Genomic DNA, 141336 nt, shown 5'->3' with positions numbered 1-141336 from the left:
AAAACCCCTAAAATAAAGTTCATAAATTTTGGCTCAGGTGTCTCTCAGCCGCTCTCCACGGACGACAGCCCTGCCACAAATGTGAGTGTGGGGACAGAGAACGGGGAGTGAAAGCCACCAACCTGCTCCTGGGACTTCAGAATCTGCAACACCTTGAAGGTGTACTCGTCCTTGCTGGCCTCGTTGTACTCCTTCATGGCGAACCACAGTGCCTGCTCCACGTATACGTAGGATTCGGAGACGTCTTGGAATTTCCTCACCACCTTCGATGAACCCCAGGCCTGGACACCTCTGGACGCGAGGGCCACCGTGGCCATCAGGAGCAGCAGGCCGGGGCGGAGCCTGGCCATGGTACCTCAGCCCAGGGGCGCGGCCGAGCCCCTCCTGTCCTCGCAAGGCTGGCCGGGCCCTGCTGCCTCTGCACCCGGCCCCTCCTAGCTCTGCTGCAGGCGGAGAGGGGAGAACAGCGGTTAACATCGCCTGCCTAAAAAAGAGGCTGCCTGCGAAATGTGCAATTCAGTCCATTTTCCCATCTTGGATGCTTCCTTTCTGGAAGGACACACACCTCTGTGCACTCACGTGTGGGAGGGATGCACACACACGTGTACACACACACACACCTGTCCCTGCTGGCTGGGTTGGGCCCTGTGGTAGGCACTGCACGTGCTGGGTGGCCTTTCATCATCAGAGCCCCGTGGGGCTGCGAAACCCTTTACACAGGAGGAAACGGCCACGGGGCTGCGTGTCTGCTTCAGACCAGGGCTGCCCTGCCTCAGTCTCACCCCCGCGTAGGAGGGATCACGGCTTGTAAAGTGCAGTTGCTTTAGAGGAACCCCTTCTGCCACAGAAGGTCACCAGGATTTGGCTCACAGGGCAGAGGCAGTGGTTAATGTGTCAGGTGCAGACAAGGAGCGGCCCCTCGAGACAAAGCAGGGTCGGTGGGTTGTGTTCGCCGCAGAGAAGTGGGGACAGAGTGTCCAAGCTGAACAGAGGACGTGATGGCCAAACCAAGAGATGCCTGGTGTCCGTCAGGCTCTAGATACAGACACCCAGCACTGAACACTCCTGGGGTCTTCGCTCGGTTGCCCACCCAGGACACCGCTCTGACCCACATGCCCTCTGCCAGGAATCGCCAACCAAACCCAAGCCGCGAGAGGAGACCTTCCCGTGTGCCTCCCAGAGACGGGCCTGTGGGGAGGCTGATGCGTGAGGACACCGGGTCCCCTCCGCCCGCCGGCCTGGCCCGTGGTAACCTACCCGCTCCTGCCCGGCCTCCGTGCGATGGCAGCATTGATGTGACACGCATGGGATTGGAGCGGTTCAGACCCGCTCCGTGGCCTCTGGAGCAGTTGCCCAGACACACGGGACGGTTGCCCTGGGCCGTCTCCCATCCAGCACGGCTAAACCTGGGACCCACCTGAGCACCAAGCTCCTTTCCACGATGCTGCGGCCGAGCCCTGAGCTGGCCGCCGGCCGCAGGCGGTCTCTCTCCTTCCTCAGGACCCGAGCTCGGTGGCTCCTGCCTGCGGCCCGCTTGTCTCTGGCACGCTCAGTTCACAGCCATGTGCCTGCTCAGGGTGTCTGCTGGCGTTAGGGTATGTCTGCCCTCAGCTGTCCTCCCTGCCAGTGGTCACCTCTGGCCCCTTTGTGACGTAAGCCCTGCCCAACTGATGCTGCCCAGGTGACCAGCCCCTCTGTCAGGGGACCCTCTGCCCTCAGAAGCCCACAGGCTCACCAGGAGCCCCCAGCATCTGCCCCAAGTGCTGAGTCCCAGCTCCTGTCCCTTGGCTCCTGACTTTCTAAATTTCTGTGCTTTGGATGGGCAGCTGGAAGTGAAGTCACCTCCAGGGCTCTTTCCATCAGTGTCTTGTCATGTGGCCCCTCTTTGGCATCTTAGAGACACCAGAGAGCCAGGCTCAGGGGACCTGGGGCCAGAGGCCCTCAGGTCGGGAGGCCAGGGGTGGTGCCGAGGACACGAAGCCGAAGGCTGGCAGCAGACTCAGGCGTGATGAGCCTCTGTGGGATGAACAGAGGGCAGATCCCCCTTGGCCCGCCAGCCATTCCTCCCCATCTCCAGCCTTGTCCCGGGCAGGCTGCCCGGACGGTCGGGACTCCATCCCACTCTGCTTTTGGGGCCTGGCTCAGCCACAGAGAGGGGAGTCCCAAGAACTCAGAAGTTGGGAAATCACTACTTTTCTTTCCAGGATATTAAAAATACACATCAGCCCAAGGAGGCTCCTACCTGAGATCCGTAAGTAAACTCCAGACGGGGCCTGTGAGACCTGAGAGTCACCGGCTGGAGGGTCAAATGTGAGACAGAGTCCTGGGCTGGAAGTCAGGAGCCATTTCTGAGCTTGTAGAAAACACAGAAGCCAGATGGAGAAGAAGCATCGATCTGGCCACACACTTTGTACAGCACACACTCACACATGCTCTCGTCCCCCAAAGTCGACAGGTAAATGGGAACACGATATGTTATTTGGAAGATATTTGGCAAAGGGTTAAGTTCCCTTTTATGGGAAAAGCTCTTTTTTTTTAATTTTAATTTTTTTAACATCTTTATTGGAGTATAATTGCTTTACAATGGTGTGTTAGTTTCTGCTTTATAACAAAGTGAATCAGTTATACATATACATGTGTCCCCATATCTCTTCCCTCTTGTGTCTCCCTCCCTCCCACCCTCCCTATCCCACCCCTCTATGTGGTCACAAAGCACCGAGCTGATCTCCCTGTGCTATGCGGCTGCTTTTAAGATCCGAAAGAAAAAGACAATTTCCTCACTTGTCTCGGCTCAAAGGGAGCCAAAGATATGAGCATATAATATGTCCAGAAGCGAGTCCATTTCCCCTCTTGGCCCCATGAATCGTTTGAAAACTGTGGCCTGGGCTGAGGCCTCTCTCAACAGAAGTAGAGACAGCCCACATCTCTCCCTGGGAGTAGGCTGGGGTCCACCCAGCTGGTCCGGGAAAACTTCAAGGGCGGAGCAGGCTGCTGACGCTGCGATGGCTGTGGACCCACGGGGCTGAGTCCTGGGCTGGTCCTCAGGCCTCCACTGACTGACGGAGTACGGAGGGGAGACAGCCTCTGGGCCCTCTGGGCACGGCCCCGCTCCCCTCCATCCCCCGCAGCCGGCTCACCCCAGCTGCTTTGGGGTCATCGGCAATGGCAGATACTGACTGTTCCAGAAGCTATCACCCCGAATGAAGCATCTCATTCTGCCCCTGATGGTGGGAACTGGGGTTCTAGGAGGGGCTGGCTGGTGCTTCTTACCCCGGCTGCCTTAAGGGGTGCGGCCAGAGGGCAGGTGGGACACATGGGGCGCACTGCAGGGGCAGGGTGGTTTTGACACAACTTTACTGAAATATAATTCTCATACCATACAATTCAACCATTTAAATGTGCGGTTCAATGGCTTTTAGTATCTTCACAGTTTTATATCCAAAACCACAATCAGTTTTCCCAGCAAGGCTGAACCAATACCCTCCCAATCTCCCTGCCTCCTTCCAATCCTAGGCAACCTCGAATCTGCTTTCTCTATAGATGTACCTATTCTGGACATTTCCTATAAATGGAATCATACTGTATATGTCTTGTGGTGTATGGCTTTCTCTTAGTATGTTTTCAAGGTTCACCCACGTTACAGCATGAATTGCTACTTCATTTCTTTTTATCGCTGAATAACTTTCCTTCATGCATGTGTGTCCTGTGTTTCATCTATCCATTCACCAATTAGTGGACATGGGGGTTTTGACTACTTTTTGGCTATTATGACTAACGCTGCTACAAACTTTCATATTTGGGCTTTTGTGTGGACATATGCTTTTATTTCTCTTGGTACACAGGTCAGAGTGGAATTACTGGGTTACCTGAACTCTGTATTTAACTTTCTGAGGAACTGCTAGATGGTTTCCCAAAGGGGCTGTACCGTTTTACCTTCCCATCAGCGGTGTATGAGGGTTCCATTCCACTACATCCTTGCCCGCACTGGTTACTATCTCTCTATTTATTTATTTACATTTTGGCTGCGTTGGGCTTAGTTGCAGCATGTGGGATCTTTTGCTGCGACGGATGGGTGGGATCTTCATTGCAGCACATGGACTTCTCTCTAGTTGTGGCGTGCAGGTTTTCTCTCCAGTTGCAGCCCGCTGGCTCCAGAGCACGTGGACTCTGTAGTTTGCGGCAGGTGGGCTCTCTAGTTGAGGCGCTCGGGCTCAGTAGTTGTGGTGCGTGGACTTAGCTGCCCTGTGGCATGTGGGATCTTAGTTCCCTGACCAGGGATTGAACCCACGTCCCCTGCCTTGGAAGGCAGATTCTTTACCACTGGACCACCAGGGAAGTCCCACACTCTCTGTTTGCGATGATTGCCAGCCTAGTGGGTATGAAGGGAGACAAGTGGTTAGACTTTGACAAATGTGAGGCAGAACATTTTAATTTCCATAATATCAAAGAGCTCTTGCAAGTAATTTTTAAAAAGACAAAAATCCAGTAGGAAACTTGGAGAAAAGTAATCAACACAGAAGTCACAGAAAAAGAAATATAAATGTCTTTAATACATGTGTGAAAATATGCTTAGCTTCCTTAACAACAGAAATTCAAATGAACCCAACCATGAAGTGTCACCATTCTCCTACACTTTGGAAAAAAGTTAAAAAACAATGACAGTGTCTGGTTGATAAGGCGCCTTCGTCAGCATTGGTGGAGTAAGAATCCAATGTCTTTGCTCAGGGTGATTTAGCAATCTCTGCTAAACATTTCAAAGTTACATGGTCCTCAACACATCCACACGCAGGAGTTTGTCCCACAGAAGTATTTGCCTACATGCACAAAAGGGCATGGGGACACAGTTTTTTCTTGGCTGGAGTAGAGTAGTTATTACCTAAATTTTTCTGTCTTTGTACACTGCCCCTATCCTGGACCTTCAGCTGGAGAGAGCAGGCTTGGGTTGGACAGAGGAAAAACACAACTGTTTACAAAATGACATCTTCACCAACTTTGTCAGCACAGATCAGTTTCGACATCCTGGGCAGGGTTTGGGGGGGGGGGACTCCCCGTGGGTACTTGGCGTGGAGGGAGCTTCGCAACCTGTATCAGAGGCTGTGCTTGGGGAGGGAGGGGGTTCACACTGACACGGGTCCCAGTCAGAAGCTTGGGGGTGCTGAGGGGTCAGCCGAGGGCCTTGGCCCCTGTCGCTCCACAGTTCTGGCCAGCAGCACCTTCTCCACTTCTTCACGTGGACCATTGCGTCTTTGTCGTTCTTGTATAAACCGTGGGAAGCAGATCAAGACAAGCCTTGGACTCCTACCCGGATCGATACAGGTGAACCCTCCTCGGCAGCAATTCTGGAGCCATTCGGGCTGCAGGGCCAGATAGCGTTACTGAAATAAGTTGTTTGGTGATTTATTTCCCCTTTCTGCAGGCCTCCGTCCCTCCACTCTGAACCACCCCCCCAGAGCTCTCCACTGTCCACCTAAAGTCATTCCGCACCTGCAGGATTGAGGGTCTGCCGGAGGCGGGGAGGCCGAGAGCTCTCCCTGGGAGAGGCCCCCATGAAAGGCTGTGCAGCTGAGGCCCCAACTCCGCCATGAGGGAGCCCTGTTACGTTCAGGCCAACACCCTCGAAAGCAAAGAGCCTGGAAGGGAAAAGGCCCCATCACCTTTCTCCACATCCACATTAGCTGGCTGCTTGCCAAGGCAGGTGCTGAGCGATGGCAGCAGAAGCTAGGACGGCGCCCAGCCCACCTGGACTCACAAGAGGCACCCCCGAGGGCCAGACACCTGGCTCCAGTCCTATGCCCGTCCTCACCCGCACTCAGCCCGGCTGTGTAACATAATTCCTGCCTGGTTCATCTCATTCGGCAGTTCTTCTTCTAGCAATGCCCTTAAGTCTTGCTCCAGGGGTGGCTGAATGGGGAAAGATCCTGCAGAAATCACCCTCATTGCATCACAAATCCCCTTTCGTCAAGAGGAAGGCCACGGTCCAGTCCCCAGCCCTTTGGAGCAATCCCCTGACCTGCGGCCTGGCTCTGGGCCTCTCTCATGCGTGAAGTTTGCTGTGACGCTGAGCAAGGTGAAGCTAGGTCCACCACACAGCCGGTTCCATCTTGGCAATGGTCACAGTCCCACATTCTTGCTTTTTCCACGGGCAAGGTGAGGGTAAGAGTGATGGCAGAAGGGGCTTCTCTGCGTGTGCGCAGGGGGCTGGCCTTGAGGCCTTGAGGTTCCCGGCCAGGAGGCGCAGTCAGGGTTCTGGAAGCAGAGCAAGCTGGGCACTGGGCATGTGCACACCTCGGGTCGAGCCCATCAAGTCTGACAGCTCGGGGGCCTGTCCCTGCAGTGTCCGTGGTGGGAGCCCATGTAGAGCCGGAGACCAGCTCATTGCCGTTGGCAACTCTTTTCCTGAGAAAGGCCCCCAGGTTCACGTTCCTGTCCTCACGGGGGGATGGGTAAACGCTGCCGGCACGCCTAATGTCCAGATAAGAGCTGGGGACTCGCAGACCCAAGACCTCCCCATCCTCTATTCCAAGGACCCTCTGTTCTTTGGGCAAGAGCCTTGCAGTCTCTGTTTTGGCCCTGGCCTACTTTGATGTTGCAACAATTAAACTCTGTGTCAGCCGAAGAACAAAAGTGACTGTAGAACTAATGCCTTTTAACTCTTTGGTGGGACAAGGCTGACAGTGAAAAGGTGGGAGGAGGCAACAGAGGCCAGGGCTCAGGTCTCTGCTGCCAACTGTCCCTAAGGCCGCTAGCCGGCCTGACCTCAGCAGAAACCTGCAAATGTGTCGGCACGTGGATAGCAGAACCGTCAGCCTCCCCCGCTGTAACGGACGTACATGCAGCTGACCCAGCACATCGCCTGGTCCTACCGAGCCAGCAGGCATTCTGTCCTCCAAGATGAAGGCTAGCAAACTGAGGGCCCAGTTACACCGTGAGGGCTTTGAACTGGAAGGTGGCAGCGTTGGGACAAGAACTCCATCTTCTGTGCTGGCCTGTGGCTGTACCCCTGCCCTCGAGGTGGAGCAGCCTACGGCTCAGACATGCTGGTGTCCGGGAGGTTGTCCCACAGCCGACCCTGCTCCTGGCCTCACTCCCCTGGCCGGGGGGGCTCCATGACTCAGCCAGGACTAGAGACTCGTTTCCTCGTGCTCAGACACGCTCATGCCCAAGAAAGGAGGCTGTTAGCTGGGACCGGTACCCAGGTAGCCAGGATCTGCCCGCAGAGACCGTAAAACGCTGTGGGGAGAGGGCCTGCCCCCTGCCAAGCCTGGCCAAAGGAGGCTTCCAGAAGGAACCTGTGAGTACCCACTGCGTTCAGCCCTCTGTGGGGCAGGGCGCGGGGGGAATTACCAGATCAAAAGGAGATTCCTTCCCAGGGGTGTGGTGGGAAATGGAATCAGACCGCACTCTACCCTCTGTGCTCAGTGACAAATGTTCCTTATTCCTGGGGGTGGGCCATCATGCCTGCTAAAGGCAAGTGGCCTCCCGTGAGGCCAGGAAGGAGGACTTGGTCCTGCCCATCTTTCGTTACCACCTAACCTGAATCTAGAAAGCAGAACAGCAATCAGGGGGACATGTATGAGGAAAGCGTGCTGGTAACGGCTCACAGGCCATTGCTGTTTCACACACAAAGGAAGGGATGGTGGTAGGAGCTCCAGAGCCCCTAGGCATCCACACACTTCTTCATCACGGTGAAATCGCTGTGCCACGGGAGTGCGCCCACCAGAAATGTGCACATTTGGCTCTGAAAAAGACAAATTCAGAAATTTGTCTCTGAAAAAGACCACCACCACAGCAAAGTCAGCAGTGTACCAAGAGGAAGAGAAAAAAAATGGCTCTGTTGCCAGGTGTCAGCTTAGGATACTACGTGTCAGCTTAGGAATATGTGGGAAGACGGGTCGTCACTCATCAAGGAATGCCCCCAAGAATCTGCTGGCTGGAGGCTGCAGACCTTTGTAGCCACCAGCAGGTACCTGGAGGGGTATCTGTCCCCGTCCCTCCCATGGATAGACAGCAAATATTAATCATCATCATATTCTGGTGGGAGATCAGATGTAACCTTGATTTTATTTCGAATTCTCTTTAATGTTTTCTACAGTGTAGATTGTATGCAATTCTATGCCAGGTATAAACTAATGTAGATAATCTTAATAATCAAACAATGCCTTTTGTTCTAACAACAATGTCAGGATAAGAGCAATTTAGAGGGTTCTAGGACCTAACATATCTTTTATTCCAAAGACCCCTTCTCTCCCTTTCAAAATGTCATTGAGGGCTTCCCTGGTGGCCCAGTAGTTAAGAATCCACCTGCCAATGCAGGGGACACGGGTTCGAGCCCTGGTCCGGGAAGATCCCACATGCCACGGAGCAACTAAACCCGTGCACCACAACTACTGTACCTGCGTGCCACGCTATTGAAGCCCGTGCGCCTAGAGCCCGAGCTCCACAACAAGAGAAGCCATGCAATGAGAAGCCTGCGCACCGCAACGGAACAGTAACCCCTGCTCGCTGCAACTAGAGGGAGCCCGTGCACAGCAATGAAGATCCAACGCAGCCAAAAATAAATAAATAAATTTTTAGAAAACCATTGAAATGACAAATGAAATATTCTATGTGTGGGTGATAGACGGATGAGTGAGGGGAGAGATGGAGAGACACATGAACAGGGCGGTAGCAATCCTGGAAAAACAGCAAAGGGCATCTTCAATAATTGGCTGGAAACACTGGGGCATTTCAGGAGCTAAGAGGCAAACGGTGTCAGAGAGAATGGCGTTAGGTCTCCACTGAGTTCTGGACACATGCAAAGGAGTATTATGGGGGCCTCATTGCCCACAAACCAACAAAATACCAAGTCAGAATGTTTTTATAGGCAAATTACATCAAGCCTTGAGAACCCAAAGCTCTTTTGGTCTTTAAACTGATCTAGATCACAGGAAAAAATGGACAGCCCCCATTCTCATTACACCAGACCACAGAAATCCTGAAACCAAAATATAGCTGAGAAATAAATTATAACCCAAACTTACCTACTAAATAGCCTTAAAAAAATACCAGCAAATTAAAAGCAGCTGCATAGTAAACAGTTACCGTCCCTAATGCAGTGCTTTTCAGCATTCCTGTGACATGAAGTGTGTGGATGTCAGTACCCGGACATTCTGATTCAGTAGGTTTGGGGTCAGGCCATGGAACGTGTGTGTGCCCGTGTGTGCGTGTGTGCACCACACGCTCCAAGCCATTCTCTAGGGAAGTTTGACTGTTTAATATATAAAAGCAAAATTCCTAAATGAAAAGTGGCGCATCGATCCCTCTGTATTCTAAGAGACAAGTGCGGACACCGCCCATGCCACTGCTCCCTTCCAGCCTGGGCCCCACGGAGTGTCTCCACGAAGGGAGGAGGCAAGAAGAAGGGGCTGTCCTGCCATCAACGAGGTGGTGACTGGAGAACACCCCCCCCCCCACATGCACAAGCACGTCCACAATTGGCCTTCAGGAATCACACTCCGCACTCAGAGAGACCCAGAAATATGCCATAAAAGAGACGGGGATGCCAGGTATGCATGTCCACAGCAGGTTCAACAAAGCTAATCGTGTCAGAGGAATAAGGATAGTCCCCTGCCGTGTCCTTGTGCAGAAATCGTCCAGAAACCTTGCTGAAGATGCAGATTCACCCAACAAGCCTGCACACTGGTGACCTGTGTATCTGTCACCACCTTCAGTCAGTGTGGATGAGAACTAACCACGCCATTCTAAGAAAGTTATATTTATAGAAAACCAAAAAGACACGTGCTCCATATTCCAGACACGTAAGGATGACTCAATATTATTTGAATTTATTATAGTAATGGGTCAAAAAGAAAAAATTATTCAATACACTTGGTAGATACTGAAAGAATAATTGATAGAAGAAAACATTCTTAATTTAAAAACTAACTCTTGGGGCTTCCCTGGTGGCGCAGTGGTTGAGAGTCCGCCTGCTGATGCAGGGGACGCGGGTTCGTGCCCCGGTCTGGGAAGATCCCACATGCCGCGGAGCAGCTGGGCCCGTGAGCCATGGCCGCTGAGCCTGCGCGTCCGGAGCCTGTGCTCCGCAATGGGAGAGGCCACAAGAGTGAGAGGCCCGCATACCGCAAAAAAAAAAAAAAAAAAAGCAAAACATACACACACACAAAAAAAACTAACTCTTGGTAAAGAGAGAGTTGGAGGAGCTTCAGAAATCAATACTTGATACAATATTTAGTAATAAGGTATAAATACCGAAGCGAACCCCATTAATCCCCCAGGAATAAGAGGGAGCGCCCAGCATTACTCCTCTGCAGCATTAGTCCAAACACTTGGAAAGAAAGGAACAAAGTTTTCATTATCGATAAATGTGGGCTTTAAAACGTGTGCTTTAAAACAGAGATGGGCCATGGAAACCTTACAGAGAATAAAAGAGCTTCCTGAATTAACGAAGACAAGTTTCCTTAATTCTCTTTAATATTTTCTGCAAACAGGTAAAAAGCAACAACTTTCCCTTATCCACAATGCTCCCAGTAGAGAATATAAACTTCAACCAGCCATACTTGTACTACCAGGAAAAGATAAATAAAACTAACATAAAAGATAAGATGGCATCAGACACGCTCCCTGCTTGACTGTTTGTCCTTGAAGGGCCTCTACTGTGCTGGAAATGATGGAAATTGTTCACGGTGAGCTCACAGAGGCTGTTTTAGGCTCCTGTCAATGGGCCCTTGCAGTGGCTGCCTGAAGCAGCGGTTCTGAGCATGGTCCCAAGGCCAGAGCAGCAGCCCCGGACCCCAGCCTGGGGAGCTCGTGAGGATTGCCAGTTCTTGGATTCCTCTCCAGACCTACTGAATCAGATTCTTCAGGGGGAAACCGCGCCATCCAGGTGTGTCAAGGCCGCCAGGTGATTCTGACGTGGCTCACGTGAAGGACCACGGGGGTGAAGGAAGGAGCCCACCTTCAGGGAGCCCGGGGCCTTCACCAACCTCAGAGGAAGCCCTTGGATGAGCCCCGGGCACTCCCACGCTGAGTCAGAAATACAGACTTGAGGCCAAAAGCCCCCAGGCTACGTCAGCCCTCTGCTGAGAGCCTGGGGCTCTTCCCTGACATTTGTGGAAACCGTGGCTGAGCCTGGGAGGGTGGGGACACCACTTGGTCTGGTCACTGCTTGATCTCCAGCACCCAGAATAGCGCCAAGTGCCAAGTAACCTTTGATGAGCGGCTGAGTGAACGGACTCCCTTTCATGCCTTCACGAGGATGAACGACTGTGGGGCTGGCAACAGCCGGGTGGTGCATCAGGGTCCAAGAGGGCAGACTCTCAGTGAATGTGTGTTAGCGAGTTTCCCTGCACCAGGAGCCTGGAGGGATGGAGTCCTTGCAATAAGAGTGACCTTGACAGCATCCTGTCCCTAGGACAAGGGGTCCTCCACATCCTGCTGCCCTGCACCCTCTGCTCTGAAGGCCACAGGGCTGACCACTCCTGGGGCGAAACACTGGGACTGATGCCGACCTCAAGGAGAGGGTCTGTGTACCCCAAGTTCTGCCTGGGGCTCAGAGCAGCCAAGACCATCGCAGATGGTTGGTTTGTCACCTACCTTTTCCAGTTTGAAGTTTTCCTTAACCGTGCAGTTTTCATGACCGTCTGGAAGCTCTCTGCAGCTGGGCTATTTCAGCATCAATAAAGTATTCCAGACGATCTGTGACCTACGGATTAGCAATCATGCAACTTTGTTCGAAAAAGCTTTTTCTACTTTTTAAGTTTCAGCTAACCCTTAACAAATTGCTCTCACTCTCATTCTCTCTCCCTAGCTCCTCCTCCCCTCTCCCCCTCTCCAAACATATCTTTAGGGGATGGCCTATAACGCCCACCACACGCTGATACCACCACCTGGAGCTGGATGCCCTAGGGAAGGCGCCATCCAGCCTGGGGCCTTCTTGAAGGCAACACCTTCTACTTCCAGAACCTGGGCTCTCCTGGGCCCGGGATATTACCAGTTCATGTGTGCCCCATGGGAACAGGCCCCTCGACCACATAGGACCCCCTCCCTGAGTCCCTTCCCACACATAACCCCCTCAGATTCTGTCATCTGAAATCCCCTGCCCTTTGGGACTTCCCCACCCAAGGCCCCTCCCACCACCCCAGGGGCCCATGTGGCCGGGGGTTTGTCTTCCTGTTCTCTAAGTGTTTAGGAAGCAGAACAGCTGTGATGGACAGGATTTGCTAACAGTTGAGTGAGGTAAAGGCTGCTCATATGTCCGTGTAAATCTGCTCCCATCTGGTTTTAAAAGATCACAGCAGGATTTAGAGATGGCCAAGCCCGCCATCCGGAAAATCCTTCTCCTACCAGCTCTTGGAGTCACAGAAGGAATAAGGGCCGTCCTTCCGCAGTGGCGTTCCAGGCTTCGCAGGTGGGGCCCCTAGACCGGCAGCATCAACATCACCAGGGAACTTGATGGAAATGCAGGACCTCGACCTACTGAATCAGAAACTCCAGGGGTGGGCCCCGCAGTCTGTGTTTGAACAAACCTCCAGGTGATTCTGATGAACAGTGAGGTCAAAAAAAGATGACAGGGCTTCCCTGGTGGCGCAGTGGTTGAGAGTCCGCCTGCCGATGCAGGGGATGCGGGTTCGTGCCCCGGTCCGGGAAGATCCCACATGCCTCGGAGCGGCTGGGCCCGAGAGCCGTGGCCGCTGAGCCTGCGCATCCGGAGACTGCGCTCCGCAACGGGAGAGGCCACAACAGTGAGAGGCCCGTGTACTGCAAAAAAAAAAAAAAAAATGACAGCAGGAAATGAAAGGTGTGTCTGCAGCTTGGGTCCAGGTTCACCTGGACTCATGCTTTTCTGCCAGGCCTTCCCTCACTGCCAACTCCAGCCTTTAACGAGGTCATATGACCTCTTAGTTTCTTTCCAAAGAACTAACAAGGGTGACCGGACTGTAGTGGGAGAAGCTGGTTAGCCAGCTGGCGGCCGAGACGGGGGCGTCGGGCACTAGAACGCGCACCCGTAACAGCCGTCCCCACTCCTCCTACCTCCCAGAGGTCCCGGACTCTCTGCTCATCCGGCCACAGGAAGGAAGAGGATGGCTGTGTGCTGATTCCAGGGAAACGGGAACCTGAGAACTCACATCCCTTTCTGGAGGTGGGTTAACCAGAGTGACAGATTCAAAGCCCGTATCCGATCGCATGGATCCCAAGAACTGCATGACCTAATGTTTCTCTGGCTTTTCATCCTCCTAAGGAGGCCTGAAAGTCTTGCCCACAGCCTACGAGGCCTGGCTTGGCCTGGTCACTGCCCACCTGTCTGGCTGCTCACACTGGCTCCTTAGGGTTGCTGAAATGGGCCACGCTCCTTCTTCCCCTCCCCCACACCCCTAAACCCTCCCCACTCCCCTCCTGCAGCAGATGTTATGGGTGGGGCCCCAGGCACCGACCCACACTGCCACTTCCCGGGGCTCTCTGTTGCCAGCAGAAGCCAAGGGCTCCTGGAGCAGCTCTTAGCCTGAGAGTTTGTGGATGAGGAACCCAGCTCCTCTCCTGCAGGTGGCCCAGCTCTGCAGTGCTGCCCCCTCTCCCCAAGGCCCCAGGGACCCTGAGCCCAGATGCCCTTGGTGATCACCTGCTTAGTGGCTCCCCTGCACTGGTCCCTTCCCTGCCCCCTCTCAATCCTCTCCAGGCTGCCTGCTGCTTCCTGGATGGCCTCTCAAATAAACCACTTCACTGGAACACTAACACTAGGGTCTGCTTCTGGGGACACCCCCCCAAAAACCACTGCCCACCAGCCTCCTTCCCCTGTAGCCCATCTGCCCTCGGGCTGCACTTTCATCTGTCCCTGGGGAGGTGGTGCTCAACCATGATTGTGTAGGGGACCCAGGTCCCACACAGGGATCCTCACTTAATTGGTGAGGGTACGGCCAGTGCAGGAGGGGACTCACCAGCTGTCTAAGGAAGCCCACGGACGACTGGCCCCGAGCACCGTGCCACAGACAGCATCCCAGCTCTCAGGTCTGGCTTAGCGGTTTGTCTTCTAATTGACCCCCTGACTCCCTAAAGGCTGTGATCACCTGTATCCATCTCAGCCCCACCTAGAGCGGCTGGCACGGAAGGGCTGCATGCCCATGACGCATGGGTACCAAAGGGGAGAACTGTGAAGGGGGTGTGGAAGTTACAGGACCCGGAGCCTTAACTTCAAAGGGCGGCAGGGTTGCCCCTGACGGAGCATGCAGCCATCAGCCTCGTGCGCTGGGAACACCGTGTTGATGGCTCCCTTGTGCCGGGAGGCGGGGTCACGTGTAGACTGGCCCCTCTCCTGCCAAGGCAGGCAGTGTGGAGTCCAACACCCGGGGTAAGTCTTTCTCAATGGCCTGCCTGCTGACTCTCTTTACAACTCATCCCTGTAAGCCTCCTGTGCAATTATGCCCCAACCACCCGACTGAGGCTGGAAGTCAGCGGAATTTCAATGCCGAGGGCTTCTTCTTGGACTCGGCAGGCGGGGCCGTGTGGAGCATCACCCACATGGGAATCAAGCGAGCAAGGTCTCCCAGCGAGGAGGGGTTCTGTGGACAGAATGTCTCCACTGCCACTAAAGAAATGTAGGACTGTCAGAATGAAGGAATCTGGGAGGAGACACTATATGAGCCTATCTATTCGATATCAATCCACATTCCATGCGATGTGGATAGATTGAATGTTGCCTGGGGCTGCATTATTACAAAATATTCATGGCGCTCAACTTGTCTCCCAGCCTTAGCAAACACGGATCACAGACGTGTGATTTGCAGTTTGGGAATTAACTGAGTTCACAGGTTGGGGCCCCTCGGACAGAGGTCGCAGCACGTGGAGAAAAGACGCTGGGCGTGGAGTCCGGCGCTCGAGTGTCCAGAACCGCTGGGTTCCAGTGATGTTTACACACCCTCTCTCTCAGCCTGGCTTCAGGCTGTGCTGATGGGAACCAATATGCAAATTGGGAGGAAGCACCCTTACCTGCAGCTGGGCCTGCAGCACCTTGACCACCTGGAAGAGGGTTTCTCCTTGCTCTCCTTTTCGTATCCTGCACAGCGAACCGCAGATGCTGCGTCACGTTGCCACTTGAGGTGCTGATGGCCCTCGATTCCCTCAACACCTTGCCTGTGTTCTTGGATAGGAATGTGCTATCCACCAGGACCCCCAGAGTCTGGTCATGGTCCCTCCTTCCGGGGGCACAAGTGAACGTCCTCGTCCTCCCAGGGCTGGAGCTGTGGGTAGGGTGGGGTGACCGCGGATGCCACTACAGATCCAGAGATCTTACCCTGAGAACATCAGCCCAGCTGGATGAAGACAGAACTGTCAGGGTCACCTGGTGGGGCTCCCCCTGTCTTCCGAGGAACCCTGCCCACGAGAAGCCAGTTCAGGAGTGCCCCCGCCCCACCAGCATCCTACTCTTCTCCTCCTGGGTGGCTCTGTGGCTCCAGGCAGAGTGCTTAGAGCTGACGGGCCTTCACCTACCCTGTGAGCCTCTCCTCCCACTCCGGTCTCTGTGTCTCAGGCCTGTAAGATGTGGCTGTGAAGGGTGTGGCTGCCCTGAGGTCTCCTGCCCTGGCCCTGTTTCCAGTCTGCCCCCCCTCCTGTGGAGTTGGGTGCCCCAGCCCGGGGTTCTCCCACAAACCCAGCACTTTCAGCTGCATCTAAGCCCTGCTCTGGGGCCTCCTCGTTCCTGAGCCCTGGTGTGTGGTCACCTTCTGAGTCCATGCCCTGCAGGGAGGTCCCACGTTGTGATGTAATCCCACACCAGTGACCGTATCTCGGTGCGGGTACCTCTCCCCTGCTGGCCACTGGCCCGTGGTCCTGGCAGCTCACACAGCAGGCACGCCCCTCCTGCTTCTGCCCTCGGGGCAGAGGGCCCACCCACACCGTGATCCTGGCTTCCTAAGTGCCTGGCCTCTGACTCCCTCCTCTGGAGCCCCAGCACTGCCCTCTGCTGTCCCGTCCTCCAGGGAGCAGTGGCCACAGCCCACCCTGCGGCTCAGGCGTGCACCTTAGTGGGAGGGGGCGTGGGCACCCCTGGGCTCTTGGACGTTCCTGGAGGGACAGAGAGGTGGGCATTGGTCCCAGGATGTTAAGGTTGATGGGCTCCTGACACTGGGCTATGTATGGGAAACCACTGCATACATCTGGCTGCTGGAACCATTGCTGGGTGGGAACCCTTCCTCCACATTGTACTTAAACTGTCGGAGGTTTGGTTGTTTCTCATTTTCAGCTGCTACAAACAGTGCTGTAGTGGACAACACTTTTCCAATATCTTTGAAAAATTATGCAAGTATTTCTGTATAATAAAAGGCAGAGAGAGAATTGATGCAAAAACTTCACATGAATTTATATTTAGTATAAACGGCCGATTGCCGGTCACTTACTAGTACAGTTGACTCTTGAACAACGCAGGGGTGAGGGGCGCCGAGCCCCAGTGCAGTCGAAAATCCACGTGTAACATTTGACTCCCCCGAAACTTAAATGCTAATAGCCTATGTTTGACCAGAAGCCTTACCAATAATCTAAACAGGTGATTGACACATGTTTTTCATATTCGATGTATCATATAGTGTATTCTTGCAGTAAAGTAAGCCAGAGAAAAGAAAATGTTATTCAGAAAATCATGAAAAAGAGGAAATTCATTTACAGTCCATATATGTATTTATTGAAAACAATCCATTTATAAGTGGACCCGCCCAGTTCAAGTCCGTGTTGTTCTGAGGTCAACTCTAATGTATTCATGATTTTTGAATTTTGCTGCATATTAAAAGCACCAGGGAAGTTTAAGAGGTTCCCACCTTTAGTAAATATACAAATGCACTATGATATGAATAGAAGAAGCCTATGACGTTGACTTAAAAACTAAAGAACTCTCAGCCATGTTGGAAAATGCTTATTAAAAGAAGTGATGCGCAGGATGCAAAACACTAAATACTGCTGAATATCTTTATTGCCTGTCTTTCCCCACGAGAAATAAAACGGACTTTCTAAGGGTAGGGAATCCTTCCTGTCACGCATCATGACGCCCCCCCTTGAGCCTGGAGCCAGGCTGAACACAGAGAGAACATGTCAATATTTGTGGACTGAGTGAGAAATGCTTTTGCTTTGATGAAAAAAACATTCATTTCTGACTTTTCTTTATATTGTTTCAAGCATTACTTCAATCATTAGAAAAAAAGGAAAATAACCTTAGCAAAGGTATGATGGTGTGTAAACAAAAACAGGGTTAGAGTGAAGGGCAGTTCCTGTGCTCATGGCAGAAGATCGAAGAGGAACCGGGCCTGAGGGCTGACAATTTGTCACCTCTAGGGATTTGGCCACACATGCCCCTCTGCCCCTGGGATCAGGAGGCCTCAGGCACCATAGCACAAGGTCTGACCCAGGGGAGACCCCGCTTTGGGGGCAGATTAAGCTCCAGAGCCCACAGTGGCCTCTTCCTTGGGCCTCCACGTGCCTCCTGGGATCGGGGCACCTGGTCCCAGTGCTGTCATGGCCGAGAATGTAAAGCAGACAGGCCTTCTACGCTCAGTGGTTCCCACAACCCAGGGACATAGGGGTGAGGGAAGGCCCTCGGGAGGGGAGCCCGTGCAGGCTGGCAGGCACCCGAGGCCCTACTGGGCCCCTCAGGCCGGGGTGTCATGGAGGGCAAACCCCAAGACCCAACCTGGCAGATGCAAAGCCCGCTTCGAGGGTCATCAGTGCATGGAGTCCCCTACCCCCATGTCCTCCAAGGCTGGGCTGATGGAGTAACCCCACCAGCTGCCCCTCAGCCCTTTCCCCATGAACTACCAAGTTCAAAGCACCTGCTGGACTTTTGTCTGACTCTAGGGTGCATTTGAGGTTTTTGTTTGCTCGCCTTTTTTTTTTTCTTATGAAGCCTAGTTGCCCAAAGTCAGCTTAAACATCATCTGTCTTGGTTTGTGGCACTCCTGGCATGGGTCCACGCATAGCTGTATGACGCAGTGGACACCCGTGAATCCTTCACCCAAGCTGAGAGCTGGAATGTTCTCAGTCTCTGACACGTACTCCTCAGCCGCCCTGTGACCCCACTCTGGATGCTGTACTTCTCCTCCCTGCCTTTACTCAGAGCTTCATCACCAGTGTCCGCAACCCCGACATGTCCAGTTCTGCTGGGTTTTCTACTTTGGGAAACGATGAGTATCCATCATGGCACGTGAAGCCCTGGGACCTGGGCTGTCCGCTCAAGGTCATGGTACCAACCGTTGCACACGGAAGCATCCCTGTGGTCCTCAAGCCCTCCCTGGTTAAGACCAGCCCATCTGCACACTTTGCCCTGATTTCCCAGCCTCCCACCGCGGTGGGCCTGGCACATGGCTGGTTTCCACCTGTGCCGTGGAGGCGGAGTTGACAGCGTCAGAATGAGGTGTGAAGATTCCTCCTACTCTCGGGTGGTCACTCAAGGTGAGGGGTGTCCTGGGGGCACCTAGCCTGAGAACATGTGGTGTGGGAGCTCCTAGCATCCGGCAACCTGGTCTGGGAACTATTAAAGGTCTAGCTATTTGGAAACACCCAGTCGGGGCCCCAGAACAGGTGGAACAGACCTGTCCCCACTCCAGGGTGAGCCCAGCTGTGCTGATCTGAAGGGAAGCCACGCAGCCACGCCTCTGGGTCAGCCTCAGACCCATGACTTGATAATGGACTCTTGCTGTGATGCACTGTTGAGGTCAAGGGGGGTTTGTAGTGCAGCATTTCTGTGCCAAGAGCTGATCGGTGCACCAAAATTCACCACACTGAAGCGATACTTCTAGGGTTTGGATATTTTGTAGAAATATGTGGTTACTGTTGTTGATTTTGTAGAAAAACCAAATATTATGCCCCAACACTCTCATAAGCCTTTGAACTTCACAAGCATGTGCAAACACACACACACACCATCAGCACGTTGATATTACCTAGAGAAGTTTAATTCTGGGCAGCTCTGAACATAATACTCCCCCTACCCTGCGTGCCCGTCAGGAAGGAGTAACGCTCACTGCTATGTGTCGCCGATATTCTGAGGCTGCTTCTATGCAGCAAGAGCTAATGGACACAAAATCTTTGCATTGTGTCTTCCTTTAATTTTGGAAAATGTATCTCCATTATTTCTTCAAATATTTCTATCTTTTTCCTTTTCTCTTCCTTTGTGTTCCTAGGTTCGCAGTTCTACAGATGTTTGTACTTCAACTTCTATCCTTAAATCACCCGACTTTTCTCTCCCTTACCTTCGCATCCTCTCCTGCTGCCTCTGCACGCATTCCCCAGTGCTGAGACTTGGATTAAGGAGGCGTCTCAGCATGTGTGTCCCAAAGGGCCCTGCTTCTCCAAACCAGCTAATCCCAGAAAACATTCTGGGTTTTGTGGAAATCAAGAATTTCTAAACTAGTGTCCATTTTTCTATTGTGTGCTTCTACTGTGTATATTTTCACTCCCTACTGATTTGGGAAGACTAGTGACTAGGCTAAATATGGAGGGGTTCCTCCAGGACACGGTGACACAGGACAGGCCACTCCTGGTTGTGACTGACCTTAGGGAGTGGGGCGTCATCCCCAACCTGCTAACATGGGTTCGCCAATGACAACAGTGGTGGGCATGAAATTCACCAGCCCCACCAAGACCCTCACACGGCCCAGGACCTCAGCTCGGTGAATGGGCCATGGTTTTAACCACATATTCCCAGACAGCAGGAGCCAGAGGCAAGATATGGGCCACAAACAAACTATCCTCACTGCGGTTCACACACCTCGAAATACTGGGCTTCCTTAGAAAGCATTTCCCAATCTTGGACACAAGTGCCAACCACCTGGGGACTTTGTGTGTTTCTGACATCAGGTAGCAGAGATGGGGGGAGTGGGTCTCTAGGAGATGGGTGAAATGAAGCCACTGGGGTTTCCAAAGTAGAAAACGACTGACTTATAATGAAACAGAGCAGATGGCAGGCCTTCCCCAGGGGAATGGGGGTTGAGCTGAAGATGCTGACCTGTGAGCAGAGCCCGCTGGCCCTAAGGGCAGGGCTGTTGTTCCTGGGCCAGCGTGTGTGGCCCAGAGCAATGACCCTCAGAACTAACAGCTCTAAGGCAAGGGTGGGCAACAGGCTGGCTTTGCTGACCCTAAGACTCACCCCGTCAGTGTGTACACGCCCCTAGCAGGGCGTGACGATGTTACAGACTCTGCGCAGAGGCTGGACAAGGAGCCAAAGCTGACCCAGGCCGCTGTCTTTGTGACCTGCCCAGTGGAGCTGTCCTCAGTGGTCCTGGGAAATGCTGTCCCATCAGCACTGATGACCACGTCAAGGGAACCAACTGGCCAGGAAAGGATAGACTATCTACCCTGGACACACAAATCAGATCCCTGAACTCAAAAGGTGGAGGGAAGACCCCTCAGCCCCTCCCTCTGAAGTCCTCCCCCAGACAGCGTCCCATGGCCTCTCTGTCCCACTTAGAGCTCCAGGTCTTCATCCCTCGGCCCCTCCAGGGCTGCCCCCACCAGGACCCGGGAAGAGAGAGGTGCTCATGGGGGGATCTGTCAACTCAAGGCCTGTCGCAGGGCTAGTGATCAGTGTTGACGGCCATGGAGGCCAGGCTGGGTGCCGATGGGGGGCGCAGGGGTCAGGGAGCATGAGAGGAGGTGTGACTGGAGCTGCCATCTTCTGAGCTGACCCCAGACGCCCTGAGAAGATTTCTCGTCGGTCAGGCAGCTCCAGGGCAGACGCCCCAATGGCGATCCACAGAGGACAGAGCCTTCTGTCATCCTTGTCACCCACCTCCCACCCGTGTGCCTGGGCATCAACCCAACACCACCACCGCAGAAGGGCCACTCACTGTGAATCTGGCCTCAGAGATGGACACAGAAGGGACACAGGTGACTGTCATCTGGCAAAACTGTCTGGATTCCTTTTGAGTGGAATGGATGGGGGCCTGGAGAGATTGGAGGATGGTGAACAAAGGAATGGAAGAACAGATGCATGGATGGACGGATGGATGGATGCATGCATGTTTGGATGGATGGATGAAAGGAGGGATAAATGGATTGATGTATGGTTGTATGCATGATGGAAAGATGGATGGATGCCTAGATACATGGATGGATGCATGGATGGACAGATGATGGACAAATGGAGAATATATGAAAGAATGAACGAATGAGTACACACACCAACCATGAGGACCCTGCAAGAACCAGGAAGGGCACCCTCCCATGAGCTGAGGAATTTGATTGACTCAGCACACTGCGCCCACAGCCAAGGTGAGAACAATGGTAAATTCTCCATCGCTTGTCACTGGCAGCAACGTCCATGGAAATAAACCAACAGGGAGAATGCAAAACTGACAGGGACCCAGGATGTGCTCTGAGATGCCTTTAATTGCTCCAGTGCCACGCAGACCTAGGACTACAGACTCTCATTCTTCAGGAGGAAAGGAGCTGCTGTGGGAGCCGGGAGCTCCTCCCCCCATTTCTGCTGGCAGGTGCTGTTCAGGAGGGTGAACTGGGTAAACCATGGGCGTAAGTCCACAATGAAAGTGCAGCTCACCTGAAAAAAGTAATTTTATGTAAGACATCAAATCAGAACAATGTAACAATGAGAGCACTTAGCAGGAAGGACCTACCAGGAGCTCAAGGTGCATTAAGAACTAAAGGGGAAAGAAAAGCAGAATCAAACAGTGGCCTGGGGCTGGGCTCCAGAGCTCTAGTCTCCACCATCAAGGCAGGCGCTCCTGAGAGGGTGTCTGGTGGGGCCATCACCTGCCCTTCAGGGTCCCCCCCCACCCAGGGCATGTGACGCTGCGTGAAGGGTCTCTGCCCCGTGAGCTCTTGGGGGAGCCAGCAGACTGCCCAGGAGATGGCCCAGATGGTGCCCACCCCGCCATCAGCTGCAGCTGCAAACCCACCCCAAGGAGAGGCTACCCCAAGGCTGGAGTCCGGGGAGACCCCAGCCCCACTGAGGGCATCACCCTGACTGAGGCCCGTCCCCAAGGTTTCAGTTCAACGGACCAGATGTCAGTTCATAGGGTGATGACAAACGGTCTGACTGACCGGGACTCCTCCTTGCCGCCCAGGAGACAAGAGGGAGGGGTGGGGCGACCAGCAAACTAAACTGTCCTCCTGTCCAGAGGAATCAGAGCAAAGGAAAGAGGCCCACAGGGAGAACAGCGTCCTCCTCGACTCGAGTTCTCAGGAAGCTGGAGGCTGGGGCCCGGCGAGGCTCCATCCAAGAGGGAAGGGCCCATGGGGGTCTGTGGGGTTCTCTGGGGGGCCAGCCGGGCTGTGAGCACAGGGCCCAGCTTGGTGCTGTGCTGGGAGCATCTCTGTGCAGGGGGAGCCCTGGGACCTGGCGGGGAGGGGCCAGGGCCTGTCATTCTGCCCCAGGGTCATCCCTGAGGCCTTCCAAGGCTCCTCTCATAGACCCTTCTTGACATTATTTTTCATTCTCTGAAGATTTGTGATGCTTTTGGTTGATTTTATCCTCAAACCTTTTTCTGTTCTGGGCCTTCTTGCAAGGGGCAGTTGTCAATGTCTTCGTCGTGTTTTTTACAAATTGTGCGGCCCAGCTCCAGGTCCATTAAATATATCCAACTATACATCTGTCAAGGAGAGATTGTAGAAACTTCTGTGAAATACTTACTTTGCAGTAATGAGAAAAACACAGACAACCAAGTAGAAAATGGGCAAATAGGTATGAATGTGCACATGTGTATAAATTGGGACAAACCTAGGTGCATTTTTCTTATTTTTAATTTATGTATTATTTTACTTTTTCATTTTAATTCTCTACTCTTCCTACAAAAGATGTCCCTCAGTGCAGCTCCAGCCCTGGATTCTTCCCTGCCACCCTCCTGATAGCTGGTACCCAGGAGCCGTGTCATGAGTACATGGCGGTGGGGAGGGGGGTGGTCACGGGAGGTAGGGCCCCAGCGCTGAGAGCACACGCACAGCACACCTGACATGAAACCCAGCTCTCAATCCTCCAGACACACGGAGGGCATCGCACGGCTCCTTCTAGGGAGGCGGATGGGGGTGCTTGTCCACCGAGCCACCCTCAGAGCTGCCCTGTCCCTCGGGGTTAACACAGATAGGATTTCATCCCCTACAGAGAGGTCGTGAAAACTCGGAAGAACTCCAACACTGACAGGAATGTAGCCAGAAACTTCCATAGGGAGGAGCACGGCCCTGACCTGGAATTGTCTAGAAAGCTGGCTTCCTTAGGGGCTCAGGAATGCCTGCAGCTGATGCCACCAGCCACACACACACACACACACACACACACACACACACACGCCCAGCCCCTTGCACTGCCGCTGGACCCTGCGCGAGGTTAGGCTTAGGGCAGTGGGGGGTGGGGGGTGGCAGCTCAGTCCACAGTGATGCTCAAGGGGCCCTCAGCGTCCACAGGTCCAGGGCTGGGCGCAGCCCAGCGAAGGGCCAGCCGGTCAGGAAATGAGGGCCCTTGAGGGAAGCCAGGGCCGTCTGCGCAGGGAGGGGGCCAGCCTCCAGTCCCATCAGGAGTGTGTGCAGCGGGGGACCTTCACATCAGAGCCCCGCTGACCCGGGCCACCTTGGGGCTAACCATCTGGGGCCAGTAATGGGTCTGGGCTCAAGACTGCTGGACAACAACTAATCCAGACAAAGTATCTGGGGCGGGGGAGGTATGGGCATCGGTGGGAAAGCGCTGCACAGCCAGGTGCTAAGGGCACCCACACTCCCATCAGGTGCCCCCTCTTCCCCACCCTGATGCTCTGTAACCCATGACCTTCTATCCCAGAACTGCCTCGGGAACACTGACTGTGACGGACTCGGCCCGGCCATCTTCCTGTCTCCCCCGCCCCTCACTCTGCTCTCTGCCCACCTGCTCAGGACAAAGACCTGGGGTCTGTGCCTGATCCCCGCCCCACTACCCGCCACGTCAACCTCCAAGCCGACTCAGAAGCCGGTTTTCCTCTGCCTCCTGTCGTCCAGGGCCAGCTCCTGCACCCTGGTCTCAACTTGCCCCCAAGCTGTGGAGCCCACTACCCCCACGGGGTCCAGAGAGATGCTGGACAAAGCTGAGCGACCTCCTTCCATGAGTCCCTGCTCCTCTGAGGATAATATCCTGACCCAGCCCTGGCACACACCCACCCTGCACGCCCACCTCTCTGAACCTCCTTCCCTGAGACACTGGCCCACAGCCCTCAGGCTGACCCCGCCGGGCACTGGCAGCTCACCCTGGTCCAGGACCCTCTCCGGGGCTGCCCGCCCTTCTTGTCCCCAAACCTGCACTTGGCCGGGTCCTTCCAGGAGTGCCCGTCATGAAGAGCGCTTCCCCACCCCCTCACCCACCCCTCCCCTCAGCCCTGCGGTCCTACACTGACCTCTCTTGTCCAGGTCTTCCACTATCTCACCTGAAAACTTAGGGCCTGTGTGCTTCTCACCACCAGGGTAACAGCCCCGCGAGGTCACGCCCTGTCTGCCTCTGCTGCCTCCGGCCAGGCCTGACCCACGGCGGCCACGTGGTCAAGGCCGACTCACTTCACGAGGGGCCTCAGCCCAGCATCCAGGCAGTGATCCTGGCAGCTGAGGCCTGCGATCGGCTCCGCTCTGCGCTGCCGGCCCTTCCTGGGCTTTGATGTCGGGGCGCTGCCTCCGCTCCGTCTGTCTCCCTCCTCACCTGCCCTCTGCCTCCCTCTCCTTCTCTCCCTGTTCCAAGCGCTAAGCTAACACATCAGAAACTTGGAGCCCTTCTATTTTGGTACCTTGTGTTTTTAAATATCCTTGACCAAATGAAACATCCCTTACCTTTTCCTGCAGACAGCGGACGGACCCTTCCCCCGACCCCGGGCCCAGCTTCAGGAAGAAGGTGGAGCCGCAGACAGGGAGCCTCCCTCACCCTCTGGCCCCCACTCCCCACCCCCATCCCCCACTCCCACACCCATCCACCATTCCCCCACTCCCAGCCGCATCCCCCATCTCCCACCCCATCCCCCACTCCCATCTCCCACCCCCATCCCCCACTCCCACCCCCATCCACCATTCCCCCACTCCCAGCCGCATCCCCCCTCGCCCACCCCATCCCCCACTCCCACCCCACCCCCATCCCCCATCTCCCACCCCCATCCCCCACTCCCATCCGCCTCACCTTGCGCTGGCTCCGCCCCACCCAAAGCAGCTTGTAAGCGTACTCATCTGGCTCCTGTTCATTGAAGTGAAACACAGCAAACTCCACACACAAGCGGAAGTTTTGCGTACTCTTACTGATGTCCTCAAACTTCCAGCTGCAGACATGAGGCCCCAGAGCAAGAAGCCCCAGGAGCAGAGACAGCTTCAGGAACATGCTGTCCGGCATTGGCCTGGAGGCCAGCAGTACTGTGGGCCGCCCTCCCCAGCTCCCCAGCCAGCGCCGCCCTGCCCTGCACAGCCCTGTGCTGCTGGCCAGGCCCTCTGCCCAGCTCCTCCTCTCTGTCCCTCCCGTCATCACCCGACGGGAGGCAGTGGCGGGGGAGTGTCCCAATTTCCACCCCTCATCACGTAAACCTTGAGCCCAAGGACATGCAGGCTCTGTTCCCCCTCATCTCCAGGGCGTCCCCAGCCCAGCTTCGGTAGGGCCTTGGTGAGGGTCTCAAGCCCACTAGGCTTTGCCCTCATGGCAGTGCCTCCCTGGGCTGGCAGAGTCACGGGCACTTAGGAATGCTGGTGGGTCCTGAGTCCCCGGAGCCGAGGAGAAAACCAGATCCACCTCTGACCTTCGCTGCAGCCGATGACCTCAGGGCACAACGGGAAGGTCCAGTGAGGGACAGCATGGGGGCCGGGGCACCATCCTCTCCACCACCACTGGCACCTGCTGACCTACATGACAGGAGGCCTGGCCATGCTTGGCAGTGGGCAGGGGACAAGGGGTAAGCCAGCCAAGGCAGGGGCTCTGCTGGAATGGATGTGAGCGGCAGCCACGGGCAGGAGGGCTTCCAGGGCTGGGGAAGGTCAGGCCCTGCCTTGCCCCAGCCAATGTGCATTCTCACACAGAGCTGCCATCTGTGGCACTGTGGCCTCTGCCGTGTGGCCGTGTCAGGCTCTTCTCACGGGAACCGTGTTACTGATGTGCCCTGCCTGGGGTGCACACCAGGCCGTGGGATCAAGTGGGCCGGCAAAGTGGGATGTGCTGCCTGTGGACGTGAGGATGCTCCACACTGGACATGGGGGAGACGGACTCCTGTATGTTAATGATGATCCCAGAAAGGATGCGGGGCCTGGGCCATCACCATGGGGACAGGTTGTAGGACAGGACTGGGGCTGCACTCAGCCTCTGGCACCTGCATTCGTACCCTGGTGCCCCACGGGAGGCTCGTAGTGGGTTTAAAATCACCCCATGACTGGGTCTGAATGCTGAGGGACATGTGCAAAGCCCCCCCCCCCGGTGTAGTTAAAATGCATCTGAGGTCAGACCACAGAAGAATTGAAAAGAGCAGGACACAGACCTTCCGACGGGAAACAGGAGCTGAGGTGAAGGTGGCCGCTGTTGCTCAGGGGGTTCTGTCTGGCCTTGGCCGGCATGGGGCCCAGGAATAATGGCTCCACCCTTCTGAACCCAAGTGCCCTCAAAGGAAGCTTGGCTGACCACACAGCCACCCTTGTCAGTTTGTACTTGCACCTATCAGATTGTGGGGAGATGTCAGAAATCCCAGACACAGGTACTAAAAGACCAGAGCTGGCTCAGGCCAGCTGTGCTCATGGAGCTGCCCCGAGCTGGGGGGCAGGGAGGGGGACGCCTGTTTCACCAGTGCTTATGGCCACATCACGGCAATAGGTCAGTCAGGAAAGGGACAGCCTGCCAACCACAGGACACACAAATCAGATCCCCGAACCCAAAAGGTGGAGGGAAGACCCCTCAGCCCCTCCCTTTGAAGTCCTCCTCCAGACAGCATCCCATGGCCTCTCTGTCCCACTTAGAGCCCCAGGCCCCCATCCCTCGGCCCCTCCAGGGCTGCCCCCACCAGGACCCGGGAAGAGAGAGGTGCTCACGGGGGGCTCTGTCACCTTAGGGCCTGTCGCAGGGCTGGTGATCAGTGTTGACGGCCATGGAGGCCAGGCTGGGTGCCGATGGGGAGCGCAGGGGTCAGGGAGCATGAGGGGAGGTGTGACTGGAGCTGCCATCTTCTGAGCTGACCCCAGACGCCCTGAGAAGATTTCTCGTCGGTCAGGGAGCTCCAGGGCAGACGCCCCGATGGCGATCCACAGAGGACAGAGCGTTCTGTCATCTTTGTCACCCACCTCCCACCCCTGTGCCTGGGCATCAACCCAACACCACCACCGCAGAAGGGCCACTCATTGTGAATCTGGCCTCAGAGATGGACACAGAAGGGACACAGGTGACTGTCATCTGGCAAAACTGTCTGGATTCCTTTTGAGTGGAATGGATGGGGGCCTGGAGAGATTGGAGGATGGTGAACAAAGGAATGGAAGAATAGATGCATGGATGGACGGATGATGGAAGGATGATGGAAGGATGGATGGATGGATGCATGGATGGACAGATGATGGACAAATGGAGAATATATGAAAGAATGAACGAATGAGTACACACACCAACCATGAGGACCCTGCAAGAACCAGGAAGGGCACCCTCCCATGAGCTGAGGAATTTGATTGACTCAGCACCCTGCGCCCACAGCCAAGGTGAGAACAATGGTAAATTCTCCATCGCTTGTCACTGGCAGCAACATCCATGGAAATAAACCAACAGGGAGAATGCAAAACTGACAGGGACCCAGGATGTGCTCTGAGATGCCTTTAATTGCTCCGGTGCCACGCAGACCTAGGACTACAGACTCTCATTCTTCAGGAGGAAAGGAGCTGCTGTGGGAGCCGGGAGCTCCTCCCCCCATTTCTGCTGGCAGGTGCTGTTCAGGAGGGTGAACTGGGTAAACCATGGGCGTAAGTCCACAATGAAAGTGCAGCTCACCTGAAAAAAGTAATTTTATGTAAGACATCAAATCAGAACAATGTAACAATGAGAGCGCTTAGCAGGAAGGACTTAGCAGGAGCTCAAGGTGCATTAAGAACTAAAGGGGAAAGAAAAGCAGAATCAAACAGTGGCCTGGGGCTGGGCTCCAGAGCTCTAGTCTCCACCATCAAGGCAGGTGCTCCTGAGAGGGTGCCTGGTGGGGCCATCACCTGCCCTTCAGGGTCCCCCCCGACCCTGGGCACGTGACGCTGCCTGAAGGGTCTCTGCCCCGTGAGCTCTTGGGGGAGCCAGCAGACTGCCCAGGAGATGGCCCAGATGGTGCCCACCCCGCCATCAGCTGCAGCTGCAAACCCACCCCAAGGAGAGGCTACCCCAAGGCTGGGGTCCGGGGAGACCCCAGCCCCACTGAGGGCATCACCCTGACTGAGGCCCATCCCCAAGGTTTCAGTTCAACGGACCAGATGTCAGTTCATAGGGTGATGACAAACGGTCTGACTGACCGGGACTCCTCCTTGCCGCCCAGGAGACCAGAGGGAGGGGTGGGGTGACCAGCAAACTAAACTGTCCTCCTATCCAGAGGAATCAGAGCAAAGGAAAGAGGCCCACAGGGAGAACAGCGTCCTCCTCGACCCGAGTTCTCAGGAAGCTGGAGGCTGGGGTCCGGCGAGGCTCCATCCAAGAGGGAAGGGCCCATGGGGGTCTGTGGGGTTCTCTGGGGGGCCAGCCGGGCTGTGAGCACAGGGCCCAGCTTGGTGCTGTGCTGGGAGCATCTCTGTGCAGGGGGAGCCCTGGGACCTGGCGGGGAGGGGCCAGGGCCTGTCATTCTGCCCCAGGGTCATCCCTGAGGCCTTCCCTAAGCACCCTCCCCTTGGCATGCTGTGAGATAAAGAAAATATATATATTGGTCTCTGCCTGTGTTCCTGGCACAGAGCACCTGGATCCCTTGTAAATTTCTAAGTGATAAGAACAGCAAGAGCATGTTTTGTTCTATTGTGGTGACTCTGGGTGGGCCCCTGGCTGGGGGCTGGTCAGCAGAAAGTCCAATGATGACCAATGATGGGGCTCGGGATAGTCTTGCCTACAAGCCTCCCTAGAATCCTGATGGTGTGGCGTTCAGAGCATCCCTGTGGGTGAGCACATCCAGATGTTGGGGGGAGGGGTGATACCCCTCGATCCTCAGAAGCGCCTGTGCTCAGAACCCTCCTCCACCTCACCTTGTGTATCTCCGCATCTGGCTGTTCATCTGTATCCTTTACCATATCTTTTAATAAGATGGGAAACGTAAGTATTGCCCTGAGTTCTGTGAGCCACTCTAGCAAATTCATCAAACCCGAAGAGGGGGAGATGGGAACCTCCGATCTGTGGTCAATTGGACAGAAGTTGTGGGCATGCCTACTCCCTGCGACTGGCATTTGAATGGGTCGGGGTGTCTCGTGGGCCTGAGCCCTTAACCTGTGAGACGTGATGCCACCTCCAGGTAGGTAACTGGTGTCCCCGAGAATTGTTTGGTGGGGAAAAACCCCACACATTTGGTGACCAGAAGGGTCAGTAGTGAGGTGTTCAGCGTAGGGAATAAAGGAGATGCATGGAACTATGTGTTTTCTTAATACCCCCCCCCGTGATATGATGTTTCCTTCTCAGATTGGTGATGCTTTGGGTTGATTTTACTCTCAAACCTTTTTCTCTTCTGGGCCTTCTTGCAAGGGTCAGTGGTCAATGTCTTCGTCGTGTTTTTTACAAATTGTGCGGCCCAGCTCCAGGTCCATTAAATATATCATTGTCCAGTTCTGTCAAGGAGAAATTAGAAAACAGAAAGGCAAAGAATCCAGTAGAAAAGATGTCCCTGAGTGCAGCTCCGGCAGCCCTGTACCCTTCCCTGCCGCCCTCCTGATGGCGCTACCCGGGAGCCACATCACCAGTACATGGCGGTGGGGGAGGGGGGTGGTCACGGGAGGTAGGGTCACGGGAGGTAGGGTCCCGGCGCTGAGAGCACACGCACAGCACACCTGACGCGAGCCCCAGCTCTCGGTCGCATCCGCCAGACACACGGAGGGCATCGCACGGCTCCTTCTAGGGAGGCGGATGGGGGTGCTTGTCCACCGAGCCGCCCTCAGAGCTGCCCTGTCCCTCGGGGGCAGCATCCAGACCAGGACAGGGGGCTGGGGGCTGGATGCTCTGTCTCTCCTGGGGCAGCTGCGGCACCAAAGGGCTCACCTTGTAAACCTTCATCCAGGTGGATGTTTGTGAACCGGGTGCTGCTGTGTGTGTTCATCAGCTTCTCTAAGAGGTTAACACAAGACAGGGTTTCATCCCCTACAGAGAGGTCGTGAAAACTCGGAAGAACTCCAACACGGAGAGGAATGTAGCCAGAAACTTCCATAGGGAGGAGCACGGCCCTGACCTGGAATTGTCTAGAAAGCTGGCTTCCTTAGGGGCTCAGGAATGCCTGCAGCTGATGCCACCAGCCACACGCACACACACACACACACACACACACACACACACACACACACACGCCCAGCCCCTTGCACTGCCGCTGGACCCTGGGCGAAGACGGGCTTAGGGCCTGGCGAGGGTTGGGGGCAGCTGAGTCTGCAGTGATGCTTGAGGGGCCCTCAGCCTCCCCAGGTCCAGGGCTGCGACGCAGCCCAGAAGAGGGCCAGCCGGTCAGGAAATGAGAGCCCTTGAGGGAAGCCAGGGCCGTCTGTGCAGGGAGGGGGCCAGCCTCCAGTCCCTTCAGGAGTGTGTGCAGCGGCGGACCCTCACATCAGAGCCCCGCTGACCTGGGCCGGCTCGGGGCTGGCCATCCGGCAGCCTGGGTCCACGACTGCCACTCACATTTTGCTGGGCTGCCTGACCTCCAGCAGCCTGTCGGCATGCTCTTCCTCATGGTCACTGTTGAACCAAGCCACGGCGAACTCCACAGACACCGCAAAATAATTGTTGTCCTTACTAATGTCTACAAGTTCCTTTTGAATGATCCAGACGTGAATGCCCACAACAGTGAGCCCCAGAAGCAGAGCTGCCTTTGGGAACATGCTGTCCAGAGTCAGCACGAAAGACAGGTGATCGGGGGCAGGGTGGGCGGGCGGCCCTCCGCAGCCCACAGCCCATGCAGCCCTGAGCTCTGGCCTCCCGCTTTGAATATGCCTGTGCCCACCTCCTCCTCTGCATCCCCTGCCTGTCCCTCCTGCCGGCACTAAAGAGGCAGAGCAGGGGGTTGCATCCCTGTCTCATCACAGAAAGCCTGGATGCAGGGACACGCACGGAGCAGGCTCTGTCCCCCTTGTTTTCAGAGCTTCATCCTGACAGGGTCCCACTCCACAGGGCCCTGCATCCCCGCTGCTTGCCCTGGGGACTGTGCAGGCAGGGACTGCCAGAGTCCTGTGATTTCCTGGGAGCTCCAGGAAGCCAAGCCTGCCTATGACCTTGGCTGGAGCCAACACCACCAGCTGGGCACAGGGGAGTACGGGGTGTGCAGCCAGCTGTGGAGGTGTCTAGGAGGAGTTGTCCTCATCACTGCCCTGATAGGAATTACTAACCATAGTTGATTTCCTAATTGTCTTTTCTCTTATCGACTTCCAGCTCAAGTCCACTACAGTCAGAGTGTAGTGGAATAACTGAGGACATGGAAAGGAGACGTGACCCATGAGCCCCCCCCCCCAGCAAACTAGGGGCTGGCGAATAAGCCAGAACTGCAAACAGTCCTGATTGCTTTGAGCCCCCCCCGGCAAACCGGGGGTGTGCGAATAAGCATCGAGTGCTTTGGGCACTGATCCATGAGACGTCCTCAGTATAATCAGAACGGTGGGAACACAAGGAAATGTCCTTGTGCTGCTTCAGTATAATCAGAATAATGGAAACACAAGGCAATGTCCTTGTGCTGCTTTTGCGCTCAAGGACGAAGCACGGCATGTCTTCAAGAAAGCCCACTGTTGCGTGTATAATCAATAAAAGCATATGTTGCTGCTTTGGCATTTCTGGAATGTTAAGAAAACAAGTCTTAAGATGTAAACATAGATAATGCTTCAATAAAAGCTACCACAGCAGGACAGGCGGCGCTGCTTTGCCTGAGCGAGCGGCAGCCCTCTACTGCTGTGCCTCGGCACAATTCATCTCGTGTGATGAGCTTGCTTTCGGCCCTGTCATAAGAAAAACTACAACATCAGAGAATGTTCTTTCTATTATGTCTCTTCTCTGAAATTTGTTGAGATTTGTTTTATGGCCAATATTCCACAGTGTCTTTCTTTTTTTTTTTTTTTTGATGTAGACCATTTTTAAAGTCTCCAGTGTATTTATTACAATACCGCTTCTGTTTTAGGTTTTGTTTTTTTGGCGGCAAGGCCCATGGGATCTTAGCTCCCTGACCAGGGATTGAACCCACACTCCCCGCATTGGAAGGCGAAGTCTTAGCCACTGGACCACCAGGGAAGTCCCCACACGTTCTTGAAAAGACTGTATGTTCTGCAGTTTTCAGGTGCAGAGTTAGGTATTGACATAACTCAGGTCGCCCATGTGACCAAACCTTCCACATATTGACTTCTTCACTTTGCTTTGTGTTACTGAGTTTCCTTTGGTTTGGGTTTGGGTTTTGGTCTGTTGTTCTGTCCGTTTCTGAGAGATGCATTAAAATCTCTCACTGTGATTATGATTGTAGATTTGTCTGGTCTTCTTTTCTCATAATTCTTGCTGTATATATTTGAGACTCTGTCATTAAGTGATTGTACAAACAGAACTCTTAGGCCATTTTATCCTCATCAGTCACACCTTTGCATCCCAGTGATGCTGTTGCTCTAGAATCATCTTTGTCTGACATCAGAGTAGCCACATCAGCAACGTTCTCATTAGCGTTTCCATTATGTATCTTTATCCATCTTTTTACTCGAAGATGGTACCTTAATAATTAAGATGTGTCTGTGTGGGGCTTCCCTGGTGGCGCAGTGGTTGAGAGTCCGCCTGCCGATGCAGGGGACACGGGTTCGTGCCCCGGTCTGGGAAGATTCCACATGCCGCGGAGCGACTGGGCCCGTGAGGCATGGCCGCTGCGCGTCCAGAGCCTGTGCTCCACAACGGGAGAGGCCACAGCAGTGACAGGCCCGTGTACCGCAAAAAAAAAAAAAAAAAAAAAAAAAAATGTGTCTTTGTAAACAGCATGTAGGTTTTTAAATCAGTCTAACATTCTTTTATTTGGGTGATTTAATCCCATTTGCGATAACTCCTATTACTGATCATTATCAGTATATTCAGGTTCAAATCTACCATATTACTGTGTGTTTTCTCTTCATATTGGTTGTCTCTGTTCCTTCTTTTCTACTTTCTTGTGTTCTCTTGCATTATTCGTGGTCTTTTCATTGTTCCATTTCTTCCTCCCAATGGCTTTATTTGCCCTTATTTCTCTTCTCTCAGTGGTAACTCAAGCAATTGTAATGACCACCACTGACTTAGTTGAATCTACTGTAAATTAGTACCTTTATCATTTCAAGGATGGCGGGAACACTATTGCTCTTAACCCCACTTCTGCCTTGTGTGTTATTGTCATATTTGAAAGTCCATAGAACAATATGATTGTTGCCTTACACATTTGCTATTCACTTGGACTTAGCAACATACCTACCCTTCTGCTGGGCATCATTCCCTCAACATAACTTTTCTTCCAGAGGGTTCATTTCCCCTCCCCCTAAATAACTCTCTTAAGGATTTGGGGGGGTTTGAGATTCTTTTAAAAATGAAACCTACTTTTGAAAACACAGCAGGACTGAGACACAGCGATCCCCTCAGTATGTGGTTATGGGTCAGAAGAGGGGAGGCGAGCCCAGCAGGATGGGGTTGTCCCTGCCCTGGGGGACACCAACTGCAACGGAGGGTGTGCCTGGGCAGTCCTGGGACCACCACCCCTGATCTAGCAACGGGAACACACCTTGCTGCTTCTGACACGGAATCCCACGTTGTTGCAGCTGGAGGTGACTTAAACACAGACCAGCGCCACCTCCACGGGGAGGGGAGCAGAGCTCCGTGGGAGTGTTTCTGGCTGAAGTCCTCAGGCCATCAGAGGGGGCCCTAAGCAGAGCTTCAGGCCCGCCTTCCTCAGGCAGGTGGAGGCCCCATGGTGCTGGTGGCGCTCAGGGCGCACAGTGAGAGCGGTGGAGGGAAGCCAGTGCGGGGCTACTGGCGAGCAGGTGACACTGGCTCTGTTCCTCTAGGGCTCCTGGGAGACAATACAGAGTGTGTGCCTCGAAGGGGTCCACCTGAGGGGGGTATCGAGTCTCCAGCTCCTGTCTGTCTTGTATAGAGGCTGCTCCCACCGCCTGCCGCTTTGGCCTGTGCCCACCCGTGGGCACACGTGCCCGCAGCCAGAGAAGCCTCAGGCAAAGCACAGGGAACATGGTAGGAGGCCCGGTTCTGCTGGGAGGCACGTCGGGGCCCTCTGCTGCTCTGTCCCCTGGGGGAGGCCCTGTCCCCGTCCTGGCAATGCCCTGGGCCAGGAGGGCTGCTCTGGTCCAGACTCAGGTCCTTGCTCCAGCCCCTGTGAGGGGAGAATGGGGAGAATGGGGGCTTTCTGGAAGTGCTCTGGGGAGGGCTGGCACATACCTCCTGATGCCCCATTATTACCGGGGGCGGAGCAGGCGTGCCCATCCCCGTGTGTGTAGCTGGGGCTGAGCCGACAGACAGCTCTGGGAGAAGCCCTCTAGGAGCAAGATGGGGAGCTCGCAAGCACAGGGACAGTGGGAGAAGTCCTGTCTTTTCTCTCCTTAGTCCTCTCCTGCCCCAGCCCCTGCGCGATCCATGGCAGTAGCCCTGACAGCAGAACAGGGACGGCAGATACTGCAGCCACATAAACATTGGTGGGGGCGCAGCCTCCCTCTTTGATCAGAGCAGCTGTGGTTCTAAGAGGGTGGGGTAAACCTCCACTGCTTTTTCCCATCTCTGTCCTCCTGCGCTGTGGCCCCAGAATTGGGTTTAGATGTGGGCCTGCAAAGCTGAGCGACGTGAGGAAGATCCGGGGAACCAGAAAGGACCAGAGGGATCATAGGAGCTCAGGAAAGTGAACCCTGAACAGCACAAGTGTGGGTATAACCCTAATGGCACACGAAAGATGTGAACTGAAGGAAGGGACAGACCACCACCCAGCCAGCCTAGCCTCTGGAAGACACACGTGCACAGACCCAAAGAGCCCTGCAGAGGGTTGACACAGAGCTGACCTGACGGTGAAATCACAGCCCCCAGAAGGCTGAGCAGAATTTGCACCCTGAATGCAGCTGGTTGAATCACTTGCGGAAACAAAAATACCAACATTCCCCAAAGAACATAAATAAGATACAGAGTCTCATAACACAGTTTTCAAAACACCCAGGATACAACCCAAGATTACTTAGCATATGAAGAATCAGGAAAATCTCAGCTGTCCCGGAAAAAGACAATCAACAGATGCTGATGCTGAGATAACTCAGATGTTGCAAATATCTGACAAAGACTTTAAAGCAGCTGTTATCAAAAGGTTCCTAGTAAGGGTAAACACTCTTCAAAGATTGGAAAGGTAGGAACTATTCGTAAGAAATAGAAGATATCTGTACAAACCAGATGGATATTTTACCGATATCCTGCAAAAATACAAAAACCAAAATAAAAATCTCATTGGATGAACTCAAGAGCAGACTGAAGATGTCAGAGAAAAGGGCCTGTGAACTTGAAGATAGATCAATAGAAATTATCCGCTATGAACACTAAGGAGGAAGAAAACATTAAAAAGCATGACTAGAGCTTCGGAAGCCTATGGGACAATATCAGAAAGTCTTTCATGTCATTGGACTCCCAGAGGGAGAGGAGAAAGTGTTGTGCCGGAAGAAGAAGGAGGAGGAAGAGGAAGAGAAGGGGGGAGAGGGAGGGGAGAAGGAGGAAGGAGAAGACGGAGAAGAAGGGGAAGAGATAATGGCTGAGACTTTCCCAAATTTGTCGAAAACACAGATTTAAGAAGCTCGGAGAACCCCGAAACAAGTAAATTCCAAGAAATCCACATCAGAGCACATCATACTCAAACTACTGAAAACTAAAGACAAAGGAAAAAACCTGAGAGCCATTAGAGAAAAGACATAATTTACAGAAGAACAAAGATTTGAAGAACTGCAGATTTCTCACCAGGAACACAGAGGCTAGAAGGAAGTAGAATACGCTTTTGAATTCTGAAAGACAAGAACGGCCAAACCTGAATTCTATATTTAGGGAAAATATAATGGTGGTATAAAGATGTTACCAGATGAGGAAAGGTTAAAGTATTTCATTGCCAGCAGACCTGCTATAAAAGAAGGGCTAAGAGAATTCTTTTTTTTTTTTTTTTTTTTTTTTTTTTGCGGTACGCGGGCCTCTCACTGTTGTGACCTCTCCCGCTGCGGAGCACAGGCTCCGGACGCGCAGGCTCAGCGGCCACGGCTCACGGGCCCAGCCGCTCCGTGGCATATGGGATCCTCCCGGACCGGGGCACGAACCCGTGTCCCCTGCATCGGCAGGCGGACTCTCAACCACTGCGCCACCAGGGAAGCCCAGGAATTCTTTAACAGAGAGAAATTTTCTTGGTTCTTCATATGCTGAATAATCTTGGATTGTATCCGGGACATTTGAAAATTGTGTTATGAGACTATATCTTACTTATATCCTATAGGGAATGTTCATATTTTTGTTTGGGAGGATGGAGGAAGGGGGCCCAGGCTGAGCAATGCCTCTGGAAGCTGGAAGAGGCAAAGAAAATGTTCTTCCCTAACACCTCTGGAAGCAGTGCAGCCCTGTGCACACCGTAATTTTAGGACCTGCAATCTCCAGAACTGTGAGATAATAAGTGTGTGTCGTCTTAAGCCACTGTTGGTGGTCACTTGTCACCACAGCCACAGGACACTAGCCAGGTGCCAGGAGAGCAGAGGTCACTGCTATGGAGGCTGGGGAGAACAGGGAAGGGACCTGCTTGGCAGTCAGCTCCAGAATCCCGCCGGGGCGGGAGCCCCGCAGCTGGAGCTTCCCAGTCCCTCCCCTTCCTTGCCTCATCCAGACCAGGAAGGTCCAGGACCCGTGGGTGGTGAGACGGGAGGCAGGGCAGACAGAGGGCAGAGGAGAATGATAGAAACCGTCTCTCCCTCTCCAGGCAGGCCTCCAGAATGGAGAAGGGCACCTCCAAGTGCCTTCTAAGCTCTGGGCATCTGAAGACCCTGGCCCCTTGGTACTGGACCAAGGGTGCGTGTGTTGTACGAGTGCCACAGAGGGTCGCAGGGACGGATAGCATGGCTGATGCATCCACAGGGACAGCAGGACATGAACACAGAGCCGCATTGTGGCCACACCCGCAAGCTTCCCATACGGGGCACACCCTCCGTTTTCTGGGGAGTATCAGCTTCTCCAGGGAGGCCCAGTTACCTCCCAGGGTTAAGAAATATTAGCAGGAGGAAGATGCCAAGGTTTGGGCTTGTGGGCGAGCTTGCATCCCAGCCAGCCCGGGGAGTGGGGAGGGGACGACCAGAGGAAAGTCTGAGGAAGATCACAGGGACAGGAGGACGAGGTGTTCAGGGCTCCGTCTCGCTCCACCGCCCTGGGATCCAGCGCCCCCAAGTGCTTATCGCTTCCTGCCTGCCGCTCAAGCCTCCCACGGCCTGGCTGGGCCAAGCTCAGCAGACAGAAACCCCCGGCCTGGCTCCCACCCAGAGATGCTGGGGCAGCAGGAGGGTCTGTGCTGCTGAGACAGCAGCCCCCCATAGAGAGAGGGGAGTTCGGTGTGTGTGTGCCTGTGAGATGCGGAGGCCTGTGAGGAGAACACGAGTCTGCCCTGATCTCCCCGCAGCCTCGGCTACGGATAACGAGGGAGGACACGCATGGGCGTCCCCCGGCTGCCTTAAATCCGTCTGTGCAGAGCAGCCTTGGCAGGGTGAGCCACGATGGCCAGAACCCAGCAGGGCCCCAGGCTGCTGCTGGCCATCATGGGGGCCCTGGTGGCCCTCACCTACCAAACAAGGAGGAAAACCTTCCTAAGTGTCAGCGAGGTGCCCGCGTCAGATCCTGTCGTGGTGACCACCCTGGACTTCGTGACCAAGGACTTCAACAAGAAGAGCGAGGACCCGTACAACTTCCGGATTGTGCGTGTCCTCAAGGTCCTGAAGAGGGTTAGTGTCCCCCTCCCATCGCGCCAGGCCACCGCAGGCTCGGGGTGGCCACGCAAGTGAACTCAGCCTCGTTTAGTCCAAAGTGGAGGTTTTAAGAGAAGCAGAAATCCCCTGGAGTGGATGAAGTGGAGCTGCTTAACTGATACCCAGGACCAGGGCTACACACCCCGGCCTGAGGGCCCGAGCCGCCTGTGGCCCCGCGTGAGGGGTCTCCAGGGTGCCAGGCGCACCACATGTGTGCACGTCGGGGGCTGTTTCCACGTGGGGCGGCAGCGCCAGGACCCACAGCTGAGCCGGGCTGGCCCTCAGAGTCTAGGCTGCTGCTCTCTGCCCTTTACTAACCGTGAGCATCACGTGGGTCACCCAAGGGCGACTTTGCCCATGGAGTGGCTTCTGGGGAATTCTGCTCAAATGGCAGAAAGGGGCACGGGAGGCAGACAGGGGGTGGGGGGAACCCACGGGTCTGTCCAGTGCAGGCCCTCGACCTGGGGCGCCACACTAGGAGTCCCCAGCCCCAGAAGCTACAGACAAAGGAGAGGAGGTCCTTTATCCCCCTGTCCTTACCTCCGACAGGTGACTGACCACATGGAGTATCGCATAAACCTGGAGATGCGGCGGACCATCTGCCTCAAGATGGAGGAGAACAACTGCTCCTTCCAGGAAGGCGAGCTCTACAAGGTACTGGTCACGTCACCCAGAAAGAGTTTATTTCTCAGTGCTCTGCTCCTTTGTCGTTGGAAGAATGATGAAGCAGTTGGGGGGTCCAGAGGGAGAAGCCAAGGTGGCTGAGCTGCGGGGGAGTGGGGGGACACTCTGGGCCCGAGAGAAGTAGCTGATTATTATAATATCTTAGCAGCCGGGGGACCTTGTTGGTGCACCCACTGAATATCTGAACCTCAGGCTGACGTAAGACACGGTTGCTGGGCTGCAGCCTCTGTTTCTTTCATCCAGCAGTGTTTAGGCAAGAGGAGGAGAAAGAGGTGGGAAAATGCGTTCAGAAATAGTTCAACTGGTTGTGGGGTGGGTCAGAGAGGGGACAAGCCTGCAGGCAAGTGGCCCGATGCAGGCCCACCTCCCAACAGTGGCTTTGTCCCCACCCAGTGTTGTCACATCGGGGAAGCCGGCTGGGCCGTCATCACTGCAAGTGGTGGACCATCACACGCACACGCGTCAGGTGGGCCCACGTGCTCAGGGGCCTTGAAGGTTCCAAGTCCTACAGGCCCTGCAAATCTCTGCTCTTTACCCAAAGGAACTAACATGACGGTGATCACATGACCCACCTTGCCTACAACAGTCCTGATTGTGCCCAGCTTCTTAGTGTCACTGTTAACAGCATCCCCAGTTGTCTACAACATGTCCCGGTTTGGTTCATAGATTCCATGGTCACCCTAGTTCTAATGGCCTAGGTTTCTCAAGACAAACACATGTCCATCCACGGGCCCCCCCCTCCATGGAGAAGTCTTCAAAATCTAGCAAGTTAGACGTTTTTCTTCTTCCCTGGAGAAGATCATGAAATCTATGAAAAGACTAGTTGACGATAAGGTAAACTTAGAGAGTCTCATCACTGTGAGAGATTAAGTTGTGGGGTTAATATTCTGAATTTTACTTTAGGAGAAATGTCAACTTTTATGCCTCCCACATCACCTCATCCCCACCCTGGCTTCCCAGCGGAGAGCAGGAAAGCAAAATCGCACTACGAAATGATAATAATATGCAAAATACATTGATTGATCTTTCCTTGTGGGAGAAGAGGGAGGTGGAGAAGAAAGGGGATCTTGAGATAGAACAGGGAAGGGGGAGGAGAGGATGTGATGATGGGCGGACGGATGGATGAAGGAAGGAAGGAAGGACAGCAGGAGGGAAGGAGAGGGGATGGGTTGGGTGGAAGGAAGGCGAAAGGAAGCAGGAGGGATGAGGTGGGAGAGTGGGTGGAGGGAAAGAGAAAGGGAGCCAAGTGAGGGTAAGTGTGTTCACTGTATGAACAGCACATGAGCAGAAAAGAAGAGGAAACATCAGTCGTTACCATGGTGATGTGGGCGGGTGGACACTTGATTTCCAGTCTCCAATTCTAACCACAAGCAGAAGGATGTTTTGTGGGGTGGTTTCAGCAGTAACACTCTCAAGTCATTGAAATCAAAATAAAGATGGGCCCGCCTGTGGACTGGAGGCAGGTGAGGCTGGGTCATTTTCCCCATCTGCTTGTCTTACACCTTCCTCTTTCCATGTTGATCTTTTTTATATTTTGTTTTCTTGTCTTTTTCAGAAAATCGATTGCTTCTTCTCAGTATTTGTTATTCCCTGGTTTGAAAAGTATAAAGTTCTGGCCCGAAACTGCACGGATGGCTAGGTGTCCCAGAGTGCAGTCCACACGGAGTCACTGTGTGAAAAAGAACCCTGCATTAAACACGAGTTCTCAACATAGAAAATAAATGTTGGTCAGCCTATGCTCTTAATGCTTTGAATGTTTATGTTTCCACTCCTTTTTTCCCCAAAATTCTTCAACTCATAATAATATGATCTGAAGGTCTTCTGGGCTAGGGCAGTTTGGGGGTCCAGATGAGGTGACATGTATAATTTTTGGTCTTATAGCCTCTACCTGCAGGACAGCAGACCTTCAGACTCATCCTTATATCAGGTAGGATTCTTTAGATTTTAAAATAAGGAGATGAGAAAAGGGAGAAGGAGAACGAGGGAGGATGCTCTAATTACTTAAATGAACAGCTAAGAGATATTGGCAAGAATGTCTGTGATGACATCTCTGAGGGACCCAGTGAATCTTCCTTGCCTGAAGTGTGAAGCAAGGGGAAACAAGGAGAAATAATGCAAGTAATTGAAAATAGGAGGGCCTTTGTTGCTGGTAAGAACTAGGTTGGGAGATGTGCCTTATTTTTGCAGGCACGTGCACTTTCTGATACCAGATTCCAGAATTAGACTCACACCTCCAGCATCAGCAACATTGGACCAGAGCTGGTCTCTTCCCAGAGAGATTCCTCTCCCAGAATTGGCACGGAAAACGTGGGCGCCTGTGAGAGGAGGAGGACGTGGGTATAACGCCCCGTTTATTCTTCCCAAACAGACCCATCTGATGAATTCCTGCAGGAGGGGAATGATCGAGGGCAGAGTGAAACCAGGAATGCTGCATTAAAGTGGTGTCCTTTTCATGGATGTCACATTAGCAGTGAGGAATAAGGATCCTTCTCCCACCAGCTTGATTCAGTGTTTCAAATAATGTCATCAGGCTCAGCTCTCCCCTCGACTTCCTCCATGTGGTCTCAAGACGGTGCTAGCAGTTCACTGGGTCACATCTGCCCTCGTTCACATCAAGTAGGGAAAGGACGAGCCCATCCGCAAGAGTTCGGGCAAAAGCCTTGGGGTTTAATATCGCAGGGGAATCCCAGGGACTCTGTGGAGAACACACCGGCACACACAGCATCCATCGACCGGCAGAGAGAGGGAGCTGGGACATTTATCCCCAGTTACTGGCTGCAGGACAGCTCCTGTGGGGCATTAATTCCCTGGAACCTCTGGCCTGGGGTGGCTCGAGGGCAGAGCAAACAGCCAGAGGTGACAGGGCACAGGTGCTGGAATCTGGAGCTGGTGTGCACAGAAGGATGAGATGTGAGAGGACACGGCAGAACACCAAAGGGACAGGTGAATCGTGAGCTGACAGCGGCCACCCACGTCCCCACCAGCTGGAGAAGGCTGGAGCTTTGAAAGAACAATGTTTTTCAACTTCTACTCTCCCTATGAAAGTTCCGGAGTCCTCAGGACCCCATTTCAGGTGGGACCCAGGTGAGAGTTCCCTCCGCCAACTGTCTGGGAAAATGCTAACCTACAATTTCTTCATCTTTAAACGAGAATGACAGTACCTATTTCTTGGAAGAGTTGCAAAAATTAATGATGATAATGCTTGTAAGTTGCTTAACACAATGCCTAACACAAAGCAGATATTCAAACAGACAGGGATTCGTAAGAATACGGGCACCAGCAGTATAATTTAATATTAACCAGCCATGCAGCTCTCTTCCGGCACTTTGGTTGCTATGTCTGGAGGTGAGGGTGGGAGGGGAGAATAAAGGAAAGGTAGGACATTTGTGCTCATTGATTTTGGATTTCTCAGCCCAGTGGGTTTTTGAAACTTTTTTTTTATTTTGAAATGCAGATTCACAGGAAGTTGCAAAGCGTACAGAGCGGGCTCTTGTACCCTTCATCTAGCTTCCCGCCATGGTTACATCTTTTGTAATTACAGAAAAATATCACAAGCAGGAAACTGACGCCGTACAGTGTATATGTGTGTCATTTTGTCATATGTGTTGATTTGTGTGTCCGCCACCACGAAGACATTCTGCACTAAGCCCTCTGTAGTCACACCTTTCCTTCACCATCTCAAACTCCCAGCAACCACTCACTTCTCCATCTTTATTACTGTGGCAATTCAAACATGTTGTGTAAATAGAATCATACGGTGTGTGCCCTTTGGAGGCTGGTCACAATGCCCTTGGGATCTATCCAAGTTGTTTCATGCATCAGTAGTGTGTGCCTTTTAATTGCTTAGTGGCATTCCACAGCATCCTTAGTACCACAGTTACCTATCTACCCATTGTAGGTGTGTTAGTTGTTTTCAAGTTTGGGGCTATTACAAATGAAGCTTCTACGTACAAGCCTGGAAGGTTCACGTGTGGACCTAAGTTTTCGTTTCTCTAGGTTAAATGCCCAGGAATGCAATTGCTGACTTGTACGCTAAAGTATATTTTAGGATTTTTTTTTTAAAGAAACTGTCAAACTTCTTCAGAGTAGATGTATCGTAATGTTCGCCTCTATCCCTGGTGATAGTCTTTGCCCTGAGGTCAACTTCATCTGATATTAATATAGGCTCTCCTGCTTTCAATTAATGTTCGCATAATATAACCTTCACTTTTTTACTTCCAACCTACCTGTATTGTTATATCTAAAGTAAGTTTCTTGTAGACAGCACACAGTTGGGTCACTTTTTTAATCCACTCTATCACTATCTGTCTTTTAAGTGGCTTGTTTAGACAATTTACATGTGGTTTGTACATACCATGCATGACATTATTAACATGTCAGGGCTTACGTCTATTTTACTATCTGTTCTCCGTTCTCTCTGCTTTTTTTTTTTGCGGTACGTGGGCCTCTCACTGTTGTGGCCTCTCCCGTTGCGGAGCACAGGCTCCGGACGCGCAGGCTCAGTGGCCACGGCTCACAGGCCCAGCCGCTCAGCGGCACGTGGGATCCTCCCGGACCGGGGCACGAACCCGTGTCCCCTGCATCGGCAGGCGGACTCTCAACCACTGTGCCATCAGGGAAGCCCTCTGCTTTTTATTTGTGTTTTCTTTATTCTTCCTGTGAGTTTCTTGAACACTTTTTTAAGAATTCCCCTTGCACGGATCTATACTGTTTTTGAGTGTATCTCTGCATAGCCTTTTTAGTGGTTGCCTAGATATTACGTTATGTATATATAATTTGGTCTACTGGTGTCAGTATTCTACCAGTTTGAGAGAAAGTTTACCTTCCTTTACATTCCATTTCTAGAAGTTCAGCCAACAGGCCAGCCTCGGCTGGGATGTTAGGATCTGGACAGAGTTTCCTTTGGAGGCTCCTGGCCTGTGACGTGGAGATAAGCTGCCCCTTTATAGGGTTGTCAAGTGAGGTAGTGAGGGCAGCAGGCAGCACCAGGCCCCCGGGCAGCCCCCAGTGACGTCAGATTTGCAAAACCAGATGCTTCCAGCTTCCCTCGTTTTTGCACAAGAATTTTACCGCCTTTAACCCTTCACCTCCATCCTCCGCTCTGCCTCAGGCCCCTCTGGCAAATGTGAGTTTCTGGTTTGTGTGTTTACTCTTCCCCCTCAGGAAACACTCTCTCGAGTTGCCAGTGTGACTGATGGTGGGACTGCTCCCTGGGGAGGAGGCCAGCTGGTCTGGGGGCGCATCTCAGCCCACAGCCACTCCCTGGGTGTGGTCCAGGCCACACCTTCTCTGCTTGACTGTGAGTCACATGACGGAAGACACCGTGGGCCCCACTCCACCAGCAGTGAGCCCGTGAGCGGCTGGAGAGCTCTGTCAGGAAGACCATCCCACGGCCAGCCCAAGACACAGGGTCCTCGGAAAGGCCTGCTTGCAAAGGCGGCCTTGGCTGGAGTCTGGGAACTAGGACGGTAAACCATTCCCGATATAAAACTTGCCCTAAGTGATAAGAGGGCCTCACTAGGTCTGCAATGTTTATACAAACAATGGGATTTATGCTGGCACCTGCTTTCTTTCCAGAAATCTGAAATTTCGGTACATGCAGGGCAGAGGCTGCCTATGTGAGCAGCTCCAGTGAAATCCTGGGGCACTGAGTCCCTGGGGAGTTTCCCCGGCACACACTTTGTCTAATTCCTGGAGGAATGAGGCATGTCCTGTGTGGCTGCCCCCGGAGGGGACCCTGGTTTCAGGGACTTCTCCCCACGAGCCTCTTCCCTTGGCTAATTTGGTCCTGTATCCTTCACTGTAAAATTCACAGCCCTGAGTACGACTGTACACCTGCCAGGTCCTGGGAATCCTCCTAGTGAGTTCCTGAGCCAGAGGGTGGGCGTGGGGACCCCTGACACACTCACAAAGACAGGTGTCAGTCACAGAGTTGTACGTGCGTGGGACAGAACCTGGCTCTCCAAGCTCAGGCCAGAGTCAAGATGTACCTGACTCGTGAAAAGCCTCAGAGATGTGGGCTGGAGGTAGAAACTAAGTGATGAGCTTCCCCCAAAGGACTAACAACCTTCTGCTCCAACCACATCGGCCGCCTAAAGACCATTGACTATGGGCATGAGTGTGTGAGTGCACATGTGTGAGGTTTGGGTGGCTGTGAGTGTGCATGCACGTGTGAGTGTGTTCCGAGATCCTGATGAGGGATTCAAGGGCCTTTCAGATTCTACAGTGCAAAGCACACAGCATGACCGCCCAACGTTTCTTCAAGGACCTTTGCACATATGCACCTAGGCATCCAGACAGGAGTTGTTCCACAGCTGGTAATGGTTCATCCAGGGCACAGTATATACCAGAAAATCACAAATGAAACTCTGTGGAAGGAGAAAGAAAACGGACAATCAGCTTTCAGGGAAATATTTTTTTTGAAGGCAACAAAAATTCCTGCCTCCACCACCAGCCCCTGCCTGGGGAGTCTGGACCCGGGCTGACACGTGGGCAAGGCCAGATCTACTCACTGGCACATGCTGGGGGTGAGAGGGTCAGCCAAGCCGGCACAGGAATGTCACCCTGGGCCCCCCCGCCCAGTCCTCCTGCACCTGCCAGCTTGCAGGAGGTGCTGCTAGGAGGGACCAGAAGGAGGACATAGGTTGGAAGGCAAGGAGGTGACTGGACAACCCACATGGACCCAGCGGTGCAGCCCAGACAGAACAAGGTCCCTGAGGAAGGTAAAGCCGCTTCCATCTAAGGGTCTGGGAGTGTGTCAGGTTGGTGAGGTGTCCAGCAGCCGTGAGGCCTGGTGCCAGGGCTGTGCCAGTGCAGGGTGGGGAGACACCCAGTCAGAGGGCTTCCCTTCCCCCTCTCCCAGCCCCAGGCACCACCGGTGGCATCAGGCAGCCCTGGGGCTGCGTCCTCACTCTGTCCCAGCCACACGGCTGCCAGAGCTTCCGACATCCTGTCCATGTTTCCTTGTAAAATGTTTATTCCCCCCTTGACCGGAGCGCCTTCTCAGACAGCTGCCGGCACACACCTTCTGCAGCTTCTTCTTGCTCTGAATGGGGCACCAGGAGTTGTTCGTGCTGTTCCTCTTGCACTTGGTCCGGCTAATTTTCACGGTGACTAGGTATTCCACACCTGTCGTCAGGTACCAAGAAGCAAAGGCTATTAGATTTGTTTGTTTGTTTTTGAAATATTTATTTTGGCTGCGCCAGGTCTTAGTTGTGGCAGATGGGATCTTTAGTTGTGTCATGTGGACTCAGTTGCGGTATGCACACGGGATCTAGTTCCCTGACCAGGGATTGAACCTGGGACCCCTGCATTGGGAGCGCAGAGTCTTACCTACCGACAACCAGGGAAGTCCCAAAGGGCTGTTAGTTTTGACTCCAAGCATTGCTGATGCTCCCCAGGAGGAGCTGGGTTGTAGAGTGAAGTCCCAGGAGCCTCTGTCCCCATTCCCTCCTCCTCTCCTTGCTGGAGGATGCTCAGTGGTCCCCGGTCAGCGCCCAGCATGTGCAGAGCCCGGTCCCTGCTCTGCACCGGCTCCACTGCTGCAGCCACAGGTGGCTTCTCACCTGTCTCCCTCGCATCCTTGGGACCAGGGAGGCAGCTTGGCCCCATCGTACCCCCTAGTCTGCAGAAGGGTCCTCAAAATGCATGGATGGAGCCTCATTAGTTCCCTGGGCTCTGCCTCTGTCCTCTTCCTCCCTCCCCGCTGCCTTGTCCCAAAGTCAGTGGTCAAACCAGTGAGAAGGCTGGGCACTCTCTGGGGTGGCCCCCGGGAGGACAGCCCCCCAGAAAACCTCAGGGCAGAGCAGCAGGGGAAGGGACCTGGGGCAGGACCACCGCCCTGGTCCCAGCAGCCACTGGAAGGACCTCAGGATGCAGGGCTTCTGGCTCTCCATCGAAGGACGGCTGTATCCAGCTTGCAGGGCTGGTGCCCAGAGGTTTCACACTGACCCTCAGCACACCCCGCATGCGTGAAGAAATTAAAACACTGGTGGCAAAGTTAACTAACATTTCAGAGTGCACAGTGTTTTCTTATTCAGTCTTAGCCTCGTTAGTTAAATAATAATAGGAATAATCATGATGATACAAATGTTCTCACAGGTGCCGCTTCACTCTTATTCTGCCCACTTTGCAGGTCAGGAAACTGAGGCCTGGAGAGTATGGATGGTGCTTGACCAAGACTCCACGATCAGGAGGAGCTGAGTGTCAAACCCAGAAGGGGGACCAGGAGCCCAGCAGAGACGGCCACCGCATCCCCTCCCTGCCCTCTGTGAGGTACAGACGGGCACAATCACGTGGCAGCAGGCGATCGTCACCCAGCTACCCAGGGGTGCACTCGCTCTGTCCACTGATCCAGCTGTATGACATCAAAAGTTTGCTTATAAACAATGATTTCTGTTAACTGTTAGTGACAACGGACCAACTCCACATGACTGGCCTCCTTGGGTTCCAGCTTCACCCCAAAGACTGATGGGGGAGAAAATGCCAACTTGGGCAGAATTTGGTGGATGGCCGCCACCTTGTGGCCATGTCACCTCAATGTCCTTGGCGCCGCGAGCCGCCGTCTTGCAGCAAGAGTGTGTGACTCAGGCAGACAGGCTGCTGTCCACGCCCTGTGAGACCCCTTAGTGTCACACTAGCACTGCCCGCCTACCCTGCCCCACCGTGGCTGGTTTCTGTGTTCCTGTCGTCCCTCTCTCTGGCCAGAACCCTTTTCTCCTAGTCAGTTTTTTTTCCAAATCCAGTTAATTGAACAAAGATGCATTATTGCCTCTTTCCTAACTCATATAGTTTACTATCTAACCTTGAGGGCAGGTTGGACCAACAAAAGTGTTTTTTCAACAACTTTTCTTTCCTCTGTTATCCTTCAATTGATGTATTTCAGAGAAACTTTATATGTAAAACAAAATGAGAGATGACGTGTACCTCCAGGTTCCTATAGGACCCTGCTAGAGGTCCTCTGTGTCATTCCAGCTTCCTGAAGGACACGGCTAGAACATCGAGACTCAGAGTTTACAACCCTGGACATGGAAAAACTATCGCTGAGGGGAACATACAGAGAACACTTAAGTTTTGCCAAACGAGAGGAATAATAAAGGAGACGAGACCATCCTCCTTTGCTGTCCTTCTGGCAAATTTCTGAATGAAAGCGATTCTTCCCTCGGAAGAGCAGCTGAGGAGCTCGGGGACATTTCCGTTCAAATGAGAGTAACCTCGGTGCTCAGGCGGCTCTGGGTCTGAACGACCCTGCTCCAGGAAGGTGCCCCCTGGTCCTCTCTGGGAGGCACACCTGTGCCCACGAGGCCCTGCTCACCCGCTCTCACCTGCACCTGGCTTCGGAGCAGCTGGTCCATGCGGAACAGGTAGGAGTCATCGCTGTTGTTGTTGTACGTCTCCATGAAGAAGGCGACGGTGGAGTTCACGTTCTTTGGGCTCGTGGACTCCTGGAAGCCGCTCCACTGTTGCAATTGACCCAGCCTGGCCACCAGGGCCAGGACCGCCAGCAGCAGCAGAGGGTTCCCCCAGGGTCCAGCTCCCATCTCTGTGGCCTCAGAAGCCTCCTCTCCACCGGGCCTTCCAGGTAGAAAGGTGCCAGCCTCGTCCACTCACCCTCTCTCCCCGCAGCCGTCGCCACGCAGGCTTCCCCAGGAGATGCCCGCCTGCCATAAAACAGAGACTGAGGCCCCAACCCCTTCCTTCAGGTCCTGCCCATGACTTGACCAGAGGACCAGCCGGGGAAGTCTTCCCGCGCAGCTGCCCAACCTGCCGTCAGCTCGTTCACCTTTCTTGCCCCTTGGGTTCTTCAGTGATTGAGGCAAGTGTGCTTTCTAAACACCCACCAAGGCTGGCAAGACCCTCTCGTTACCTTCACACCCAGTGAGGACAAAAGCCCCCAGAACAGACCCCACAGGCAAGAAGAGCTGGTGTATCAGACAGAGAAGGCCCATTTGTGGGACTCGGGCAAGGCCATGGAGAAGGTAATGTCTGAACTGGGATGCAAGGAATCAGGGACACTGAACAGGATACATTCCACATTACCTACAGTGGGTTCCAGCCGTCCAGCCCGGCCATCCACTATTCCGTACTTCCTCTAGACACTGGATCTCTGCCACCCACTCGCCACAGAGTTCAGCCTGCTGGATCCCACTGTGCCTGCACCCCAGCACTAGCTCTTACCATCTTGGTGTGACCCCAGTGGAGCTTTGTGAGGTAACCCCAGCCTCTCTGTGAGGGAGGAATGAGATGTGGGCCTCATTCAGAGATTAATCCTGCAGATCCCTGAAGGTTAGGTGTTGCCCATATAGGGAAGGGAAATGTCCTCTCACCTCTTTGGGTCTCTGGCTGAGCCTAAGACTTAAACTGACAGAAGGCAGATGAACAGGAGACAAGTATACAAACTTCACTGGCTTTGACATGTACGTGGGAGACTTCACAAGAGAATGAAGACCCAGAGAAGTGACCAGAACAGGGAGCTTTCATACTTTGTAGACAGGGACACAATAAATCTGTGGAGTTGCCGAGACAAAGGGGTTGGGCTCGGGGTGCCTGGTGGTGAAGGGGTAACAAGCTAGGTTAAGCAGCCTCCTTGGCCCTGCCTTCCCGTCTCTGGTTACCAGGACATCCTCCATCTTCCTGTGCAAAGAGGGGACCTTTCACTTGGGACATTTATCTCCTGCTTCAGGGAGGAGGGGCCAGTGGGAGGTCAGAGTGACCTTCCTGCTTCTGCCACTTTTTCAGACTCCTCCAGCTTAAGACGGTCCATAAGCCAAGGTGCCATATTTGGGGGTAGCATGTCCTGAACCCCATCACCTGCACCCAGAAGCCTGTAAGAGCTCCCTATTTTTAAGACACTCATTAAGGTGGGATCCTGAATGGGGTTCTGCTCCAGAAAAAGAACATTAGTGGGACAATTGATGAAACGTGAATAAAGTCTGTAGATTAATAGCATAATAAGAGAAAATGGGACTCTGGTGATTTCCATGGAATGAGAGGAAAATATAGACCCTGGCTATGTCTGTAGAATAAAACTAAAAGAAGCCTTGTCGTGTCACTCCCGGAGTTCTTGGGCTCGTGGCAGTGTCACTCCAATCCGTGCCTCCCTCTTCACATGGCTTCCCCTGCCTCCCTTGGTCTCAAATCTGTCTCATCTTTCTCCTATAAGAACATCAGTCTTGGGGCTTCCCTGGTGGCACAGTGGTTAAGAATCCACCTGCCAATGCAGGGGACACAGGTTCGAGCCCTGGTCCGGAAAGATCCCACCTGCCACGGAGCAACCAAGCCTGCGTGCCACAACTACGGAGCCCGCGCTCTAGAGCCCGTGAGCCACAACGACTGAGCCTGCCTGCCACAACTACTGAAGCCCATGCGCCTGGAGCCTGTGCTCTGCAATGAGAGAAGCCACTGCAATGAGAAGCTCATGCACCACAACGAAGAGTAGCCCCCGCTCGCCACAACTAGAGAAAGCCCGCACAGCAATGAAGACCCAATGCAGCCATAAATAAATAAATAAATTATATATATATAAAAAAAAGAACATCAGTCTTATATTATCTCATCTTAACATCCTTCACTTCATTAGATCTGTAAAGACTCTGTATCCAGGTCAGTTCCTGTTCACAGGTACTAGGGGTCAGGACATGGCCATATATTTGGGGGGTAACACACTTCTACCCACTGAAGCGCCCGTGGTATAAGAAGAAAATTGAGAGCACAGGGTCATGTGTATTCATTTCTGTGCCTACTATAACACAGCGCCACCAACTTGATGCCTTAAAATTATTGGGCTTCCCTGGTGGCGCAGTGGTTGGGGGTCCGCCTGCTGATGCAGGAGATGCGGGTTCGTGCCCCGGTCCGGGAGGATCCCACGTGCCGCAGAGCGGCTGGGCCCGTGAGCCATGGCCGCTGGGCCTGCGCGTCCGGAGCCTGTGCTCCGCAACGGGAGAAGCCGCGGCAGTTAGAGGCCCGGGTACCGCAAAAAAAATAGAAACAACAACAACACCAAAAAATCTATAGAAGTGTATTCTCTTGCAGTTCTGGAGGCCAGAAGTCTGAAGTCATTTTCACTGGACCAGAATCAAGGTGCTGGCGGGGCCCGTCCTCTCCCAGAGACTCCAGGGGAGAATCTGTTCCCTGGCTCCTCCAGCTTCTGGGGGCTGCCAGCGTCCTTGGCTCGTGGCCTCATCACGCCAATCTCTGCCCCTGTGGTCACGTGGCCTCCCTGCTCCTGTCTGCCTCCCTCTTAATGAGGATAGAGGGGAGACACTCAGAGCCTGACTGGAGAATCCAGGATGTCTGCCCACCTCAAGATCTGGAACTTCATCACTTCTGCAAAGTCCTTCTTTACCATTTAAGATTATGTTCACAGGTTCCTGGGGTTAGGATGTGAATATCTTGTGGAGGGACGTTATTTAGCCTATCACACTATGAGTAGGGGAAAATCGGAGACTGATTATATCCATGGAACAAGGGGAGGACAGGGGCCCTGATCACGTCCCAGGAAAGGGAGAAGGGGAATGAACACATCCGAGGAAACAGGAGGAATGGGAGGAAATAGGACGCCCCATCAGTTCTATACCTAAGGGAAAAGTAGGAGTCCCGGTCATGCCTGTGGAATGAGGAAAAAGCAGGGCTACGGTTCTCCCCAGGAGTAAGGCTGAAGCAGGGCATGGTCACGGACTAAGGGGGAAATGGCATCCTGGTCCCGTCCGTGGAAAGGGAAGAATAGCGGCTGGATGACATCCATGGGGCAAAGATGAATCCGGCAGCAGTGCTGCGTCCATGAATCAGAGGGAAAATACAGAGGACGGATTGTTTCCATAGTTGAGGGGGAGACTGGGGCCTTGGTCATGTCCACGGTAGAAGGGGAAACAGGGGCTTGGTTAAGATCATGGAATAAGGGGAAATAGCTAGAACACGCTGCGGGGGAAGGCAACAACTTAATGTCCATAAAATAAGGGGAAACCGTGGGCCTGTCATGTCCATGAAACACGGTGGGAATAGAGGCCTCTGTCCACAAATTAAGAGAAAAATATTGAGACTGATAAAATCCATAGAAAGGGAGAGTATGAGGCCTGATTGCTTCGTGGAGTCATGGGACAGTAGAGCCCTTGGTGTCCAGCAGTGAGAAGAAAAGAGAAGACACGGCTATGTCCGGGGAATACGGGGGAACCCACGGCCTGGGCAAGTCCATGAAGTCAGAGGAAGTGGCCCGATCACATCCATCAACAGGGCAAACAGGGAACCTGGGCATACCCATGGGATTAGGAAAAGGAGGGTCTCTGGACGTTTCTACGGGAAAGGGGAAAAACGGTATAAAGGAAAAACTCAGCTTTCCACCTGTGTAGGAAAAACCCATTTCTCCCCGACTATGTCTTTGTTTCCCATGAATATCCTTTATTACTCCCACTAAACACACCTTCTGACACTTCTGGTTCCCAAATAGGTGGGTGTTTTCCCCACAATAAGCAACTCCCTGTGACACTGGCTGGATGTCCTACAATTCAACTCCATTCCAACACCATCTACCTGGAGACGGCATCAGACCCCACAGGGTAAGGGTTCAGGCCTGCAAGATGCCTCCCGCCCCACACTTCTAGGACAACCGCAAGTCCAGGTCGTCACCTGTGCTTCTGACTGACCGGCTGGAGATCGGAGGTCACCATGACCCCCTCGTCGGGTTCGATTAATTTGCTAGTGAGGCTTACAGAGCTCAGGGAACCATTTACGTAGGTTTACCAGTTTATTATAAAAGGATATGTTAAAGGATACAGACACCATCCAGATGCAAGAGACACGTGGGGCAGGTGTGTGCAGAGGGGCACGGAGCTTCCACGCCCCACCCAGGCTCCACTCTCCCAGCACCTCCTTGTGTGCACCAAGCCCGATAGTCTCTGTATCCCATACTTTCAGGATTTCATGGCAGCTTCATCATGTAGGCATGATCGAACTCCTCAGTCCTTCTCCCTTCTCAGAAGAAAGCAGAGGTAGGGCTAAAAATCCCAAGCTTCCAGTCATGGCCTGATCTTTCTGGTGACCAGCTTCCATCCAGAAGCCACCCAGAGTCACATCATTAGAACAGAAGACACCCCCGTCACCCAGGAAGTTACGGGGTTCAAGGAGCCCTGTGCCAGGAACCAGGGGCAGACACCAGTATGTATATTTTCTATTATCCCACAACAGGGAACTTGGTTATGTCCATGAAATAACTAACAGGGCGCTAGAGGCCCTGGCTCCGTATCTGGCCCAATCATGTCCACAGAACAAGGGGAAAATACAGGACGTATTTATTTCCATGGAATAATAGGAAAATATGCTGCCTGGTTACAGCCAAGGGGTAAGAGGAAAATAGGGAGCCTGACTATTTCCATGGAATAAGGGTACACTTGTTGGTTATGTTCATGAAAAGTGAAAAATGGGAACCCTGTTCTTGTCAATAGAAGAAGGGGAAAATATGGCCTAGTTATAGCATGGAACCATAGCAAATATGGGGCCTGTGTATGTCCATGGAACGAGGGGTGGGAAGGAGGGAACGCAAAGGGGCATGAGGAACCTTTGGGGGGTAGATGTGTTCATTTTTATGGATTGTACAGACGATCTCATGGGAGATTCGTATGTCAAAGCTCATCAAAGTGTGAGTTTAAATATGTGAGTTCATTGTATGTCAATTATACCTCAAAAGAGCAGTTTGGATGGATGGATGAGTGGGTGGGTGGAGAGGTGGATGGAGGGACAGATGGATGGATGAACAGATGGATGGACGGATGCATGGACAAATGCATGAATGAGTAAGTGGACAGGTGGATGGAAGGACAGGTGGATGAATGGACAGATGGATGGATAGAAGGATGGACGGACAGTTGGGTGGATGGAGGGATGGATGGATGAATGGATGGATGGATGGATGAGTGAGTGAGTGGACAGGTGAATGGATAGATGGATGAAGGGTGTGCAGGAATAAGCACAGAGCTCCCTGTGGAACAGACACAGACTGGAGTCCCCCTCCTGCCACCACCCCTTTTCCTGACTGGTACCCGGGCCACTGAGTGGAAAAGGGCTGCCCCTGCAGAGCCTTGTGGGGGCAAGGATGAGAAGAGTGAGGTCTGCACCTTGACCCCTTCCACCTGCCTGGACCCAGGCTACCTTCTCGTCTGCTGCCACGCCACCCAGAGGAAGACAACAGTTGGTTCTTAAGAAAGAGGAAGCATCTTTCCCCAGAGTCCAACAAACCTGACCTCCTGACTCACAGGCTGAACCTGGTAGCAGAGCCATGGCTGCACCAGTCACGGGGGCAAGAGGATGGGATTCATCTCAGGTGAGCCCTTGGCTGGTTGTGTGTGGGTCAGGTAGCAGGGATCCAAGGGGGGCCCCTCTGTGAGCTGCACAACTTCCTGGTTTTGCTCTTGCCAACCAGGCTTGGGATTTCTTTATCAGCGGCTCCCAGGGGCAAATAAGCAGGAAATGAAACAGCCTTAGCACTCAGCAGAAAGGCTCTGCTTGTGAGGCTGGGGTCTGGAGACAGGAGTTTCCTGGCTGTGGCTTTTAACCCACTCCCTGGTCCTACCTTGGTCATTGCTGTGTCCCCCACCCCTGCTGCCCTCGTCCCATGAAGTTCCCAGGGCCTGCACAGATCACCCTGGTCAAAACCTCTGCTCGTCATGTTACGCTCTGACTAGACATCTGAAGTGGGGTGGCATTGCTCCCCAAAGTGTGGGGGGACCTGGAGGTCATGTAGCAGGTGGGAACCCATGCCCTAGGGTGCCCGGCATGCTCCAGGACAGGTAGCCAGGTAGAGCATCCCCTGCCCAGCCAGGCTGGGTCCAGACATCCGGGCTGGTCAGTGGTCAGTCTGGTCTCACTGTGTGTCCTGGGCTGCTGTGAAGGGGGCCGCTGCCCAGCAGGGGCCGAGGTGGGGCAGCCTCGCCACTGTGGCTCGGCCATTGCTTTACCTCCTGAGTCTCTTTCCGGGCCTGTAAAATCGGTGTCATAGGAAGCTGACTGTGAAAGTTAAATGATAAAAGGTACAGAAGTGCCTGGGGCAGGGCTTCAGCTGTTTTAGTAAGAAGGAGGAGGTGAGGCAGGTGGACTGGCCCTGGGCTTCTGGCCATTCCCTCCCTCCATCCCTCTGCCACTGCCGGCCTGGGCCTGGGACACGGGTCACAGTGTCACGCTCTCTTAGGGACCTGCGTCTGCTCCCAAGCCTCTTCTCTATCTGCGGGAACAACTGAGCCCTTGCAAACAGCAGGCTGGCTTCCTCTGGGCTCTTCTCTCCACTGTCTTTCCGTTTTGTTTTGTTTGTGTTTGTGTTTGATAAGCTCCTCCTTTTCCCCTAAATAGTCCTGATCCGGCCTGGCTGCTGACCTGGATGTAACCCAGGCAAGATGCCAATCTATTTGAGGCTCACCCTGCCACCAGAAACCCTTCAAAGAGAGCCCAGCAAGGAGCAGCCCCGGGATGGAGGGGTGGCTGCCCCGCACGCTCCCGGCGGAGGCTGCAGGGGGACACTGCCAGCCGCCAGCGGCAGCCCTGATCCCTGCGCTGTAGCAGAAGGACGTGGCTGACCCTGGCTAGAGAGCCCTGGTGGTCCCGGGGAGCAGGCCAGCAGCAGAAAGCCAGCCGTGATGGGGCGGAGCTCCAGATGGCTCGGAGCTCACACCGCCTCCAAAGGCCCAGCGGACATCTGCTTTTTCCAGACTAGGACGCCTGAGAAACCATGGGACTCAGAAGGTCACAGGGGCTGGCATTCTGTCTCCATGGGACTTCTACGTGGGGACCGAGGGTGGCGGGTTTGTCACACGCCGTTGTCCTTTGTCACATTGCTTTTCTGCAGACGGTGTCCACAATCCTGCAATGTTGGTTTACCAGTTCCTAACAGGCTACTCCACTTAAACAGCCATCAGGCCCCGTCCTGAAAGCAAAGAAAGGGCACCCAGGCCCCGCAGGCCTCTGGCTGCTTCCCTGCTGCCTTTCTGGTTTTCTATGAACAAACCACTGTCCTCCTCAGGCAATGAGCAGCAAAAGCTGAAGAGGACCCAGACTTTGCTGCAACCTTCAGTCCTTCAAGTCCTTTGCCCATGTTTTCTATTCGGTTGTTGGTCTTCCATTGATTTGTAGAATTTCTTTACCCTTAATAATAATTATCTGAGGGCAAATGTGCTGCAGATATCTTTTTCTGGGTTGTGGTTTTGTCTTTTCGTTGGAGTCAAAGTTGGTGAAAATAAATCTTTAATCTTACGGGAGTGAATGTATCGATTTTTTCTCTTACGGTTTGCAGTTTTGATGTCTATCTAGGAAATCAAGGTCATAAAGCTTCTTTCCTGTATTTTCCCTTAAAACTTCTTAAAGTTTTAAAGTTTAGCATTTCACATTTATGTCCATAACCATCAAGATTTTTTTTGCATGGTGTGTTTGCTAATGTTTGTTTAAAATTTTTGTGTTCATGTTCCTAAGTGAGACTGGCCTAAAATTGTCCTTTCTCACACTGACCTTTTCCGGTCTGGGTTTCAAGGTTTCACCGTCTTCAGACAGTGAGCTGGGGAGTGTGTCTGTCAGGGTCCCAGTAGTAAATAGGATACACTAGCAATAGGAGGGCTTATTTATGGGGTTATCTACAATGCTGCAGGGGCAAGGGAGCCCAGGGCATACGGGATGAGGGGAGCCTCAGCTGGCCACCTGGTCAGGGGATGTCCCTTACCTTCTGCCCTCTACCACAGGCTGGGCACCTTTTTGGCCAGACACAACAGGAAGTCAGAGGTCAGGGCCCCATTGATGGAGTCCGTACAGGTCAGCACCACAGGACAGACATCTCATAGATGGGTGGTGAGTGGAGCTGGGGGCAATGTGATCTGACACAGGGAGATTTCTCTGTCTTAATTCTCAGGAAGAGTTGCTAGATTTTTACTTTATCCATTTCTTTTAAGGAGTGGGAAAGAGAGATTCCCTGATCTGACTTCATTTCATTGTCTTTACCAGATACCCTCCTAATGTAGTCGATTCTCATCATTCGAGGTAGTTCCGTTCTGTAAAGTCAGCACAAATCCCTAAATTAACAAAGACCGAACCATCGCCATCCCAGGGTAACATAGGTTTGCTTCCCGTGAGTGTCTGGTCACCCATCAGTATGTCACCATCTTGTATATGAAATATATCATTTTATTTGACATCTCGTGGACTCATTAACAGGGACTCACAGCCAACAGCCCTGTAACTCGTGCCTCAACAAAGCTTATCCAACAGATGTGTTTCCTCTGGAGGGCATGGCCCGCCTTCTCCCCTGAGGACGCTAGATAGCACTTCAGCCCCATGCTCGGGGCCGGTTTAAATAGCAAAATCGCCAACAGAAGTACACAATGTGAAAAACGTGGCACTAAATAGACTACGAGAAGGACAGTCATTTACAACATGAGACCAGCGTGTGGACTCACCCTCGTGTGCATCGAGCACGCCAATATCTCCTGCTCTGCACACGTCTGCAAATGACCGCAAAAGTGCCCTGGGTGTTGATTTTGGTTACAAATAAATGTTAGGGAATAGGCACAGTTGCAGGCACAGAATCCGTGGACAACGAACATCACCAGTGTTTCCCGATGTCACCAGTACAGAGGGGCGGAGTGTGAAGAGCGGTCAGCACTACACCCTAGAGAAGCTGAGTCCATGTGACCGCTGCTGGGAAAAGCCTTCTTGCATTTTGGGACGGCCCTGAGCATTTTGGTAATAGCCAAATGTGACAAAACCCAAATATGCCACAATGGGGAACGGATATGTTAAATTCAGTGCAGTGAACTATCACCCATGAGCAATCAATTACAAAGACTTGTAGCAACGTAGAAAATGCTTCTTTCCTAAACAAAATACAAATATACACCCTAATAATTCCTGCATATTTGTAGGTTTAAAAGATAAAGATTTTAAATATTTATTTTATTGTATTTTAACTCTTATATTATAGTTGAGTAATAATGGCATGATAGTTTCAGGGGTACAGCAAAGTAACTTAGTTATATATTTTCCCATTTAGGTTGTTACATAATATCGAACAGAGGTCCCTGTGCTATACGGTAGGTCCTTGTTGGTCATCCATTTTAAATACAGCAGTGTAAAAGATAAAGATTTGATAGGAAAACATATTTGTGGAAAAGGAAGTCTCGGGTAGGTAGAAATATGGGTGAAAATTTTTTTCCTAAAATTTCCTTTATTGTAGCATTAAATGATAATGTAAAAGGAGGGACTTCCCTGGTGGTCCAGTGGTTAAGACTGCACTCCCAACGCAGGGGTCATGGGTTCAATCCCTGGTCAGGGAACTAAGACTCAGTGCAGCCAAATAAATAAATAAATAAATATTAAAATAAACAAATTCCATTTAAAAAATAATGTGAAAGGATATCAGAACAGTCCAGGAAATAAACTAGTTTTTCCCTGTAGCTCAGAACCATAACTTTGAAAAGAAGCCGAGAGAAAAGAGAGGTATTTGAACATATCATATGAATAAAAATTGTGTCATCTTTGTTTTTATGCCTATTTGCCATATTTAAATGCGTCAAGTTAATTTCAAAACACGTTTTAGAGTTTCATATAGATTAGTTAGAAGAATAACATTAACAACAATACTGTTTTTTCATGAGTATTTATTTTACCTTAAGATTTTCTATGTTTCCTATAACAGATACTGTGTATTAAATTAATTTTACCTTTTCTAATGCTTTGTTCTAAATTTTATAAAATAATTTCTTAAGGAAATGTTAAATAATATTAACAAAGCTGCCTTTGGGAATATTTCTAGAAATTTTGACACGGTGTGAAATGTCTCAAACATACACATACCCAAATGTTGTTTCGAAAAGTAAAAACAATTGTAATAAAAAACACAGATCCAATGATTCCTCTGAAGCTCCCCATTCAATTGCTCTTGCGTTTTGCAAGTCCTTGAGGAAAATGAAAAGAACCACTGGAAATAAAGTAATTAAATTCTATCCTTAATGCTGCAAAAAGTACAGAAGCCCAACCTCATCAACAAGAATGGAGACTATTCCTTGTCCTGAATTCGTTACTTTGATGCTTTTGGATGAAGGGCCTTCTGGAATGGCTTCCCTTTTCCCTCTTTCTAAAGGGGAGCAGTGGATGGGGCCTGGCAGTGGATGGCTGCCTCTGAGCCACTCATGCTGCAGATGGAAGCGAGGCCGAGATGTCCTTGGAGGAGGCAGCTGAAGACGGGGCAGAGCCTCTCAGGGCTCCAGGGCCCTTGGAGGAAAGGGTGGCTCCCAGCTTGGGGGCTCCTGGTTCCCAGCTTTGTCAGCACAACCAGAGTGGACCAGGGTGGGGACTGGCTCCCTGGAACCTAACTGTGGAGGTTTTAACATGTCTGCAAAGCCTTTGAGACCCTCCCCTTGAACACAGGTGAGTGATTTCCTTCCGGGAAACGTAAGTGATGCCTGGAAACTTTGGAGACTAGGTTAAAGGTGACGGGGCTGCTGCCTGGGTGCTGGCTCCCAGCACCTTTGGTTCTTTGGCCGCCACGTGAGTCCAGAGAGAGCCTGCGAGGGGCCACATGAGTCTTCCCACCCCCGGCACCAGGAGAGTGGGAAGAGTCAACCCCAGCTCCAGCTACACCCTCACTGAGAGACCCTGAGTGAGACGCCAGGCATCCCAGGCAGCGCCTCGACCATGGGGGATGCCAGTGACAAGTGGCTGTTGTGGTTTTATACCACGTTGGAAGTGGGAACCAGAGCCCTGCGTCTGCAGTGACCCACAGTGAGAAGCTCGGCTGATGAACTTGCAATGAGCATGGGGGCCGGAACGCACCTACTGGTCCTCAGCGCACACTCTCCCTGTCCAGGCTGGTGTCCTCCCAGAAGCAGACCTCGAGACAAGGATTCTAGTGAGAGCAGTTTGTGGGGAGGTGACACCACTAGGCAGCGCCAGTAGGGGTGTGGGGACAGGGTGGGGAAGGAAGCCAATGCAGGGCACCGAACAAGCTACCTTCTCCTTTTGGCAACGGGGGCTCATTCCCACTGAGCACCTCGGGGGAGAGTGTAGAACATTCCTCAGCTGTCCGACCAGAGGGGTATTTATCCTCCAACTTCTAACAGTCATTGATTGAGGGCTGCTCCCAGGAGGCAAAGGGGCGTGAATTCCCCTGTTCATGAGGTTAATTACCTCCGCCTTTCCTCCCGCAGCATCCAATCAGAGCAGGCTGGAAGGCCAGAGAGAACCGTCGGGAGAATTGCAGTTGTTGGCGTCGGGAGCAGCAGGGACAGGAAGATTAAGTGCTAGTCACCGTCAGAAGCTTCCTACTGACTTTGGAACCAGAGGGTGACACTAGGTGAGCTGTACCTGGCAGCTGCCGCCTGGCCACTGAGCAGTCAGAGGCACCCTGAGGCAGGCCGCAAGGGCCCCCGCTGCCCCCACAGGTGCCGGCTCCACACGGGACCCCCATGCTGCAGCCCCTCTGCGAGCACATGCAGACACCACACCTAGATTCCCACGTGGGTCGCGTCCTGACCCGCCTTTCCTAGAGCTGCAGCTGTCACAGGGCCTGTGTCTGCCTTTGCAGACCACCTCTCAGGTGGGTGGGTGGACACGACATTCCATCTACTCCTGTGTGTCCGTCACCTGACCTGCTCACAGACATAGGCCTGCAGCTTCTGCCTGGTTCCGTCTCGTTCGGAGTGAAGCTCCTCTTTCCCAGCTCCATCTTCTCAGAAGCTCTGAAGCCGTCTTCCTCTTTTCTTCAAAGTGTCCGGAGCTGCTAAAACGCAAGGTATGCACAGGCCAGTGCTGTCCACTAGAACTCTGTACAGTGATAAAACGGCAGCCACTAGCTACATGTGGCTACTCAGCGGTTGAAATGCGGCGTGACTGAGTGGTGAAATTCACATTTCCATTTCATATTATCTGATCTAAATTTAAGTGGCCACCATCCTGGCTGGCACAGGTGTGGGCCACGGCTCCTTCGGATCTACTCCAGGGCCTCGCCCCCTCCCTGGTCCACTACAGCTCCTCCCTCCTGCTTTGAGGATCCCTCCTCCATCCCTCTGGTCAGTGCTTATTCTGAGAGGTCTGTCCCTCTGCCCTGCCACCTCCCCTCACCCAGCCACCAGGAGAAGAAAACATGCACTTGACACAACAATGAAGGTTTGACGTTTTTTCCCACAGGGGTGTGGTCTGGCGGGGAAGGCTGGGAGTGCCCGTGAGAGAGAAGAGACTGAGCGAAATACCCAGAAACATCAAAACTGTCCAGATGTCCCCCTGCCACCCATCACTGCAAGTTCTGGTTTAGAGAAGGCAGTCCATCCTGCCTCCTTCTCCGCTGACTACAGATTTGAGAATCTAGAATTGCATGCTTCAGAATAGTGGTGTTCTTCCTTAAACGCACACTTCCTAGACTCCAGCTCCATGAAATGCCAAAACAAAGAGCGAGGAGCTCAGGGATCAGTATTTCTTGAACATCCTTTGGGAACTGCTTTAATCAACACACTCACGCTACACTTGGAGTTTTCGAGTTGGACCCTCCACCAAATCCCCACAGACTGCTCTGCTCCTCGCCTGCTCGTGTCCACTTTTTGCAGTTTTTCTCTTTACTCCTGCATTTACTTCCTCTAGTTTCCTGCTTCCTTCTTCACCAATACTGCTCCAGATTAGCTTTTTGAAATTAGAATAACGCATGTAGTAAAAGTTAATAAACTCTGCCTGAGGATCTGAGGCTTCCTTCCGTCTCTAGAGTGGCTGCACTGTAGGGACTCTGTGACATACGCTTTAGTGACCTTTCTTTCTAGGAGTTTCGCCCTTCTTACCTTGCTCTCTCAGTTCAGGCTTCATTTGCTTAGATGTATTTTGTGTGCCAGTGCCCACAGTGTATTTATTAATAGTTTGAAACTGTCACAAGTTCTCATTTCGCAGCGATTTTCATATTTGCTTCACCACCTCTGCTTTAGCATTACCAAATGTAAATGGCCTAGACTTTGCATTAAAAAATAACTCCCCCTGTCCTTCCAGGACAGGCCTGGAAATCGTTGGCACAGGGTAGCGTCTATCTACGGATACTTCTCCTAGGAGATTATAAGTTCCTGGCAGGCAGAACTGTGTCCCAGGAGACCCACTCCACACTATGGCCAGCATTATGTAAAGAATAAGAGAGCTCAATGGCTCACATCCATTGAAAAGAATTCAGTCAGTAAAAACAGAGGACTATGCACATATCCCATATATGCAAGTCTTCTTTAACCAAGGAGGAGGACCGACAGAAAGTTACAATATGCAGAGACTGAAAAACAACTCTGAATTTTTTAAAAAATAAATTTATTTATTTATTTTTGGCTGCGTTGGGTCTTCTTTGCGCCGCGCGGGCTTTCTCTAGTTGCGGCTAGTGGGGGCTACTCTTCCTTGTGGTGCACGGGCTTCTTATTGCGGTGGCTTCTCTTGTTGCGGAGCATGGGCTCTAGGCGCGGGGGCTCCAGTAGTTGTGGCTCGCGGGCTCGAGAGCACAGGCTCAGCACTTGTGGTCCACAGGTTTAGATGCTCCACAGCATGTGGGATCTTCCCAGACCAGGGCTTGAACCCGTGTCCCCTGCATTGGTTGGCAGATTCTTAACCACTGCGCCACCAGGGAAGCCCCAACTCTGAATTTATATTGGGGCAACGGTTTCCCTCTTAAATGCCTTGCTCTGAAGATAAACGTGGTTCCTCCTCCTGCTGGAGCTGGAGGGTGGGTGGGCGGGGCATCGCAAGGTTATTGCAGCTGCGTCCCTGGCCGCCTTACACGCTCGCGGAATTCGCGTGCAGTGAAGCTTTCCAGCCTGCCACCCGCCGTGTCCTCATCCACCCCGTTGTCCCCGCGTCCCCGTCCATCCCCCGGCCACGGTCGTGCTGGGCAGACTCCTGATCCAACGTGATGCTTGAGTTTGAGGCGGTCTTCTCTGGAAGACACGGGCTCCTTTCCGTTCCCCACATCCTTAAAAGATTAACGTTCCCCTTCGCAGAGGGCCCTACAGAGGGTCAGGACCCCCGCCTCGAGGCCCCCGACGCCCGCGGACTCTGCGGCCTTCTGGGTATGGTAGTGGACGCCTCGCTCGCTCCCGCCGCACAGTGCGGCCTGGACTACAACTCCCGACAGGTTGCACGCTGCGCCTCCGCGCCCCGCAGCTGCTAGAGGACGGTCCGGGCGCGGCCTGGACTGCAACTCCCGACAGGCTGCGCGGCCCGCTGCTGCGAGAGGCGCGGGAGGCGCGGGAGGCGCGGGAGGCGCGTCCGACTCGTAGAGGAGGTTGTGGCGGCGGTCTCGGCTGGCGACATGGACAACGCGGGGAAGGAGCGAGAGGCGGTGCAACTGATGGCGGAGGCCGAGAAGCGAGTCAAGGCCTCCCACTCCTTCCTCCGAGGGCTCTTTGGGTGAGCGCCGGACCGCGCGTGCCCTGATCGGGGGTCTCCGTCCCTGGCCGGCGGCCCCCCCCCACTTTCCTTGGGGGCCCCCAGAACGCCCCAGGGGCCCTCAACCCTCACACGCCCTCCAGAGATTCCCCTAGGGCCCCTTGGCGCCCCCTGAAATCCCCAGAACGCCCCTGTTCCCCCCCCCCACGCTCCAGGGACCTCCTAGGACCCCCGGAGTCCCCCACCTGCCCTCCAGGGATACCCTGGAACCCATGTAGCCCTCCCAACGCACCCCCTGGAACCCCACGGCGCTCCAGGGGCCCCCATGCGCCCTCCAGGGATTCCCTATGACCCCCGGAGGGCCCCCCCCCCCCAGCGCGGGTGCGGTGTCCCACGGGCCGCGCGGGTGTGCGTGACCCTCGCCGCGGCGGCCACACCGGTTTGTTATTTCGCCACGAGTGAACCCACGCAGCTCGGGAGACCCGTGTGGGCGTGAGGCGCCGGGTCCCGGACCCCCAGCCCCAGCGCCTGGCCCGCGGTCTTTTGGGGGCGTCAGGCTGGCGGTGGGGCCGCGGCAGCCGCATTCCACCACCCGGTGCCCGTGCGCCTTGCGCCAAGTACGGGTTTAATAAATATCCGTGGGAGGAATGAGTATGTTTTCTCAAACTGGTGTCTTTCCTTCACTGGAGATTGATGTGATATCCAGGGCCTCCTGTTGGATTAGGGATAACGCAACTCCTCTAAGTCTGCGTCATTTGGGAATCCCGTTCATTTCCTATAATTCTTCTGTGCTCTCCTAGGGAAGGTCTTAAATTCGGATTTCCCAAGAAGCAGAGCCTGCATTGACAGTCCTTGGAAGAATTCTGGGCGGTTGAATATGTGAATGATTCAGCTGTTTAGGATGAGAGAGGCAGAAAGTTCGTGGTGGTTTACTCTTTTTCCTTTTGGAAGTGAAAGGTCCTCGGCCAACACCCAGAGCATGTTTTTATTCTGAGAAGGACCGGGGGTCCGTATTTAACTGTTGCATTAGTAGACGCAGTTTTATTTCTGTACAAAATCGGTTTGGAATCTGCTAGTCTTGCCACCTTCGTTCTTTTGGTAATACTTTACCGTTGTTGATAATCTCCAGGAAATGCTCATATGCAGGTTTCATGCAGTGCACGTAGTGCAGGGTGCAAAGATGCAGAAAGGTAAGCGTTCCTGTCCTCAAAAATCTCTCGGGGCATTTATCCCGGCTGGTTTCTAAATTTCTCATGTGATGTGTGGTCTGCATTGTAGCAGTGAATTATAAATTTGTTCCCCTTTGAAAGTTATGGCAAGACATAAGGAGCACTGCCTAATACTCGATGCTAACACCAAACAATAGCTTCTTTCTCTGGTTGTTCACAAAACAATTACAGTTTATTTATATAAAATTTAATGTCATAGCACCTCACACTGGGAGGTGATCGTAAAGGCCCAGCATTTCAAGTCCAGATGTGCTTCCCTGGAAGGGAATCTGTAATCGGCAGAGGAAAAAAGCCGGAGAGCACTTGATGCTTCTCAGGGGCGTGCTCCTTTCTGTGAAGAGGTGTTGCGTTATTGTTTTCATGAAAGTATGCCAGATCTTGAATCAGTAATCCTTAAGGGATTTTAAAAAGGCCTCTTGTCTTTTTTTCTCCTTGGCCTTTGATCACCTGTTTCATTGGCAGGCTGTGTAGGAAGACTTCATCCTCACCATTCACACTCAGTTTGCTTGAAAGTCATTGCATCCTAGGTCTGACCTGGATCCAGCAGGTCAGTTTATTATCCTCGCTTTGGGACCTCGGGCAAGTTCCTTAGCCCCTCTGTGCCTCAGTTTCCTCGGCTGTGAAATGAGGGTAAGAGAAGTATATCTCATAGTGAGTGAGGGTTTTGTGAGTATATGCTTGTAAAACATTTAGTCATTGAAGATGGGGATTATGAAATATTAATTAGTATCTTCATCAAAATTTTCAGGCCCAGTTATTTATCAAGGAAGCAGCCAGACAGATCAAGTGACTTTGCCAGGATTTCGGAGCCAGAGACCTTTTGGACTGTATCATTGGTCTTTTAATGAAATAAAGTATTTGAAAGAGCTTTGCACCATGTAAGGGTTATCTATACTATGGAAGACTGTGTTTTTAGTAATACTTGGCTCCAGAAAAATTTGGGGAAGAGGGTACTCAGAGTTCTGTGAGGTTTAATAGCATTACATAATTCTTTGAAGCCAAAAACCAGGCCTAGTTTCTCTCTCAGTGACAGTGGGAAGACAGATTCTGTATCAGTTTCAGTTGTTCAGAATCTGATGTTACATCTAGCATCACTTGCCCCTGTCATCACCCTTATAAGCTGGGATATATGTTACTCCACCCTACCCCCACTCCCTTAGCCTGAGAATTTTCCCATCTACTTGTTTTCCTTTATTTAAACCACAGTGTAATCTATCTTCATGTCAGGCTCCTTAATTAACAAAACATACGTGCATGAGTATCACCAGTATCACCGAGCCCATCTGTTTAAGAGCTAACAGTGCTTTAAAGGGGGCACGTGATGCTGTTTGGGGCTGTGGCAGCCATCACAAGGTGCTCAGTGTACTTTACTGCAGATGTTTCACACCACGGACTCATTAACCCAGCTGCAGGTTAAAACCTGTTAGAAGTTGGTCCCCTTCACTCAGTGCTGATCCACCACCCACGCTAGTTTTGTGGCAATACTCACTGCTGTTCTGTAGCTCTTCCTTCTTTGTTGCTTTCAGTAAAATTAGATGAAAATATGCACTGTGTATTCCCGAGAAAAAGTCAGTCATGCGTTCTTCTGTGTGTAAGGCACAAGCCTAGGCTCGTCTGCAAGATGTCAGTGTTCCTTCCCCGCGTCCCCCTGCAGGAAGGGAGCTGCTGAGGGATGCAGCCATCACAAGAAGCCACTGTCGTGGTGGTCTGTCTTTCTGTTTGGCCGCCAGTTAAACAGTGATGTGTTTTTGTAGTTGTGGAATGAAATTAAAACTTATTCTTTTGCTGACCAAGCTTAGTATAGCAAAATTACCACCGAAAGAGTTGTGTTTCGATTTCATTTGTTTCCAGAGATGAGCTATTGAACTTTGTGGTTAATTTCAAATTTTAATTTAGCATCTTAACTACTGGTATGATGGTTAGCTGACCTGGGTCTGACAGCAAGATAGCTTTGCATTTCTCTTGTTATAGGAGACCACACTGGGTACACTGCCCAGCGCACATGGAGAAAGTGGCTTAAGACAGACCGTGGGAAGATGTTCTGGATGGTTAATGCTTCCTTCTCGTGCTCTTGAATGTTCCCCAGTCTCGAAGCTTATAAGGAGCTGTAAATCTGGCAGTGTTGAAGTAAATTTATTGAAAGGCCCTGTAGGGTTATCTTGAAATAACTATAAGTTTATAATTTCTTAGCTAGTTGTAAAAATTGGGAATATTTCTTAAGCATTATAGGCCATTATCAGTATTCTTCACTTAGCTTTATTTTGTCAAAGATTGTGTTTAAATTTTGCCAAAATATGGTGGGGGCATGTGAAAGCATTTATAAAGTATTTAGGTCTGCCTCAGTTGCAGTAGATATTCAAATGCAGATTAAACTTTTAAAAACATTAAGCTCAGATTTACTCAGAGACAGGTAGTATAGTATAAGAAATATATATGTATATTTACTCTTTATTTCCTATGTAATAAGAAATAGAGGACTTCCCTGGTGGCACAGTGGTGAAGAATCCGCCTGCCAATGCAGGGGACACGGGTTCGAGCCCTGGTCTGGGAAGATCCCACATGCTGCTGAGCAACTAAGCCCATGTGCCACAACTACTGAGCCTGTGCTGTGCTCTAGGGCCCTCAAGCCACAACTACTGAGCCCGCACGCCACAGCTACTGAAGCCCATGCACCTAGAGCCCATGCTCTGCAACAAGAGAAACCACCACAATGAGAAGCCCACACATGCAACGAAGAGTAGCCCCCGCTCGCCGCAATTAGAGAAAGCCTGCGCGCAGCAACAAAGCCCCAACACAGCCCCCAAAAAAGAAAAAATAGAATAACCTATATATTGAATAATTATATATTATATAAGGTATATTATGTATGAAGCATAATAATACATACTATTATATGTAAGAAGACCAAATATAGATTCTAGTTTACTAGCTTGGTGACCCTGGCCAAGTAAATAATATTCGCAGCTTCTGTTTTTTCGGCTTTTGAATGAATGGGCAGAGGGAAAGAATTTACTTGTCAGAGTTGTAAGGATTGAATGAGGTGTCAGAATGCTTATTAAGCTGCACGGAGCTATATTACTGCTACTTATAATCATTTGGTTTCCTAATTTGAGTGTCAGTGTCAAGTTACAGTTTGTATATCAAGTGATAAACTCTCACAAGATTGGCCTTTTTCTGTCTGCATTTTTGCAGTGTTCACCATATATTTTCTCATTCTTGTGAGCCCTGCGAGGTGCAGAGTCCTTTACAAGAAGTAGGGAGGACTGTGGTGGCCTGTGGCTCTAGGATGTAAGGTCCTGAGGCGTCTGCCTTAGTTGGTGGCTTTGGCCCAGCACCTCCCGCAGCACGTGGCTATGGCAGGCGCGCGTGGACTATGGTGAATGCGGATACAGATGTTGATTTGTTTTCTTGTACACTTTTGTCTAGTTTCAAGAGCAAAGGTAACAAAGAGCAGGGGAGTTCATGTCACTTTCTTCTGTTTTCTTAAATATGTGTTTGTAATAAATCCATACATGGTAGGGAAATGCAAGGAGTACAGAAGGGTTTCAGTTGAAAAGTAAAATTTTCCCTGAGTCCTCACTCTCCTAAATCTTAGTCAGCAGAAGTAACCATTTAACTTTCTTTTTGATTCTTTTGATGGTTATTGCCATAAGTCTAAGTAATTTTAGAATACTTCTACTACCAGATTGATTAATTTTAGATAATACTTGTTGACCCTGCCACATAGCTTATGTGGCAGTGCATTTTCTCCTTCACCTCTTGATTTTAGTTAATTCTCAATCTCCAAATATTATCTTTTATATGTAAGTAACATTTAAATTTATAATTCTACTTTAAAAATTTTTCAGATATTTCCCTATTTCTGTGAGTTATAGAGTGGCCGTGAGTATCATGTCCAAACTGGGATATTTTTGAGTTGCCAAGAAAACGGGTATAACCTAGGAGTGTCCCCGCAACCAGGACGGAGGATCATCCTAGTTAAAGACGACTCTATAATCTGTTTTTATGCTTTCACTTTACATTCATTTGATTAGATGATAAAACGGGTAAAACTTCCGTATCTTAAGAATTTTCAGTTAGTGATGCTTGTGAGTGCACAGTAAGGAGACTTTGAAAATAGAATCTCAGAGTGTTAATCACGTCTGTATTTGAATAGAGCTTATCGTAAGTAATGGTAATTTAATTAAAATCTAACAAAGTAATAGATCAGTTCTTTCTTGGGTTAAAATATGTTTTTCACCGTAAGGAAGTATCTTCCAATTCGTTTTTTTTTCTTTTTTCATTAGCTTAGGACCGAAAGGGCAGCGTTTATTGTGAGGCGCCATACAAGGAGTCCAGGACAGCCAACGCTCAGAAAGCCCGAACTCCTCCATACAGTTCAGCACAGCCTTTTTATTTATTTATTTTTTATTTTTTGGCTGTGTTGGGTCTTCGTTTCTGTGCGAGGGCTTTCCCTAGTTGTGGCAAGCGGGGGCCCCTCTTCATCGCGGTGCGCGGGCCTCTCACTATCGCGGCCTCTTGTTGCGAGGCACAGGCTCCAGACGCGCAGGCTCAGTAGTTGTGGCTCACGGGCCCAGCTGCTCCGCGGCATGTGGGATCCTCCCAGACCAGGGCTCAAACCCGTGTCCCCTGCATTAGCAGGCAGATTCTCAACCTCTGTGCCACCAGGGAAGCCCCCCAATTCGGTTTTAATGGGTGTTTTCATTAGGGATTGAATGAGGGCCTTTTCAATAGCTGTCAGGTAAGCGTGACTTTTTTTCTTAGTTATTCGTATATTAACTAATGGATAGCCTCATATTGAACTCTGCTCGCATCCCTTGAATAACCCCTCTGGATTGCAATGTATTATTTTTACTATGGAATTCTGTTTTTAAATATTTTACTTCAAATTCTTTTATTTACAATTCTTTTGTGTATAGTCTTTCTCAGGTTGAAGTATTGATGTCACAGGCACGCATGTCACAGGTACTCTCATAAAAAGAATTTGTAAGTTTTTCTTTTTTCCCATGCTCTGGTCTTTGGATTTTTAAATAGAATCCTCTTACAGTGAAATCATCTTGGGCTTTTTGGTGGGTATTTCTTTGATAACTTTCTCTTTTTTCCCTCTGGAATTTATAATGTTTAAACTTTCTATCTCTGCTGAGGTCAGTTTTGGTAAATTGTATTTTACAAGGAAATTATTCATTTCATCTAAGTTTTAAAATTTATTTGCAGAGTTGTGCAAAGTAGTCTTTTATGACTTTTAAAATGTTATTGCAGCAGTTATTTCCCTCTTTTTACTTCTTACTTATGTGTTAGGGCTTGTCCCCGTTTTGTCTTGATTCTTTTTCTTTAAACAACTGATATTTTGACTTATGAGTTTTACTAGTTTCCTGTTTTCTACCTTATTAATTTCTCTTTCGCCTTTATTACTTTCTTTTGTTTTTTTCCCTTGGCTTTTTTGGGGGGTGAGGGGTGGTATTTAATTCATTATTTCTATTTTATTTATATGGATCCAAATATTCATGGATGAATTTTCCTTTATAACTGTATTACTGTTTTAATTGCATCCCATAGATACTGATATATAGTGTTTTTATTTTAATTTGTTTCATCTATGACCCAGGAGTTCTTTGAGGGTTTTGTACCAGGTAGAAGGGCCTTTTTTATATCTTATTAATTTCTAGCTTTATTTCATTATGATCAGAGAACATACTGAGGTTTTCTTTGCCACCTAATATGTGATTGGTGTTCATTAGTGGTCCATGTGCCCTTAAGAAGAAGTGGGTTTTCTCTTTTCAGAGTGTGTGACTTGCTAGAGATCCCTGAGATCTGGTTACTGATTATGTTGTCTAGGTCTTTCATGTCTATATTTTTTGTCCACTTGACCTGTTTTGGACTAAAAGGTTATATTAATATCTCCTTTTATGAGTGTATTTCTGTCTTCTTGGATCTATTGTAATTTTTTAAATTCTTTTCTTTATTGTAAAATACACATAACATTCACCATCTTAACCATTTTTAAGTGTAGAGTTCAGTAGTATTAAAGTACATTCATATTGTTGTGCAGCCACCACCACCATCCCATAACTCTTGTCATCTTGTAAAACTGAAACTCTATACCCATTAATAACTACCCATTCTCTGCTCCCCCAGCCCCTGGAAACCACCGTATACTTTCTTCATGATTTCAGCTATGCTGAGTACTTCATATAAGTGGAATCATACAGTATTTGTGTTTTTGTGATTGGCTTATTTCACCTAGCATAATGTCCTCAAGATTCATCCATATTGTAGCATATTTCAGAATTTCTTTCCTTTATAAGGCTGAATAATCTATCGTATGTATATACCACATTTTGCTAATCCATTCATTCATTAATGGACACTAGGTTTGCCTCCACATTTTAGCTATTGTGAATAATGCTGCTATGAACATGATTGTACAAATATCTCTTCAAGACCCTGCTTTTCATTCTCTTGGGTATATACCCCCAAATGAAATGGCTGGATTATATGGTAATTCTACTTTTAATTTTTTGAGGAACTGCTATAATGTTTTTCCACAGTAGCTGTACCATTTTACATTCCCACCAACAGTGCACACAGGTTCTAATTTCTGAACATGCTTGCCAGCATTTGTTATTTTCTGTTTGTTTTTTTTTTTTTTTTAATAATGGCCCTTCTAACAGGTGTGAGATGATATCTCATTGTGGCTTTGATTTGCATTTCCCTAATGATTAGTGATGTTGAGCATCTTTTCATATGCCTATTGGCCATTCATATATCTTCTTTGGAGAAATGTCTATTCAAGTCCTTTGCACATTTTTGAATTGGTTTGTTTTTTCTGTTATTGTTGAGTTTTAGGAGTTCTCTTTATATTCTGGATATTAATCTCTTATCAGGTATGTGATTTGCAGGTATTTTCTCCCATTCTGTATGGTGCCTTTTTACTCTGTGAATAGTGTCTGTGATGCATAAATTTTTTTTAATTTTCATGAAATGCAATTTGTCTATTTTTCTTTTCTAACCTGTGCCTTTAGTGTCATATCCAAGATATCATTGGCAAATCCAGTGTCATGAAGATTTTGCTGTTTTCTTCTAAGATTTTTTTTTTTAAGTATCACATTTAGGTCCTTGATCCATTTTGAGTTAATTTTTGTATAAGGTGATAGGTAAGGGTCCAACTTTATTCTTTTGCAAGTCAGTATCCGGTTTTCCCAGCACCGTTTGTTGTAAAGACTGTCTTTTCCCTGTTGAATATTTTGGCACCCTTGTCAAAAATCATTTGCCCATATATGCAAAGATTTATTCATGCGTTCTCTATTCTAGTTCGTTGGTCTGTATGTCTTTTTGTATGCCTGTATCACATTGTTTTGATTACTGTAGCTTTGTAGTAAGTTTTGAAATCAGGAAGTATGAGCCCTCCAGTTTTGTTCTTCCTTCTCAAGATTATTTTGGCATTTAGGATTCCTGTAATTTCTGCTGTAGAAAGGTGGCTGCCAGGTTTTGGTACATAGATATTCACAATTAATATAATTTCATTTGAATTGTATCTTCAGCATTATGAAGTGAATTTCTTTATTTCATTTGATACTTTTGAGCCCAAATTCTACCTTGTCTGATGCCAGCAATCCCTGCTTTCTTGTTACTTGCATTTGCCTGTTTTAGAGCTGTGTTAGGTAAGAGGATTATACCTGATGCCTGTTGCCATGTGGCCTGTGCTGCCTCGCCCCAGGGAGAGGGCACCTCCCCTCCCCGTTGAGTCCAGGCGCAGTGCCAGGCAAGGTGGCCGGGACTGACTTTGAGGTAGGAAGTGAGAGCAGAAGCTGCAGGGGTCATCTGTGCTTCCGTCATGAGAGGAATACACCCGATGGGGGCCGCATTCCAGATCAGAGAGAAGACCCACGGAGAAAGAGCCAGCAGAGTCACAACCAGCACAAGGTAGCGTGAGAGAGAGAGAGAAGCTTTGGGAAGACTTGGGGATATTTCTTGTTGCAACAAGTCTAGCAAACGCAGGTTGACATATTTGGCAAACTCCCGACCAGCTCTTTACCTTGAGGCTTTCCGAACAGCTTTATTTTAGTTGTGTGTGTCACATTGAGCAGAGTTGGGCTTTGTTTAGATTTGTGAGCAAATCTAAACGTCTTCAGCACATTTACGTTATTGGTATGACTAGCATATGGTTGATTTTTAATTCTGTCATTTTGTTATATTTGTTAGGTACAGCTGACCCTTGAACAACGTGGGTTGGAACTGCGTGGGTCCACTTACGCGCAGGTTTTTTTCAGTAGTAGGTACTGCGGTGCTGCCCGATCTGTGGAACGCGAGGGTGCGGGCGGGGGACTGCGTGTTTGCAGGGCTGGCTGCGCCAGGGTCAGCGCACCAACACCCCGCACTGTTCCAGGGTCAACCGTATTGTGTTTTATTTGCAGTTTTTCTTCATGTGATCTCTTTTCTTTGCTTTCTATTTAGGAAATTTCGTAATTTTATTTTACTGGCTACCTTTATGCCATGAATCTTTTCTAATACCCTTCGCTCGGTTTTCTTACTTAGGCATCTAGTATTTTGTCTGCCCTGGGAAAAATCCATTACCTACCTATGTGCCACTCAGAGAGGGTGTTCTGCTTACCGCTTTATCCAGGGTGTGTGTGTATCGGAGAGGTTCAGTTATTCTTGCTCCGCTTACAGTGGGGTTATGTCCTGATAAACCCCTCGTAAGTTGAAAATGTATTTCATACCCCTAACCTACCGAACATGATAGCTTAGCCTGGCCTTCCTTAAACATGCTCAGAACACTTCCATTAGCCTACAGTTGGGCAAAACAATCTCGCACAAAGCCTATTTTGTAATAGTGTTGAATGTCTCTTGCTGTTCGTTGAATAGGTACTGCAAGTGAAAAGCAGAGTGGGCATCTGGGTCCAGAATGGTTGTGAGTGTGTCGGTGATCACATGGCTGACTGCGAGCGCAGCTGGTGTCCCTGCCAGACCCATCACAAGAGAGGGTCTGCTGCGTATCCCTAACTTGGGGAAGGATCAAAGTGGGAAGCCTGGTTCCCCCTGAGCGCTCCGCCTTCTAGCAGTAGTTAGTGCGGCTTCTTTGATGACTAGGGTCATGGGGGTGGGCTGGGGCTTGCTGCCACTCCAGTTCTGCCTCCTCCCGTTTCCTAAGACCCTGAGTTTATTTCCACCTCCGCTTTCTTTCCCTTCACTGCCAAGCCTCCTCTCCCCCTCCCTCCTGCAGAAGCACGTCTTCTGGAGTCTGCCGCCTCTAGCCAGGCCACCCTTCCAGCCCCCCAGGTGCTCCAGGTCTCATACCTGCCTCCTTGACCCCACTCTGCGGCCCCTCCTTGCTGGGGTCTTGTCTGTGAGCTGCTGTTGCTGGGACCCTGCCGCACCCCATCTTGTGTCCAGGCGTCCCCTCCTGATTTCTAGCAGGGGCTGTGTCCCTGTCTCTGCTAGTTCAGGGTCTTTATTTAATGAAGTCTTGTTGAATTCTGTCTGCTGGTTTTGCCGTGAGTGTATTACGGGTGGTTGTATCTGCTCCTTGTCGATCTGTGTGGTTCTCGAGGATGTGAGGACGCGCTTGTATTTAGGCAGCCATCGTTGTCCTATGGGAATCGCAAGTCTGAAAGATTGAGTTCAGTTTAAAACTTGAATTTTTATAAAGATTGAAATTAAATATAAAAACTTCTCTTGGCAAGTCATGTTGTGTGTGTCATTTCTGAGTTTATCCAGTAATTCCTATTTTTGGCTTCCTTGTAATATTTAAGAATCTTGGTTTGTTTTACTAAAAGGTCCAATCTATACATATCTCTCCTCTTCAAGAGAGGTGACTCCCCATGTCAAGTCAAGGCATTGGGACTATTACAAATAAAGTCCAAGTAGCTTTCTTTGCTGCACCTGTTCTTGTAACTTTATTTCAGCAAGTTATGCTTAAATGCAGATACTTTTGTCAGACAGTCTTTAAATGTCTCAGATTGTTTCCTGTGTCTGAGAATCTGTGATTATTTTTTCTTACATAAATGGAAATAAAGTGAGATGTTCTCAGAAGATGGAATCCCAGGGTCCAGGGCAAAGCACTGAGGCCACCTGTCAAGTATGAGGCCCCTGCTTGTCTCCTGCCAGCTGCTCTGGGGGCGGTGCTCTGGGGCTTGGAGCTGTGTCTGCTCTTGGGGGGCGGGGAGGGAGGGGAGCAGATAGATGCCTATGTTTGTTGGTAGGCAGTCCGACTCCAAAGCCTGCGTGCTTGCACTACTCCTCCTGTTACTGGTTTGTGAAAAAGCAGAGGACTTCAGTCAAGCAGTTACAGGCATTTGGTGTAAGAATTCAAATGAGCACTAAGAAAAGCATCTCCCTGGGGCCTCTGCATTCCACCTGCTGCAGGCGCTCTGCTTCGTCATCAGGTGGAGGAAGCTGGACTGTTTACAGACATATTAAACCCAGAACTAAAATAACCCTGAAAGGGTTAAGTTTATCTAGGAAAACTCCCAAGTTTTAGAATCTGTGGCGATTACAGATATAAAGTATCAGATGAAAGTAAATTGCTTGTTGGAGGGTAAAAAGTAGAATAAATAGTTGTATATGGCTGTGATGTTGTGATATATGAAATATATATACTTGTTCTCCACCCTGGGTTCCTTGCACGGAGCTGGTAAAGGCTTGTAAGACCCTGAGTGGTGAGGGTGAGAGGGGCGTCTTGTTATTCATAATAAGCCCCTTTCAACCCTACCTGGGTTATGCTAATGAGGTGACTCAAGGTGGGTCCTGATGGCTTCAGGATAGGGGCTGGTTGTCAGAGGAAGCGGCCAGTGATTAGAGGGCTGGAACTTTCAGTCCCACCCCCGAGGGGATTGAGTCAGTCACCAGGGTAGTCAGTCCCTCTGCCATGAACCTTGTAAAAACCCTACACGATGGGGCTCAGAGAGCTTCTGGGTTGGAGACACATGGAGGTGCTGCTCCCAGGGAGAGGATGCTCCTTGGGGGAGTGGGGCTCCCCGGGAGAGGGGGGCTCCCGGAGAGAGGGGGGCCCCGGGTGCCCTCCTGACACGCCTGCCCTGTGCCTCTCTCCCATTTTGCTGTTTCTCAGCTGTGTCCTTGATAAGAAACCAGTGATAGGAATGTGTTTCTCTGAGTTCTGTTAATCCTTCCAGCAAATTATCGAATTTGAGGAGGAGGTTGTGGGAACTACTGATTTGTAGCCGGTCAGTCAGCAGAACGGGGGACCCAGCACTTGCAACGGGCGTCTGAAGTGCGGGTGCTCGACCCGCACTTCCGGACATCCCGCTGGTGGCCGCAGGGAATTGGAGAGTTGCTTAGCATAGAAAACCCACGTTTGGTGTCAGAAGTGTTGTGAATAGAGAAACTGTTTCCTTTAATGATAGAGGTATTTTAAACAGACTGAATTTTTCACTTCTCCTCGGGATGCTTTCTGTATTTGCTTGTTTTGAGGGACACGTGGGAGAACTTGCAAATCTGTGATGTGGGCTGTTTCTTCCATGCAGACGCTGGGTCTTCAGCCTCGTGATTGAGGCCTGTGAGCCAGGCCCTGTGCTGGACCCTGTCCCGGCATCGGCCTGGTGGCTGGAGTGGTGTCACTGGTGAACGAGCAGGAGGAGCCCCTCCCAGCCCTGGGAAACTCAGAGTGATCCCTGTGTTCAGTCTTCCACACGGTTTGACAGCCCTTCGGGGTGTTCTGATGATGAAGCTGAATTCTGTCTCTAGTCCTGCTTTGGCATCATCACAGCTCTGTGATTGTCACAGATCTGTCTGCGCCAGATCTCGAGGGTTAAGAGCAGCGTTCTTTCCGCCTCAGCAGTTGCCCCACTTCTCTGGGGCATATCTCTTGGTGTGTGTCGTTGGTCCCCACGGCTCTTGATTTGGTGTCTCTGGCCCCCACCTGCGCACGTGCTCAGTTGCAGTTTCCCGCTGCTCCCAGATAGCTCTCACTCACCATGAGGAAAATGCAAGACTTCGGATGAGTGGAGGATTAATAGGCTGGTCTGCGTGTAGATGTCATCGGAGCTCTTTGGAATAATGGGCTGTGATTTTTCCCAGGCTGATTTTTTTTCCTCCTAAACATTAAAATGAGACCAGGTGGGGGCCGGGGAAGGTAGTTACGAGAGGCAGGGGCTTGCAGGCAGGCTCGGGCCCAGCCCTGCTGCTCCTGGGGGCTGGGGGAGGCGTGTGACTCTCACCCCATCTCCTTGGAACCTGGGATGGGGATGTTAGACACTCTCAGACTTCTCCAGCCCTGAAGTTGAATACTCTTCTTGGCCTTCTGACCTCCTCCTGGATAAGGACTTGTTTTCTTAGTGATTTCTGGCAGGTCGGTGCCATATCACTTTATAATGTAGACTCCCTCAATGAAACTTGTTTCTGTTTTTGAGGCTCTACCTCACTTATAGGGGCTCTGGGTAATGATCAGTTGAATTATTTGAATGTGAATTCTGAATATTTGTCCTTAAAACTTATAAAAATCAGCGTTCATGGGTGTAGAACACGGTAGGCATTTGGAGTGACTTAAAAGTATATTTTTTTCATGAATTCTTTAAGTTATGTCTGTTTATGACACATGAGTTCTCTGGTGCTTTTAACATGAGAAATTTTCTGGTGATTCTGTTTTAGGAGAGGTGAGGCAGGGTTCATTCATTATTTTTATAAACATCACTGAACCTGTTATCAGGTGTCAGCTCCACCGCTGACGTTGGCTGGATGACCTTGGGCAAGCCATTGACCTCCAGGTACGGTTTTCTCTTCTGTAACATGGAGATCTTTTGTGGTCGTTGTAATAATGAAGGTGACGTAACGCATGTGGAAATACGCAGCATAAAGCCTAGCATAATGCGGGTGGTCCTAGCTGAACCTGCTTCTGAAAATAATAGGATAAAGTGTATTTTAATTAAGCTAGTTTCATTTGGAAACCTTTAATAAGAACAATTGCACTGGACTTCCCTGGTGGCATCGTGGTTAAGAATCCGCCTGCCAGTGCAGGGCACACGGGTTCGAGCCCTGTTCCGGGAAGATCCCACGTGCTGCGGAGCAACTAAGCCCATGAGCCACAACTACTGAGCCTGCGCCCATGAGCCCGTGAGCCACAACTACTGATCCCATGTGCCACAACTACTGCAGCCCACGCGCCTAGAGCCCGTGCTCTGCAACAAGAGAAGCCACCGCAATGAGAAGCCCGCGCACCACAATGAAGAGTAGCCCCTGCTCGCCACAACTAGAGAAAGCCTGCGAGCAGCAATGAAGACCCAACGCAGCCAAAAATAAATTTAAAAAAAAAGAATGATTGCACTATAATTACAGTTCAAGATTCCTGGTACATGTTAGAAAAATAAGACACAGAAAGTGGCAAGCCTTTGTTAGCTCCAAGGAGCTGTGGCTAAGTTTGAAAGCTTTCTCAAGTTGGGAATTTTCCATTGGGATAATTAGCTTTTTTTTTTTTCTCTTTTTTCTTTTAAATGTAGCTCTGAAGTAGAGAAAAAGAAACATGAAGGTGTGAGTGAGAGAAGGCTTTGCCTATTCTGACGCTTCATTTTTGGTGTGGTTTGTTGCCATCCTATCATTGGTTGTGGGACATAGCTTCCAAAGGGGTTTTTTTTAGAGGGGAGAGGAGCAGCTTTATTGAGATATAATTCACATACCATACAATTCACCTGTTTAAAGTGTCCAGTTGAGTAGTTTTAAGCATATTCACCAAGTTTTGCAATTATCGCAACAAGCAGTTTTAGAACATTTTCATCACCCCAGAAAGAAACTCTGTACCCTCCCCCCTCATTTTTCTCTAGCACTTCCAGCTCTAGGCAACCACCAGTCTGCTTTCTGTCTTTGTAGACCGGCCTGTTGTAGACCTTTCATGTGAATGGTGTGCTCCTCTGGGACTGGCTCTTCACTACACATTATGTTTTTTGAAGGCTCGTCTACGTTGTAGTATGATCAGTACTTCATTCCTTTTTATTGTCTGATCTCCTCCATTGTGTGTGTACCTCCTTTATCATTTGATGGACGTTTGGGTTGTGTCCATTTTTGTCTGTCATGAGTAACGCTGCTGTGAACATTTGTGTACAGGTTTTTGTGTGGACTGATGTTTTCATTTCCCTTGGGTATGTACCTGGGAGTAGGATTTCTAGGTCACATAGTAACTATGTTTAACCCTTTGAGCAGCTGCCAAACTGTTATCCAAAGTGGCTTTTTATACAATTTGCCGCCTGCACCGGAGTATGTGAGGGTTCCAGTTTCCGTACATCCTCCCTGACATTTGTTAGATCTGTCTTTTGATTCTAGCCAGCCTAGTGGGAGTGAAGCGATAGCTCGTTTGTGGTTTGATTTGCATTTCTCTCATGGCTAATGATGTTGAGTATCATTCATTCATTCATTCATATTTTTGGCTGCGTTGAGTCTTCGTTGCCATGTGCTGGCTTTCTCTAGTTGCGGCGAGCGGGGGCTACTCTTTGTTGTGGTGCACAGGCTTCTCATTGCGGTAGCTTCTCTTGTTGTGGAGCATGGGCTCTAGAGCGCAGGCTCAGTAGTTGTGGCGCACGGGCTTAGTTGTTCTGCGGCATGTGGGATCTTCCCGGACCAGGGCTCGAGCCTGTGTCCCCTGCATCGGCAGGCGGATTCTTAACCACTGGGCCACCAGGGAAGCCCTGGGTTTTGTTTTTACTTTTAAGTCTGAATAAACATAGTGCTGAACTCTTGGATGTTAAAAGTGTCAAGATGTCTTTATCCTAATTTCCTTTGAAAAATATACTTCTCATTTCTCAGAATGAGTAAAACTTCAGTTTTCAAGCATGGAAAAGACTCTGGTTGAGGGTGTAAGCCCTGAGTCCTGCCACATCTGTATTTGAGTCTCAGTTCTGTGGCATCCTTGCTGTGTGGCTACTTTCTTATGCTTCAGTTTCCTCATCTGGACAGCAGGGATAATTAGAGTAACTCCTTTGAACAGCTGTTAAGGTTCTCTAAAGCTGGTCTGGCATATAGTAAGTGCTCATTAAATGTTTATTGTTTGAGGGAGGAGGGGAGGATTAGGGATGTGGATGGTTGTTATAGTAAAACTTAACCTCATTTTTTAATTTTTCTCAGAGGAAACACAAGAATAGAAGAAGCTTGTGAAATGTATACCAGAGCTGCAAATATGTTCAAGATGGCTAAGAATTGGAGTGGTATGTATAAAGTTTTTGTTTGTTTGCTTTTTAGGCAAATAACTTTAAAATCACTTTGAAGGAGGAAATGACTGTCTGCCTTCCCCTTAGAAAAACTGCTGGCTGTGGACCGGGAGAGGGGGGGCCTTGATCCAAGGGAACAAAGCTTGAAATCCTGGCTGAAGTTTAAGCATAGAGGCCGTGTCTGTTTTAGTGTCTGTAAACCATTTCATACAGTGGGCATGTGGTGATTAAAAAGACTTAAAGTTACTTGGATTTAAGAATAGTAATCTTTGCTTCTTATTAATGTGCTTAAATAAATTCAGTACCGCAAGGAATGAAAGTTGTAGTAAAACTTATTGAAAACAAGTAGGATAAACAGGAGAGTCTGTGTTTGTTTACCTAAACCTTGGTGGAGAATTTCTAACCATTCCTTACTCTGATAACTGGTTGTAATCCACTGAGAATGCAGCAGTGGGAGGTGTTATTTCTATAAACCCTGACAGACTCGTCAGTTTCTAACATAATGTTTTCTACTGGGGGAAATTACACAAAATAAAATCAGAATTCTTTTCGTTGTTCTGAGAGGGGATGGCTTTTTCTAACACTGATTTGAGAAACAAATTTATCCTCTACCCCTGGAGAAAGAAGTTCTGTGCTGGGGCTTTTCTGTAGTGCAGGTGGAGACAGCCTTTGACAGGGCAGGACGTGGGTCTCCAGGCCCCTCACACCTGCGGATGACCTGAGGCAGGGTCTTGCCCTCTCTAAGTGTGTCTCCCCGTGTGCTTTCCCAGCTTGATCGAGATGTCAGTGACACATCGCATCATGTAAGCGTGAGGTGTGCGGTGTGACGATTTCCCCCCTTGCTTCTAAGGCTGACACTTTAAAATCATTTCAGTGAAGAAAATGCTGTTGAACTGGATGACCCTAAAAGGTCTTTTCTGGCTGTAAAATTATTTTTATAGGTTTAGTTGTAGGTTAAAAAGGTATGTTCTGTTTCCAAAGTGCATTTATACCTGAATTATAATGTATTTTAAAATGGAGGAGAAAAGAGTATTAGCATTCACATCTTTTGTTTGGTTCAGGTCCTGTAATCATACGTAAAAAGTGATCTTATCTAAAAAGACCCTTTATTTATTTGGTGACCAGTTGTTCTAAACTTTGGAAATGCCTTTCAGCAGGACATTACCGGTTATGTAACTGAGGGGGACGTGTGTGCTCTCCCCACCCTGACCCCAGTGATCTCTTGCCTGGACTGTTACCTCCCTGCTTCTTTACTTTCCTAGTGTGTTTTAATGAAGAAAACAAAGTAATCCCATTAAATCTTAAGTCAGGTCATGTTATTTCAAATCAGAACTACAGTCCTTCACGGTGCCCTTCAGGATCTACTCAATCTCCCATCCCCTCCCGACTCTGGACACTTCTCCTGCCCACCCACTCCTTCCCTGGCTCTTTCCTCTGAGGCTCTTCCTGTGCTGTGCCGTCCCTCTGGCACTCTCTTCCCTACAGTAGGGCGTGGCCAGTCCCTGTTTTTTCCAGGTCCTTCTACAAATGTCATCGTCGTCTTAGGTCTTTCCTGGCCGTCGCTTTTAAAGATAGCAGTCCTCTCTTCTGGGAAACCCCGTTCCCTTTTCTCCGATGCCCTTACCACCATCTAGCAAAAATAAATGAAGTACATTTGTTCATTTGTATTGTCTGTGCTTTTATTATGTGCTGTTCCTCGCTAGAACATAAACCTTAGAAAGCCAAGGTGTTTCTGGCCTTTATCTCTGCTCTACCTACAGGCCCTGGACCAGTATGTGCAACACGATAGATACTCAGCATATTTGTGTAGTGAATTAATAAGTATTAGGTTCTTTGAATTTGGGATTAACAGATACACACCACTATACATAAAATAGATAAACAACAAGGACCTATTGTATAGCACAGGAAACTATACTCAATCTTTTGTAATAACGTATAATGGAAAAGAATCTGGAAATGAATAGATATATATATATAACTGAAACACTTTGCTGTACACCTGAAACTAACACAGCATTGTAAATCAGCTCTACTTCAATTTAAAAAATGGTTAAAAAATGAAATAAGAAACTGAAAAAAAATCAGGTTCTTTGAAATGACTTCCATGTCCTAGTGGTTGGTGATCATGGCACCACTGCATTTGTTTATAGTTTTAGAAGTTCTTTTATAAAGTAATTCATCTGCTACTCCAATTTTGAGAGATCATCCTGGCAGGTATTAGATGTTTACAGTTGAGGAAATTGGGCCTGAGAAAGTGTGTAACTTTGTCTTTGAAGGAGCATGTATTAAACCACTTCCAAGTTTGGAGAGATGGAGCTGGCATTTTTAGCGGTGGTTGGAGTGAGTGCTCAGACTGAAAAAGTGAGCCAGCACCTAGTTTTGGAAGGTGGGAGTGTGAAATTGTAAAATCAAAGCTCTTAATATTGTCTGGGGAGGACTTCCCTGGTGGCGCAGTGGTTAAGAATGCTCCTGCCAGTGCAGGGGACACAGATTCGAGCCCTGGTCCAGGAAGATCCCACATGCCACGGAGCAGCTAAGCCCGTGCGCCACAACTCCTGAGCCTGCGTGCCACAGCTACTGAAGCTTACATGCCTAGAGCCCGTGCTCCACAACAAAGAGAGGCCACCACAATTAGAAGCCCGCGCACCGCAACGAAGAGTAGCCCTTGCTTACCGCAACTAGAGAAAAGCCCACGCACAGCAACAAAGACCCAACGCAGCCAAAAAAATCAATCAATTTATTAAAAGAAAATAGATCATCCGGGGAAGTGGAGCCAACACGGCAGAGCCTGGATGCCGTGCTGTTATCCTCAGCCAGGGAAGGATGGACCACGATTGGTTCTGGGACGGCCAGCACAAACTGTCAAAAACTAAATTATTGGTGGGAGGGGGAGGATTCGGTTGTAAAAGAAACGATGACACTTAAACACAGCAAAGCATAGGTGTTCTCTAAGGACATTTACGTGTGATAATGACAATGGCCAACATGCGTGCAAGTGCCTGGGGCCAGGCTGTTCTGAGTGTTTTGCCTAGAAGGTCCAAGTGATGGCTACACGCTTCTGAGGCCGAGCCCATCAGAACCACTCTTTGGCCGCTACGTTCCTGAACTGCCACCGGGAAGTTCACAGCTGCCCGTAGGACCTGGGTGCCTGCCCACCACCCTGGCAGTGGCTTGGCCCCTCCTCTGGGCCTCTGGGTTCACGGTCCACCAAGGTAGGGGTCAAGGCCTGGCGGGCAGGCTTCTGCAGTCCCAGCTGCAGCCGCAGGCCAGTGTCTGCTTGGACTGGCAGGGCGCAGGCCATGCTGGTGGGTAAATATTTTCAGAAGTGCCTGGGTGCTCTTTTGTCTTGCACAGAGCAAGACTTGAATCTGGGCAGGCTGGCTCAGGGGTTTGTGCTGCCTCTTCTCCCTTGGGTGGAGGTCCAGAAACCACAGTGGGAATTACGTAGTTTCCTCTGGGAGTGTGGTTGGGACACGGAGAGCCACTGAAGCTTCAGTGGAATTGACTGTTCTGTTTCTGAAAAGAAATTTAAAGTAAATGTTTAATACCATCAGGGTTCTTAGGCGTCTGTCACTGTTTTTTATACTTTTCTGAATGTCTTTGAAACGTTTATGACTGAAAATTTTTTTTAAGTACCAGGAGGTTTTGTGATACTCTTGGTCGTGCCTTTCCTAATGGGGCGAGCTCTTCCTCCATCCCTGCTGGTCCTGACTTCCGACTCCAGACCCGCATCAGCCGCCCCCAGTCCTGGTTCTCCCCTGCGCTTGAGGACCTAGTGGTGAAGTGGGTTCATCCTCGTCCAGGTCCCATGCTGACCTTCACAGCCTCCTGGGCGGGCCTGACCTCTTCCGCCCCAGCCCGGTCCTTCCTCCTTCATTCCTCCATTTCAGCCCCACCAGAAGCCACATTTCCTGATCCAGAACCTTTTCTGGAAGAGCTGAGTGCATGAACCTCTCACGCTGTGCCCCCGGACAGCACCCGTGTGACTACAGGGAAGTGTGCCAGTTCCACACCAAGTGGGACATGCACAGTTCAACCCCATGGGTCTCTGTCAGACTTTGTCATAAACTTAGGAAAGAGCTTTGACTTTAGAAATTGTGGGCCTCATCTTCATTCCTTGAGAGCCTGCTCTGGGAGCCTTTGTCGCTGTTTCTCCGGTGATGCCAGGTGAGCCAGTGGACGCAGAGAGATGGGCGGTGCTCATCCTCGCCTGCGGGCCCTCCTGGCCTCATGCCTCCGCGGAGACACCCTGTTGGTGCGGGGCCTGTGCCGGGGACAGAGCTGAACACCCGCCGCCAGGCGGTCAGTGTGGAAGGAGGCCTGGGGCTGAGAGGAGCCCTTGTTGCTGTCCCCCTGGGTCCTGGGCGTCTTCGTGACCACCCAAGGGGCACTGGGTCACAGGCACGTGTGCTGTCAGGGATGGGGCCTTCCCCAGGTGGGCGTGGGCCGGGCTCCTGGAGCAGGGCCGCTCTGCAGGGTGCTTGCTCCTCTGTGCTAACTGAGTCATTTATCTTCTTCAGCTGCAGGAAATGCGTTTTGTCAGGCAGCCAAGCTCCATATGCAGCTGCAGAGCAAACACGACTCCGCCACCAGCTTTGTGGATGCTGGGAACGCCTACAAGAAGGCAGACCCCCAAGGTGAGCCGCGCTCTGTCCCGTGCCCCCTGGACCTCACGCAGGTTGTGCTGCTAGAGCGAGATGCTCATGCTTCAGGACGGTGGAGATTTGGGGATTTTTAACTGCAATCAGCTGAAGCTTTTATGAGGCGAAATCTATTAAATTTATCCAGCTTAGTGCTCAACACCATTTTCTTGAACTCCATTGTGGAGGTGCGTTATGGACAGTTTTTTGGAAATTAGCGTTAATTTTATCTAAGTCTTACCTTAATTGTGTGAGTGTGTACATCGCTCACTAAAGGAAACGAGTGTTCCCTCGCTCCCGAATAGTGTGTGTGGAGATCCAGTTAATGGGAGGTCGTAAAATCCTATAGTTGAAAACAGCTTATTCACACAGCATTCGTGTGACTTCTTTAAAAAGTGTTTTTCAAACACTTTAGGTTTTGAGGAAAGAATGATCTTGGGTATTTGAAGAGGTGAAGTTTTGCAGACGTTCTTTATTTTTGAGTTAGAGGAGCGCACACTTAGCGATTGAAGGCCTCATCTCCTCCCTCCACACGTGCACTGGTGGCTGTGGAACCTCCCTCCTTGTTTCAGCAGCCCGTTTTAACACAGAAATCCCAGCTCTTGTGAATATATCACACTGAAACAAGCTAGTTCAAGGGCTGTGGTATAAGGATTAGCCACAGTTTAGTTTCCAAAGGGGAAAAACTGGGCACAGCCTAAGTGCACAGTAGAATCACCTCACATCAGTATTTCAGAGTGTGTTGCAGGCACTGAACCCCTGGCGTCAGGGTGTCTCACTGACCTGGGAAATGTTCTCACGGCAGCTGAGGAACCGTGGAGAGCCGAAATCTGAAATTCACAATACGTCAGTGCTCATAGAAATGCATCCAGAAAACACAGGGAGGAAAAGGGCATCAAATTCCTAGCCGGGGGTTTGAGCGGGTTTTGTGGGTAGCTTTTCTATTTTTCTGTATTTTTAACGGCATAACAATCCACATTTCTTATGCAGCTTAGGGGGAAATTGCTTTTATTTTCACTAATCTACTTATCTTTCTGATCCTTCGGTCAGGCCTTTTTGCTCTGCTGCCTCTTTAGAGCAAAAGCAGTAAACTTGGAGCCGCCAACCGCTTGCCAGCGTTGTAAACGCCACCGTGTGGTGGGAAGCTGTTGGCTCACTGTTTCAGAAAATGAGTGTCATTAGCACTCTCGTTTATTAGATTTTTTCTTCCTGTTGGTATTTGTTAGTACACCGAAAGTTAGCGTCTTTTAACACTGTACAAAAAGTACTGTCTTTCAAAATTAATACATACACGTGATACCAGTGAGGAGTGCACTGCACTTAAGGTTTTAGTGGATAGATTGGCAGGTGTTGATGACACTTCCGTGGACAGGTTCCGCAAGGGGCTGGACGTGTGTTTGCTTTTTGCCAACCACCCTGCCCCCGCCCCGCCCCAGCGGGGCCCCTTAGCCATGTAGAAGCAGCCAGGAAGACAGGCTCAGCGAACCCTCTGACTGAATGGATTTTTCATTGTCTTTCTTGAATGCCTTCGCTTCAGAGGCTATCAACTGCTTAAATGCAGCCATCGACATTTACACAGACATGGTAAGACATGCCTTGCTTGAGCGGCCGTGGGGTGGAACCCTCGAGATAGCTCACAGTTAACCGGGATGTGACTGCTTTGTTTCCTCCCCAGGGAAGGTTCACGATCGCGGCCAAGCACCACATCACCATCGCGGAGATCTACGAGACGGAGCTGGTGGACATCGAGAAGGTGTGTGGACGGGGGAGGCGGCGGGCAGGGACCCCAGGCGCCCCTGCAGTGGGCTCATGAGGGCAGAGGGATGCGCGCGCAGACAGGGTCATGTGGAGACCTCGGGCTGGGGCAGGAGGGAGAGCCCTGCCAGCTCCCCAGGCTGCCTCCCTCCAACTGGGGACGGCGTTGATGTAAAACCTAGCGCCGTGGGAAGCAGGCGCGAGTCAGGGAGCGACGGCTTGCACTGTCTGGGGCGGACGCTGAGCTCTCAGAGGTCACCCTTCACCCCGTGCCTGCTGCTCGCGCTGGACCGTTGTCACTCTTGTCTCTCTTCCTCTCCTGTTTCACCTCTTCCCTCAGCTTCTGGAGCACGGCTCCCGCTTGGTTCTCTGCCCCCCACCCTTGGCAGGTTCCTCCTCTCTCCCTTTGGGGCTGGGTCCTCGTCCGCTCTCACTGTGCCCGCTCCCGTGCTCCTGTCTGTGCTCACGCAGCGTCGCAGCTTGAAGTGTCCCGTGTATGCTGGCAACTCGCCATCCTCGTTCGCAGGAGATCAGGTTGTTTCTCCACTGTTTCCAACCTTGCAGGTGGCCTCCTGCGCCCCACGGATTGGCCCCTCACCCAGCACCTTTCAGGCTCCCCTCTTCCTCGTCCCCCCTTGCTCTCCTGCTCCCCCTGCAGCAGCCACCCTGACGTCTGCTGACCCTCGCACAGGTGTTCTCTGCCTCAGGGTCTTTGCGCTGCTTGTCCCTTTGCCCTGAGCTCTTCTCCCACACGTCAGTTGTCCTTCAGAGCTTTGCTCATTTGTAACTGTGATGAGAAGTATCACAGCCACCTAGTTAAAACTGGGACCTCAGCCCTCGCGGGGACACACCCAGACGCCCTCCCACCTCAGTGGCCCCCTTACAGGCACTCTGATGGCCTGCTCACCGTCCCTGTGTTGCCGGCTCCCTCCACTGGAGTGGGTGCCCCACGTCAGCCCGAACCTTCCTGTGGTTTACTGGTGTGTCCGAGAGCCCAGGCTCTGATGAGTGAGCAGAGGATGCCCTCACTGTCACACTGCACCCGCCAGAGCAGACGGAGTCTCGGGCGGGGAGGCCCTCTCGGTACTGCAGTCAGACAGGCCTTGTTAACGTCGCCCTTTGACTTCATGCTGACGCCCCTTGTGGTCACACAGCTCAGAACTCTCTGGCTCGTTTCATGGACTTGGCTTTGAGCCGTTTTTGTCATACTGTGCCATGCTTTTCTGAGGCTGCCCTTAGACCTTGACTACATCAGGGCCGTACTCCCCGTCTCTGTGGGGAGCTTTTCTGCAGACCCAGGAGGAGGTGATGAGCCCCAGGCGCAGAGTCGGTGGCAGAGCAGGAGGAGCCGAGTCCGGTGGCTGGGGTGGCTCCACATCTGTACTGAGCTGAACCACCTTGCGGGGATGAGCGCCGCTGGGCAGAGCGTTTCTCCCGCCAAGGCCGCTGCGTCCGCTCCTGTCCTCGGTGGTCAGTCCTCTGTCTTCCGGGGTGGTCTTGGGCAGCCTCTTTACGACATGCGTCTCCAGAAGATTCAGGGTGGATAAACGACCTGTGGCGAACTCTTGTTTTCCTTCTTCTTGAACGAAGTTGACAGTTTGTCACGCACAGGAGCTTCTGCAGCCTGTCGCCCGCGGTGTTCCTGCCATTCTGCAGGGTGCCCGTGGGCAGCACCTCCTGGCGCTTACGTGGGGCGTGTCACGGTGCGTCGTAAGAACCACATCACTCAGCACACGCGTGGGGCTCAGCTCGTCTTGCTGCCTCACGTTGGGCTCCTGTGTCTAGAAGCGTCCTCACCCTCGCCTCCCTGGCGGGACTCTCCAGGTTGTGTTGGTGGCGCGTGATGTTGCTTTGAAAAATCAGTTACACTGAGGCATCTTATGTCTGATTCATTATGTTTCTTCCCTGTTAACGTGGCCGCGATGTGTTCCCTGGTTCACTCAGATTTTAGCTGGTGAACAAGGAAACGTGAAGTTCCATAAACTCACGATACTCCTTTGACTTCCAAGTAAAACATTAATATAATAATAATCAGTAATATTCAGTGACCCAGAGGAGCTCTGGCTCGTGTCCGTCTCAGCCCCTGGAGAACTGAGAACCTGATTTCGTGTTGTCTGTTACAGTGTAGGGTAAGTGTCTATGGCAGGTTCTCAGGGCGTAGGTTCTGAAAGGATGATCCCATCTGAAGGCTGTTTAAGGCTGTTTCACCTACAAAGTGGACTCTTGAGCTTGACCCTCAGCTGTTGCGTTTGCCTTAAGACTCCGCTGGTGAGCGCAGTCCTAGAGTCCGGTCTCTGCCTTCAGGGCCCAGTGTTCTCCAGCACCTCTCCACTTGATTGTTCGCGGCTCCCCCCGTCTTAGGTGGAAGGCAACACCTTTACTGTGGATGACCCTTAGGCATCCGTGAGGGACGTCTGTGCTGCTGCAGCAGGCCACAGATCTGAATGGAATAGGGCGTCACACGTCTCTGAAATAACAGTCCACTGTCACTGCTTGGGGTTTGGCGGTCGTGGGGACGTCACTTGAGAACCAGGCCGACAGAAGGGCTGCCATCTTCAGTTTGCGGCTTCCAGCATCACTAGACGTGGCCCTTGCCTTCCAGCTCACGGGAAGGGGACAGGCCTGGAGAAGGCTGCAGAGTCAGATGTGTGGGTCACATCTGGAGGTGGCCCACAGCGTGTCTGCTTACATCCCATTGGGAAGGACAGGTCACCTGGCTGCCCCTAACTGCAGCAGGCCTGGGGAGACGGGGTGGCAGGGCGTTTGTTGGGTGGGAGGTAGGGAAGAAGAGATTTTGATGGACAGCAAGCCATCTGCTGGAAGCGCGTGCTTTCTTCTGTTCCCAAAATAAAGCAGGCCGGGTTGTGAAAGATTTGCTGCTGGAAAAGGTTTATTTATAGGAAAAATATCTGTGCAAATGTAGTTTTTGAATGCAACTCTTCAAACAAATAGTTTGAATAAAATGTGTGTGTGTTTGCAGGCTATCGCCCATTACGAACAGTCAGCTGATTATTACAAAGGGGAAGAATCCAACAGGCAAGTATTATTTTTCTTGATATAATTCAATGGGTTTTGTTACATGTAATAAAAGACAGACCTTCACTCTGCTCTGGGAGCCCCTTGCATCATACCACGTGAAGGTGCACTGAGCTGTCTTGTCATTTCTCTTTGGGAGTGTTTTCTCTCTGCTCTGGTTCTCGGTTTCAGCTCGGCTAACAAATGTCTGCTGAAAGTGGCCGCGTACGCCGCCCAGCTGGAGCAGTACCAGAAGGCCATCGAGATCTTCGAGCAGGTGAGGCTGCTGTCTGCGCAGCTTCCGGCAGAAGGCATTCTGAATCTTCTTTTTAAATTCAACTTTTGATTTAGTAATGATTTTTATTGAGATCTAATTCACGTATCATGTAATTCAGCCTCTTAAGGAGTGCGCATCGGTGAGTTTGCGTATATGCACAAAGTTGTGTGATCAGCACCACTGCCTAGTTCTAGAATATTTCCATCATCGCACAAAGAAATCCCATCCTCCCCTCCTCCCAGTCCCGTGGTGTGTGAGTCCGTGGACGTGGAACCTCGGATATGGGGGGCCGACTGTGGGGTTTGAGCATCCATGGACACTGGTATCTCAGTGGTCCTGGAACCAGTCCCCCTTGTATATCGTGGGGTGACTGTAATACTCCACAGTTTGGAGGGGTGACTGTAATACTCCACAGTTTGTTTAACCGTTTATCAATTAATGGACATCTGGGCTGTTTGCATTTGGGGGTGTTATGAAGAATGCAGCTAAGAATATTTGTGTTCAGGTTTGGGGGGGCATGTTTGCGGTTCTCTAGTTTATATACCTAGAATTGGGATTGTTGGGTCACGCGTCAAGTCCCTTTCTAACTATCTGGGAAACTGCCAAACTGCCCCATCTTACATTCCCTCTGTCAGCGCACGTGGTCCAGCTCTCCATGCTTCACATGTTTTCTGTTTTAACAATAGCTACCCTAATGTGTGAAGTGATATCCCATTGTGTTTTCGATATCCATTTCCCTAGTGATTAGTGATGTTGGGAATCTTTTCATGTGCTTATTGGTCATTTGTATACCTTCATTGTAGAAATATTTATTGAGTTTCTTTGTCCTTTTTTTTTATATATAATTTTTTTTATTTATTTATTTTTGGCTGCATTGGGTCTTCATTGCTGCACTCAGGCTTTCTCTAGTTGCAGCGAGCAGGGGCTGCTCTTCGTTGTGGTGCGTGGGCTTCTCATTGCGGTGGCTTCTCTTGTAGCGGAGCACGGGCTCTAGGCATGCAGGCTTCAGTAGTTGTGGCGCACGGGCTCAGCTGCTCCGCGGCATGTGGGATCTTCTGGACCAGGGCTCGAACCCGTGTCCCCTGCATCGGCAGACGGATTCTTAACTACTGTGCCACCAGGGAAGTCCCTCTTTGTCCCTTTTTGAATTGGGTTGTTTTTTTCTGTTGAGTTTTAGAAGTTCTTCATATATTCTGGATATTAATTTCTTATTAGATATGTGATTTGCAAATACTTTCTCCCATTCTGTGGGTTGTCTTTTTACTCTGTTATTAGTGTCGCTTGATGCATAAAGTTTTAAGTCCTGATGAAGTCCAATTTGTCTTTTTCTTTTGTTGCCTGTGTTTTTCATGTCAGATCCAAGAAATGATTACCAAACCCAATGTCCTGAAGCATTTCCCCATGTTTCTTTTTAAGAGTTTTATAGTTTTAGTTCTTAGGTTTATGTTTTTCATCCATTTTGAGTTAATTTTTGTATGTGGTGAAGGTAAAAGGTCCAACTTCATTCTTTTGCGTGTGCATGTCCAGTTTTCCCAGGACTGTTTGTTGAATACACTGTCCTTTTGCCATTGAAGGGTCTTGGCACCCTTGTTGAAAGTCATGTGGCCATATAAGTGAGGGTTTATTTCTGTGCTTTCTATTCTATTCTACTGGTTTTCTGTCTTTATGCCAGTACCACACTGTTTTGATTACTGTGGCTTTGTGTGGTAAGTTTTAAAATCAGGAGTTTTAAAAGTTTTAAAATCTTTTTCAAGATTGTTTTGGCTATTTGGGGTCCCTTGCATTTCCACATGAATTTTAGGATCAGCTTGTCAATCTCTGCTAAAAAGTCAGCTGAGATTTTGATGAAAGTATTGTCATTTTGACATTAAGTCTTATAATCTGTGAACTCAGGGTGCTTTTGCATTTATTTAGATCATCTTTAATTTTGTTCAACAATGTTTTAGAGTTTTGTAGTGTGCAAGTCTGGCATTTCTTTGGTTAAATGTACTCTAAGTATTTTATTCTTTTTGATGCTATGTAAATGAAATTGTTTTCTCAATTTTCTTTTCTGATTTTAATTGCTAATTTTATATATTGCAACTTTGCTGAACTTGTTTACTAGCTCTAATGAGTTTTTATGGATTCCTTAAGATTTTCTTTATACAAAATCATGTCCTCTGCAAGTAGCGATAGTTCTACTTCTCTGATCTGTGTGCCTTTTACTTCATTTTCCTGTCATTTGCTCTGGCTTGATCCTCCAGAACGATGATCAGTAGAAGTAGTAAGAGCAGACATCCTTGTTTTGTTTCTGTCTTAGAAGGAACACATTCAGTCTTCCACCATTGAGTGTATGTCAGCTGTGGGTTTTTGCAGATGCCTTTTATCAGTTTGAGGAAGTTCCCTTCTCCTCCCAGTTTGTTGTTTTTATCATCAAAGCGTATTTGTTTTTGTCAGGTGCTTTTTCTGCATCTTTTGAGATGATCATGTGGTTTTTGTCCTTTGTTCTGTTAACATGGTGTCTTTCATTGGTTGATTTTTATCTGTTGGCCCAACCTTCCATCCTTGGGATAGAACCTGCTTGGTTGTTGAAAAGTTTCAGGGTCTCCAAGAGCACCTTCAGGTTTGATAATTCTCTGGAAGGACTCACGAAACTCAATGAAAGCTGCTATATCACAGTTATGGTTTATTATAGCAGAAGGATGCTGACCCACATCAGCCAAAGGAAGAGGCACAGAGAGGAGGTCAGGAGAGCCCCGAGTGTGAGCTTCCTGTTGTCCTGCCCAGACTGGGACTGTGGAACTGTGCAGACAGCACTGACTTCTCCCAACAGTGATGTGTGAAAGCATGTGTAGGGTATTGCCACCGGGGAAGAAACTCACCTGAACATGGTTGGCCTTATTCTGCAGTCCCTCCATAGGTTGAGCTAAACTACATGGTCTAAGACCCCTGGGTAAACAAAAACACTCTTTCAGGCAGGACATTACAGGGGCTTAGAGATTATCTACCAGGAATCATGGGCAAAGGCACTTTGGACAGAATTAATCCTTTACTACATAGTTATGGAGTGTAATCCTTTTTGTAAGTTGCTAGAATTAGTTTGCTAGTGTTTTGTTCAGGATTTTGCGTCTGTATTCATAAGGGATATTGACCTTTAATTTTCTCTTGTAATGTCTCTGTCTGGCTTTGGTAGCCAGGTAATACTGGCCTCAGAATGAGTTAGAAAGTGTTCCCTCCTCTTCCTTTTCTGGAAGAATTTGTAAAGGATTGGTGTTCATTCTTTAGACATTTGGTAGAATTCAGTGATTTTGCTCTGCGTTCTGTTTTCAGTTTCATTGATTCCTATTGTTATCCTGATTTCTATCCTATTTTCTTCAGATTTATTTTGCTCTTCTTTTTTAGGGTACTGAGGGTAGAAGCTTAGCTAATTGATTTTCCTCTTTATTGTGTGGGCATGTTTAGTGCTCTCAATCTCCCTCTAAGTGCTGCTTTGACTGTGTCTCACAGTTCTGTTACATTGTTTTATTTATTTTATTTATTGACTTTCATGGATTATTTATCAGTGTTTTGTTTAATTCCCAAGTGTTTGGAGGTGTTCCTGTTATCTTTCTGTTGTTGATTTCTAGTTTGATTCTGTTGCGGCTGGAAAATACACTCTGTGTGATTTCAATTCTTAGAAGTTTGTTTTATGGCCCAGAATATGGTCTTGGCATATATTCTGTGGTTCTGCTGTTGCTGAGTGGTATGTTCTATAAATGTTGATTAGCTCCTCTTGGTTAATGGCGTTGTTGAGTTCTTCTGTATACTTGCTGATTTTCTACTTCTGTTGTTGAGAGTGGAGTGTTACAGTCTCTAACTATCACTGTGGATTTGATTATCTCTCATTTCTGTCAGTCTTTGCTTCACAATATTTTGCAGCTCTGTTTGGTGCATACATATTTAGGATTGCTGTGTCTTCTTGTTGGGCTGACCCTTTTATCATTATATAGTGTCCCCCTCTGTCTCTGGTAATTTTCTTTGCTCTGAAGTCTATCTGATACTAATATAGCCTCTCCTGCTTTCTTTTGATTAATGTTTACATGATATATCTTTATGCATCCTTTTTCTTTCAGCCTGCCTATATTGTTATAATTGAAGTGTGTTTGTTGTAAACAGCACAGAGTTAGGTCATATTTTTAATCTACTCTGCCAGTTTCTGTCTTTTAATTGGTATGTTTAGACCATTCACATTTAATGTAATTATTGACGTATTAGAACTGAAGTCTGCCATTTTATTTTTTTGTTTTCTGTTTATCCTCTGTTTTCTGTTTTTCTGTTTCCTTTTTCCTACCTTCCAGGGGGTTTTTGATTACCTGTAGTGTTTTTGGGTGTATCTCTTTAAATAGCTTTTGTAGTGATTGCTATAGGTATTATATTTACATAAAGTATCACAGGCTAATGATGTCATCATTTTTTCAGTTCCAGTGAAATACAGAAATCTTACCTTACTTTCTGTTCCTTTATCCTCCCCCATTCAATATATAACTGTCTTTAATATTTCCTCTACACACTTTTAGAAACACATCAGTCACTGTTACAATTTTTACTTCAATCATCCAACTTAATTTAGAAAACTCAGGAGGAGGAGAAAAGCCCATTGTATTTTCCCATATTTTGCTTAATGTGTTCTTTCTTCCTGATGTTCCAGGATTCCTTCCTGTATTTTGTTCTACTTAGAGAACAACCTTTTGCTATTCTTTTAGGGTAGGTCTGCTGGCTAAACATTCTCTTGGTGTTCCTTCATCTCGGAATGTTTTGATTTCCCCTTCATTCCTAAAGCATATCTTCCCTGGGTATACAATTCTGGGTTGACAGCTCTTTTCTTTTCAGTGCTTGAAAAATGTGCCCTTACAACCAGCGTGGTTTCTAATGAGAAGTTTGCTCTCATTCAAGCTGTTTTCCCTGTAGGTGAGGTGGTGTTTCTTTCTGCTACTTTCAAAAAGTTTTTCCTTTGTCTTCAGTTTTCAGAAGTTTATGTGGCTTAGCATGGGTATCTTTGCTTTTATGCTGTTTGGATTTCAGTAAACTTCTGGAATCTGTAGGTTTATGTTTGTTTCTTGCCAAATTTAGGAACTTTTCAGCCGTTATTTCTTCAAGTGCTTTTTTAGCCACTCCCTCTTTCTCTCCCCTTCTGTGGCTCAGACAGCCCAGATGTTATGCCTTGTTTTATCATCCTATATGTCCCGATGCTCTGCTCCTCTTTTCTGGGTCTGTCTGCTCTCTGATGTTCAGACTGAGTAATTTCTAATGTTCTACCATCAGTTCACTGAGTCCTTCCTGTGTTCCATGGGATCTGCTGTTGAACCCATCCACTTTTTATGTCAGTTATTGTGTATTTCAGTTCTGAAGTTTCCACTCATTTCTTCTTTGTATCTTCTGGGGTTTCTTTTTTTTTTTTTTTTTTTTTTTTTTTTTGCGGTACGCGGGCCTCTCACTGTTGTGGCCTCTCCCGTTGCGGAGCACAGGCTCCGGAAGTGCAGCCTCAGCGGCCATGGCTCACGGGCCCAGCCGCTCCGCGGCATGCGGAATCTTCCCGGACCGGGGCACGAACCCGTGTCCCCTGCATCGGCAGGCGGACTCTCAACCACTGCGCCACCAGGGAAGCCCTCTTCTGGGGTTTCTTACTGAGAATTTTTCTTCATTGATGCTTTGGTTTTCCTCTGGTCTCAAGCAATTTTCTAATGGCTTGTAGAAGCATTTTAGAAAGGCCCCTTTAAAATCTGTTAGATAAGTCTCACATCTCTGCTATGTGAGAGCTGTTGTTTATTAGTTGTCTTTTTTTTAATTTAATTTTATTTTTTTATACAGCAGGTTCTTATTAGTCATCCATTTTATCCACGTCAGTGTATACCTGTCAATCCCAATCTCCCAATTCATCACACCACCACCACCACCCCGCCGCATTCCCCCCTTGGTGTCCATACGTTTGTTCTCTACATCTGTGTCTCAATTTCTGCCCTGAAAACCGGTTCATCTGTACCATTTTTCTAGGTTCCACATATATGCGTTAATATACGATATTTGTTTTTCTCTTTCTAACTTACTTCACTCTGATTAGTTGTCTTTTTTTCATTCAACTTGAGATGTTCCCTTTTCTTGGTATTGCAAGTGAGTTTTAATTAAAAACTGGATATTTGTGCATTGTGTTATGAGACAGGGTCTTGTTTAAACCTCCACTCTCAGCTGGTTTTCTTTGGCGCTGAAGGGGTGTGGCCTCGCTCCTGCCAGGTAGAGGTAGGGTTCAAGCTCCCCACCTGACCGCCTGGTTACCATGAGGTAAAGGTGAATCCATGCCCGCTGGGAGATGACGGGGCCTCTTTCTCACTGGGAGGAGGTGACGCAGTCCCCACGTGGTCTCCAGTGCCTTTGTGATGGGGGCGCAGGCTGGCTCCTGCTCTGGCCTCCTTGGCAGGAGAGTGGGGCTCTCCCAGGAGGATGGGCGTCTTGTCTTCCTCTTTGGCTTTTGCTGCTGTGAGTGGCGTGGATCAAAGCAGGTGTCATCTAAACATTTTCTGTCTTGCTAGCTGCCCCTCTCCTGGTCCTCTGGCTGGAGAAAGCAGGCTTTCATCTATTCTCTCTCTTTCTTTCGCTGCACCCACCGGCATTTATGGGTTGCTGGCTTTTTCTGTTCCAAGTCAGGGATTTATGCAAGAAAAAGAAAAACCAGGGAACTCCCTGCCGTGTTTGCCCTGTGTCCCTGGCTTGTCTGCTCTTCTCTCCACCTTTCAGTCTCCCTATGTTAGTTTCATATAAAAGATCCAGGGCTTTTAGTTGTACTTAGCAGGAGGGACAGAGGACAGCATGTCTGTTCCATCCTCCTGGATGTGGAATTCTGCTGAGTCGTTTTTAACAGGTCATCACTTTATGTCTTAAATATTGTCTTTTTGTCTAGTAACATTTCTGGTACATGGCTTTGGGTTAAAAGAATGGATTTCATAGCTTAACTAACGTAAGATGCAGAGTACTTGCTAAAGGGTAGATGAGGGTCAGCATGCCTAGTGTAGGAGGGCAAACCTTTTCACTCTGACCCCACTTTCTCTGCCTAGATTGGGGCCAACACCATGGATAACCCTTTGTTGAAGTACAGTGCAAAGGATTACTTCTTTAAAGCTGCCCTCTGTCACTTCATAGTGGATGAGCTGAATGCCAAGGTGAGGGGCCCTGTGGTGTGGGTTCTGATGCGCTTCACCCCTAAGCACAGGTGCTCAGCCGTTGTCCGTGATACCAGCTCAGAGGAAGACTGTGCTGCCTACATGAAAAGCAACATGGAGGGTGATACTCTGACCCTGTCCTGGCTGTACTACCGCAGCTGGAGTGACAGCTGCTGAGGCTCTTCTCTTAAGTGAACGCCCCCTGGGGGCCACACTTCCTTCAGTAGTTTTGGTTTAAAGAAATTAGGGGCTGAGGGGAGACAGTAAAAGCAGAATCGTGTCGTTTTTTTAAACTCAGAAATGGAGTTGGGGTGAGGGTTGGGAGAAAAGCCAAGAGAGAGCTGGAGGTGGAGGCAGGGACAGGGCCGCCTTGGTGTCCTCGGGATCGGGGTTAGGGCCCCGGACTCCGGGCAGAGCCTCCTCCAGTGCGTGAAAATAGACGCCTGCTCTGGGAGGTCCGAACATTGGATCTGGCTCACGTGGTCTTCCCCACAGCGACCTCATTCGGAAAAACTGGTTTAGAAGTTTATTCTTAACTGAAATTGAAATTCACAATCAACAGGTTTGATCAACACAGGTTGATTTTGATGTTGAGTCTGATAATTAAGTAGGATGTAAATAAATCGTACTGAAGTTAGTAGAATGTCAAAGCTTCGTTTCCTGGTTCAGTGACTCAGGTGTTAACGAGTGGTTTTCTTTCCCAGCTTGCTCTGGAGAAATACGAGGAAATGTTTCCGGCGTTCACTGATTCGAGAGAATGCAAGTTATTGAAAGTAAGTAGGTGGGGCTGGGATACAGTGACGTTTTCATCCTGTGAATCCGCTCACTGAGCAGCCCCGTGCCTTCCTGCTCTTGCACACTAGGCCTCAGGTGCCGTTAGGGTCAGGCGCACACTGCTCTTAACCTGGCGGGTCAGGCACGTTAGCACAAGGCTGGATCCCTGACTCGGGGTAACTCTTGACTTGTATTTGGAATTTTCCCCAGTTTTGTAAGTCATTTGGCAACATCAGTTAGTGTGATATGAAGGCTATTTTGTATTTATAGTATCCATTCATAGACGGAACTTTCTAGCCTACCAAACTAATTTTTCTGTATTTATGTTTCCAGAAACTTCTAGAAGCTCATGAAGAGCAGAACAGTGAAGCTTACACGGAAGCAGTACGTTCACTTTTGGGATTTAGCATGTTCTCTGAAAGTTTACGTTACAGAAACAACTCCTTTTCATCGTATAAATGCTGAACATTTATTTGGACATTATTGCACTATACCTACATTGTGTTTTCCAAAAGGCATGTTTTTCGATCCCACCAGCCTTCACAATCAGACAGTTCTATGAGCTGTGCTGAATTTAGCTGTGAGGCAAATATACATCACATAATGTTATGACTTGTTTGGATGTTTTCTATGGAAAATAATCTGATATATAAATAAGTGTCAAGTAAAATCAGTGAAATCTAATCACTTAAATTTAAAACATGAAAACAAAGCAATGAGAGTTTGCTATATCCTTGGCCTAAAGTAAATGGGAAAATTATTTTTACATTCATCAATTTCCTGTTTTCCCATCTTTTTCCATCTTACGTTCATAATCAAGTGAATTTCTTAGTGTCCTTCATTAAGTCATCCATCCTGGCTTTGAAGCAATAGTGGGAAGGCGAGGTTTCCCCTTTAACTTTTGCTGCCAAACCCTCTTCATCCTATGAAAGTCCATTCTTCGATAACTTGTGGAAATGAGTTAAAGGAATTCTGCTTCCACATGTTCCCTTGCTGCAAATGCGTTTGTTTGTGTTCAGTGGATACTGGAGCCACATTACTTTTCCATGTCCCCTTGTTCTTATGCAGGGTCTCATGTCCTTTGTCACGCTAAATGTGCTCTTCGTCCAGTAGGCGGTTATGGAGTTTTGCCATTGCATGTTAGCATAAGAGCAATATAAAAAAAGTTTTTAATGAAGAAAGTTGCAAGCTTGAACGAATGATTTTAAATGAAGAAAGTTAATGTTTAAGCAGTGTGGGGCAGTGTAGTTCTGTGTTTGATTGTATTTCCATGGAATGATTCCTGTTCCTCTTCCCTTAAACCAGGTGAAGGAATTTGACTCGATATCCCGCCTGGACCAGTGGCTCACCACCATGCTGCTGCGCATCAAGAAGTCCATCCAGGGGGACGGGGAAGGAGATGGAGACCTCAAGTGAAGCGCTGTGTCTCTGTGGCATGCCGCCGAGTCCTCTTTAGTTTCGTGTTAGGGCCAGTGATCCTTATGGGATGCCCATTCAGTGGCTTCATTTTGTTGCACATGAGCCTGATGATGTGTGTGTGTTTAAGCCGCCATGTGTGTCACCGTGCAGTGGATGGATGGGCGGCTCCTGTGTGTATTGCGAGTGTGACAGGCTGTTTCCCGCTCGTCAGTCCCCAGAGTTTTCCGAGAACTGCTTCCGAAACTTACTCCTGTTATTTTGATACATGCAGAGCTCCTGTTTAATTTTGCCACATATTTTTATGTCCTTTTTCCTGGATTTGAGTACCCAGCCCAGTTCTAATAGACGCTTTGCATGTTCTCCGTGAACTTGCACCTGGATGGATTCTCTAAACGTGTGTGTTTAGTGTAGGATCGTTGTTAGGAGCGCGTTTATGACTTTCCTCGTGAGAAATTATTTATCCTTTTTGTTGTCTTGTGATTCTTTTGATGGTGCTAGTGACCAGTTTCTTTGCTTTCTATATCGTTCCGTAGGTAATGTGCGTGTGAGAATTCAGATCAGCCGGGCCTGCCAGCCGCTTACAGTGGGAAAAGAGGGAGCTTCCTGGCACTGCCTGGTTATGTGTGTGGACGCGTGTGGAGGTGGGCCTGATCTTGCATACAAGTGCACACACATATAAGATCTAGAAGACTTGGGCATTTTCCTTTCCTGCAGATGGCGTCCACTTTTAGTTGGGGCGGGACCCTTGCTTCATCTTCACAGGAAGGTGTTTGAACGGGCACATCCCTTTACTTCTGTGTTCACACACTTCTCCACGCTGAGAGGGCGCCTCGTGTGCCCTCTCACATACGTGCTCACCAGGGCTGGGAGGTTACCTCAGTCGGAGCTTGTGTGTCATTAATTTTAATTTTTAATTGTGTGTCATGTTCATTTTATCCATTAATTGGATGTGATGGGCTTGGTAGGCTGAGTACGGTACAGAGGTTTGCTGTGCTGAGTCAGGAAAAGATCCCCAACTAGCTTCTGAGGGGACCTGCGCTTAGCTGATGGAGTTGTTCTAGCTTGTGTGTTTGAGTTCTGTCCTATTATTTTGGCTTATATATGTGCTCTGTTTTCCTGTGAACTTGATCCCTGCACATTGTTATGTGCTGACATCGTACTTTAGACGTGGTCTTGTTTCCTGAATCTCCTGTGTCCATATTTTTAGGCATAAATGATTTATGTTTGATGTGTGTTAATTGCCAGGTAATGACAGTGTTGACAGATAAGTGGAATTTCCTGTGCCCTGTCAACGTTAGCTGGTATTTGAATGGTGTTTGCATTTTTGGACGGTCCTCGACTGGGATTGGTAGCTGCTGTTGGGCAGAAATAGAGGGTGTGCCTAGGTTGAGGGCTGAGCGGGGAGGAAGGCTTGGGGATGGGTAACAGGTCCGTCTGGGATGAAGCAGAAAGTGGCAGGAAAGGAGGCTAAGAAGGGCCAGCTGGGACCCGGTCATGGAGCAAGCCCTGTGGGCAGCCGTGAGGATTCGGTGGCCGTAGTTGCGGGGTCACTTGTGCAGGCTGGGCTGGCTGGTGGAGAGGCAGGGCAGTCATGTCACAGTGTTGGCTGAGGGCAGCAGGAACAGACCAGGAGACGCAGGCGCTCTGACCTTGGGCCCTGGCATCCGATGAGGATTCCTTCCTTCCTTCAGAGGTCTGGGACTCTTAAAAGAAAGCTGGCTGTCAGCTACGGTACATTTGGGATGGAGCCGCTTGGTGCTTCTCCGCTTCCTGTTGGAACTATGGAAAAACGCTTGGAGAGAAAAGTGGGGTTTTGTTGCTCTACCTAATCCAGTGCCAACCGGCCAGAAGCACTTGGGTGAGAAGAGTGTGGGGCCTGTGTCCTCCGGCTGCAGATCTGTGCCACCTGAGCGGCTGTAACCCTCGCCGCCAGCGTGTGCGCTCTGTCGTTAGTCTGGAAGCTTTGTTCCCACTTGTTAAAGGAACCTGGTCTGACCATGTAAAGTAAAAAGCAAATGATGTCTTTTAAAGCAATTTATTAGCTTTTCATCCTGCACCCCTGACAGAAGACCTGTGGTTTTGAGAAATAGTATTGGCAGCGTTTTGTCACATCAGTTAGAGTTGCTTGTGTTGAAATGAACACTGGGATCAGTGCCTGGGTTAAGATGTTTTTGTTTTTAATATTTCACGTGAAAAAGAGTAAAATATAATTGTAATGGCTAGAGCAGACCTGCCAGAACGTAACAGGAAAATGAGCAGAAAAAAGTCCCATTAACAGTATCCAGACTTTCTCCCTTGAAGTGTTCCGTCAAAGTGGGCAGTGCTGTGACTCAGAGCCCGGGTCAGGTTTCCAGGACTTACAGATCATTATTTGTGAACAAAGTATAATGACTATTTATGTTACAGTCCTTGTGTTTTAGCAGATCGTGTTTAGTGCATTGTCAGAATGAGTTAAAATTTCTTACAGGAAAGCTTTGCTTTTTGTGGCAACGTTTTTATAGCTTATGTGAATTCCTTTTTTATTTAATGATTTGAAAACAGTATTCTTGCAGTCGTGACCATGTGTGATGATGTCCCTGTAAACCTTTATTGTTTCCTCTGATACTGTGCAGTTAAGATGCCCAGAGGCAACCCCCGTGGCTTTCTCAGGGCCTGTGGCACGCAGCCTGCCTCCCGGGGCCCCAGCCTGGCGCGGCCTCTCCTCCCCCGCGCTGTCGGGGAGGTTGTATTATGAGAACTCATCCTGTGATGATAAATCCACCTTCGCAAAGAGCCTGTGTGTTTCATGTGAACCTGTACAGTAAATAAAGTCGAAGTTGTGAACGGTATGGTGAGTTTCCTGGTTGGTTTGCACAGGTCGGGAGTGGCTTCCTGTCCTGGAAGGTGTCCCCCGGGGTTCAGGGCAGTGGGCAGCAGCCGTCCGGGCTCTGCAGGCTCCCCGTTCCCATCCCTCCTGCTGCCTGGTCAGGGATCTCACTGGCAGGCTTGAAGGAGGAGTGGCCCCTAGGAGACCTCAGAGCGGGAGGCCGGGGGCCCGAAGCCCCATCTCCCTTGGTGGAGCTACGTTGACTTGGTGCTGTCAGCGGGCCTTGTTCAGGTCCCTCAAAGATCATTTGAGACAAATTCAAAATGAATGGTCGAACAGGCCGTCCCATCTAGGAATTCTGCCAGGTTGTTGATATTCAGGGTTACTTTCTCATTCAAATGTCTCTTCTGTTTCCTAACAGAAGCTCCCGTGGTGGGTTTTGCCAGCCTCGGTGAGGGTCCCAGAGGCCCGTGCAAACTGGTGGAGGGAAGTGGGCAGTTCCCGGGGCTCAGCTGGGGGGTGACGGATGTGCCAGGCGGCCCTGTGCCCGCATCCATCTGCCCGTCTTGGTGCCTGTGGACAAATGGACTTTCGCCTGAAATAATGTTACTTAGAGTGACAGGAACACCATCAAGTTCAGTTAAGGGGACAGGCACTTGCTTGGTCTCAAAAAATGTCCCTGCTCTGGCAAGATACACAACAGGTAAGAATTAAATGATAACTTGCACTCAAATTGGTCAGTTTAGATGATCACCTTTGGCAAAACCACATTTCTGTGAAGATCACCTTTAATAAAGGTTTTACCCCACCACTTGGCCAATTTTGTTTTCAAACTGTACAACAAATTTTGGTTAAAAGCAGAGGCAGGGGAGCTTTGGAGTCTGGGCTGAGAGCGTCTCCCACACGATGGTTGGAAGGCGTGAAATCGCCGCCTTGGTGTGGCCTGACCTAATCGTCTGGGGCTGACAGTCACGTGGCAACAGAGCACCTGGATGGGGAGAAACGAAGACACCCCACAAATCCCCGAGGTGAGATGCATCTTCGGCAGGGTTTGGGGCGGCAGCCCTCTTGTCCCCTCTCGGGAAGCAGAGAAGTGACCGTAGATGGAGGAGCCTCTGAGGCACAGAGTCACCGTGGCTGCAATGAGGCTGGGCCCCTCCCCGCCGCCTGGCACCAGCTACCGAGGCCGAGCGCATGCGGGGCCAGGCCTGTCCTGTGTCAGGAACACACGTGCAGTGCACGGAGGTGGAGAGACTCCAAGAACCAGGGAATTAAGCTACCTGTATGAATCAGGAATCTTATTTCTGTAGAACCTAAATTCTAATAATGGAAATAAACTTAGACTTGCGAAACTATTTTTACAAAACATTTATTAACACATTAAAGTTTTCTGTAGAATTTCTAAAGAAACAAATTCAAGACAAAAATTATTCCGATAGGTAACAAAATAATCTATTATTTAAATTTCTTCTCATTAAGATGACTTTACCCCAAGAAACAGTTCCTTAGCCGGGCAGGTTCATTCTCCTTTCGAGAGTAAATTGTGTGTGAGAGTCACTGTTTTGTCCTGTGAACACAAGTGGGTCACGCTGTCACAGCTGGAGGTGGAATCAGTACTGCCACCTGCAGCCCGTGTCAGCACCTGGGACGCCTTCGACACCTTCGGTGTTGACGTCACCGTCTCATGGGGAAGAAAGTGTCCTCGGTCTTTTTCTGGCATCTCGTGCAGCTGTGTCTTCTTCCCGGACTTGCATAAAGTACCCTTCCTCTTAGAAAACGAGGAAACAGCAAGTGTAATAAATTAAATGTAAGAAAAAGAGCAACTAGTGACAATTCCCCTTCTCTTTTTACCTGGGTCACGTGTGAGTCAAAGCACTGTGCGCACGGCGACCCGCCCTCACCACTGGATCAAGAACCAGGCTGGGTAAGGCCAGCGGAGTTACCAAAGGCCAGCATGAGACAGAGGTGCATTTAAAACAAGGTTGGCGGTTCCACGGTCCACTCTTAAGGCTAATCAAAGAGGAGTGTACGGAGGCTTTTGGTCCCTTTTGCCAAATTCACTCATGCTCCCGGGGGAACATGTGCGCCAGTGACTTGCCTGTGTCAGCGTCTTGACATGTTAATGAGAAATGCTGGGTTTCTGAAAATCACGGAAATTGTCAAAAGAACCTAGCAAAACTACTAGTATTCTGTGTTCTTAGATTGGCTACCACCACCTCAGTGCTACTCGTGGATAAAATAACTACACTATGTTTCAAGTGTTCTCAAGCCCCTGGCTTAATTTTTCACACCTCTTTGCAAAAACTACTATGCTGTTTTCGGCTAGTCTTTGGTAGGACAGCTTTTTAAAATTGGATTTTTAGAAATGAAACCTGTAGCCACATCTCAGGCCATTTTATGACAGACTTCCTAGTTGCACGTGTGCCGTGAGCAGCTACTTCACAAGTGTTCAGTGCCTACAAACGGGGCAGAGGGGGACAAGTGCAGTCATCTGTCTCTTTAGCCCCATTCCAGTGTCCCAGAGCACCTGACTGGCTTCAACAGGAAAGAAACAGCTGAAAATAAATATATGGTCCCAGTTTTACTTCAGGTTGGTAGAAAAATAGCTTTAAAGTATCAGAAATAAACTTCCACGAAGAAGCTGAGCAGTAACCCCAGCCTCAGGAATGTCAAGGTCATCAAGCATTAGGATAATTCCACCAGAATTAGGTGAGGTTATGTTAACTGCCTTGTTTGCTGATAAAGTGTGGCTGAGACCATGCAGATCAGGATTTCTAAGGGAAAGCATGAGAAACGGTTTGATAGAGACGTGCAAGTTAGCAGAAATTCAAGAAACTGCGGAAGCCATCCTTGCCCACTTCTTTGCCCACAGTTCTTCTTGACCCCTGACGAACGCTCGCGTCCAGCCCTTATGCGTGCAGGTGCAAGGCTGGGACCGCGGGGCAGGTGACCCCGTGCTCTAGTCCGTGTGAGTCAGAGAGTGGAGCTGTGTGGGCCCGCGTCCCTTTGCGGCGTCAGCTCGCTAAGCTCGTTGATGGTGGTGGCCAGCAGCGTGTCCTGGGACCCCACAGGGCCGTCCGACTTACAGGCCGGGTCCGCAGGACTGTCATCGTGCACGGCAGGCATGCTGCCCTGCACAGTGGCCAGGTTGTGAAAATGGCCATTTTCTGCGAAAGACAGCAATTTATCAGAGAGTTTGGATGGCGTGTACTCTTCATCGGGCTGCTCAGTCTTGTGCCCATCGCCATCCTTGGGAGAGCTGTCCACGATGACGAGGAAAGACTTCCATGGAGTTGTCTTATCATGGATCTGCGGACCAAACGCAGAACAGAAAGGTCACCCACTGTGTCCCTAACCAGGATCTGCAGAGCCCCCAATTCACAGCCACTCGTTACCAAGTACAACAGCCTTCTCCAACCGTCAGACACGTGTCTGCCACCGTGGTCCCTGCCAGAAAGAACTCAGCATGCCCCGGGCCCTGCTTCACCCCCGCCTTGGCTGCCCTCGCTGCAGGGGAGGGAGAGCCCCGCCTTCCCCTGGGACCCCCTTACAGACTGAGGGCCTCAGGGAAGGGGGGCGGGTGGCTCTGCTGTCCGGCAGCTGTCCGTGGGGGCCAGCCTGGCCGCTCACCGAGGTGTGCCGCCGGAGCGTGGACTTGTCGGTGAATGTCCGCCCGCACGCATTGCACATGAATGGCTTCTCCCCCGTGTGGATCCGATGGTGACGCTGGAGCGCGTTGAGCTGCGTGAACTGCTTGCCACACTGGTCACAACAGTAGGGCCGCTCCCCTGGGAGGGAAGGGACGGAGGACACGAGAGCTACCGGCTGCTCTGGGCCGCCCGGCATCCCGAGCTGCCATGGGGAGGGCGACACGGGCACGAGCAGCCGACCGTGCAGGAGCCCCAGGGGTCCGTGGCCTCACCCACAGCTTTCCAGTCGTAAGTGACCCTGCGCGGGTGTGAGTGTTCACCAGCACGTGCAGATCATCACCCCTAATTCTAATCTCAAGGTGTTCAAGGGTTCACACGTCCACATCCATGTTCACACATTCACACCTTTCCAGTTTGTCAGAGCCAGAAACTAGACACTCAAAAAATGTTTAAATGCTATTAGGACGCACGACTTAAAGCCAAATTCCAAATAATTTTCCAGAAAATCTAAAACCTTCGGGATATTTTCTTGCCACACTGACCTCCCTTCTCTGGCAACGTTCCGGCCATACCTGTGTGGACTTTGATATGCTGGTAAAGCGAATTCCGCTGAGCAAAAGTCCTGAAACAAACTTCACATTTAAAGGGTTTGGACCCAGTGTGGATCCTGTTGTGATGTTTTAAATACTCCTTGGAAGCGAAACTCTTGCCACACGTTTCACACATGAAAGGCCTCTCACCTACATGAAGACATGAGACACGAAGTTAGAAGAGACACGGGCGCTAGAACACGCGGAGTATGGGGTCCACCCTCCCAAGTGCCCTGGCAGGCAGCGCGTTCTTTTCTAGTTAAAACTGTCATAAAATATCTCTTTGTGTCCAGTGCTTGCTACCTGCTGAAAGCTGGTGTAAAATGTCCCTGGAAATCTCAGGAAAGATCCCAGTAGATGAGAATTAAAGAGCGCATTCAGCCAGCTCACGTTTTGGAAATGCAGTCATCCCAAACAAGAAAAACAGTTCGCCAACTGGTCTGGTGGAACAGCTGGACTTTTTCACAGGGCTTCTGTGGGTCTCTATCAGAACAGAAGCCCCTCTTGAAGGGAGAGGAGTGTGCGGTGGACACACGGGGCTGTCCTGGAGCAGCTCCCAGCCGCCGGGGGTGGGGTCAGGGCAAGGAGGGCGTCCACCCTTCACGCTGTGCAGTTGGGGCCCTGAGGGCCCACAAACCAGACTTCTCTGTCAGGCGTGCCCCAATTTCTCAAACATCAAAACAAAACTACTGGCTTTAATAAAATCCAAATATGTTAGCATGTTCATCAAATGACCGATTCTAACTTAATCCTTCGGGGTGGCCTGACCTCCCCCGACCCCAGTCTTCCATCAGACACCAATTCTGCTCATTTTAGTCTATTAATTCATGTCATTAAGTGGCTCATCTATCTCACCATTTGAACTTGAGGCTCATAGGACAGTCAAAGAAGTAAACATTTTTAAATGGGAGCAGAACTGGGTTAGCGTGATAAGCCCAGTACCCGACAGCTAGACTCCACACGCCCCAGGGCTCTGAACCCCAGGAGCACTGCACAAAATCAGAATAAAGAGCTTAAATGTTCTCCCTCACCTGATGAAATCGTACCACAGAAGTTCTGAAAACCTCATGATTCCCCCACCTTAACACAGCATGTAACTACTTTTATTTCTGCAGGTTTTCAATAAAGCTGGGATTCACTGTATGCTCAGTTGTGCATTTTTCAAGTCAACAGCCAAACACAGGTGTTTTTCGTAATATTCAGAGACCTTAGTCAGAAAGGCCTGGGACGGGACAGGGTGGATTTACCCATTTACTGAACCACTTCCCTGGGGTTGGACAGTCAGGTTTCTTCTAATGCTCTGTTCCTAGAGATGGCAAGAAGCGGGATAACAGCATACAGCTTTTCCCATACTCTGAGCAATTTCTTTCAGGTCATGGCCACAAGCACACAGCCCTGGAGGCAGTGGGCGGATTTTACTCATTTACTTATGCTCACTCACGAGACGGAAGAGCGTGTCAGGGCTTTAACCTAAACCACTTGGCAGATGCCAACTTCTAAATGAAGAAAACTGCAGTTTTCCTCCTACAGCCAGGAAGGACATTCAATCACGATGGAGTATTTACCTGTGTGACACCTTTTATGATAAATCAGCATGTGGTTCTGAGTGAATCTTGCACCACATTCATCACAGACAAAAGGTTTTTCCCCTGTGTGAATTCTGAAAGCACAACATTCAGAGGGTAACTCAGGATGTGTCAAAGCTCACTCTGCATTACCATCTCCTCCCTCACCTGGGGAGACGCTTTGCTCCAGGAGCCCGAATGCGAAGGACTGAAAGGCGGCGAGGCCCAGGACTCTCACCCCCAAATCAGTCTCTGCCCGAGTCAAGACCGCCACATCCCCGCCAGACGCCGAGTCCCCCCGCGTGCTGCCCCCAGGTGCAGGCAGAGGCTGTGCCTCTGCAGGCTGTTTGCAACACCAAACAGCACCGTGTGGTATTTATAAAGCTCCCTCGTTGAGAACAGTCACCCACAGACACCTTAGGAACCATGGCTGACAAAAGTACCCCGTGATCAAAATGTTTACCATCCTTTCCTAGTTTGACGTAACAGTCTAGAAAGAACTGTTATCAACACACGAAGCCAGCCGGTCCCTGGGGTGCATGCGTAAGCACTGCACTTCAGGGCGAGGATGGAGTGGCTGTCACCATGTTTACTGAGCCTTTCCTGAGCCGGGCTATAAATGACAATAAAAGGACAAGAAACACCCAGCTCCCACCCCTGGACTGGCCCAGGATGATGGCAGATCTAGGGGAGAGTAGAAAACTGCTTTGTCTGGATTTCAAGCATAAGTACTGAGCACTGCAAGGGAATTTATTTAAAAACTGAATGTCACCCACCTACACTTCAAAAATCAGTAACTGGAGTCCCTGTCCGTCCTAATCCTGGAGCTTAGATTGGCGACAGGCTCTCTCCAAGCCCAAAGAAGTGTCGCCCTCCTGAGGTCTTCAGTGGGACTAGCCACCCAGCTGGTCACAGGACTGAGTCCCAAATGAAGGGTCAGGAAGGGGGACGGGGTCGTTGGCCCCACTTGGCAAGGGTGGCAGGAGGCCTCAGCACCAGGAGCGGGAGAGGCCCCCGCGCCTGAGCGGGAAGCGCGGGTCCCCATCAGCCGGGCCCGCGCCCAAGGAGCGCCATGCCCGCATCTCTGCCTCGAGAGAGAACCCAGAGGCTCAACACAGCCCCCGACTTTGAGAGGGAGCGAACTGAAAAGTGACCCATCCCGCGAGGCAGCCACACCGGCTGCCTCCTGCACGCCCCCCACGTCTCCACGTGCGTTCTGGGGTTCGAGGCGGCCCGTGCCTACCTCAGGTGGGTCTTGAGGGCCGAGGGCTGCGAGAAGGTGGCCGGACACTCGGTGCAGCCGTAGGGCTTGTGGCCCGTGTGCGTGCGCTCGTGCAGCCGCAGCGCCGTTTTGGAGCTCAGGCCCTTGCCGCACTGCTGGCACTGGTGCCGCTCGCCGCCGCCCTCGTGCACCTGCACCACGTGCCGCTTCACGTCCTTCTTCCTCTTGAACTTCTTGCCGCACAACTCGCACGGGAAGTGGCGCTCGCTGCTGTGCACGTGGCGCTGGTGGCCCTTCAGGTTGCAGCGGTTGGCAAAGGTCTGGCCGCAGGTGTCGCAGCGGTGGACCACCTCGGTGGCCACGCCGTGGTGGTGCCGCACGTGCTTCAGGAAGCTCTTCTCGTACAGAAAGGCCTTCTCGCAGCGCGTGCACCGGAAGCTGCTCCTCCGCCTCCCCGCGCCCTCCTCCCCCTCCTCGTCCTCATCCTCGTCCTCGTCCTCCTCCCCCTGCCCCTGCCCCGCCTTCGGCAGCACTGCTTCCGCCTCGGCCCCAGCCCCGCCGTCCTCCTCGTCTTTCGTGACTGTGACCAGCTCCTTCACCGTTCCCCCGGCGTCTGGGCTGGGCTCACGGGGGCCCCCACGGTCCCCAGCGTCCTGCTCGGCACTCTTCTGCTGCTCTCGGAGTCGTCGAGTGTACTTCTTTTTAGGGATTTCCACGAACACCTTCCTCCCAGCCAGCCTCCCGCTAGCCCTTCTGAGCTTGGGGTAGGGGGACTTAGCGATCTCTTTTCTCTTGTCTGGCTTCTCCCTGGACTTTCTCGAGGGCAGATCTGGCAACAGGCTGTTGCCGATTCTTGCTGCTGGGGGATCCAAGGAACCCGCGACGCCGTTGGCCAGAGGGCTGTCCGCAGCCACACCTGCCCGAGCATCAGGGGAGACAGCAGCAGAGACCTGGGAGCCACTGCTCCCTTCTGCCTCCTGAGACTCCGAGAAATTCTGCAACTCCAAAAGTACCGACTCTAACATCTGTTTCTTCAACTGGAAACAAGTTTCAGATAAGTCCAAACATTTCAGCTTTTCTGCCATTTCCAGCATTCGCTGCACCCGATCTTCCTCCACCTGGACCTTTGCAGTGTAGACAAACTCAAGAAAAGAAGCGAAGTCAGCCACCTGCACTTCGTCTAAGTAGACGTTAGTCCTCGAGCCGTCCGCAGTCTTCTCGTTAAGAAACACCTCCTTAAAAAACTTGCTGGTGGCTGCCAGCACCGCCTTGTGGGCCATGAATTCCTCCCGGACGCCCTGGTACTCCACGCTGACAGTCACGTCACACAGGTGACCCAGCAGCCGGAGCTGGTGCATTTCATGCAGAAGGTTAAGCGGGGAGGACTTGGATTCCAGCAGAACTGCACCACTCTCCATGTTTCTTCTTCCCAGGAACAGCTCTGAAAACAAACCAAGAATTATTCATGCATGAGCAACCTCTGAAGTAGAAGGATTAAAAATTATGAGGATTATATCAGTTCTTTAGAGGATATAAGCTGATTAACGACCTAAACCTAACTTTTCTCATGTACAGATTCAAGTCACGCATCACTTCTTAGCATTTTTCTGAAGCCCTGATGCACCTTCATGAGATATTTGCATGAAAACAGACTAAGACTGCCCTAAAGATAAAGTGATGACTAATGAAATACATTAAAGCAGTAATTGGCTTCTCTAGGTCATTTTGTAATTTACATACAGACCCAGACCCCCAAACTAACAGAATTTATAGCAACAATAAATAACGTCTACTACTTTGATCAGGAAACCAAATAAAACAAAATATAATACATGGCGGCCACGGATGAGAGCAAACCTTGTCTACCTTTGAAAACAACCAACTAAACTACTTTATATGAAGAAAATTTCATGGAAAGTAGCCCACAATTCACAGTCATTCTCCAACCTCGTTAAGTCCCTCCTACTGGAGTCACCGTCACTGCAGCGAAGCGATGCGGGGCACTGCACCGGGGGCACAGCTGCGCTACGCCGAGCAGGGCCCTCAACACCTCCGAGCCGCAGTGGCTCCCGTGCTGGAGGCTGACAGGCTGTCATGAGGGCTGCAGCCGCGCCGGCCGTCCCGGCGACCCTCGAGCAGGCGTCACGGGGGAGGCCCTGACAAGGTCACAGGGCGGCCGGGCCGGACTCGGGCCTCCCCGCGCACCACCTTCCCGCCGCCAAGCCCGGACCGCCCGGGGATCCGTCCTCCCGGACCCGGCGCGGACGCTCCCCCCGGCGCACCCGCCTTTAGCTCCCGCATCTGCCGCCCGCCTCCAGGCTCGGCCGGGTCCCTGAGGCCGGCCTCACCTGCCCGGTCCAGCTCCTCAGCGCCCGCCGGTCGGCGGGGCAATGGCCGCAGGTGGCTGCTTCTGCCCTCGCCCGCCGACAGCTAGGCCAGCCCCGACTCCCCGGCGGCCTCCCGGCCCGCGCGTGGCCCCTGAGCCCGACTCGGAACCCAGGCCTAGCGCCCTCTTCCTCGCGGGCCGCGCACACACCGCCCGGCCGCCGCCGCCGCCGAGCTTCCGAGGACTAGGCCCCGGAACGGACAGCCTGCCCGACGGATGGGGAGGCGGGGCGCGGCGCCGGCGAAGGCGACGCCGATTGGCCGCGGTGGGCCTGGCCCCGTCCCTCGCGGGTAGGGGAGGACCTGCGCATGCACGTCCCACTGCGGAGGCCATTCGGGGAAGTTACGTGCTCCGACACACGCTGCCGTCGTACGCCTGGCCGGCTGCGCAGGATTACGTCACCCACCGCGAACCACGGTCTGCGCCTGCGCAGAGCACTGTGCCGGCGGCTCTGCGCTTCTCGTTACGCGGAGGGGGCAGGGCCGGCCCACCCCGAAAGTCACGTGATCTGCGGGGCACGCACACCGTCTCTCGTGGGTCCCGCCCCGGCTCCAGCCCATGGGCAGTACAGCAGGTGGGCGGGTCGCCGGATTGGGTGGAGCCCCTGGAGGAGCGGGGCGGAGAGAGAGGGCAGGGAGGTGGAGGGGCGGGGCGGCGGAGGAGGTTGCGGGAGGAGGTTGCAGGAGAGGGCGCGGCTCGGGGAGAGGGCTCGGCGCCTCCACGTGCCGCAAGAAGCGGTTGTTGGATACCCAGCGGCGCCTTGCAGAGTCGGCGGCTGTGTTCGTTCTGGGCACGCGGCAGGCGGGCAGGCAGTCAGGAGCGGAACCGGAGACCGTCTGTGCTCCGAGAGCCTCCGAGCCTCGGGCTCCGGCCGACGCTCCCGGGTGTGTGTAAGCCGTCGGCCGTTCGCCGGCGACCCCAGGGTACGGGCCCTCGCGTCCCAGAGGCTTCACGTCGCTACTCCGAGCCTCCGTTTGTCCTCATTTCTCCCAAACGCCCAGCGGACCCTGGGCCGATCTCTCATCCGGTGTCTTCTGGTTCAGGTTATGCAGTGTAGACAACGTCCAGAAATGAGACAGATCCTCTGCGCAGTCATCTGGAACAGCGGTCCCCAACCCTTTTGGCACCAGGGACCGGTTTCGTGGAAGACAGGTTTTTTTGGTGGTGGTGGGGTGACGGTTCAGGCAGTAACGTGAGCGATGGGGAGCTGCATATGAAGCTTTGCCCGCCGCTCACCTCTTGCTGTGCGGCCAGGTTCCTAACAGGCCGTGGACCGGTAGTGGTCCACGGCCCAGGGGTTAGGGACCCCTGATCTAGAACAACTCCTCTCTTACTGTCTCAGTCATAGCCTGTAAAGCATCTGCCTGAAGCGGCTGGAATACAGTGTGGACACGGGGAGCAGGGCCGGGGTGAGAGGGTCCAGGCAAGAAGGTCTCGGACAGCAGCCTCTTTTCAATGCTGTCAGGGGGGAAGGAAAGGGAGCATTTGAAAATAACTGTACTTACCATCCTTCAGCGTCTGTGTTTAGGGCTATAAGCGCTTCCACAGAGTGGGAGGCCTTGCCCTGATGGACCCAGTGTCACTGGTAGAAGGAGCCCGGGGCCAGGAAGCCTGGAGGCCGCGTGGCAGAAGATGGTGCTCAGCTTGCCTGGGCCTGGCTCCTCCTCGATGCAGGGCACATGCCACCCGCCCTCCCTGCCACCTATGGTGATACCTGGCACTGTGCCCACCTGACCTCCCTGGGTGTAGTCAGCACACAAGCCAGACCTTGGGGAAGTGGGTCGGCCGCTATTCACAGTGGAGCCCAAACAGGACAAAGCAGTTCTGCCATCTTTCCCGCCCTACTTTTTAACTTCTGGTTTGTACAAACGCATACAATCTCTACTTTCTGCTGCAGCTAAAAAACACGGCAGGACTCTGCTGGTTCCAGAACAGCCCTGCCCTCCTCACACACCTATGGGCTCTTCCTACCTCCAGGTGCACCCAGAAGTGGATCCTGCTGTCACTCCCCATCTCAGGAGGATTTCCAGAAGCCATCTCAGTTCCTGGAGGCTGGGCTCAGCCCCAGGTGCACACGCTGAATTTAGTCTTTCTCCAGCCTACGACTCTCCTGCCCTCCCGCACTTGGGGCCCCGACTTCCTCCTGCAAAAGGATCTCCTCCCTGCAACTTCCCCCAAACTGGTCCCAAGTCTCAGGATAATAAGAACAGAATGTGCTAGATGGTTACAGAAGGTGGGTCACTACTACCCACCCCCAGTTACTAGTATTAGTCACTTCTCACAAAACTCTGTGTGTGTGGGGGGGGTAGTATTATTACCCCCATTATACAGATGAGGAGACTGAGGCACAGGGAGGTTAGCCAACTTACCCAAGATCACACAGAGAGCAAGACAGAGCCAGGGTACAACCTCCACAGCTCAGCTCTGCGCAGACCACATGCCTCCCCAGCTACAGCAAGATAGAGCTGTCTCCTGTCAGATCAGGTAAACGTCAAAAGGGAACTAGAGAGGGTGTGATTAAATAGCATCCTAGAAATTCCATGTCTGGTTTGCATGAGTGCAAAAGTGAACACCGAGAAGTTGTGGTTTCTAAGATGCTGGGGGGACATGGGAGGACTTCTCACAAAAGCCCAGGGATCTATGGGCTTCCCTGGTGGCGCAGTGGTTGAGAGTCTGCCTGCTGATGTAGGGGACACGGGTTCATGCCCCAGTCTGGGAAGATCCCACATGCCGCGGAGCGGCTGGGCCCGTGAGCCATGGCCACTGAGCCTGCGCGTCCAGAGCCTGTGCTCCTCAACGGGAGAAGCCACAACGGTGAGAGGCCCGTGTACCGCAAAAACAAAACAAAAAAAAACATATATCCTCTTATCATGAGCATCACATTTGGATAAACTTAATCTGGCCACAAATGCTTTGAAATCAACTTTGCTTCAACACAGAATGTCAAAATAGGTGATGCGCCGCTTTTTATAGGACAATTTCATATAAAATGTAACACCACTGCAGTCTTACTTTGTCACTAACAAGGATCCTAAGTGTTTAAAAGAGCACACGAAGTATTTAGAATGTGCTAGAAGTCCAAGTAGACGTAGAAGCAGCATATGTGGAAAAGAGCAGCCAGGATTCTGTGTTCTGCCCAAGTTAGCGTTCAGTGAAAGGACTGAAAGGACTTCTTTATTTAGGGTCATAATAGCTTTAGTGATTGACCAAGTGAAGAAACTGGATATGATTATTTTAAGTTTTATCTTCAGTTCCCTTTAGAAATGCTACCTGATCAGGTTCCAAAGTAGGAAGTACATCAGGCTATTCAAAGAAGCTTTGGAAAACAAGGAAAAAAACACCAACAGCCCAATGCAAAACTAACAAAGAACAAAGACAACTCACATACGTGTACACATGGCAGAGACAAGAGAATACTATAAAAAGCAATGATAAACCAATGAATACAACAAATTGACCCGAAGTTAAACATAACCTGTGATGTTGCAGAAGTTTGCATGGGAAATGCAGTCTCAGGAGCAGTTGGAATAGATGTTTATCTCCAAGTAATGCCCTGTAGCCATCCTGAGGAAGTGGAGTGAACAACTTTCAGGTAATTATGTTAGTGAAAATTTGGAAACCATCTACTCGCCCAAAAGGAGACAACTGAATAATGTACAATATATCCATGCACATTTTAAAAAATGTTTAATGGAACTTGTAATCATTCCACAATGTATATGTTTATCAAATCATCATGTACACTTTAAAGATGGACAATTTGTCAATTATACTTAAAGCTGGAAAAATGTTGAATTGTTTGATGCAATGCTCACTATATTATAATGAATAAAGAAGGTACGCTATTTTACCCAGGAAATGATCTGATTTAAAAGCAAATCTGTAGAACCAGACCGGAAGGAACTCGCCACATCAAATTCTAAACTGCCCAGGGAGGGGCGGAGAAGCTGTGCCCCGCCCACCCGACGCTTTGGAGGGGCGGGGCTGGGGCCTCAGATTCCGAGGCACTCACCGCCCACTGGCTGTCATAATCTCAGATTGTCACAGTCAATCTTCCGATTGGTCCTGGGCCGTCGCTTGATGATGATGTCAGCCGCCTTGCGTGCGCGCCGAAGCGCGCCTTAGTGGCCGGCGGATGCACGGAGGCGGCTCTTACGTCCAGGCCTCGGGCTGGTGGTCGCACGATTTGGGTGGGTCAGCCCGGCCTTCCCTCCAACCCTCTGGGCGGCGTCGCGGCGGCAGGGCGGGCGAGGTTTTCTTGCGCGGTCTCGGCTGTGCGGTGCACTGCGAGGTCAGGTTCCGGTGGGTCAGGCCAAGCGTATTAGGGCAGCTGGGGCTCCATCAAGAGTCTGAGTTTGGGCACGTCTTCACCTGCCTTCAATTTGGGCAAAATATCCGGACTTTACACTAACTTCTCACAAGCCTAGGTGGTGATTTTTAAATGTTTTAAAACATCCATTTTTGCGAGAACTCAGGATGTTTCAAAGCAGCATCTACTTGGAGACTTCACTGGTCAGGTCAGGCACAGGTTGGCCACTCTGTGGGGGAAAAGGCCACTCCTCGAGGAGCCCACAACTTGAATACCCCTTACTTCTGGCAGCGAAAACAGAGTCCTGATTCTTAAGTGAGCTTTTAATTTAAAAAACAAGATGGGCGCACTGTATAAAAAATGAAGTCCAAGGACATGCGGCAGCAAATGCCTTGTCTCCACGTTAAAACCCTAGAACCCAATCCCTAAGGGCAGCTGTCCTTACGTTTTTGCCAATCCTTCCAGAAGGTCCGTGCAAACAGAGCAAGCCTATATGGAATCTTTAAAAAAACAAAACAAAACAAAAAAAACACAAAGCAGTTTCCTCATCTGTAAAATGAGGTTGAAAATGGTGCGAAGTACCTTGAGCAGTTCTTGGGATGTTGTTCTCGCTGCCTGTGACAACTGTTGTCAATATTCCACAAAGTGTTTGAACTTCGTTTTCTGACTACCAAAGAAACTCAGATTGTTTCATATTCGTATCACGGACAGGTCTGCCTCTTCTTTTCAAGCCCCCTTCTGAGGGACTGCGAGCCCCTGCTGTGCTGAAGTGCAGGCCTGAATGCTAGCTTTTAACGATCTTTGCTATAGAAGGCCCTGGTTCTGAAATTCTGAATAAAACCACAACAGGCTTGTGTGTTTGGGGTTGGCTGGGGGAGTGTTTGAGGGAGGGGACACCTGGGGGGAGGGGAGGGCCCAGTTGCCTTGGCTGGGTCTGCAGGAGAGGAGTGCAAGAAGAGCTGCAGCAGGCGTGCACACACACATACGTGCACACCATTCCTTAGAGAGACCGTGAAATAGCTCATCTTCAGGCTAAAGCAGGAGATTCAGGTTAAAGCCTTGTCCTTTCCCCTCCCACCTGGCCTTAGTTAGAAGGCAATGTTCACACTTCATACAAGTCACGGTAAATAAGCCGACTGACCCATCCCCTGTCACACCTACCTCTCCGAACCGGGAGGCCACAACTCAACAGTAATTGCAAGGCCGCAAGCAGGACGGTGGCAGAGGACAGGCAGGGAGTGTCTTCATGTCTGGATCCAAGTTGCATCTATATTTACTTTAGGGTGGTTTTCCCGGAGAAGTTTCAAGCCCATCTTGTGCCTCATTTCAAGGAGGAAGCAGGTGAGATGCTGATGTAAGCAGCTTTTGGCAGGAAAGAGCTCTCCGAAGGGGCACCCTTTTGTCACTTTAGCAAAGCTATATTGTCACTAACCTTAAACTAGGCGCCCCCATGTTCTACTCATCTCCTGCCCTAGCACACCTATCGAATTCTGATCACACAGTACCTTGCCTAACCTGTTGGTTCTTTCCGTAGATCAAAGAAATAAAAATGAAGAAGAATTAACAGGTGTACAGATCTATTCCCTAACTTCCCCTCAGTAATGGCATAAATAAACTGTGAGCAAGACAGCATCTAAAGAAAAGATCACGCTGGGAATCCCCTGGTGCTCCAGTGGTTAGGACTTGGCACTTTCACTGCCGGGGCCTGGGTTACATCCCTGGTCGAGGAGCTAAGATCCTGCCAGCTGCATGGTGCGGCCAAAAAATTTTTTAAAATAAAAAATAAAGATCATGAGGAGTTGACAAGCCTGCACACTGTGGGAGATGGCTACGAGTCTGATACCCTGGCTCCATGATTAACTGACATTACGTCCCCTTTTCTCTTTAAAACTTTCATGGCAGGGACTTCCCTGGTGGTGCAATGGTTAAGAATCCGCCTGCCAATACAGGGGACACGGGTTTGATCCCTGGTCCAGGAAGATCCCACATGCCGCAGAGCAACTAAGCCCATGTGCCACAACTACTGAGCCTGCGCTCTAGAGCTGGCGTGATACAACTACTGAGCCCACGTGCCACAACTACTGAAGCCCATGCACCTAGAGCCCGTGCTCCACAAAAAGAGAAGCCACTGTGATGAGAAGCCTGTGCACCGCATCGAAGAGTAGCCCCCGCTCGCTGCAACTAGAGAAAGCCCACGCACAGCAACGAAGACCCAACACAGCCAAAAAAATAAATAAAAAATAAATTAATTTAAAAAGAAGAATTTTAAAAAAAAAACAATCTTTCTTGGCGGAGCAGCATCTTTAGAGGTGGATTTCCAGGACACGAGTCTGCCTTCTCTCCAGATTGCCATCTTTCTGATCAAAACAACATTTTCCGGGGCTTCCCTGGTGGTGCAGTGGTTGAGAGTCCGCCTGCCGATGCAGGGTACACGGGTTCGTGCCCCGGTCCGGGAGGATCCCACATGCCACGGAGCGGCTGGGCCCGTGAGCCATGGCTGCTGAGCCTGTGCGTCCGGAGCCTGTGCTCCGCAACAGGCGAGGCCACAACAGTGAGAGGCCCGCGTACTGCAAAAAAAAAAAAATTTCCATTTCTACCAACACTTCCCTCTCGAGTATTGATTTTCAAGCATTGAGCATCTGGAGCTGAGTTCAGTAACACTGATGTGCTTGGGAAATCGAGGAGCAAGGTCTTTCTGGCCTCGCCTCCTGATGGGCAGGACAAAATTCTCTCCTTAGGAGATGGCAGCGGGGATCTGTGCTTCATGTCAACCTGGTCAGTTCTGAGGCCCATTCCGGCTAAGAAGGGGCATGTGTCCCCTCTGTCGCCTGGGCCTATGCCTAGGCCCCGGCCACACTCATTTCCGGTTCCCAGCCACCTGTCTCCGGACCAGCATTCCTCTTTATCTCTGTACCAGTACAGTAGGGACCAAGCACCATGGCTATTCAAGTTGAAATTAACTAGAATAAAGTATAAACCCAGTGCCCCAGTCACACGAGCCACACTTCAAGTGGCTGGGGGACATGTCCGCTCACCAGGCCCAGTGGGACAGCCTGATGCCCTCCTGCTCCCAGCACTAATGGGCCCACCCCACTCCGCTCCTCGCCTATTTCTAGAAGCCACCATACTGTTTAGAGTTTACTAGTCTGTGGCAGAAATTGGGCTGAGGGTAGGGTAACCAGCTAGTTCCGGTTTTCCTGGGACTTTCTTGATCATAGCATTGACGGCCTCATCTGGGAAGCCCCAGTCCTGGGCAAACCAGGGTGCTCGGTCCACCCACAGAGTAAGTGATGTCTGACCGAGCTCTCAGTGGGATGGGGTCAGAGGGCAGTTCATGCCCTTCGGTGGGGACACCCTGATGACACGTGCTCACTTGTAGATAAGACAGTCCTGCATTAACCTAAATACCCCCGAAGCCTCAAGTGTTAGAAGGCTCTGCGCCTGGACCCCCTCAGCCGGGCTGGAGCCCCTCTGGCCCCCTGTGCCCACCTCCATCACCCCTGAGTTTCTCAGTCATTAGCCTTTGGAAGGGAGCATTCTGTAAGAGGAGTTGGCTGTCACTGAACCTGGGATCTTTTCTCTCCTGGGGCACTTGAGTGGGTTTTCTGAGGCCCCCAACACTGCTGAGATCTGGCCTTGGAGGATGGACCTCCTGCTCTGGGGGGGTTCTTGCTCCCCTAGCAACTCTATGAACCCTGAGGACCATGTCCACCTTCCTCTTAGCCTCTCCCAGGGGCCCAATCACCCAGCGCCTGAGACAATCCCCAGGCAGGGCTCCGGGCTCAGGCCTGCATCTCAGCCAGGGAAACTGACCAGGGCTTGCCCTTAAGTACAAGCTGCCCCCCGTACAGCAGCCTCTGTCCTGCCTCCTGCCCTGTTCCTGTCCCACCAGCTCTCCGTCCAATCCCCAGGGTCAGGGCCCTTTGCTCTATCAGAGGGGAGTGAGATCTTTCTCAACACAGCAGCAATGTCCACCTTGCCCAGCCATCCCCAGCGGACGCCACAGCCCCAGGGTAGAGGTCCCTGCTATCTGTGCAGCCTACACATCAAATTCCCCCATTCCTAATCCTAACCCACACCCCTAGCCCAACCTTTTGTCACAGATTTACCCAGGGAAGCCATGTGTCCACAAGATCTCATCTATTAATCAAAGGATGATGGAAACTTCTAGTTTTCTTCTCTTTCTTTACTTTGGAGAAATGCAGTTAGGGTTGGTCCTCAGGGTCAATAAAACCAGCATCCAATTCTGATGCCCCCCAGCCCCACCTCAGTACTTCTTCCTCTTAAAAGCAGTTCTCCTCCTCCTCTTTGTAAGGGAGTAGTCAGTGTAGCTGCTTCACTTACAAGCAATTATTAGCTAACTCCAGGTATCTCACCTGTTCTCATCCATGTGACTCCCAGCGCAGGTGCGAAGGGAGGGCCCAGCACCTCTTTAGGGGATTCTAATGTGCTCTAAAGTGTCTTAATGGACAGCTAGGTTGTTTTTGTAAAATGCCAACGCCAGCCCCACCCTCAGATATTCACAAGTATTTGGTCCGGGATGCGCAGCCTGGTGATTTTTCAAAGTGTCCCAACGGATTCCTGTGTGCGCAGGCTGTGAGCCCGGCTCCCGTACACCTGTGTGCACACCTGTGCCTGGGGCAGGTGCTCGACCCTGGACCTCAGCCTCTGCAGTGCCTTCTGCTGAGCTTGTTGCCTTTAACCCTCCTTCTCTTGCTCCCCCTCCCCCAAAACCTACCAAACACATCAGGCGAGGGGAAAAGAAGCAACGTTCATATCATCATTTTATTCGTCAGAATTTCCAGAGACCGGGTCTCTACCGGGCAAGTAGAAAAATAGAGAATTTTACTACTTTGAAAAGGCAGCTATGACAAACAAGTGTACGCCGAGAAAAGCGCCCCTGGGACTCGAGGGAGCGCAGGGTTCAGTCTGGGGGTGTCTCCCCACGCCACTAGCAGGCCCAGTCCTGGAACCGGAAGCAGTCACTGGCAATCTTCCACACCGTGTTGCTGGGCGAGGCCTGGGCTGTCAGGATGAAGTTCTGGTTGAAGTCCCGCTGTTTGTTGCCCTCAAACTTCACTGTCCCACAGATCACCACGAGGACCGTGGTCTGGCTCGGGGTGGCTTCATCGTGAACGGGCTGGCAGTCTACCACGTTGATTTGGAACTCACTGGAAGGCAGCATCTCAAAAAACTCACTCAAGGACTCTTGTCCCGAAACGGCGTTGCCGTTCCACACCAAGGTGGCCGTGCCCATGTACAGGCGGGACAGCAGCCGCCGCCTCTTGTCCATGGTGGTGTAGTACACGTTCACGAACTCCTCAGCGGCACGGCAGGCCTGGTCCACATAGGTCTTGAAGTCCACGGACGCCATCTCTGGCCCCGCTGAGGAAGGTCTCCACCCAGGTGCTTCCTGTACCTGGGGGAGCCGGGCTGTGGGGCAGGAAGGTGAAAGAGACCCTGTGTGAATGCCATTGCCCATCCTGCCGGACAAATGAATATCCTCCTCCTCTGGTGGTGGCAGAACAGCTACACATGGTGGAGAGATGATTCTAGGCGCACACTGGTGCTGACAGCTGGTCTGACTAGGCCTCAGTTCACTCACTTTAAACGGGACCATCCCCAGCTGTGCATAACTGCAGTGTTGGATGAAAAGAAGCCGTGTACACCACGTGCTTAGTTAAAAAGCCTGAGACCCACATGGTCCGCAGTGGTAGCTATTACTATGAATTTTAACGGTTTCGTTTTATAAGCTGTAGTACAACTGATAGTGGAAGGCCGCTTTTTTCTGGAAGCATGGAACAGCTGTGACTGCCCTAGAGAAGCGGGTAAAGGGACTTTCCTGGCGGTCCAGTGGTAAGGGTTCCAAGCTTCCAATGCAGGGGGCACGGGTTCAATCCCTGGTCGGGGAACTAAAATCCCACATGCCGCGTGGTGCAGCCAAAAAAAAATTAGAGAAGCGGGTAAAGACGCTGCACCCTGGGGAAGGGAACAGTGGCCCTCAGCTCACCCACAGGGTCTGTGAAGGAGGAGGCAGGTTTCCTAAGAGGGTAAGAGAGCAAATGCCATGAGGACAGGACGGGACCAACATGGTGGCCACAGTCCTCATGACGGGCTCTGAGAAGCTAAGCTGGTGCTGACTGGAATGAGAAGCTAAGCTGGTGCCAAGCTCCTGGGAGCACAGGGGAGCCCCGTGAGCCGAGGAAAGACAGGCCAGGTGGAAGAAATTCTACGGGGTGCGGGGTGGTGGCAGCAAGTTAGAATTTCAACTGTAGGCGAAATGTCACATTTCCTTAAAGAAAGGTCCAAAAGCACAAAGAAAAATTATTATTACCTTTTTTCAGGGTATGGTACAACTATTATAGCTGTATTCTTTTTTGCACGATTAAAATATTTCACTAAACAAAAATCCAACAGAGGACAACATTACTAAAACAGTGGATGGGTTTAGATTTACAAACTTAAATACTGAATATTTTTTTAAATTTCAACAACCTTAAAAAAAAAAATCATCTTATGAAAGAGATAAAAGATCCCAGGCAGGGTTGGGAAGGAGTCAGGCACTCTTAAGGGAGGAGGAAGGTGTAGGCCTGAGCCTCCAGGAGAGAACTAGCCAGGCTGGGCGGGAGCTCCCACCTAGAAAGCAGCGTTGGGTGCCGAGCGCTGATGCGGGGTCCTGTCACCCCCTCGGGGACCTCAAGTCCAGCCTCCCAAACACTCACTCCAAGCTCCTATTTCCTAGTGTTTTACATTCGTACACCACGTCCTTTAATGGTCACTGAGAACGGATGAGGGTGTTACTATAACAACTTCGCTAATGAGAAAAGAAAACTTACGTGTGGATGGAGGTCACACCCCTGATTTGTCACTACAAGAACTTGTTGCCGGTACGACGCGGTCCTCTCACTGGCTCCTGCCCTTCTGGGGTCCAGTCTGGGGCTCAAGGTTCCGGGATAGCCAGTTTGTCATTTCCCGCTGTGGGCCCGTCTCCCTCGCTGGACTCCCCATCAACCGGCGTCCACGCGATTCCCCAGCACCTCGGGCCTCCGCCTCCCGAACGCAGCTCAACCGGCTGCCCGCCCGGGCGTCCGCAGGGAGGGAGGTTGTTCCTGCGGGGTTGCGACCGGCCCAAGACCCGCTGCGGGACCAGCCGGCATCCCCACCACGCGGGGGCCACCTACCTGCGCTGGGGGGTACCGACCTACGCGGGGGTCACCTACTTAAGCAGGGGGCACTTACCTGCACGGGGTCACCTACCTGAGCAAAGATCACCTACCTGCGCTGGGAGGGGATCACTTAACCGAGTCGGGGGCACCTACCTGCGGGGGTCACCTACCTAAGCGGGGGTCAGCCATATGCGCGGGGGTCACCTACTTGAGCAGGGGGCACTCACCTGCACGGGGTTACCTACCTGCCCGAAGGGCACCTACCTGCGCTGGGTGGGGGTCACCTACCTGAGTGGGGGGCACCGACCTGCGTGGGGCACCTACCTGCGCGGGAGTGACAGCGGGGCGGCGGCCCTAGTCAGCACCGGACAGCGTGGGCCTCAGTCAGCCGAGTAGGCGTGGGCGAAACGACCCGGGTCGGCGTGGGCGGCTCCGGTCACGCGGACCGCGGCACAACGGACTTTTGGGTCGGGCCCGCCGAGGCTCCGCGCTCCTCGGCTGCTCGCCCGAAGCGGCCCAGGAAGAGCCGCCTCCAACGAACCCCTTCCTCCCAGCAACCGCCTGGTCCGGTCGCCGCCTCCGCAGGTTCCCGCGCGCGGTCCCCCAGTCCGCGCAGACGCGAATGCCCGGCCTCCGCCCCGCCCCGTGACGGGCAGCTGTGCCAGCCAGTGGGACGGCGGACCGCAGGCTAGCCCCGCCCATGTGTGGCAGAGGCGAGGCGGCTTCCGGGAGAGACGCTTTCCCAGAAGACCACGGCAAATCCACGCTCGAGTCTTCATTGGTCAACCTGGATCACAGACTCCGGCCCGACGTTAGGTGGGGCCTCTGATTGGACGAAGCTTCGCAAGTCCCGTCCCCGACGCTCGGGGCGGGGCTGTCTCGCGGCTGCGCGAAAGCTGCCGGGCATGAGAAGTTTATTGATGCCGCCGCGTTTTCAGGGTGTGTGCGTTCACCCCAACTAGGCTACGCTAGGGCGTATCTTTGTCTGCTTTCCTAAGGGAAAGCTTGCTCTCAGTGTTCAGGACAAGTTTAGAAACTGGGTGGGCTCTTCCATATAGGCGACCCCTCCGCCCCCAATGAAAAGTGTGGATTATAAACAAATAAGTTGCAGGCTAAGTAGAAAGGTGAATTGAACTCGCATCTTTGGAGACGTATTCACACTTTACAAAGCCCGAGCCAGTGAAATTGGAGTTTAATGTACAAAACTCCGAATCTGTAGAATGAAAATGAGAGTTGACCTGCATGTCCACTGGGTTGGATGTCGCACTGCTTTTAAGTTTCCTTATGTTTCCCATGTCAGCCCTTGTCATTTCGTTCTCATAGCTTCGGGGGATGTATCATTATTCCTGATTTTATAGACGAGGAGGCCGAGAGACAGAAATTAGATGACAGCCTGGAGTCACAGAGCCACTTCAGTCCTAGAAAAGCTGGTTAGGAGGACATTAATCCAGCGCTAAGTTCTGGTGAAAACACAAGGCTTTAAGCCTGAGAGGCAGCAGAGCCAGCAGCGGGAGGATGGGAGGGCAGGAAGCTTTCAGATTTGTGTCTCCAGCATCTAAATTGTGCCTGACCCACAGCAAGGGCGCGATAAGTACTGTTTGAATGAACAGACAGGGCTGGGTTCAATTCATTGCTCCACAACATTCTAGTTGTGATGACTCCTCTCTAACATTTAATCCATTGCTCTCGGAAGCAAGCCTGTTTTTTACTCCCCCTATGGTTCTGGAGTTTGGGAGGTTAGAGACACCGCTGGCTCCAAGGGCACAATTCTGGAGTGGTGGGATGCCTGGTTAGGGCCACTGAGCCTAGAGGAGTTTGCCAGGGGATTTTGGAAAAGATGATGTTTGTCTTTCTCCTGGACATGTGATGTGTGCTGCTGCAGCCATCTTGCCACGCTGAGGGGGGCGCCCTTGTACCATGAGGCAGACCGGAGAGATGGGGAGAAATCAAGAGTTTGATGACTGTTGGGAACCAAATCAACTCTGAAGTTTAGACTTTCTAATTTTAAGAGCCAGTAAATTCCCTTTATTTTTTAATACTATTAAAAATTGGGCATAAACAAACGTATTTGTAAGTTAATTAGTGTACTAGCAGAGTGATTGTGCAAGTGAGTTAACCTACCTGAGGCTCAGTGCCTCACCTGTAGAAGAGGGATAGTAATGCCATCATTTCCTCCGGTTGATGTGAGGAGCTAATGGAGGAGGCTGTGGTCAGCCCTTAGCCCAGGGCCGAGCACAAAGCAAGCATCCAGGAAACGGTGGTGTATTTTGACATTTTGCATCGACAGCAGCTTCCTTATTTGCCAACAATCCTTCCAACACCTGGCTTTTAAACTTGGGACAAGTGTACTGACAAATTGGTAGGATTTGTCACCAAACCACATGGGCGCCTTCTGGAAGATGAGCCTGGTTTGAGCAGCTGTGGAACCAATGGCCCATTTGCCTCGTGGAGTCTCTCCAGGGAGGAAGGACACCGCTGGTCAGACACGCTGAGCTGCTGGCAGCTCTGAAGACAGGCTGGGATCTTTGGGTCTGTAAACACAGGGCCGAGCTTTCCGAGTTGTCAGCGTAGTTCTCTGGTGCAGCATCTGATGACGTTTGTTTGCTGCGAGAGGCTGTGTGACTTGGAGCTGATCTCCGGGGGTCTACGGTGATGGCTGGGCAGTTGTCCCTCCAACACGTTGCCTCCAAAACAATCATGTGTTGTTTTTTCCCCTGCCCTAGAGGAATCATCTGAGCTGCTGCTGGACCAGGGTGAGCTGGGGCTGCATGTCTGGAAGGTCACTTGGGACGAGACTTTTAGGGAGATTCTGGGAAGGCAGGGAGAATGGAGGCTCGTTAGCTTAGAAGCTGAGCTGTGGCCGGAGCCCAGAGGGGAGATGTGAGCAAGAGAGAGGGAGGGACGGAGAAGGGCAGCTGGAGTGAGGTACGTGTGCACACACCTACACACTCACACACACACACACACACACACACTCACACACGCACGTACACACACCCCAGAGAGGAAGCAGCTGAGCTTCCCCAGTAGCCAGCAGCGGGGCAGGGGGCTGCCTTGGAAATAGACCCTCCAGTCCTGGTCGGGCTGCCAGTGCTGGTGTGGCTCAGGGCAGAAATGGGCCTCCCTGCCAAGCCCTGCCCCGATGGATCTCAGATTCCAGAGCAAATAACTGGGCGTCGCCTGGTTATGCACCGAGGCTCCCGTGGTCAGTTGTGCAGCACCCTCGGAGCCCCTCTGAGGCCCTGTCCTGAGGCCCCAGGAGAGCCTCCAGCCCAGGATCTCCCTTTTTAACTTACACCTGTATGACCTGGGTGGGCCACTTGCTGTTAAAGGGACCCTGAAGACCCCACCAGGTCTTCCACTGGGACACGGCCTCGAGGAACTGCTCGCACGGCTCCCTCCTCATCTCTAAAATCAAGCCCTGAGAGGGAGGTTTGTTCATCTGCAGCCAGAGCCAGGGTCCCGGGGGCTGGAACACCCCTCCCCGCTTTGAGACTAGCACGTTCTCGTGGGAGCAGGGGAGGTGGGAGCCACAGCAATGTGGACGGTGTGGGTGGGGTGCGCCGGCTCTGGAGCAGTGACCAGAACAAGGAGAGGCAGTGGACGATATGATCCCAAGGGTCTGCGTTCCCAGCAGGGAAAGTGTCACCAGGGGGACCAGACAGAGTCCTGTGAGCACAGCTCCTTCCAGCAGCACCACCCACATTTGCCCTGTGAGCTTTCCCACCCTGCTTCAGTGTTTCCCACTTGGCTGATAGATCATAGCCGGGCTGGCCCGAGCCTCGTTTCTCTTAAGGGTGACGTGGCCCCTGTCTGCTCCAGTCGGTGCCTCGCTGACGGAACTCTCAGGGCCATCTGATTTCTCTGCTTCTCGGCAGCATCCCTGAATGTTGCGTATGAATTGCTGGTGTGGCGCAGATCCAGAGCAGGGATCCAGTGCGAATTGTAGATTTGGGAGGTGTGGGAGCACCGCTGGGGAAGCGGGCCACTGAGACAGGGCGGGTGTGATACTGTGATTTACAATAAAAGGTACAGATTTGGTCTTCATCCCCTTCCTGGCATAGAACTCCGAAAACCCTTGGAATTTCCTCAGTGATAAGAGGAATAAAGTTGTCTTTTGTTGTGTTAATGAGGTGACTTTGGGGACCACACCTAAGGGTGGGGCTTGTTTGCAGAAGAACCCACCTGGTGATGAGAGGATTAAAGGGTAGAACTTTCAGACCCATGCCTGGATCTCTGAGGAGGTGAGGGGCTTGGAGGTTGAGTTCAATCACCAATGACCAAAGATTAACCAATTGTACCTGTGTAATGAAGCCTCCATAAAAACCCAAAAGGTAACGCATGTACGTGGAACCTAGAAAAATGGTACAGATGAACCGGTTTGCAAGGCAGAAATAGAGACACAGATGTAGAGAACAAACGTATGGACACCAAGTGGGGAAAGGCGGAGTGGTGGTGGTGGGATGAATTGGGAGATTGGGATTGACATATATACACTAATATGTATAAAATAGATAACTAACAAGAAGCTACTGTGTAAAAATAAATTAATTTTTAAAAAGAAAAACAACCCAAAAGGACGGGGTTCTGAGAGCTTCTGGGTTGCAGAACACCCAGAAGGAGGAGGCTGGGAGGGTGATGAGCCTGGAGGGGGCATAGAAGCTCCACGCCCTTTCTCCACACCCTGCCCTGTGCATCTCTTCCATCTCACTGTTCCTGAGTTACAACCTTTTATAACAAACCCGTGATCTAGTAAGTAAAGTGCTCCCCTGAATTCTGTGAGCCGCTCCAGTGAATCTAACCTGAGGAGGGGGTCATGGGAACATCTGATCTCCAGCCAGTTGGCTAGAAGCCCAGGTGACGACCTGGACTTGTGACCTGGACCTGGCATCTGAAGTGGGGGGATCTTGTGGGACTGAGCCCTCAGCCTGGGGGATCCGACACCATCTCCAGGTAGATAGAATTGTGTTGAACTGTCGGACGCCAGTTGTGAAGACCCCCACTTCAGTGAACCTCAGGGATGATAATGCTGACCTTTTCTGACCCTTGTGACCTCAATCAACTAAAGCTTGGAGTCTTTCCACCTTTGCCCTAATTCTATGCTAAGATCTCCTGCCCAAGCCCCTCATGAACATGCATATACCCTTAGCTTAACACTTCCCCAGTCTTGCTGCTGGGAAGACACTCCTTTGGGAAAGATCTTCCATGTTCTCTTTACTTCCTGCAAGTAATACATCCCCCTATCTCCCGCTCTTTGGCTTGGTTGTGTCTTTTGGCCTGATACCCACCAAGAGGTGGACCCAGTTTTTCAGGTAACAATCCCACCTGGAGGCCAGAGAGGGGGATAGAGCTGAGGTGTCTGCACCCAACTCCTGAGGGTCAAGGGCTGAGGGGAGGGCGTCATTTCCTGGTACCATGGCCCAAGGCAGGCGTTGTAAGGGGTGGGGACCCCATGCCCAGTGTCCTTCACAGGCCACCCCTTGTGGGCACGGGGTGGACCTGTGAGGTGACTGGTGCCAGTGTTACCGCCCCCAGACACCCAGCCGAGTGCGCTGTGTCCCTCCTTAAGCCATGGCTGCTCCGAGCTGACCACCCTGGGAAGAGCAGAGTGTTTCCTGGTCCCTGCATTCAGTGAGCTGACCGTCAGCGTGAGGTCCTCAGGGAGAGGTGGCCTCATAAAACTGCCTGTCCCCTGGGGCCCCACTTCACACCCACACCCACAGCATGGCCCAGAGTCCGTGGAGACGTGTGTCTAGAGAGGCAGCGCTCCACCTGGAGAGGCCGAGGTGTCCAGGGAAGACGGGACCAATGCCGAGGAAATGAATAAGGAACCAGAGTCTTAGAACTTTCCTCCCCCCGGCAGCCTGGGGAAGCTGCGTAGGGCCGACAGTAGGGGTCTCCATGCTCTCCTTCCTGGATGAGGGTCCTCTGGCCACAGACTCCGGCCTCACCCAGGGCGGAGCAGGACACCCCGGGGGTCAACACCCCAGAGCTGCCCTCAACAGTGACAGATGGAGGCTGGAGGATAGATAGCCCAGCTCCTGAGCCCCGGCAAGGACATCTCTGAGGATGCCCACACCGTCCCCCATTGCCCTTGGAGCCGGGCTGCCCTCAGCCTTCCCACGCCCAGCACGTGCGTCCTGTGGCCACCTCCCCATTGCCCCACTCGCACGGGAATGATTGTTGGGGTCACTGCTGGGGGAACCCAGCCTCAGCAGTGAGAGAGAAGACAAGACTGTCTCAACATAAGATGTCCTGGGGAGTCTCCAGGGGGTCCTCCGGGCACCTTGCCGGGTCAGTACCTTGGCTACCAGGTATGTTGCATAAACGGCAATAAACAGAAATAAACCCAAACATACCTAACAGACCACAAGCATCAGGACCCTCTGGAGGCCTTGTTAACTCACAAAGGCTGGAGCCTTTGCCTCGGTTTCTGCCTCAGGAGGACATAGTGAGGCCTGGGGTTGCATTTCTAACTAAGTCCCAGGGCTCGCTGGAGCCGCCAGTGCTGGTCCAGGACCACAGGGAGAACCAGAGGACAGTGCCCAGGGATGGAGCTCCGAGGGGCTGCAGGGTGAAGGCTGGGAGAAAAGCCCCTTGAAGCAGAGGCTTCCTAGATTCTGCTGATGGAAGTAACCCCGCAGCCCAGCCCTGGGGTCCTCGTGATTTTAGCATCTTAAATCGGGCATTACTTTCCATTCCTCTGGCAGTCAGCTCAGACCTGACTACGTGCGTGGTTTCCCCACCTTTGACGCTGTCTGAACTTTCCTGCCCTTGGATTCTGAGCTGCTATTCAAGCAATGGCCACGAGAGTGTGGTCCAGACTTTGGAAAGAGCTTCTGCACGCACGTCTGCTCAGCTCAGCTGCTCCAGGGCTGCGAGGACAAAGCAGCTCTGTTTTTCCCAGATCAAACCCGGGAAAATGTGGCAAAGCCCAAGACTATCTCTTGTGGCTTGGCAGTGGGTGTGCTGAGGGGCTTTGGGTTTTTCTTTACGGGGAAGAAGTGTTGGGAGCCTTTGGGAAAGCGGATGCCCTGTGCGCTCCTGGAGCTGCAGAGCCGGTCCCATGAGGTGAGATCAAGCAAATGGTCCACCAGGGCTGGGGTCCGCTGCCTCCGGGAGAAGGAGGAAAAGGTGTCCCCAAGGGAGAGGGCCTGATGGTAGACAGTGGCCGGCACACTGGGCCACAGCTTATTGTCACCGGCACAAGCCCTGTGCCAGAGATCTTCCCACAGCCCGGGATTCTCTCTGTTCTTGTCAGTTTTTCTTGAAACCTGTGCTCGTTGCTTAGGAACGAACCTTGCAATTTGGAAGTCAGATCAGATGATGCTTTACTTTAAAGAGCTGTGCAGAAGGATTGCAAACTTATCATCACTCACTGTCAGGGTCATGACTGGCAGCAGCTCCCAAATTGCAGAGATTTTGTGCGGGGGAGGTGGGAGGGGTAGAGCGGGGAGGCAAACCGATGCTCCTTACCGAAAACTGTTTTTCAAGGTTCTGAGTGAGAAGCTGTTTTTACTGTCCCAAAGAATAACTACTTCCATCTGTGTACGGCTTTATCCAGAAAGCTCCACAACAATTCTATGAGGGAGGTTTCACGATTATTTCCATGTCATAGAGGAGGAAACGCAGGCTGGGAGGGTGAGGTACCAGTCAGCTTGGCCGCTGTAACAAAGTACCGTGGACTGGATGGACTTAAACAACAGAAATCTATTTCTCCCACTGTGGAGGGATGGCTGACACCACTTAAGAGCTACTCTCTTAGCAACTTTCAAGGGCACAGCACAGTATTAACCACAGTTGCCACACTGTACATTAGATCCCCAGAACTTATCCAACTTATAACTGGAAACTGGTGCCCTAGACCAGCATCTCCCCATCCCTGCCCCACCTCCAACCTCTGGTTCATCATCATTCACTCTGTTTCAGTGAGTTTGGCTTTTTATTTATTTATTTTTCTTTAAAAAGTCTTTGAATTCTTTTGTTTTCTTTATTTTTTAATTAATGTTTATTGGAGTAGAGTTGCTTTACAATGTTGTGTTAGTTTCTGCTGTACAGCAAAGTGAATCAGTTATCCATATACACACATCCACTCTTTTTTAGATTCTATTCCCACAAAGGTGAGTTTGGCTTTTTGAAATCCCATATATAAGTGGCATTATATGGTATTGGTCTTTGCCCGACAGCGTAATGCTCTCAGGGTTCAGCCATGTTGTGGAAAACGGCAGGATATCCTTCTTTTTTTATGGTTGAATAATATATGAATATTATTTACATTTAAATAAATTTATAATTTATATAAAATATAAAGCACCTCCTTTGGTTCCATCCTCCCCCTTGTTGTTAGCTTACGAGTCGTGCGTTTAGAGGAATGGGGCAGTCGAAGGAGAGGAGAGGATGGGAGTGGAGTGAGTTCAGATACAAGCAGTTTGCAGAACAAGCCCACTGTGAGTGGCCCCTGCCAGGAGCCCGTGCGATGGGCTTTCGAGGCTTCCCAGGGAGGCTCGGGCAGGTGATGTGAGCGGGTTTTCACGCTGGGCTCGGAACACAAGCAGAAACACTGTAGGGACGTCACGGGCCGTCCAGAGACACCGTTCGGGTGGGGTGCAGGGACAGACATGCAGGTTTGCTCTAGGTCATCATTTGCAGGCAGGGCCTGGCCCCCGACAGCCTGCTCTGCTCCAGACCTGCCCCAGGCCTGTCCGGCATCCAGCGAGCACAGCGAGGTCTGGGGACCCGAGGACACTCGCAAAGTATTTGGGGAAGGTCAGTCGAGAGGGTGGGGCCCGAGCTCCTGGTAAGGCTAGGAGAGGAGCGTGCCTCCAACCTCGTTATATGATAAGCATGGAACATTTTCCTTGGGGAAAACAACGCCCGCAATGTGGCTTTGCCTTGGGAAGAGTGGAAATGCAGAAGGAGCTGGAGAAGCCCAGCCCCAGTTCTGATTCTTTGTCTGTTGACTCCTCCTTCCTTCAACTGTCAAGTCTACTTCCTGAGCACTTTTGAGGGGTGAGTGGAAGAAAGCAGGCAGGTGCACAGACAGGTAGGGCCTTGGTTTCCCCATCTGGGTGGCACCTGATGCTGCCTGGGTGGCCTTTTCGCCGCCAGTGGACACCCATCCAGGTGCTGGGGCTACGGTCAGCTTCCTGGTGTGTGACCTGGGCCGTCACATAGGGCCCTGTGCTCAGAAGGGCCCCGAGCTTGGTTCCATGCTTTGCGGTTGTGTCTTGGAATCTTAACAACTTCTGAGCAGGGGACCCCGGGTTTTCAGCCTGCACTGGACCCAGCAGATCACGTAACCATTCTGCCTGGGGCTTTGGTTTTTCTACCAGTGGAGGAAGAGGGGATTGGATTGGGCCTGGGGCCCTGAGAGAGAAGGGCATGGCATCTGAACTCAGCGCCGTGGATGGGCTTGAGCAAAGCCAGAGGCCAGGGATGCTCCTCAAGGGAGGAAACTGTACGGACTGTGGGCAAAGGCCCAGCTGCTTCGGGGGCCAAGTGACCACATGTGGGATAGGGTTGGAGAGAGGGGCCCCTGACAGCACGGGCGCCCAGGGCTGCTCTGGCATCCAAATAGTGTGGGAGGCCTGGGGTGGACTGCGGGTGCTGGCCAGGGCTCTTCCCGAGTGGCACGTGGTTTGTGAACAGCAGAAGGAGACCAGGAATAGCCCCAGAGGGGACGAGGGGCATAGTGGGCAGATCCTGTGCCCCACGGCCTGTGGGCCACGTGGGGCTGTCTGCTGGCACATTGGTACTTTGGTACCCTGAGAGCTTTGAAGCCCAGAGACTTTGGGGACAGGTTAAGGGAGTCTGGGCCTGCTGGCTCGTGATCGCTGGGGGACTCAGAGCCTCAGTGTCGAGATCATTAGGCAGGAGTCGGGCTTTGTAAATGCTCAGGAAAAAGGAGCTGCCATGACGACTGCTCTGCAAAACCTGGCCGTGATCCTACAAAGGTGACATCAGAGCTCGGAGAGCCTGGATTCTCTGCAGCCAAATAGGACGTAAGACAGGACCTTCAGAGTCGTCAGGAAGAGCTGCTCCCTTACATGGAGGGAACTGGGGCCCAGTGTCATTCCCGGGCATCCGGACAAAAATCCCCACCTCTTGACCCCAAAGAGAGCTCTTCCCTGCACCCCCGTCCACCCTACCCCCCAATGAGAGCAAACTAGGCCACCGAAGTCACTTTTAGGCCTGCAGGCCGGTTTTCTCTTGTTACAAAGTCCAGTTTGCGGGCGCTAGTGGGCAGGGCTAGTGGGCAGGCCACTCAGGTTCATCTCCAGTTCTCGGTTCTGGGATCGTTAACTGGGAAGCTTCCCTGAGCCTCTCAGCCACCCGGTGGTCCTGAGAGTAGCACGTGAGACCACCGTTCTCCGCTTCCCATCTGTTCCTTGAGCTCTGGTAGCCTTCCACAAAATTTCCCCTTTTGCCTAATTTGTCCGGCTTCAGATTCTGTTGCTTGCAAACCAGACCCCTGACTGTTTCCAGTGGCAGGGAGGGCCCTGGAGGGGGCGGGGGTGCGCGGGGTTGGATGTGCGGACACACAGCAGCGGGCTCGGCTGGCGTGGGACCTGGGGCTGGCGGCGCGGAGGTGCGGCCGGGGAACCGTGGTGAATGAGGAGTCCGTCTGTGACTCGCAGGGTGCTGTGGGCTTTGGCGAGCCTGCCTGGGAAGCGGGGCGAGGTCCCCGATCCTGTAGAACTGTCTGGTTGGGGCTCAGAGGCGGCTATGGGTGCTGCGTCTCACGTCCTTGCCAGGTGGCACGAGCTGTCAGGAGGGGCGAGTCTGTGCTGGTCAGACCTCTGGCTCTTCTGCAAGTTTGCTCAAGAGTCTTGAGTAATTTCCCCCGTGGACCGAGCCTGGAACCAGGGCGTGAAAACGCTCACTCCAGAGAACGATCTGCAGAGGTAGGAGTTTTTGGTGCACAAAGAACAGCGTGTTTGAGCGGATCAGCCTGGGTCCGCAGGCGCCTGGGGCGGCCCCATTCTCCCCCCGAATAGCAGAGAATGATCTGACCTTCACCCCAGAGCCAGGCCAGGAAAGCACGCTTTCTCATAGACCCGTTCACTGGGCAGGGGGCTGACACTCCCTGGCTGCGCCGAGTCTCCTGGACCAATGCGTTTGCAAGCGCACTTCTGAGCTATGGAGTCTTGGGCGAAGCCACAGGAGGTGCCCCTCTGGCCCTTTGCTCAGGAGTTTGAAGGAGCCGCTAACACGCCTGTGAGACGCGGGGCAAAGGGGTGGCTTTGACATTGGGCCAGGCTCTCCTCCAAGGTGTAGCGGTCCATCCCCTGGGCACTGGAACCCTCTCTGGGCACATCTGCCTTCCTATAAACCTCCAGCAGAGCGCCACACGTGCTCTGTGCTCTGCTTGACACGAGAGAGGTGGTTACAATGAGGGCCCAGTGAATCTCGGTGAGTTGCCGCCTTGCGTCCACGCGTCTTTGGGATGTGGCCCTGCTCCCCCTGCCCCAAGATAGGGGCCTGTTTCTCTGTCCCCTCAATCTGGGTCGCTGTGATCTGCTTGGACCAGTAGAACGTGGAGGACGGGACACTGGGTAAGTTCTGGAGCCTCAAGGACCCTGACAGCTCTGGCTGTTGCTCTCCTGGAGCCCTGAGGCCTCCAGGGTGGGAGGACACCTGGTCCAGAGAGGTCATGTCGAGGAGGCTGAGTTGCCCCGGCCGACGGCCAGCACCACGTGCCGACCAGTCCAGTGTCAGCTGGATGGAGCCTCGCAGGTAAGCCCACGCGTTGGGAGAAATAGCAAAGCACTGTTATTTTTTTTTTTTTTCTTTTTGCGGTACGCGGGCCTCTCACTGTTGTGGCCTCTCCCGTCGCGGAGCACAGGCTCCGGACGCGCAGGCTCAGCGGCCATGGCTCACGGGCCCAGCCACTCCGCGGCATGTGGGATCTTCCCGGACCGGGCACGAACCCGCGTCCCCTGCATCGGCAGGCGGACTCTCAACCACTGCGCCACCAGGGAAGCCCAAAGCACTGTTATTTTAAGCCACAAAGTACTGGCTTGGTTTGTTACACAGCAGAAAAAGATACACACTTGACTGTCTTTCTGGAGAGAGGCTGGAGGGTTCCATGTGGTCATTTTTTGTACTTTGAACGTGGCATCAACTGCTGTATATCGATCACAGGTGAATAAGCCACAGTCTACCTTTACACAGAATTATCCAACTCGTGAAATCCACCCTCCATAGCAACACTCGATAGTTTTTAGTTTTTTTAAACTTAAAAGTTTTGGACTAAAAATCCAGTTCCTTTCACATGTTCTTTCTGAATCAAGGATGACAACGAAGAATTTATTTCTTACCGGAATCAGTTGTTGACATGTCTTCATGCCAAGTATTTAAGGGTGACCTATCATGACATCTGGGCGCTGCTTTGTATATTTAGTAATTATTTAAGAAAAGACTCCACTGCGTATTCTACAGTTATCACAATCATTAGAATCGTTTTTCAAGAGGTTAGGAACATCTGCTAAACGTGATGATGATGCAAAGGTTATTGTGATTTGGGGGCCACGCTCCCCGAATGTCCTCTCCATCTCCTGGGAGTGTGTTCCCTGTGAAGGTACCGTAGGCTGGAGTTTAGGAGGAAGGACAAAGGTGGAAAAGAAACTCACCCAACAACCACCTGGCGTTCCCGCTAAACTCTGCGTGAAGGAGGCCCTAGCCTCCAGGGCTGCTCGGTTCTTGGACCCGCGAGGTGACGGCATCCTCACCTTCGTGCCCTCACACCTGCTCTGGGTCCCGGCTGGGTTCCTCCTCACAGATGCTTGGGGGACCGTGCTGAAGGAAAGTGCCCCCCAAGTTCTTGTGAAGAGGGGACATAACAAATAAGACTGAGTCTCCGCTGAGTGCTCTGCAGAGAGAAGGTGAGAGACCCTGACAGAGGCGAGGGTTTCTGCAGATGCCAGTCCTGGAGCCGAGAGGACTCGGGTGGTCCACTTAACCCTATTCCCCATCCGCCCAACCCTGATGTCACGAACCTCCACCCCAGATGGAGTTTTCTGAAGCCCTCCCCTCCGCCTCCACCCTCGTTGCCCTCGCCAACCCTGCGGGCAATGCCAACTCCACGTACAGGAAAGTTCCTGGAGAGCAGGGGGGTGTCTTGGTCACTCCTGTTTCTCAGGCTGGAGCTCAGAGCTTGACCCAAGGCAGGTGACCCAACGTGGAGACGTTTGAAGTAGCTGAGGAAAGAGGTCACAGTGTCTGGGGGAGGTCATGGCAGTGAACATGGGGACAAGGGGCCATGGGTGAGGTGCATTTGGGGATCATACGGACAGGACTTCCTGATGGGCCAGGATAAGGAGGTCTCAGAGTCTCTGCTTTGGAGGAAGCGGGAGCCCCATCTGAGCCCAGTTGGAGCGTGAGGTCCACGGGGCGCCCACGTGGGTGGTCCCGAAGCAGTCAGACAGTGAAAACTGGAGGTCGGGGGAGAAATCGGCCCTGAGTTCTCATGGTTAACAGGGTTATTCCCATTCACAGTAGACTAGATTGGCCGTAGTGGGAATTTCAAGGGGTAAGAAAGAGTGTTCCAGGTGAGGAGGCTGAAGGGCGCCTGGCGTCTGGCTGAAGCTCCAACTGATGGAGCAACTAAGCTGGAGGAGGGGGTGGCCGTCCAGGCTGGGGCCCCCGAACTGGACTCAGATGCAGTTGAAGTTGTGGCACGGAAAGCATCCCAGGGGGAGACTTCTTTCTAGAAACCACTTCCTTGTCATCATAATTACCCCCGGGGAGATGGGTGCAGAGGCAGAGGCCCCCTCAGGCCTCCCATCCGAGATGTTGTCTCTAATTGGGATGCTGGACCACATCCGGCTATGGGACCACGGCTGCAGGGACACCGAGTCTGGAAACGACATAACCAGCTGCACACGGACCTGCAGACTGAGGGGGACAGCGCTGGGCCTGGGAAGCGGGGCCTTCTGGCAGAGGGGGCAGGGTAGGGCGGGGCAGTGAGGGGACATGGGGAGGAGGCTGGAGGGGCGGTGGGTGGGGCTGGAGCTCTGAGATGCTTGCTGACTGACTGCCCTCTGCCCAGGAAGTTGTCCATTACCATATAACACATCACCCCAAACCTGGGCTTTGAAACAGTAACGACCCTTTACCGTCTGCCACGGTATCCCCGAGTCAGGAATTCAGACTCGACACAGCAGGGCGGCTTATATTTGCTACAGGACGAGACCTCAGCTGGGACATGTGAGGGCCAGAGACTGGAGTCACCTGAAGTCTCCCACCCACAAGCCCCCAGGGGCTGTTGGGTCTCAGCAGGGGCCCCATGGTGCCCCCGTGTGGCCTGGGCTGCCTCACCGCATGGCCAGCCGTTCCCACGGGTGAGCCTGGGGGTGGGGAGAGAGATTGAGAAGGAGAGAAAGAGAGACAGAAAGAGGTAGAGAGACAGAGACACAGAAAGAGTGAGAGTGAGAACGAGAGAGAGAGAGAGAGAGAGAGCGAGAGAGAGAGAGAGAGAGAGAGCGGGCATGCAGCTCTGCAGGGTCCATGGGAGGTTGGGGTATGTGTTGCCTGGGGTGGGGACACTTGGGTTTTCACTCACTGGTCCTCGGCTCCTGGAAAACCCATGTCACTCTCAGGGTGGGGTTAGATGGCTGATTTGGGGTGTTCTTTCCTTCTGTAGCAAATACATGTCTGGAGAAGCCCTGTCGGAGGATGCCACTAAAAAGCAAAGCCTTTTGTCCTTTTGCAACACTTTCTGTAATGCAGTGGTTGTACAGTTTTCAGAATAAAAAGCTTGCCGTACTTTTAAGTCCAGCTTCTCCCGTGGAAGAGTCACACAGTCTGGGACATCGTGCTGATAAAGGAGGTCCCTTTTTCTATCCTGTATCACGGCTCCTTGGCTTTTATGTGACAGAGATAGGGCACCGCGTTTGGATCAGTGCATCAGTGAAGCTGCTACTGCCGATAAAAACCCAGGCCTGATGGGTCACATGGCTACCCCGCAAAAAATACAATAGCGAGGCAACCGACTCCCTCGGGATTAGTTGAGTAAATTGGGACTTTTGTATGTTTCAGATATTTTTCATATTTTTAATATATTTCGCAGTGATGGTGAAAGTTCCTTGGACTCTGGTTCTGGTTTCAAGGCATTGAGTGGATGTGCAGTGGTCGCCAGGGATCTGCAGGCTTGGCGTGGGGAGGGCCACGGTCAGCTGGAAAACTAGTTTTAACCACAAACAGTCGGTAGAATGAGGCGGGCTCGGGTGGTCCCTGACTTCTGAAATCAGCGTCTGTCAACAAGAGTCCACAGGGTTCTGTGGTTTGGTAAACATTTTCAGGCGGCCCAGGGTTTCCACTCAAGATACAGTGTGTGTGTAGGGAGATGAGTTCAGGGTCCCCGTCGGTGCCACGCCCTCCGTCTGGCTTCAGCTGATGGCACGAGGGGCCCCGGCGAGGAGTGGGGTGTGTTAGGTGGAGACCCTTGTGCGTCATCACGAGGCCTGGAGCGTGAACCCAGAGCCGGCGGGGAAAGTGTGAAAGTGAGTATTAGGCTGAAACGTGAGAGGAGCTACTGGGGGAATCATGGGTCGGATACAGAATGAGAACAGCAGCAAGGGAGACGCCCGGGAACCCACAAGTGGGCACTAAGGAAGGGACGCGGCAGTTTGGTGCCCGCCCCTCCTGTCCATCCCCGTCCTGCCCAGTGCCCAGCAGACTGCAGCCCATGCCCCCTCCCTGCCTGGTACCACGCTGCATAGTGGCTGCACCCTTGTGGCTCCAGTCCCATGGGGCTGCAGGAACACAGCCCCCCCTTCAGGCTTAGGGTGTAAAGAGCTTCAGGTTTGTTGGGGGAGCCTCAGGTGCCTCATCAGCCCTAGTTTGTTTCCTATCCCTACATGCGTCTCCCTCCACTAAAGGTTCCATCTGAACCGTCCACGAGGAAGTCCGCTTTCTGCCAGCACGGCAATCAGATGATAAGCGAGCTCTTTTCATCACGTCAAAGCAGAGCAGGCTTCCTTGTGAGCTTCCGCAGTTAGAGATGCTCAAGGTGAACATGGGTCGTGCGTCAGCTCAGGAAGCAGATGCCAAGATTGGGGAGCAACTTGTCTGTAGAGGAGATGGGACTGAGGGGGCCTGTGCAACGTGGCTCTGACACCCATGAAAGGCGGGAGGCTTGGGGACATGGACCCCTTTCCCTGCCTCGCCTTGAGGTCCCCGCAGTTCTGCAAACCTGCTTCTCAGCAGAGCCGTAAACACGGCTTCTCCTCACCCTGTTGGACTGCAGACGTGGCCCCTGGGAGATGGTCTCTGCAGGGACCCTGAGGTCTTAGCTGCCACTTCCTGTGGGGAAAACTCTCATCCTTCCTTCTCCCTTCAAGCTCTCCATCATCCACCACATGCTTTGTGCTATTTTGTTCTTTTAAGGTAACATCTGTAGGGTAAGGAATCAGAGGTCCTTCAGGCATTTTGTCCAAACATGGTTCTGCTGCCCAGGTGGGTCAGCTCCCTGGAGCGTGCTGACTCCCCAGCCCTAATCTTGGGAGGAAGGGCCTTAACATCTGTTGGAAGATGAGCCCCAGGGTCATGGTGGTCTTAGCTCACCGGGAAGGCTCTGGCCAGCTGATTGTCACACCAGCACCTTGGCTCTGAGACAGGCAGGATCCAGTGTGGCAGCCCTGCCCCCACGAGGGTGGGCCGGTTCAGGCAGAGCAGGTGGGTGAGCGCCCACCTCGCTGTTGTCTTTCATGAAGGGAAGAGTGTGCAAAACACACGGACTGAGCAAGACACCGGAATCCCTGGACACGCCTGGAGGTGGTGCAGCTCTTGTTAGTGAGGGTCCCTGGACGCGGCCAGACTGTAGGGGTTTCTGGCTCTTCCACCACTTCCGTGGCCCATTCCTGTTTAGCAGTGTTTCCATGAAGCTACATCTTAGCTCATCAAGTTTCTTCAAGCATAGTTCATGTCCCTGGACCTTTCCCTTAAAATAGCTGTCCCTCTGTGCCCCTGGGGGCCGGCCCCTTTTAGGTCCCAAGTGTGGAGAGTCTGTCCTCGTGGTGGGAGTGGATTCCTCCCGTCTCCTCTGACCTCGCTGTCTTTCTGTCGTTTTCTGCCAACAGCAACACTTACGACACAGCACAGACGCACAGAACATGCAAAGCTCGTGTGGCTGATTAGAGACGGCTGGACACTCTGCTGCTCTTTCCGCTGAGAGGTGGGGTCTGGTTCCCCTCCCCGGACTCTGGGCTGCTGGACCTACAGACGGCAGCAATGTATTTCAATACGTTTTAGGCATGCTTTAGGTACGCTATGCACATTTTGCATGATTAAAATGAGAGGCAGCTGGCATCCAAGACAGGCTTCTTGCTATGGAAATGTGTCAGAGAAAGTGACAGAAACCACTTGAAATCGTAATCGGACAGGTATTTTTGATTCAGAGAAATAAGGTTTACACAGCTTCCCTCAGAGTAAAGCACAATGGAGGGCTCCTTCCCCCACCCTCCCAGTGGTCCCCAGGGACTCAGGCGTCATTTGGAGGGGCGCATTGGACAGACACTGGGGTCCTTTTCCACAGAAGAGAGTGGAACTCTGGAAAGTTCCTGTTCAGATGCTACCTGCCAGGGGAAGCTCCGATCCCCAGCACTCCATGACTCCCGGGGCACAGGTGGTCCAGAGGTCACGCCCTCCACATCTGACTGGGGGCTCATTGCAGGTCTCTGTTAGCTTAAACACACCTCATCTTTGGGCTTCCCTGGTGGTGCAGTGGTTGAGAGTCCGCCTGCCGAGGCAGGGGACACGGGTTCGTGCCCCAGTCCGGTAAGATCCCACATACCGCGGAGCGGCTGGGCCCGTGAGCCATGGCCGCTGAGCCTGCGCGTCCGGAGCCTGTGCTCCGCAACGGGAGAGGCCACAGCAGTGAGAGGCCCGCGTACCGCAAAAAACAAACAAACAAACACACCTTATCTCTCAGGGACTTAAAAAGTGGGTTTCATCACAGATTTTTTTTTTTTTTTCCAGTATATGCTTCCAAAAGCTACCTGCTTCTGAAGGAAGAAATCATTATTTCCTCGGAGCCTGGCTGGCCTCTGAGCCCCGTCACCACCATGTCCCTCTCCCCCAAGAGAGCTCCCTCTGCACTGGTGCCCCAACACTTGGATCCTCTCTTCACGGCTCAGGGGCCCCCCTTCCTTCTGTCTCCAGTGCCCTGCAGCCCAGGGTGGAAGGGCCGGGCTGAGGCCTGTGTGTGGGCACCCGCCCAGGCGCAGCCCAGCTCCAGCTCTCCCAGAACAAAGAGCCTTTCCTCTGGCTGCCATCACTCCTAGCTTCCTCGTCCACCAGGCCAACAGCTGCCCCAGGCTTGCCCCCTCTGATTCCTTGCTGGGGAGTTTCTCTGAGGGGTGGTGGGAAGGGAGCGGGTAGAACCTTGGTGACCCCGCATGGAGGCAATCAGACTCAGGGGCATAGCTGCTGGAGGATTCAAGCCAAGCGTCCCAGGACAGCCTCAGGGATGGGCACCCAGGTTGGGGCCCATCTCCTGGCTGCATGACCCATCCGAAAAGATGTGCAGGGGCCGGAAACCGGACCCCTCCAGGCCCCTCCTTGCTGTTCCTCCTCTGGGGCTCTGACAACCCCTGTGGCTGCCCTGACTCCTCCAGTTGGGCCTTGATCGAGGGGGCCTCCCCGTCCCGGTGGGACCCTTCCTGCCCAGGGTGGCCCCTTAGCGGCACACGGAGACCAGGCCTGGCCTCTCCTCATCTGGTCCAGCTTTCATTGTGTGGGTGAATCGTTGCCCAAAGGTCCAGCTCCAGCGATGGAGGCAATGCCCCAAGTCTGCCAGTTTGCTGGCAGGGAGGCTCTGGGAGAAGGATTGAAAGTGACAGAGTTCTTGTTTTGTAGAGTGGCTTCTGGGTGCTGTCCTGGGTGCAGAGCCCAGTGGGGAAGCTGTTCTACTGCTCTCGCTGCTAGGGCTGGGCCAGGCTGGGTTAGGGTCCAAGGCGGAAGGCAGCACCCAGGAAGGAGCAGGGGGCTGGTGGGATTTGGGGCTGGCTGGATGTACAATCAGGAAGGGAAGCTGGCTGAGAGCAGGTCCAGCCCTAACCTGTCCTGGAAACAGGGAACCTT

At 51.4% G+C, this 141336-nt stretch overlaps 6 protein-coding genes across 9 annotated transcripts in view; 2 read left to right on the top strand and 4 right to left on the bottom strand.

The window, feature by feature from the left end:
- Window positions 1-350, bottom strand: part of CST8 (cystatin 8) — a gene marked incomplete at both ends in the record, with an annotated part of 11778 nt that extends 11428 nt beyond the window's left edge. Inside the window, one exon of the mRNA XM_082670637.1 lies at window positions 123-350. Coding sequence (XP_082526763.1) covers window positions 123-350 — 228 coding nt within the window. The remainder of the gene's footprint in view (window positions 1-122) is intronic.
- Window positions 351-37839: 37489 nt separating this feature from the next.
- Window positions 37840-40411, top strand: CST11 (cystatin 11; the record flags this gene model as incomplete). The annotated part of the gene is made up of 3 exons (XM_082670708.1): window positions 37840-38064; window positions 38638-38742; window positions 40328-40411. The coding sequence occupies 3 exons, from the start codon at window positions 37840-37842 to the stop codon at window positions 40409-40411; spliced, it is 414 nt and encodes a 137-aa protein (XP_082526834.1).
- A 4645-nt stretch (window positions 40412-45056) lies between these two features.
- CSTL1 (cystatin like 1) lies at window positions 45057-48311 on the bottom strand (the record flags this gene model as incomplete). Its single annotated transcript, XM_082669603.1, has 3 exons — window positions 45057-45140; window positions 45797-45900; window positions 48086-48311. The coding sequence occupies 3 exons, from the start codon at window positions 48309-48311 to the stop codon at window positions 45057-45059; spliced, it is 414 nt and encodes a 137-aa protein (XP_082525729.1).
- A 14741-nt stretch (window positions 48312-63052) lies between these two features.
- NAPB (NSF attachment protein beta) lies at window positions 63053-98556 on the top strand (the record flags this gene model as incomplete). 3 transcript variants are annotated; one of them, XM_082671556.1, is made up of 11 exons in its annotated part: window positions 63053-63150; window positions 79425-79504; window positions 84031-84147; window positions 85688-85734; window positions 85826-85903; window positions 88886-88941; window positions 89113-89197; window positions 96262-96366; window positions 97071-97139; window positions 97474-97524; window positions 98446-98556. In XM_082671556.1, the coding sequence occupies 11 exons, from the start codon at window positions 63053-63055 to the stop codon at window positions 98554-98556; spliced, it is 897 nt and encodes a 298-aa protein (XP_082527682.1). The 3 variants fall into 3 exon arrangements, with proteins under 3 accessions (XP_082527682.1, XP_082527681.1, XP_082527683.1); XM_082671555.1 differs by having other exon boundaries at window positions 79425-79508; window positions 84014-84147; XM_082671557.1 differs by lacking the exon at window positions 84031-84147.
- A 4191-nt stretch (window positions 98557-102747) lies between these two features.
- On the bottom strand, window positions 102748-109810 carry GZF1 (GDNF inducible zinc finger protein 1; the record flags this gene model as incomplete). Its single annotated transcript, XM_082670707.1, has 5 exons — window positions 102748-104674; window positions 104996-105153; window positions 105588-105755; window positions 107171-107265; window positions 108414-109810. The coding sequence occupies 5 exons, from the start codon at window positions 109808-109810 to the stop codon at window positions 104339-104341; spliced, it is 2154 nt and encodes a 717-aa protein (XP_082526833.1). The 3' UTR covers window positions 102748-104338.
- A 10049-nt stretch (window positions 109811-119859) lies between these two features.
- Window positions 119860-122856, bottom strand: NXT1 (nuclear transport factor 2 like export factor 1). 2 transcript variants are annotated; one of them, XM_082670427.1, is made up of 3 exons: window positions 122578-122856; window positions 121924-122196; window positions 119860-120520 (listed from the first exon to the last, which is right to left on the bottom strand). In XM_082670427.1, exon 3 carries the CDS (start codon window positions 120459-120461, stop codon window positions 120039-120041), a length of 423 nt encoding a protein of 140 aa, XP_082526553.1. In that variant the 5' UTR covers window positions 120462-120520; window positions 121924-122196; window positions 122578-122856; the 3' UTR covers window positions 119860-120038. The 2 variants fall into 2 exon arrangements, with proteins under 2 accessions (XP_082526553.1, XP_082526554.1); XM_082670428.1 differs by lacking the exon at window positions 121924-122196.
- Window positions 122857-141336: the final 18480 nt, after the last annotated feature.

This window comes from Grampus griseus (assembly GCF_964374135.1).
Source record: "Grampus griseus genome assembly, chromosome: 14".
Lineage (NCBI taxonomy): Eukaryota > Metazoa > Chordata > Mammalia > Artiodactyla > Delphinidae > Grampus > Grampus griseus.
The sequence above is the reverse complement of the archived record's forward strand: the minus strand, read 5'-3'. Positions and strand labels throughout refer to the sequence as shown.

Coding starts and splice junctions, on each gene's coding strand:
- NXT1 (XM_082670427.1), bottom strand. CDS start 120,461: ATGGCGTCCGTGGACTTCAAGACCTATGTGGACCAGGCCTGCCGTGCC.